Raw genomic sequence first — 128,827 nt, 5'->3', positions numbered from 1 at the left:
TGGGCAGGCTCCTGGTTCCTCCTCAAGGGGCATACATAACGATCTGATACATATCTCTGTCCACAAAAATAATCAGTAAACAATTTATAATAGGAATAGAAAAGAGTTTTATCTGAGCCAAACTGAGGGCTATAGCCCAGAAGACAGCCTCTCAGATAACTCTTGAGACCTGCTCTGGAGAAGCATGGTTTTCAGCACAGTTTTATGTCTTGTCAGAACAAAGAACATCAAACAAGTCAGGGATACATTCCTTCAAGGTTTCAAAAACAAAAACAAAAAAACCCCAAAAAACATCAGGACGTACACAGCAAGTAGTATGGCCTTCGCACCTGGGAAGGTATTCTCATCATCAAAGGAGTACCAGCATTGGCATCCCAGGAAGGGAGGCATTTAATCTTTATTTTTAACATGGACATTCTTTACTTCTGGTCAATGCACCCTTTTCTTTAATAATTAAAGCAGATGTACAGTATATGTTTGATAGGCCACAAACCGGCTATTCTAGTTAGCATAAAATTCAAGTTAACTCATGCATAAGCCAGAATGACTTCCCTTTACCTCAACATGTGAAAATTTCTTTTATCACCTCTGAGTTCTTCTAGAGGAACTAAGGTCCCCACCCAGGTGGAGGATGGTAACTTCAGGCTGAAAACAAGCATGTGGACTTCAGACTGGTTGGAACCAGACAGCTGATGATTGAGATTCCAGGAACACCACCCAGTTATGTCCCCACCAAACCATCAGAGGGAGGTCACACACCCTGCAGCTCTCTCCCCAACCCAATTTTGCCTATAAAAACTCTTCCCCAAAAACCATCAGGGAATTTGGGTCTTTTGAGGGTGAGCCGTTCATTCTCCTTTCTTGGCCCTGCAATAAACCTTTCTCCATTCCAAACTCCAACATTTCAGTTTGTTTGGCCTCACTGTGCATCTGGCACACGAACTTCAGTTGGACAACAGCCACTCTCCCCAAATCTCCAAGTGAACTGAAACCCAGAAGCTCTTCAAACCCCGTCCTTTTGGATTTTTATGTAGGCTTAAAAACACAGACATGACTGATTAAGTCGTTGGTCATTGGTGATTGGACTCAATCTCCAGTCCCTCTCCTCTCCCTGGACTGAAAGTTCCAACCCTCTAATCACGGTTGGTTTCTCTGGCAAACAGCCCCCAACCTTAGGTGCTTCCCAAAAGTCACCTCATTAACATAACAAAAGAACCCTTTTCACTCTCGGCACTGCGGAAGTTTCAAGGGTTTTAGGAGCTCAGTGCCAGAAATGGGGATGAAGACCAAACATATATTCTTATTATAAATCACAACATCACAGATAGCATCAAAGCAGCCATTAGGAGAAAAACCAAACTTTTGTTGGACTTCCTTACACTTATCTTTTGGTTTAGTACTGTTTTTGCCTTGATTTCCATATGGGAGTTGGGCACTATTTCCTTTTCTATTAATTGAGACTTGCAGCCTCTAAAACACAGAGCCCTAGGCAAAGAGTAAGACGCTAACAATTTGTTGGGGAGGTGCACATCAGGTCAGTGAAGGTGAGAACAAACAAACTAAGATAAAATGCTATGCAATACCTTGGGCTCTCACCCCTTACCCCATCCGGTGCCACTGCTTTGCAAGTTAAGATGCATATCAAAGGAATAATTTCAATAAGGCATATACATAGAAAAGCACTAAACTATGCGTCTTCACTATCTAGAGCCAGTATCCTCTTTTTCTCCACCCTGAATTCCCCTTGGGGTGCACTGTGGGGGTCAGGGGTGGGGGAAGACAGCTGCAGTGTTTGATGGCTTCAGAGCCAAAACATCCTTTCTTCACTGAAATGGCAGGTGACATTCTTTGTCCACACCCATACCCCACAAATCTATTGTCACCAGTCCTGCCTCTCCCACATTTCAAAGCTCACTGTCCAGTTGACATCTTCCTAGTTCCCTCACCAGAATCACTGGAATGCCCCCTAAAGACTCTGTCCCCTTCTCCCTTCTTCCTCCCACCTCAAACTATCTTTTGAAAAAACAGCTCCAATTGCATCACTCCTCTGATGAAGTGCCTTTAGTGACTCCCTGATGTCTAGAGCAGTGCTTCTCAAACCTGATCTCGTGTCAGATCACCTGGAGGGCTCAGTAAAACACAGATTGCTAGGACCCACCCCCAGAGTTTCTGACCCAGTAGATGTGAGGTTGTGCCCCCAAATCTTTATTCCTAACAAGGTCCCAGATGATGCTGATACTGCTGGTCTGGGAACCACATTTTGAGGACACTGACCTAGAAAATAAAGTTCAAACTCCACAGCATGGCCGTCAAGTATTTTTCATTCTACTTTGCTTACCTCATGTCCCTTCCTCCCCGCCAAGCCACTAATGGTCCACTCACACCAGACTACCAACTCTTCCAAACCACAGTCTATACTTTTATTCTTCTGGCCTTTGCTCTGCGCACAAGGGTGTGCTCTCACTCTCTCTTGCTCTCTCTCCCTCTCATGGCCTAGCACCTCATTCTCCTCTTACAAATCTCCTCTTCATCTCTCAAGTTCTTACTCAAATGCCACTTGTATAGAAACTTTCTTTCTAATTTGTCTCCAAATTATGAACCACTTTTTCTCTGGTTTCCTAATATATTACACATATCTCTATTAATGCAGATGTGATATCATAATCCACTTACCCATTTTGAGTATACCATCTACATCCTGCCAGGACCTTTCAAGATATAGCAAGTAAATGTGTATTCTTTCTTTTTGCTTTTCTTTCCCCTTACTAATACACTTACCCCAGAGAGAAGGGATCCATGTCTAAATCATCTTTATAATCTTAACACGATGCCAGGGCCTTCACTACATGTTGGCTGAATGACATTAAATAATGTCAGGCCGGAGGGACACCTGATTCTATCCCTGTCTTAGGGGGCATGCAAAGGATCCAGTGTATTTTTCTGAGGATGAGTGTGTAGGGAAAGTGGGGTGGGGTAGAAATGGGTTGCCCAGCAGAAATGGGAACTAATATTGATTTTTTAAAATAAAATATGCGAGGCACTCTACAGACATTATCTCATTTAAACCTCATGACAACATCATGAAGTAGTTACAGCTCTGCCCATCGTACAGATGCAGTTGACTGAGTCTACACAACTAATGAATTATAGAGTCCAGGATTTTGACCCCAGAATTTGTCTAACAGCAACATCTGTCCCAAAAAGGTGACATAATCGTAAAACAGCTATAAGCGATTTTCATAGAAAAGAAAGCGAGGGCTTCCCTGTTGGCGCTGTGGTTGAGAGTCCGCCTGCCGATGCAGGGGACACGGATTCGTGCCCCGGGCAGGGAAGATCCCACATGCCGCTTAGCGGCTGGGCCCGTGAGCCATGTCCGTTGCGCCTGCGCGTCCGGAGCCTGTGCTCCGCAACGGGGGAGGCCACAGCAGTGAGAGGCCTGCGTACCGGGGTGGGGGGGGGGGGGGGGCGGGGAAAGAAAAGAAAGCGAAAGAAGATCAAGGCACAGCCTGCTGGGTGGGGCAGGGCCCGACAGTGCGGGCAGATGAGCAGAGCTGAGGAGGGCTGCGCCTGCGCCCCCGCCGCTGCTGGTCTAAGCGTCCTGGGGTGCTGGGGCCCCCGACCCTTTGAAGAACTGACCTCCAAGTTGTACTTCCTCAGCCCAAAAAGACTGAAGGCCATGAGCTAGAGTTCCACCAGGAGCCAGGGATCCCGTCCTCTTCCTGGCGCTTTTCCTCAGGTTGGATAGTGAGGGGCTCCAGGGGGGCGGGGAGTAAGGGGAGATCCTGCTGTCCCACCAGGCGTCCTGCGCACGCGCGACGCTCTGCCTCGTAGTGGGCAAAGCGGTGCAGAGGCCTCGGTCCTTCTACACCTGTCTTGGGGTAGGTGCTCACCACCCTGGCTTGTCCTGGTAGAGGAGAGTTGTGCGTAGTCTCTTCCATAGCATTTTTGGTCTCTTTCCCCTCAAATTTTAAACTTTCCTTATAAGTTAGGGATATTAGTCATTTTTTGTGATGTATCCTATGAATATTTCCTCTCATTTTGTCATTTGTCTTTTGAGTTTGCTTATTGTGGCTTTTTTTTTTTTTTGCCAGGCAAACGTTTTTTATTTTTATATAGTAAAATTTACTCTTTCATTTTATTGCATCTGGACTTTTAGTCACATTTTAAAAGCTTTCCCCTACATCACATGTAGGTTATAGTCTCCCCATGCTTTTTTTTTTTATTCGTAATGCTTTATTTCTTACATTTAGATCTCTGATCCATTTGAAGTTTATTCCTTAATAAACTTCCTGTGTATGTTTCCTGTGTATTCCTGTGTATGTTTTGAGAAATGGATCTAATTTTATCTTTTTTTCTGAATGGGTATCCATATTTTTATCTCTGGTAATACTTAAATCCAAACAGCATTTATTAAAAAGATTATCACTGCCTCGGTAACTTGAGATACCACCTTTATTTATCATATACTAGAGTTTTAGGTGTAGTTTGGCTGTTCTGGAACTTCTGTTCCACTGACTGCTCCATTGACCTGTTTATTCATCTGTTTTAGAGCCGCTTTGTATATACGTTAAAGTCAGGACTAGTCCCCCTCCAGAGCTCTTCCATCTCAATGTTCTCCTCCATATTCTTGTGTACTTTTCTTTCCTTATGAACTTTAGGATAGGCTTCTGATTTATGACCAATGTCAAAAAAAAAGCTCGCTGGGATTTTTATTTGAATTGCATTAAACTTGTATATTAAGTTGCAGAGAGCTGACGTCTTGAGATGGTGTTGAGGTGTTCTCACCATTTCGTTTGTTCAGATCTACTTTTGTGTCTTTAAAGAGTGTTCATGCTTTTTTACATAGAAATTTCTTAAGTTTGTTTCTATATGTTTTATCTTTTTTCTTGCTGTTGTAAATGAGCTTTTCTCATTCACTATATCTTTTAACTAATTATTTAACTAATTGACTTTTCCTGTATTTCTAAAAATTAAGGTATAAGTTACATACAGCAGATTCATACTGTTTAGTATATAGTTCTGTGGCTCTTGAGAAGTGTATACAATTGTGTAACAACCACAAGATACAAACATATAAAAGAACTTCAACACTCCCCCAGATTCCCACCAGCCCCTTTGTAATCAACCTCTTCACTCCAGGTGAGCCCCTGGCAAACACTGATCAGATTTTGGTCCCTATAGTTTCAGAGTGTCATATAAGTAGAACCACAGTGATCAAATAAGGTTCATTCATGTTGTAGAATGTATCAGAACTTTGTTACTTTTTATTGCCAAATAATACTCTATTGTATGGATATACCACATTTTATTTACCCATTCATTTATGATGGACATTTGGATTGTTTAATTTTTTTAATTGTTGGGGTAGAGTTGTTTTACAATATCGTGTTAGTTTCTACTGTACAGTGGAGTTCCCTGTGCTATACAGCAGGTTCTCATTAGCTTTCTATTTTATACATATATGTATCTATTTTATACATATATACATATATATGTCAATCCCAATCTCCCAGTTCATCCCACCTCCCCTTTCCCCCCTTGGTGTCCATACGTTTGTTTGCTATGTCTGTGTCTCTATTTCTGCCTTGTAAACAGGTTCATCTGTACCATTTTTCTAGATTCCACATATACGAGTTAATATACAATATTTGTTTTTCTCTTTCTGACTTACTTCACTCTGTATGACACTCTCTAGGCCCATCCATGTCTCTACAAATGACCCAGTTTCGTTCCTTTTTATGTGGAGTAATATTCCATTGTATATATGTACCACATCTTTACCCATTCGTCTGTCAATGGGCATTTAGGTTGCTTCTATGACCTGGCTATTGTAAATAGTGCTGCAGTGAACACTGGGGTACGTGTGTCTTTTTGAATTATGGTTTTCTCTGGGTATATGCCCAGTAGTGGGATTGCTGGGTCATATGGTAATTCTATTTTTAGTTTTTTAAGGAACCTCCATACTGTTCTCCATAGTGGCTGTATCAATTTACATTCCCACCAACAGTGCAAGAGGTTTCCCTTTTCTCCACACCCTCTCCAGCATTTATTGTTTGTAGATTTTTTTGATGATGGCCATTCTCACCGGTGTGAGGTGATACCTCATTGTAGTTTTGATTTGCATTTCTCTAATAATTAGTGATGTTGAGCATCTTTTCATGTGCCTCTTGGCCATCTATATGTCTTCTTTGGAGAGATATCTATTTAGGTCTTCCACCCATTTTTTGATTGGGTTGTTTGTTTTTTTGATATTAAGCTGCATGAGCTATTCGTATATTTTGGAGATTATGGATTGTTTAATTTTTGACTGCTGTGAATAAAGCTTCTATGAATATTTGTTGTCTCAGTCAGCTTGGGCTGATATGACAAATACCATGGACTGAGTGGTTGAAAAAACAAACATTAATTTCTTACAGTTCTGGAGGCTGGAAATCTGAGGTCAGGATGCCAGCATGATTGGGTTCTTCTTGAGAGCCCTTTCCCTGATTTGTAGATGACCCTTCTTGCTATTTCCTCACATAGTGGAGAGAGAGAAAGAGAGAGACAGAGAGATCTGTTCTCTTCATCTTCACATAAGGGCACTAATCCCATCGGGGGCTCTATCCTCATTATGTCATCTAAACCTAATTACCTCCCATCTGACCCCAACTTCAAATACCATCACATTGAAGATTAGGGCTTTATGAATTTTGGAGGGACACAAAGATTTTGTCTATAGCATATGTGTACAAGCTTTTGTGTGGACATATGTTTCACTCTTGAATAGGTACCTACTTGGGAGTGAAATTTGTGGATCATGTAGTAAACGCTAACTTTCTGAGGGACTGCAAAACTGTTTTACTAAGTGGTTGTATCATTTAATATCTCATCAGCAACGTATGAGTGTTGCACTTTCTCCACATCCTAGATAACACTTATTATTGTCTGCCTTTTTTGATTTAGTTATCCTGGTAGGTGTGAAGTGGCATGGTGGGTTGTTTTTTTTAAATATATATCTCAATTAGAAACTTTTTTGGTTTTAAAATATAAGAAGATACAATGAAAATGTTTAAGATGAAATGAACTTATTTCCAACTGAGTTGGATTAGACTGTGACAGACCAGCCCTCATACCTAAAACAGCCAGAAAATTGAAACAAAATAGAGAAATCATCTATTTTCAGGCAGAGGAGAGCTGCTGAGTCAACGAGAGAGAACCGGAGGGGCTGAGACTCCAGAAAGGGAGAATCTTGGAGAGGGAGGGCTGACTTCTGCAGCCACTTCACCCAGGTGTTAGTTGCTGATTCTGGGCGTGGGCCCGAGGCTGATGATCCCAGGGCTCGCACCCAGGGAAGACCAGATCAGCAGAGCTGGGAGACAGATCAGCAGAGCTATGGCAGATTTGGGAGGTCCCTTCAAGAACATCTGGGGATGCACGAGTCTAGAGTTCTAAAAACAGAAGCAGAAAACTTCTGCAAGCAGAACAGAGCCTTCCAAAATCTTGTGAGACAAGGATTAGAATTCTGGACTCATCAGGGGGATTTCTGCCAAAAATCCTGAAGAGACAGGAGTAAAACTGAGGTAGACTGAGACTTACCAGGGCTGCAACTCAGCCTCAACTCAGAACAGGACATGACATTATTGGATTCAGGTGACCAGCCACTGATTAGAAAGAAAATGCTTCATAGAATTCACGTAATTTTTATTTTATGTGGAAAAATAAATGGGCAAGATCATCAAAGAGTATTCTAGGTTCAAAAGGAGTCATGAGAAGAATTTTTCCTAGCAGACATTAAAATCTTTTGTTTGTTTGTTTGTTTAAAAACAAGCTCTGGCCAGTTTTATTAAAGAAAAATTGTGCATGATTTATCTTTCACTAGTCTGTGCCGGCATGCTTTTAATAATATCAGAATCACCTGGATCAATGATAGCCATTGTGTATACTCTGTAGTATTTTCCACACACTCTGCCCAATTCAATATTATTACCACTGTAGTGATGAACACCAGTTTTGGCCAACATGGCATAATACTCTATTTCAGATTTCTTCAAGGCTGGGCAGTTGGCGAGGATGACCAGTTTCGCTTTGCCTCGTCTGATCATTTTCAAAGTCAGCTTGTACCCCAGCACATACTTTCCACTTTTCATAACGAGTTGGAGCCCAGAGTTGAGTGACTCCAGTGACTTTTTCTTCTTCTTTGCAGCCACCATCTCCCTGCCTTGGGTGCGGGACACCCCCAATCAAGAGCAGCCGCCAAGAAGGCCAGGGGTCGAGAAAGGCGACATTGAAATCTGTTCGTAACCAATTTGAGACCCTTGGTATATAAGAATATCAATAATGAGAATATTAAAAAGACCCACACCCTCCACCATACTCTCCAAAAAATTCCAGATGGATTGAAAGTTAAATGCTTAAAAATCAAAACAAATACACTCTCATGTATGTGAACAGACTAGCACTAGAGGAAATCACTTTTTGACTTTTGATGGAATAGAAATGAAAAAAGTTGGACAGGTTCATTACTTAGATAGTTTTAGCTTTGATAGAAAGTACATCAGTAAAGCTAAGATTTTAAAAATTCAGAAGAATGGAGAAATTGCACATAAACACAAAAGTCCAGTAACTGAAAAGTATAAAGAGCTCATATAAATGGGCAAAAATACCAACCGTCCCTTAAACAAATGATTAAAAGATAGTCCCACAAGAGAAACATGATTTTAAATCATGATTTTTAAAACATTCAGTCAACCTTGTTGGTAATACTTCACCTACTGGGAAGTTTCATTTTGTACCTAAAAATACAATTAGAAAAACTTTTGAAAAGTGATAAAACCCAAAGCCTGCAAATCTTGAGGAAAGTAGATATCATGCATTAATGATAGCAATGCAAATGGAGCCAGTCTTTCTGAAGGGCAAAATGGTACTTTATTGAAGGAATCATAAATATGCCTAACCCCCCACTAAGTAATAGAATTTATCCTGAGGAAATAATGTTTAATAAAAACCAAAAGTCTACATAAACAATGTTTATTTTATGATATTGAAACACTGAAAGAAAGCTAAGATCCTAACAACGCCAAAATATAGAAGCTAACTGTGATATATCAAAATGATATACTCTAGTGATATACTAAAAATATAAATATGATGCAGGAAATAGAAAACATTTGGTTAAATCACATTACATAAGAGGAAGAATACCAAATTGTGTATACACACCCATTATAATGGTAAAAGAGCAATGAATATGTAGAGGTAAAGGAGGCAAAAGGACAGATAGAGGGGATGTTTCTAGTCGAGTTAAGATCAACAGACTTGGAGTGAATTATTCTGTAAAGTTGCTAAAATTACATTTCAGAAGAATTTAATATTGCTCTAATGAGAGCAAGATTTTCTTTGCAGGACATTGAACTGGCTTATAGAAATACAGTTATTTGCTGCCTTCTTGATTGGATAGATGGAAAGATGGTGTTGTTTCCATTTGGTTATGTGAACTTTACTGCAGCTAAAGGTCATAGGTAAATGATGATCGAGTGGCTCACCCTAGTCCAGGGGAAGAGAAATAACTTTCCTTCTCCCCTTCTAAGTTCTTGGCTGAGACCCATGTAATAAAAGACAGATTAACAACAGACAGACAAACAGAAGTTTATTGCATGTATACCTCATGTATATGTGGGAGATACCCAGCGAGAATGAATAACTACCCGAGGTGGTTTAGAATCCAGACTTAAATACCATCTTAATAGGGAAAGAGGAGGGGGATGTAGATCTCTTAGGTGAGAGTAAATGAATTTTAGGAAAAATGAAGGGCCCTTAGAAGGATAGATGAATGGTATCATAGTTTGTGACAAAGTGTGTCTAGGTGAGGTGTTAACTTCCAGTACCCTCTCCTGCAAAAAGAGTTGATCACCCCTGGCTGATGAAACTTCTGGGGGATGTGGGGTTGGGTGTGGGTGGATTTATGACAACCAAGTTCCTTTTGGAGGATCTGTCTTTAGGCAGATAAGGGGAATCAGAGAAAGCCTCTCCCTGCATTCGCTGTTTTATATGTGCCTACAGCTCAAAATAATCAAGATACCAAAGCAGGATATTTTAGGGGTGGCACACCTTGAACTCCTACAGTCATATTTTGGGGTATGCTGCCCTTCTGCTGCCCTTTAGTTCAACCAAGACTGTTAGCAAAAAAGGAATGTTTCCTAGTAAATGAGCAGAAAGGAACTCTCAGGTCCTAGCCACATGCCACAAAGTAATCTGAGAAGTGGAATGGCAGTGGGTAGAATTTTGTCCCCAGAAGGTATGTTGAAGTCCTAACCCCAACCCCATAATTGTAACATTTGGAAACAGGGTCTTTGCAGAGGTAATCAAGCTGAAAGGAGCTCATACTGCATCAGGGTGAAGCCTAATCTGATGACCAGTGTCCTTACAAGAAGATGGGCGTTTGGACACAGGCAGTTGCCAGGAAGGCACTATGTGACAATGGAGCCAGAGAATGGAGTGGTGAGGCTGCCAGCCAGAGGATGCCAAGGACTGAGGGCAACCATGAGAAGCTAGGGGAGAGTCATGAAAAGCCTTCTTCCTCAGAGCCTGCAGTAGGAACCAACCCTGCTGACACCCTGATTTCAGACTTCTGGATCTAGAACTGTGAGAGAATAAATTTCTTTCCTTTTAAGCTACCCAGTTTGTGATACTTTGTTACAGCGGCCCTAGGAAATTAATACAGGGACTAAATGTCCAGTCTAGTAGAAATACTAATTAAAACAAAAAACTGACAGCAGCTTCCAAGGCAGTGGCAAAATCCGTGGTTCACTGTTTTTAGGAAAGCACCTTATGTGGAATCCCCATCACTGTCAGAGTCTAGGTCAGGGGTTGTGAAACTATGGTCTGCAGAACAAATCCACCCCACGGCTTGCAAGCCAAGAGTGGTTTTTACATTGTTAAATGGTTTCAGAAAAAAAAATCAAAAGAGGAATAATATTTCATGGCATGTGAAAATTAAATGAAATTCAAGTTTCTGTGTCCACAGTAGTTTCATTGAAACACAGCCATACTCCTTTGTTTACATACATTCTATGGCTGCATAAGATCAAAGATGAATTTAAAAATTAAAAATTAACTTGCTCAGGTGTTGAAAAGGGAAGAAATCTCCCCTCCACTTTCCATTTCAGCTTTAGAAAACTTGCAATTGTTAATGCTTTCTCTGTCCCTTTGAGATGTACATAAAACTTTTTGAAAGCTAAAAAAGCCTCTGGTCAGGTTTACAACCTAAGAGTGTTTTCTCAAAGATATGGGAACCATCTCTTTGAAATGCAGTCGTCAAGGAATGTGGAACTCCATCTCCCAATTTCCCTGGGAGGGTAGGAGCCGAACTTCACCAGCAACTGGCTCCAAGTTGTAACTACCTACTGGTCATAGAGATGTGAGAAGTTGTATTATTCTTTTGGATAAAGGCAATTAGCTAACACAGATGGACACCCCAATTACCAGGTGAATTTAGGATGAATTGTGTGTAACAAATGGTGTTGTCAAGGCCTCTCACTTGAGGACTAGTTATTTTTCTTGAGGCCACGCGTGTTAACGGGCTATATCTGCCTGGCTATATATAAAGGTGAGATTTCTGTCTGTCTTCTAACTTCCTTTAGTGGATTGCCTGTGATGAGTACCACAGTCTGGTTTAATACTTAATCAATAATAAGACTATTTTCTTTCTCTTCTACTTTGTGGAGAGGTCTTCTGGGTTGGCAGAAGATACGTTTTTTAATATTTCCCCAACGGTTGCTTTTGGTCCATGACAGAACTGTATAGTTGTAGCAGAGACCATATGGCCTGCAAAGCCTAAAATACTTACTATCTGGCTCTTAATAGAAAAAGGTTGTTGACCCCTGGTCTAATTGACCAGGTGTATGAGCAAGATGATGAAAAAGCTGAGTTATTTAGTATCATAAAGTGAGTGGAATTTTGGGTTTGTGTGGGTTCTAAAGAGGAGCGGTAGGGGCCTGGGAACATGGGGAAGGGGTGGAGGAGGAAGTGGAGCTTAGGGCAAGGGGTTGCAAACCCAGATGTCTAGAGGAGCTGGAGGTTACTGTAATGAATGAAGTGGGCCAAAGGAACTTTCAATGAACAGAAGCCAGGGATCCGACGATACTGGCTACACTTACTTGATTGCTGACTTGCAAGGAGGTAAACCGAACGTTGGTAACCTGTCCTGCCTTTTCCCGAGAGAAGCTGGAAATCTGAGGTTTAATGGAAACTCACACTGTTACAATGTTATCATCTAATTCAAATTTCGAAAGCAGGTCTCAGGGCAGGCTTCAGTTGGGTGGCTACCAACATTTAACTGCTGATCTAGAGAGTGGGAGAGGACCTCTCCATGTTAACACTGAGCGAGGAGATGGTTAGATAGGAAATGGCTGATGAATTCCTGGAAATATTTATGAGTGACGTTGACCTGGAAGTTGATTCCTGCACTAAGATGTAATTAGTCCAAACCTTCGGTGAATGTGCTAGTGATGATTTGGGGGAAAAAGAGGGGATGGTGTCTCTAGCACAGGAGCAGTGTGGAAACAGGAGCCAAGAAGCAGATTTCAATGTGGACTTTCTCTGGAAAATGTAGTCCCCTGGAAAGAGCTATACTGGAGAGGGACTGTCCCGCAGTGCAGTGGATGGGGACTTGAGATCTTTTATTTGGATACTAAGTGAAGAATAATTCAAAACAGGATCGAGAACTTGGGAACTTAGATTACCAGCACAAAATAAGCTCTAAATAAATGTTGGCTCTTGTCATTTTTCTTGTAAGTTTTCTGGAATGTACACAGAAACAGGATCACGTGGTCAGAATGCAACACCAGCTAAGAAAGAAACAAAGGAGGCTCAACTGTTTTCTGCTCAAAAGGAGAAGGTTTGGCATATGCGGTAGCTTTAAAACATGTCAGCAGGGCTTCCCTGGTGGCGCAGTGGTTGAGCGTCTGCCTGCCGATGCAGGGGACATGGGTTCTGTGCCCCGGTCCGGGAGGATCCCACATGCCGCAGAGCGGCTGGGCCTGTGGGCCATGGCCGCTGAGCCTGCGCGTCCGGAGCCTGTGCTCCGCAATGGGTGAGGCCAAAGTCAGCAAATTCTTATAAATACTCCTCCTGTGAGGAAGTGGAGTCTATTTCTCTCTCCTTGAATATGAGCTGGCCTTAGTGACTCACTTCTAATGAACAGAATGCTGAGAAGTGACACTGCATAACTTTTGAGGGCTAAGTCGTAAAAAGTGATACAGCATTGGTCTCTCTCTTTTCTCTTTCTCTTTCCCTCCCTGTCCCTCTCGACACGCCTTAGGAGTTGAGCTGCCGTGTTAGAAGTCCAGCTACCCTGAAGCTGCCATGCTGGACAGGCCACATGATGAACCCACATATTGATGGTGGTGCCAGAGGAGCCCCAGCTGCTCCAGCCCCCAGCTGTCTGAGTTGTCCTAGTCTTGGCACCAGACACGTGTGAGGCTAAAACAGCCTTTGAGACGACTCAAGCCTCACGCACAGATTGACCACAGGCACACGAGAGACCTTGTGGGAGATTGCCTATGTGAGCCCAGAATCTGGAGAGATAGTAGTAACAAGTGATTGTCATTGTTTTATATCACTATATTTGGGGGAGGGTTGTTAAACAGCAAAAGATAACTGGAATAATGTACTCAGCTCCTGCTGTGTGCCAAGAATTTTTAAAAGTTAGGTTCATTGCTAGATATAGAAAGAGAGTGATTTATACTGAAATTTCTTTACGTTCATGTCTTGATTTCACTGACAGATTACGGCAATTAGGGAAGAAGTTGATATGTAGGATAGATATTTTATTTCTTTTAATTCAGGCATAAGACTGGCCTATGGAAACAGAAAAAATTATCAAACCTCCTCCATAGAACAAAGACCTCTAGAATGTAAGGGTTGTAAGATATGCACCTTCTTGTATGTAGACTAACTCACAAGATTGTACTTTCAGACCGATGATAATATAACATCCAAATACCTTGAATTTGAGACTGCGAGGAGGAAGGACACTGCTGATTTCTTCAGAAGGTGCTCTGGTTGGGCTGGGAAAGACACATGGATTGAGCAGATGGCCCTTGTTCCCAGTTGCTGATCTGCCTTCATTCAATGGAATGAAAAGATGCTTTAAAATGTCCTACCCAATTACGTTATGGGCTGGCTTCTCCAGGGGTCAGCTGCTGACATGAAATGTAACATACAGGATGTTTACTAAGGAATGCCCTTGGGGTCAGCACCTGTAGAAGAGAGACAGAGAAAGCTGGATTGGGCAAAGAGGTCAAGCTGCAATGCGGGCCTGAAGACAGGCTCAGTTGACCCCAAGGGGTGCTTGAGCATTAAAATGGCCCATCAAGGCTTCCCTGGTGGCGCAGTGGTTGAGGGTCCTCCTGCCAATGCAGGGGACATGGGTTCGTGCCCCGGTGCGGGAAGATCCCACATGCCGCGGAGCGGCTGGGCCCGTGAGCCATGGCCTCTGAGCCTGCGCGTCTGGAGCCTGTGCTCCGCAGCGGGAGAGGCCACAGCAGTGAGAGGCCCGCGTACCGCAAAAAAAAAAAAAAAAAAAAAAAAAAAGGCCCATCAGAGTTGTCCCACGTTTGGCTGGGAAGGCTGGGTCTTTATATTCCCACTTGAATCAGTCATTGGATGGGGGCTGCCCCAGGAAGGGCATGACCCTGGGCAAGGTAGCTCTGCCGCTGCTGTAATCCCTAATGGGCCGAAAGCTGAAGGCTGTTGGCTGATAGCACTTCCTGCAGCTGAGTCAACAAGTCCCTCCTTAAAGTGGCCCCTGGGTGGTGCATCACTGTGACCACCTCAAAAGAGATTAAAACTGTGGCTGAGTATGGATCATCCATTCTGTTTCTGAGTGACTTTGGACTTCAAACCTCAGGGTTCCCACCAGAGCAATGAGTTTCAAGTGGAACTGACTGAGCTATAAGAGAGGAGACTCAAGAACATGACATAGTCTCCCTGGAGTTTGGGGAATGATTTTTATGAACCTCTGAATTATTCTGAAATTTCTGGCTATGTGGCCAAATTGTGGGCAAAGTTGTGTCAACTCAAGTCTGTGAATTGAATATTTTAGTTTCTGGCTGTGAACTGCATTTTTATGACTCTCTTTTTGGCTGAGTTTGGATTTGACCACTGCTCACTGGGCTTGAGGAAAATTTTTAAAGTAAAATTAGTAAAGACACAGGATTTAATAAAAACAGATTTGGATAGTGCATTGTTAAAAGTCACTTTTCCTGTACCTTATGGCTTATTTAGTTATAAAAAGCTTGTAATTCCAGGTGACCACATTATATTTCAAGTTACTGCTTTGAAGAATGTGGTTCAATCCAATTGGTTTGACAGGAACATGCTTGTGTAGAAAGAGTTCATTAACACAGTTATCCTTGCAAAGGCCCGCTTGTAAGGTTGATCCTGGCTGGCGTCTGATCTTTGATTTGGGGAGGGGTCTCCCAATTCCCTAACTGATAAAAAGAGTGGCTCACAGAGTGCCTGTCTGTACAAACAGCGGGATTTGTGCTGAATACCTGCTTTCCTTTAAGGAGTCGGGAATTTTGGTATGTGCCAGGTAGAGGCTGCCTGCATGATCAGTCCCAAATAAAAACCTTGGGCACTGAGTCTGTAATAGGCCCCCTAGTAGACATTTCACATGCGTGGTCACAGTTCAGTGCTTGAGGAATTCAGTGCGCCTTACGTGACCCCACTGGGAGAAGACCATCTCTCCTCCAGAGTCTCCTCATGCTCTGTTCCCCACGGCTAACTTTGCTTTGTATCCTTTCACTATAATGAATCCCAACTGTTGAGTGTTTCTGTACTCTGAATCTTTTGAGTCCTCCTAGAGAATTACTGAAGCCAAGGGGTCCCCATAGGGGCCCCCAACACAATGTCATTGTCGTACATGTAATTAAATCATATTTTTCTCTCTGATGGTCTACACCTGTAAATTGTAGTTCTCAATTACAAGTTGTCCTTAATGAAAGCCAGAAGTAGTCATATTTACTCATAAAGTTAAGTGAATGAAAACTTTGTGGTTTATATAGAAGACAAAGGATAGATTTTAAGGGCTAAAATCCACTATTAGCCATGTCCATAGAACTGATATGATCTGGGAGCAAGAGCTGGTAACCAAGATTTCCAATGCAGCATCTTCTTCTTTTCTTTCTTTCTCTTGGCCATGTCTTGCAGCTTGCGGGATCTTAATTCCCTGACCAGGGATCGAACATGGGCCCCTGCGGCAAAAGCGCCGACTCCCAACCACTGGACCACCAGGGGATTCCCTCCTCTGCATTTTCTAAGGAGCCCCAGAAGGAAGCCTTCACCTCATCACTCCTCATCACCCTCTCCCTACCTTCCCCCTCAAACAAAGGATGGGATGCCGCTCAAACAGTACTTAGTGGAAAAATTATAACATTATAACATTAATGCTTACAAAAAAAAGAGAAAGGTCCCAGGTCAATGGTACAAATTTCTATCTTAAGAAACTAGGAAAAGAAGAGCAAGTTAAACCCAAAACAAACCAAAGAAAGACAACAGTAGAGATAAAAGCAGAAAACAATGCAATCAAAAATAGAGAAAGAGTAGAGGAAAAAAACAGCATAATTGAAACACGCGAAGTCAGACAGTATATGATACTCTTTATATACTTATCTTTTTGTCTTATATGATACTGAAAACTTTTCCTGGCGAGTACTATTAAACTTATTTTTTAAAGTTGAGAAAACCAAGATTTATAGATTTTGATTAATTTGCTCAAGCTGGTAAAATCCAGAATAACTCTTGAACCCAAGTCTGTCTGACCCAGACCTTAACCATCATATTACCCTAACTCTTAATACCTTGAAGAGGATACAAGGGTGTCTCCTCTTGTATCCTCATTTCAGGAATGACTAGCGTTTCTCTCAGTTGCTCGAAACATCTGCTGCTGACAGGTCACAGCTTCATCCCTCACTGGAAGTTCATCTGAGCCTGCAGAGAACTGCCTCCCCCAAGACTGGCTGATGTTTTCAGCTGTAGGCAACTGAATATAAAACTAAAGGGGCTTCAACAACAAGGACGTTTACTGACTCAATAAGAAATCTGGAGGTAGGTGGTTTTAGAGCTGATTCTGTACCTCGATTATGCCCTCAAGGACCTGGGCTCTTTCTCTCTCTTCAATTTGCCATTCTCAGTGTTTCTGGCTGCAGTATCTCTCATCAGCATATCCCACCGGATAACGTCCCCAAAAAAGGAGGGAACAGAGATTTCTTGTTAAGTGTCTCTATATAAGGAATGGATGGCAGACTCCCTTTGTATCTCTTTGCCTAGAACTGGATCACAGGTCGTACCTAAACCAATTCCATGAGAAGGGAACTAAGAGTCAAGTGTGTGTCTGAAGGGGCGCTTCCTTTACTTCAGCACTTTGCTCCTAACAAGGAAGGAGAGACTGCCTTTGAGTAAGCGGCCAACCTACTCAAGATATCTGTAACACTTAGCAAGGACTAACCAAATTAAAGTGGTTTTAGTATAAGACAAAATGGACTTTAAGACAATGAGAATTAATAAAGGAGAAAGAACAGCACTCACTAATGACAAAAAGAAACAATTCACTTGGATGATATAAAAATCTTGAACCAAAACAGCCTTAAATTAAGCAAAAGCAGATAAGCAAAAAGTGGCAAAATTACAAGGGGAAATTAATAAATCACCCACCACATGAGAGACCCCATTTCCCTACACCCTCACTACCACAGCTTTGCTATTTGGGCCACATAAGTATGATATGGTTAACCTAGCCTGCGGGTAGAACTGGACTCAAATGTAGGAGATACAAATATTCTCTGCCGTGAGGAAACTGTTGATGGGAAAGATGAAGCAAAGGTAAGGCGAGTGAGAGATCCTGCTGTGAACTGTCAACAGCTGATATGACCCGCAGCTGGGGAGTGGGTTTATTACCCTGTAGAAGGGATCTGAGCAGAACATCACGGTGCAAGGGTATCGTAATGTAGAGCTCTATGGTAAGGTTGCCTGGGTTTGGATCCCAGCTTAACCTTTACCTAGTTGTGTGACATTGGGGCAAGATATTTAACCTTTTTTGTGCCTCAGTTTCCTCTTAGTAAAATGGAGGTACTATTAATTTTCTCATAAGTTTGTTGTATTAATTATTACACTTTAATATTTTAAACTACATTTGTCCTTGTTTTATGATTTTCATTACCCTTTTATTTCTTCCAGGGTAGAATTCTCAAAAGTAATGAACAGATTAATGAATGTCTTGGTGACTAATTGTCCATAGGAATGAAAGGAAGCAATCAGCTTTAAAGCCTATTTGACTAGCAGAATATTAGTATAACAATTGTACTAAGGTGTGTGTGGGAGGAGTTGGGAGGGGCGAGAGCATACCAACTGCTCTATGTGATAATACTACCTCTGATGTGAAAAGAGTAGTACGGTTTTGTGCTGGAGGTACAAGTCATACTGGCTCACCAGAACTGATTCTTCAATTTTCAAAAATTTTGTGAGCCATTTATTAAAAACCATTATTTAGAATTATATTGTATAAACTTATAATAAAATGGATTATATTTTTAAAAGATTCATCACTTTCTAATTATTTCACTACACTTTACTATTATCTGTACTCTTGAGTTATTTATGTCTACTGTATGGTAGAAGTATTATGCAATGGTATGCTACTGTTCATCTCTTCCCAACTCTGCATTCAGTGCCATCACACTGGGAGCTTAAAATCAGCCATGGTGAGAATATTTACACCATGGAATTGAAAAATACTACAAATCAGGGCTTAATTTATTGTTTTGTTGATTAAGACTTAAGAAAGTAATGGAGAATATGTTAATAAGGCAGACTAAATTTAAAAGTATGTCATGTCTGTAGCCATAACCTTGTAAAGGAATTATTCTTCTGGTAGTTGAAAACTATTATCCCATTCAGCAAAGGAGGAGCCCATGTCATTGACAAATAACAGAAATTCTGACACGTCTTCATTGTTTCATCTTCATCTCCCTTTTTAGTGTAGACAAAAGTATCGACCAATGACCAATGTTTATATCAGAACTACCCTTATTCATCAATTGTAACCATAGGTTGGCTACAAATATGAGAGTTGGGCAAACATCTTTGAAACATTCAGTGAGAATCAACTGACTATTTGAAATTTACGATAAAGAATATTATACATTTTATTATTATTTGTAAACTATGTGCTATACAACCTTTATGTCAGTAAAATTTATAATAACATACACATAAATGTAAACTTTTTTTTTTTCCAAAGAGCAAGTTGTTCAATATTTAACAGCACATCACTGGTGATCATGCATGATATGGTGTAGGAATAAAATATCGTATGCTTTTCTTTTTTAGTATGATCTAGGTTGTACTCTCTCTGATAGTTAATGCCTGTCTTGAGACACGTGCATGTCTGTCTGATTCAGTACCTACTGAATGGCCAAGAAGGATCTTTACTCTGCTTTACTCTTCCCATCACATGAACTTGGAAAGATCAAGTCGGCTCTGGACTGTTCTGCAGAAGTCTCCCTCCACTTCCCAGCCAACTATAGTATTAATGAACCTAAATGACCTTTTTTCACTTAGAAACACCCCTTATTTTTTAAAAAATAAATTCCGGGCTTCCCTGGTGGCGCAGTGGTTGAGAGTCCGCCTGCCGATGCAGGGGACACGGGTTCGTGCCCCGGTCTGGGAAGATCCCACATGCCGCGGAGCGGCTGGGCCCGTGAGCCATGGCCGCTGAGCCTGCGCGTCCGGAGCCTGTCCTCCGCAATGGGAGAGGCCACAACGGTGAGAGGCCCGCGTAACGCATAAAAAAAAAAAAAAAAAAAAAAAAAAAAAAAAAAAAAATAAATAAATTCATTTATTTATTTGTTTTTATTTTTGGCTCCGTTGGGTCTTCGTTGCTGTGCGCGGGCTTTCTCTAGTTGAGGCGAACGGGGCCTACTCTTCGTTGTGGTGTGCGGGCTTCTCACTGTCGTGGCTTCTCTTGTTGCACAGCATGGGCTTTAGGCACACGGGCTTCAGTAGTTGTGGCATGTGGGCTCAGTAGTTGTGGCTCACGGGCTTAGTTGCTCTGCAGCATGTGGGATCTTCCCGGGCCAGGGGTCAAACCCGTGTCCCCTGAGTTGGCAAGCGGATTCTTAACCACTACGCCACCAGGGAAGCCCCTAAATGATTCTTATTTGGGAAAATATACCATTAGGGATTACCATACTAGAGAGTGGGGGCATCAGAGACATTCCTTGTGGAAGAGTGAAGAAGATGAAACTCCTAAAAGGGATTGGAGCACAGGGAATAAGTTCACAAACTGGTGCGTGTCCATCAGGTGACTCCATCTGAGGACTGAACTTGGAGTGGTAACGGGCAGGGGAGCTTGCCTCACTTCTGAGGTCACATCCTGTTTTGGTGGACCAGGCCAGCAGTTGCAGGAGCAAAGTGAGGCAGGGAGTTCGGCATGAGGTGCTCACAACTCACTGATTCAGGACAGATGGGAAAGCCAACCCTTTCCCCAATATATACTTCAGCGGGAGAAATGGGGGGCCTGATGCTGGCTTGTGGAGAACTTGAAAGGAGTCTGATGCTAGGTTATAGAAGTTTGTAGAGAAGCTGAAAGGGGAAATTTAGATGAAGCAGAGAAAGGGAAGTTCAGCCCCAAAATGCGGATGTGGGTTGTTCTATTAAGATCAGCTGGGACTTTTTGGTGGAAAGAGAAACAGGGAACAGCCATGTAAACATGGCCGCCTCTCTGCTGGAATCTGCTCTCCCCCAGGCCCTGAGAGGATGCTTGCTTCCTTGGAAGGAAATGAGTTTCAGGAGGCAAACACCCTATGGAGACAGAGAATTGAGAGAGGATAAGCACACTGGAGGAGGGGGGAGGGTATGGGTTCAACAAACGAAAAGGGTCAAAACGACTGAGGAGACAAGACAAAGTACTTCAGGGGCTAATGATGGTTAACAATTTGCTCCTTCTAGAATTTTTTCTTTTTCCCTTGGCTTTCAAGACCTAACATCCTGATCCTCTGATAGATTCTTCCCAGTCAACCCAGGAATAATGAGCAGACCATGTGTGACAAAATACACTGTTAATAATTAAATAAATCCTTGAAAGCAATCCAGAAATGGCCTGCCACAACTTCTACTATAGTTTATTTCTGATTTTATTTTTTGTAAAATGATGGTGTGAGGAAAAAGATAAACTGTTTGCCCAGTTCTGGACTCCCACACTGGTTAAAGGAGAGTGCTGATTTTAGTTGTGGTTTGAAGGGAAAGGGTGACAATGCCCTGAAGAGAAACAGTCACCACTGTGGCTGAGAGCCCTGGCTGGCCGTTCTGTATCTTCCCCACTTCCCCCTGCAGGGGCCCAGGGTGGTTTGGACTGGATGATGAGCGCCACCTTCAGGAAGAAAGCTGCAGGTAGGAGAAAATAGCTGAATATTGTTTAGCATTATTATGCATCAGAAATTAAAGCCCTGTAACTTCTCTTTGGCCCATCTCTGGTTCTCTTCTTCCTGAAATTTTGTTTCATTGTGATTAAGAGACAATACATAAGGTCCAGCCCTGCAGGGAGAAGCACCTCTAATTCTGGCAGTGTCTAAGAGGCCTCATCACCTTCTTCACAGAGAAAACAGAATCTATCAGGAGAGAACTTACAGACCTTCCCATCGGCAGTCATTCAAAATCACCTACTTCTGTACTCCAGCTCTTCCTTCCTGGTGCAGTGGGAAAAGTGTCCCTTCCTTGGGCCAATGCCCCCAGGATCCCCTCCCACCTTCTCCCACAACCTGTGTCCTCAACCTTCCTTTTACTTTTCTAAAACTATTTAAACATTTATAAGCTTCTTCCAGCTTAAACATATTTTAAAAGCCAAAAAACAGAAATAACAACACCTCCCCGATCCTATAACCCCAGAAGCTGCTACCTAACTTCTTCCCTTTCACAGCCACACTTCTGGAAAGAGCTGACAGCGTTTGCTGCCGCCCTTCCCTTCCTTTCGGATCTCTGTACACCGCCCTCTACTCCCTCCTCACCAGAAGACAGCGCGTGCCAGGTCCTCTGAGTCCAAGAGACATTTCTCTCACCTGATGTATTGGTTGTATTTGAAAGATGATCCCTCCTTCTCACTTGAAACACTCCCTTACTATGGTCAAGGATACACACATTCCTAGCGTCTCTCCCACTTTAGTGCTCCCATCGGGTAGATGCCACTTCTATCTAGCCAGCTGCTCAGGCCATGCATGGATGACCATGGAATCACGCTTGAGTGTCTGCTCTCGCTTTCCACATCCTTCCGCAAGTCCAATATCAATTCGGAACCCCACCCCTTCTCTGTCCTCCTAGATCAGTACCCTGGTCTCAGTCACCCTCATCTCTCCCCTGCGACACTACAGTAGCCACTTGGCTGGCCTCCTGCCTCTATTCTGGCTACTGCCCAGCAGCTCAATGGATCCCAAACAAGTAAATCACACGGAACTCCCCTCTTCCCCACCCGCCAAGGTTATCTCCAGTCACCCTTGGCTTCAGGTTCCATGTTGCCTCCGCATAAACCCTCCCTGAGCTCCCACACCTGGGCTAGGAGCTCCTCCTAATTTGTTCCAGGAACACCTGCATATTCCTTCCAAAAGCACTTATTCCACTGTGTCCTAACTGCTCTGCATCCCCACGGCTTCATGAGCGCAGGGAGGGCACAGACGGTGTCTGTTTGTTGAATCCATTCAGCGTGCGTGGCACCTAGCCAATATTCCATAAAAACACGGCTGTGAATGTACTGTTTCCCCCATACCTCTAGACACAGAATATTAACAGGTCAGGAGGGAAGCAAGGTAAAATTCTGATAATTAGGTGACTGTCGAAAGAAGTCTGAAAATGGGCCCCAGACATTCTAAAGAATCAGAGTTTGTAAAATGGCGGCCTGCGGCAAAAATTAAGCTTTCTTCGTGTTTCCGCCAAGGTCTACTGACCAGAGCTGCTAGTTTCACCTGTGGCTTGGGTGAGTGGCAGACAGTGCCCTGAGCTTAGGGTCCCGCGTATACAGATGCAGGGAGGCCACAAAGGCGATACCACCTTCTGCCGTGGTCCAGAGATGAAAGTGAAGAATTGGGGAGGAGGCGTCGGGAGGACGGTGGTTTCTAGTCCCAACTTGGGGCAGCTGAGGAAGTTCCAAAGGCAGGAACTAAGGGTGGGAGGAGTGTTCTGGGAAACGAAAGCGAAAGAGGCTTAACCACCGGGATCTGGGGCGGCCTGCAGTCGGAGCCAGACCAGCGGAGGGGAGGATGGCTGCGCCCGGCCCCTTCCCGCTGCTGGTCGAAGGGTCCTGGGGTCCACATCCCCCGAAGAACTTGAGCACCAAGTTGCAGATGTACTTCCAGAGCCAGAAGAGATCAGGAGGCGGGGAGTGTGAGGTCCGCCAGGCGCCGGGGAGCCCGCCTCGTTTCCTTGTGCTCTTCTACCCCGACGACGGTGAGGGGGGCAAGGGGTGCGGGGGAGAGGGGACAGCGGGGGCTCTCCTTCCAGGGAAACCTGGGGCTGGGGCGCGCGGCGGGAGAATTCGTCCGGCTCGGCAGCAGGTGTAGGAAAGAGCGTGGGGCGCGCAGAATAGACAAGGCGCGTCGGGGGCGCTGCGTGCGCGGCGCTTCCAGGCGTTCCCGGAGCTGGCGGCAGACAGCCCAGGTGGTTTAAATAAACATTTAGCACCGTGTGACTGAAGGGAGCTGCCTGAGAGCTGGTGCACCCACCTCATTTTACGAGGCTACATCGTGTAGTGGCATCGTGTGTTAGGGGCAGAGTTGCAATGCCATTGTAATTTTTGTCTTCTTCCTATGAAAGCCGCAGTTCTGGAACTCCAGAGGTTTATGGGAACACAATTTGAAGGGAAGAGAAGGTTTCCAGGAAAGTCACATCTAAACTGACTCCTGAGGGTGAATTCAGTTCTTGATAGGCGAGATACTGGGGAGGGCTCTTCAGATGGGAGCTGGCTGCAGTGCTGGGGACGGGAGAGCAAAGGCGTCTCCAGGGAAGTGCTGGGCGCCCTTGGGCAGCTTTGGTTTGAGGAATGAGCCCTCTCCTTATCTCTGTGCACAAGCGAGGTCTGGAGACTGGCACTAAAAAGAACAGGTGGGATCTGGGAAATTTTATAAGATTACAAAGGAGGTGCTAGTATTTTTAAAAATCTTAGGCCTTCTTTTATTAAACTTCCTTTTTAAAAAGAAGTGGGGTGGAAATTAAGGCTAATAGAATATTGGGTTGAGATAAAAGAGGACCTTGCATGACACGCTAAGGAGTATGAACTTTCCCCCACAGGTAGGCAGGGGAGAGCCATGTCCAAATATACTTTTGGGAGATAAATTTGGTTGCAGATAAGCACGGTGATTTCTGTTGGGAGAGACCATGGACATCAGACCTTTGAAGAGTGTCATGCAATGTCCAAGTGAGGACCAGTGAGCCCTTGAACAAGGAAAGTCAGCATGGGGATGGAAGATGCATGTTTGCGTACCGTCTGGATTTGGTAACTGATTCTACAGGATGCTCCACTTGGGAGAGAGGGAGAGGGAGAGCCCCTGTGCTTTCTCTTATTTTTTAGATGGGGAAGGATGGAGGGAGCTAAGCAATGTGAGGAGTCACAGGGATTTCCGCATGGTGGAGATGCCCAGTGATTCTGGGATCACTTGGGAGAGGGGCAGAAGCACTGCCTAGAATCTCATTGCCTGCATGTAAATATAGAGGTTTATTGGAGGGGAAAGGCAGGTACTGTTGATCAGTGCACAGTATCTTCGTCGACGGTCTGCTGGAACCTCTCCAGTCAGTTTCAGGGTGGTCCTCAGGCTGGGAGCAGGGGTGGCATTCTGAGTTGATTGAGGGTTAGGAGTTTTGAACTTTGAGGGGGAAGTTCCCTCCCCATAGGCAATTGAGCAGCTGAGTTAACCTCTCCTCATGCTGTTGCTATTAGGGAAGCGGGAGGACAAGTACCCACCAGTTATCTGCTTGCTCGAGACACCTACCAGGTCTGCACTGGGAAGCACATGACCTGCTGTTCTCCCAGTGCACAGTTTTTTCCATCAGGATCTCAAAGGCAAGGATGTGGACAACCACTGACCCTGCCTTCCTGTTGGTGGATTTGGAGAAGCATTTGGGTCAGAGGAGAAGCAAGGAGGCTTACGAGGCCATCAGAGCAATTGGAATGCTCTAGGGCAGGGATGCAAAAAGGAAAGAATGAAACCCAGAGAAGAGAGGGGTGCACAGACCAGTGTGAAGGAAGCGAGGTGGGCAGGGGTCAGGAGACCTGCCTGGCTCAGAGCCCTTAGAACAATGTCAAAAAGTTTTCCAAGGGTTAATTCACCAAGCAATGCTCAAAAGGGCATTTGTGCAATGTAAGCCATTTCCCCGGGGCTTCACTTTTCCTCAAAGGATTTTACCATTTTGATTCCGATTATCAACATCACCATGGGCCTGGCCCTTAGGGACACTTCTTTCTTCTTTAAAATCCCATTATCCTCAAGAGTAGTCCTCACATTGCGGCAACAGACCCCCTGCATCCAAATCACAACAGGTTAAACAGGCACATTCCCAGCTCTGTCCTAGAGACTCAGGTACCCTGAGTGTGGGGTGGGTGGGAATCTGCATGTTTAACCGCACCCCAGGTGACACTGATTCGCTAAAGTCTGAGAACCCCTGTTGTTTGTTGATGACCCTGAATGAACAAAAAGGGAAATAATTGTAGAAAATACAAACCTCGTAAAAATACAAACAGCAAAAATATAATTGTGTGGTGATAACATCATTCTGTTCTAGTCCTCAAAGCAGAAGTGATTTCAGTCTCCCTGTGAGGTTTCTTCCTTCCCATCTCCCAGCCCGCTTCTTCCCTTCACCCACCTCTAGACTGCTCTAATGCCCTTCTTGCAGTAGTACCCACCCAGCCACACTCACAGCTTAGTGCAGCTCTTTGTATGGTCAAAGTTCTTAGGGGTGGAAAGTCCCTGTTCAGTTTTGGTTTCCTCCCAGAGGAATGGCTTTCTCAGAAGCAAGTGGTCAGGAGTTTGCTAACATCAAATTACCTACCCCAGCACTGTCCCTCGGGCAAAGGTCTTCTTCCACAGGAACACCCTCTGCCCTCCAGGGAAGGAAGTGGCGCAACAGGTGCAGGCCCATAGTGTAACACAACTTGATTCTTACCATTCACATAATAAGAATGAGCTCAAAAGCACTCCTCTGTAGAAATAAGTGGATAGCAAACAGAAACTACTTGGAAGCTGTGTACTTCTGTATAATTGGCTGAGTTTCCGAAAAGTCGAGTGTAAATTGCCTTGTCAGATTTTAAATCCTGGGCTTCCCTGGTGGCACAGTGGTTAAGAATCCGCCTGCCAATGCAGGGGACATGGGTTCAAGCCCTGGTCCGGGAAGATCCCACATGCCGCGGAGCAACTAAGCCCGTGCGCCACAACTATGGAGCCTGAGCTCTGGAGCCTACGATCCACAACTACTGAAGCCCGCGTGCCTAGAGCCCATGCTCCGCAACAAGAGAAGCCACCGCAATGAGAAACGTGCGCACCGCAACGAAGAGTAGCCCCCAATTGCTGCAACTAGAGAAAGCCCGCGGGCAGCAACGAAGACCCAACTCAGCCAAAAATAAAAAAAAAAAAAAAAAAAAAAAAAAATTTATATAAAAAAAGAGTTTAAATCCTGTTTCAGATGTGTACATTTATCATCTTTTCTGGTCATAATTTTGCTCCTGATTATTGTCAGCTTCTCCTTAAATTAAATATGGATGGTCTGAGATTGGGGCAGAAGAGAGCCTGTCCACATGGGTAAGGGTGTTTAGATGGCAGCATTTCAGCTCTTCTTCCTCCCAGATTCACTTTCTCCTTGTTGCGGATCACTTACTGTTACTGCTACCACTTGCTCTCCTAAAATAGTTGTGCCCGTACATATTACACACAATCTCAGAACAAGCTGGCACATTTAGATACCTGGACAGGACTCTACCAAAGTATAGGGAATAATGAAAGGAATGTAACACAGAGGTCCATGACTCTAGATAGCCTGGCTTATAAAACTTAGCCTGCTCTCTGGGCTCAGGGGTCCTATCCAGTCCTTAGTCCTCACTCCAGCTTAGGACAGCTTATCAGGAGTCCATGCAAAAACACCCACCCTGCTCACAAAGGATGAAATTAGAGTCTGGCATTCCTTCTCATATTGTTTTTGAGGGCTGTTTTTGAAATGGCATCCAATTTAGTCATTACCTCCCTCATCCTCTTCATGGATGGTTGAGGTGGGAAAGCTCTTTTTTTTTTTTTTTTTGCAGTACGCGGGCCTCTCACTGTTGTGGCCTCTCCCACTGTGGAGCACAGGCTCCGGACGCGCAGGCTCAGCCATGGCTCATGGGCCCAGTGGCTCCACAGCATGTGGGATCTTCCCGGACTGGGGCACGAACCCGTGTCCCCTGCATCAGCAGGTGGACTCCCAACCACTGAGGCCTCAAGTCCCTTTTGATGAAAGATTCTACCCGTATCTTCAGCCTCAGCAGGCAACCATATCAGAATACAACATAGTAGCCCAACATCCATAGCAGAGCCACACCTGTGAATGCAGGGCACTCTCCAGGATTCTCCTTCGCCCTGACCTCTTTGTACCGCCTGACTACGTTGGCCAGGCCTCCTCCTCTAAACTCACTCATTCCCTGTTCTCCACTGTCTCAGATACACCGATTTTCCTTTTCTCTCTCTGACTGCTCCTTCTTATAATTGTACAATACACCGATTTTCCTTTTCTCTCTCTGACTGCTCCCTCTTATAATTGTACAATAGTTTACAGTTACACAGCTCTTATGGGTGTCACAAAATTCATTCACAGACACTGCTTCAAGTATGGAAACTGAGATGCAAGAAGTTAAGATATTTTCTCAATGACACAGCTAGTTGGTGGCAGAGTTGGAATTTGAATCCAGGTCTTTGGACTCATGTCCACTGTTCATTTTTTTCTTCCACTACAGCCCAGCTGCCAAATGTGTTAATTTTTTTTTTTTTTTGGTAAGAATCTCTCCCATCTTATCATCACAGATTAAAGAATTGATTGAAATACCTTTTTAATGAGGCTCCTCGCTATTCTGCTTATGTTCACCTGAGTCACTTTCCTAAAACATGGCTTTCATAATGTCATGTCCTAGCATCCCTGGCTCACAGTGAGGGATGCTTTAATTATTTCCTTTCACTGTAGAATAAATAATGCTACCTTTCTGAGTGCCTACTGGGCATCACATACTGTCCTAAGTTCTTTATAATGTTTCTTGAATCTAATCCATGTAACACCCACACAAGACAGTCTTCATTAATTAATGGACAAGAAGACTGAGATTTTGTAAATAAGCCTTATTAAGGAACATGCTCAGGGTTAAAAAAGTAAGTTTAAAGATAGAATTCAAATCTGTGTCTGCTTGCTAAACTTCCCCCTTTTCACCACACATAGCCTCTCTTGAGGAACTGACCAAGCCGTTGATGATGAAGCCTACAGAAATCACAGAATAATTTTGTGTACAAAGATTGCTTTAACAGTTGCCTTTTTAAAAAAATTTCAGTTCGGCAGCAAGTTCTGGCGAGAGAGAACCACGAGTTAGTATGGCCCGGAAAAGGAACATTCAAGTTAACTGTCCAGTTGCCCAGAGCCACGGATGAAGTCCAGGAGGGGAAAATTCCAACAATGGTAAGTAAAGGGGTGATTACAAGGGAAGTAGGGTGTTCTCCCAAGGTGTGTAGGATGGGAACCACGATGAGGAAATACAGTGGAATGAGAAGTACAACTCAAACTGGGGTGAGGAAAGCAACTTACAGATGTGGAGGGAGTGAGAGTGGTGATAGGGTAGGTATGAAATAATGGAAGAAGAAGCACTTTTTGTTTGATTTTTGACGCTTTTGAAAATTCAAGATTGGGGGGTTACCATAATGGTGGTTTGAGATGTAAAATCTTGGGTCTGTTTGTCCCAGGTACTTGCTATATTTGTTTCATTTTCACATGGGTTAGAGGGACCAGCGATCTATACTGTAATGTACTAAGTATTTCCTCAAGTGTAAAGTGGGATAGTAATAGTACTGACCTCTTTGGATTATTGGGTTGTTGTGAGGATTAAATGAGACAGCCTTAGTAAAGCACATGGCCTAGTGCTTGTTAATAGTACACACTCAATATATGTTAAATGGGAAAAAGAACATGAGCTAAATTATTTCTCTGACTTAGATCTTACCTCAGACACTTGGTGCTCCTTTGGGGTTTCTTTTATTTGTGACTCATTTTTACAGGTGATTTGTGTGCTGTATATTAAACAGCATCACTGCCTGTGCTTTTAGTTATAATTTCTGTAGACCCTACATCTCCAGTCTGGTCCTAGGGACACTTTCTTAATGTAAAGAGATTATTAGTAATTTATTAATGCTACTTTATTGTTTGGGTTTCAGGAATCCAAGACCAAAGAACGTGTCAAAGAATCAGGTAACTTTTCATCCACCAGGCAGTTTTGCTTTCAATATTAAACACTATGTGTTGCGGAGGTCATCCTTCTCTTCTTGACTTCACAAGGCAGGGTTTGTTAGCTGAGAGATGCTTTGGGCTGCATCATCTCCATCCTCCTAGCCAGCTGTGCAAGGGTTGCCTCTTGAGCCCTAAGGGTTCAGGTCAGAAGGATGGGAACAGCTCTCTCTGTGGGGGCCTGGAGACACCTTGCAATTGATGGGAGGATAAAGAGGTACCCGGGAGGTGGATGAACTGACCTTCAGAGTCTACCTGTGCCCATCCAGCCATTGTGAAGCAAGGACATGATGTGACAGTGGGTGCTGTGTGTGGTTAAGTCAGTTAGTGTTGCTTTCTGAGCGCTGGGTGCAGGATGTGGGTATAGCTCTCCAGACCAGCGGCAGCTCTTCTCGTCCCATCTGCTGTAGGAAACAGCCAGCAACCTAGTAGCTATACAGTAGGACCTTGTTGTTTATCCATCCTATATATAATAGTTTGCATCTGCTAATCCCAAACTCCCAATCCTTCCTTCCCTTACCCCTCCTCCCCCTTGCCAACCACCAATCTGTTCTCTATGTCTGTGAGTCTGTTTCTGTTTTGTAGATATGTTCATTTGTGTCGTATTTTAGATTCCACATAGAAAGACAAATACCGTATGATATCACTTATACGTGGCCTCATTTCTTGCACCTCTGCACAAGTGCTCCTTAAGCTTCATTTGTCAAATTGCCACCATTTCCTAAATGGTTTTGGTGCAGTCTCAGCATTCTGCCTATACTTCTGTTGCTCACAATACATTCTACTCCACTTTTCTCTACCTAAATTCTAGGATAGTCTTCAAGATCTACTCAGGTTCTTCCTCTTCTCTGAAGCCATTCCAGCCCAGCCCAATTCCTTCAGCTCCCTGGATTGGATTCTTGGCTTGATTGTTGACACAATCAAGTTGACTTAATTTGGCAGTCAACCAAGCCACTCTTGTGATAAAGCTTCTAATAGTCATGGGGTTATAAACTATATTGGTGGAAAGGCTCTTTCCATTCACTTAAGTCCAATCATCTCATTTTATAATTAAGAGATGTGCCCAAGGTCACATGACTAAAGAGTGGCAGAGTCAAGGGTCAAACTCATATAGCTCACCCCGACTCCGGTAGTCATTCCGGTTTGTCATGCCTGTCTCACTGAATGCTAATTTATGTTGTTATCGAATCCTTAAGCTATTTTTTATTTGGCATGAGTGTGTGTTTGTGTGGTGTCACATCCAGCACATAACAGGAGTTTTTGTCAGGGTCATCTAACTGCTGTAACAAACAAGCCCCCCAAATCACAGTTCAGTGTAGTCGGCAGCTAGGGTGGTGGGGGGAGTCTAGACTGCTTCACACAATTATTCAGGAATCCAGGCTCCTTCCATCTTTTTGACACCGTTATCTGTGATATGTGGCCTCCAAGGTCACTGCAAGGGAGAAGGAGATTCACATAAAGGAGATTTGATTGGCCAGGTCTGGAAAATGGAATTCACCAGATCCACCCATATTCCATTAGCCACATGAACTCTACTGTAGGAACTCAACTGTAGGAAGTCTGGGAAATGTTGCCTAGGAAGAAAACAAAATGGATTTGGTGAGCACATAGCATTTTACTCTGCCATGATAAACATTTACAAATGTCAGTTCCATTTCTTATTTATTTATTTATTTATTTTTGTATACATCCATTAGAAAACTGGTAATTTCCTTTTCTAGCATTTTTTGTATGCACCCATCTCCACACAACCAGTGCCTTGAACATAAGGGTGCTAATTGAATAGTTGCTCACAGAATGTCTAAAGATCATAACATACTCATCATGCTTCATTGCACAATAATAGAGTGAGACTGACCTTCTGTATACAGTTAACCCTTGAACAACACGGGTTTGAACTGCGTGGCTCCACTTATACGTGGATTTTTTTCAATAAATATATTTGAAAAATTTCTGGAAATTTGAAAAAACAGATGAACTGCCTAGCGTAGAAATATTGAACAAATTAAGAAAACATTAGCTATGTCATGAATGCGTAAAATATATGTAGATGTACATATAACATACAAAATATGTGTTAATCGACTGTACTGTTCATGTTATCAGTAAGGCTTCCGGTCAACAGTGGGTTATTAGTAGTTAAGGTTTTGAGAAGTCAAAGTTACACGCAGTTACTTGGCCGTGCAGGGGGTTGATGCTCCTATTCCCCGTGTTGTTCAAGGGTCAACTGTATATGTAACTCACTTATGGCCAACGATGAAGCGGAACAAGCTGGCTTGGGTGGTTGCTATTCTGTAAGTTTGAGGTATACCCATAATTCTCTGGGCCATTTTATCTTCCATGTGCATTCCTTAGTCATTCACCGTAAGTATCCTTTTTCTCTCCAGTGATAGGAAATTATTGCTTTTCAGAGCATAATGTGTTAGGTGATGCCCAAATATGGGCATGGGATAGTCTTGCTTTTCTGCAGTGACCTAAGCAGTAATTCTCCAATTCAAACATTTATTGAGCCTCAACTATATACCATATGCCATCCATACAAAGATGAATAAATATGTCCCTTGCTTTGGAGTAGCTTGGTTCAATAACTGTAATTTGGTGCTGTGATAGAAATATATGTCAAGTGCTATGAAAAACAAGGCAGGTTCCTTAGAGAAACAAGGCAGAAAAGAGTGTAATAAAATTGAACATAATCATCATCATATTAATAGACAATTAAGTACTATTTTTTATTTTAATTATATTAAGCTAAAGTTCTCTAAGATCTGTTTTTTTTAAAAAAATACATTTTTTTATTTGGCTGCGTTGGGTCTTCACTCTAGTTGCGGCCCCTGCGGCATGTGGGATCTTATTTCCCTGCCCAGGGATCGAACCCATGTCCCCTGCATTGGAAGGGGGATTCTTAATCACTGGATCACCAGGGAAGTCCCCTAAGATATGTTTTATTTGAGTTAGCCAAGAGACCAGGAAGGGAACAGGGCAGTGTAATTAGCTTATGATAATTTACTTTGCTAAGAACATGGTAGATAAATATAACATCTTGTACCCTTTTTGTCTCCCTAAAATCAGATGCATCAGAAGAACTAGATGCAAATATCTCTCTCAATAGAAGATCAGAAAAAAAGGAAGACACCCCAGAAGAATGTGAAAATATTTCCTCTTTGGTTGCATTTGAAAATCTGAAGGCAAATGTGACTGATACGATGCTAATCTTCTTAGTGGAGAACATAAGTGGCCTGACCAATGATGACTTTAAAGTGGAATTAATACAAGATTTTAATGTTGCTGTAGTTACCTTTCAAAAATATACTGGTAAGATCAAAGGATGCTCCACTCGTCAGCCTACTTTGCACTACACTTTAGATTATGGAACGTTTCTGAAAGCTTCACTCTTTCTAATAGTAAGAGAGGACTCCAAGTTAATACAGATGCTTTCTTATTTTGAAAGAGAAGCAAATTCGTTCTGAAACCAAATTCTGATTTTTTTTTAATAAGTTTATTTATTTTATTTATTTATTTTTGGCTGCGTTGGGTCTTTGTTGCTGTGCGCAGGATTTCTCTAGCTGCGGCGAGCGGGGGCTACTCTTTGTTGCTGTGCATGGTCTTCTCATTGTGGTGGCTTCTCTTGTTGCAGAGCATGGGCTCTAGGCGCGCAGGCTTCAGTAGTTGTGGCACAGGGCTCGGTAGTTGTGGCTCGCAGGCTCTAGAGTGCAGGCTCAGTAGTTGTGGTGTACGGGCTTAGTTGCTCCGCCACATGTGGGATCTTCCCGGACCAGGGCTCAAACCCGTGTCCCCTGCATTGGCAGGCAGACTCTTAACCACTGCACCACCAGGGAAGTCCCTCTGATATGTTTAATAAATCAAACTTTATTGTATGAGTTTGTGTGTCTGTGAGAGAGAGAGACAGACAGACAGACAGAGAGACAGAAATAACACACCGAAACAGAAATCTAAAGTCAGGTTATTAAAGAGATTCCAAGCAAAGGACTCAATGTCTTCCCATGTGTTGTCTCACTGGGAGGAGTAAATATTGATCTGTGTTACTAAACTGGACTTATTGGAGAGTAATAATAACAGCAAATACTCATACAGTGTTACTATAAGTCAGGTACTATGCTAAGTTTGTTCCATGTATTAACTTATTTGTTCCTTTCAACAACCTTTTGAGATTATTATTATTCCTCATCTTACAGTTGAGGAGACAGAGACACAGACATGATAATCAGAGACAGAGATGCTAATAACTGGAAGAACTGGATTTGAACTGAAGCAGCCCACCTCTATAGAGCCTGTTCTCTTACCCCTTTACCATATATTTCCTTAGTGGGGTTGGCTAAAAAGTTCATTTGGGTTTTTTGTAACATTTTACAGAAATACTTTCATGGTTGTCACATATGCAGGGATGAGTAAGTGCATGTGACACAGAAAGTGAGTGCTCTTTAAGGTCTGTGTGAGGAGTCTGTGGACAGTTTCTGAGATTGGAAGAGCCATCTCTGGAAGTCAAGGAAATTTTCCAATTCCAAGCCCTCACTATTCCACGGCCATGGCAGTGGAATGGTTGATCTTAATCAACCAGCACAGGTCATGAAGTCAAAATTCTAGTTCCACCATTTAACTAATTATCTGAGGTTGACCACGTTACTACCCTCTGTGTGCTTTACTTTCCTCATGTATAAAATGGGGACAATAATACTTACCTAATACAGTTTCTGTGAGGATCAAATAAGATGGTGTTTGAAAAGCTCTTAACATAGTACCTGAGACATGATAAGGACTCAATAAAGGGAGCTATTATTAGTTCAAATTTATGATTATTTCTTATAAAGGTAAAACTAAGTTGACTTGCTTTTGTTCATTGATCAGAAATGTTGATACCGGCCTTCCCTGGTGGCGCAGTGGTTGAGAGTCTGCCTGCCGATGCAGGGGACGCAGGTTCGTGCCCCAGTCTGGGAGGATCCCACATGCTGTGGAGTGGCTGGGTCCGTGAGCCATGGCCACTAAGCCTGCATGTCCAGGGCCTGTGCTCCACAACGGGAGAGGCCACAGCAGTGAGAGGCCCACGTACCGCAAAAAAAAAAAAAAAAAAAAAAATGTTGATACCTACTATGTGCCAGGTACTTGTCTTGCTGTAGGTACATAGATGAATTTTTTGGTTCCTGCTCTTGAGGAACTTGTGTGGAGCAGGGAGGAAATCCATTCATAAGTGAACAATGAAGATGCAAGAGGAGAAGCTGCTTCCCTCAGCTGTGAACAGCAGGCTGTGGGGAATGGGAGGAAAGAGGACACAAGCATGGTGGCTTGGTTTTTCTTTGAAGTTTATACTCCAGCAGTACCAGGCTATCAGGTCTCAGATATGCTGTGTTGCTACGCACCCCTGCTGGCCCCTCTGCCTGAAATGTTTCCTCCCCTTAAATACCCGGTAAACTCTTCTTCATCCTTCAGAACTCAGATCAGTGACTACTTACTCTGGGAATCCTTGTCTGATTCCCAGTATTAATCTTCCCACCTCATTTGATCCCCAAATAGGCCATTTGTTTGCGTTCAAGACTTCCTCCCTCCTGGATCGTGAACTTTCAAGGAGCTGTTATATCCATCCCCTCTATCCCCGGATCCTAGCCCGGAGCCTGTTACATCATGGGCTCACCGTCAATATCTATTAATTTGAAAGAGATAATTGGGCTAAGTCTGGAAGGAGGAACAGGACCAGGGTAAAAAAATTGGAGACGGGCGCTGTAGACAGAGGAAATTGTATATACAAAGGCAAAAGAGAATGTAGTTTTCAAAATAATCACTGGGTTTTGTGGCAGTGTGGAAAATAAAATGAACGGTCGGTAATAACAAGAGGTGACATTTAGAAATTAGTTTGAAGTCAGATAGCCAAGGGCATTGTAAGCCTAGCCAAGGAGCTTGAACTCATGCCTGCAGGTAATGGGGAGCCGAGGAAGGAGTGAAATGAGATTCGTATTGTAGAGAGTGCATTCAGGTGGTGATGTCAAGGAGGGGTGGAAGGGGCTGTGACTAGAGGCAGGCACACGACTCAGTGTCAGCAGTCCAGGTAAGGCATTCCTATGTGCATTGCTGTTCAGAGGCTGGAAGCTTTAGGCATGTAGATTCTCATGTGGGAATTAAAATCTTGCATTTAAAAATTGAGTGCTTAGCCTCCCTCCTTTGTCTCAATTAATATTCAGTTTCTTCTATATAATATAAAGATACAGTCATAATTTTTGATTGATTGATTAATTGATTATGGTTTGTAGATGCCCTGAAGTTTGTTGATGAATGTGTCAAGCACCATTCAGTGAAAGACCTTCAGCTTTCTGCAAGACTTCTGGAAGTGACAAAAACAATCCGAGTTGAAAACCTGCCACCTGGTGCTGATGACCATGATTTGAAATGTTTATTTGAAAATCCTCGTAACGGAGGGGGAAGAGTGGCCAGCATTGAATGTTTTCCTGACGAGAGTTCAGCACTGATTGAATTTTTTGACAGAAAAGGTAATACCTATTAGCCTAATTTTGTAAACCTTACCTAGCATAATTAAAACCATTTTAATAGATCTTAACAGTTAACAGTTGAATTCTGATGTATTTTATTTTTATCTGTATATTTTTTTGTTTTTAAAATTTATTTATTCATTTATTTATTTTATTTTGGGCTGTGTCGGGTCTTAGTTGCGGCACACGGGACCTTTGTTGTGGTGCGCTGGCTCAGTAGTTGAGGCGTGCGGGCTTCTCTCTAGTTGTGGCGAGTGGGCTCCAGAGTGTGTGGGCTCTGTAGTTGGGGCACGTAGGCTCTCTAGTTGTGGCTCGTGTGCTCAGTAGTTGCAGCACGTGGGCTTAGTTGCCCTGTGGCATGTGGGATCTTAGTTCCCCGACTAGGGATCGAACCCATGTCCCCTGCACTGGAAGGCAGATTCTTAACCACTGGACCACCAGGGAAGTCCCTCCATATATATTTTTGGAAATCCAAGTAGCAGTCCCGTACGTCTGGTATATCATGCTAAGTGAATCCAGTGATTCAAAACTTTAGAGAAGTAATGTCAAGTTTTTGAAAGATATGAGGAGATTCTCTCATGGGTCTGTACTTATGACAGACTGAAAAATATATAATTCTTAGAGTCTTTGAGATACCGTATTTAAAGAGGTGATCTGTGTTTTAGCTATACATTTGGTAGAAATTCTCAAGTTAACTTCAACAAGATTAGGTAAAGAAATACTCAGAAACACACGGTTCCTATAAAGTATCTTCACTTCCCGCTTCACTTGTCAGTGTCATCATTCAGAAATTAATAGGGGTGGTTTCACATGATCAGTGGACGCCTGCTGGATTGTTCTTTGCAGTGACCCTGTGAAAACCTTGCTCAGCTGAACCTTAGGGAAATGTTTCTGAGGGATTCGTAGACATAGATTGCCAGTTCTCTGAGGCATGTGCAAGGTCAGCTTGGAGATTTCACTGATGTTCAGAGGTCAAGGCTGAGGAGTAGGAATTAGGGAGCCGGACTTCTTAGGGAAAGAAGGAATGTTGTGCTTGGGATCAACTGAGGGAGGATGAGATAGGATCATGTGGAATGCCACTCACTTAAAGTAAACTGTTTCATAGGGGTACTTGGAGGAACCTCCTTTCAGCTGTTATGAGTTGGGGAAATTGTGGTGAAGGTATGGTTTGGATTAAAATGGAATGAGAGACCTAGCGTTCCTTGGGCAGAGGGATGAAAGGTGAGCTTCTGTTGCATGTTCTTTAAATCTCTCTCAGGGAAATTTACCTTGGGCCCAGGGAGAGAGCTACATAGAACTGTTACTCTAGAAGTTAACCTCCCAGCTTATGATGGGAGTTGACAACTATGGGGCTTTCGATCATCTTGAGGGCATGGGGCAGTTGGGTGTGTCCTCAGAATGTCTATGTTACATGTGTATGAATAATAATAGGAGCTATTTTATTCAGGTTTATTTTATGCTAGAGCCACACTCGTAGGGCACTCTCAAAAGTTGCTCTTTGCCCTGACCTCTTTGCACCATCTGACTATGTTGACCACACCTTCTCCTCAAAACTCACTCACTCCCTGTTCTCTGTGTCTGAGATACACTGATTTTCCCTTTCTCTCTCTGGCTGTGTCTTCTTATGAATATGACTTACACTTGCACAGCTCTGCAGGGTGCTACCAAGTGCATTCTCAGACACTGCTTTATGGGCGTTGCTATTATTGTAATCCCTGTTTTACAAATGAAGAAACTGAGGCACAGGAAGGTCCAATAACTTGACCAAGGTTACACAGCTAGTAAGTGACAGAGCCAGGATTTGAACCTGGGTAGTCTGGCCCCATAATCTGTGCTCTTAACTTCTCCACTTTCCCCCAATCTCCTGTACATCTATAACATTAATTTTTCTTGTAGGATATTTCACCGCTTACAATGAGTTAATAATGAGGCAAACTGTAGATAAAGCTGAATTAAAAACAGAATTTATTTAGCAATATTGTACTTTATACAGATCATTTGAGAGGAATAAGTTAGGCAATTTACTCTGAAATTATTTTGTTCAACTTCACAGAATCCAATTCACAAAATCTTAAGGAAGGGAACTCTTATTGAATGCTTGTTGTACATGAGATCTTTTTTTAAAAAAATATTTTATTTATTTATTTATTTGGCTGTGCTGGGTCTTAGTTGCGTCATTCGGGATCTTGAGTAGCGGCATGCGAACTCTTAGTTGCGGCACGCATGTGGGATCTCGTTCCCTGACCAGGAAGCATTGGGAGTGCAGTGTCCTATCCACTAGACCACCAGGGGAGTCCCTACATGAGATCTTTTGCTGTGTTTTCTGCCATGGTATCTCATCACTGAATCCTCCTAAGAACCTGCACAGTTATATAGTTTTTTTTTTTTTTTTTTTTTTTAACAGAGGAGGAAAACAGGATGGAGAGCTTAAGCCACTTTAAGGTGATATCTGTGATGGTTCTTGGGTCAGACCTGAGTCCAAATGCCTGGCTTTGGTGCTTACGAGCTTTGTGATCTTGGGGGAAGTTACTTTAACCCACCAAAGCCTCTGTTTTCCATCTGTAATAGAGGGCTCACATTACTACTTACCTCAGAGGAATGTTGTGAGGATCAAATTAAATTGTACCTGCAGAGTGCTTGGCACATGGTGGTACTCAGAATCTGTTCCAGGCCATGGTGGGAAGTTGAAGCCATGAGTCTGGGCCTCTGAAGGCCACTTTTTTTTCATTAGGTCTGGCTCCAGGCCTAGGAGCCAATCGTGCACAAGGTGAAGTTATTTTTAACATCTTTTCACAAGATGCTGTTTTAATCCAAGTTGTTACTGGAGTTCATTCTAGTTCCCTTCCTGCTTAGACCCCTTGTAGCTGTCTAATAACTAACACAAAGTGAGGAGGGGTTTGGGGGAGAAGAGTACCCCTACACACACACAGGGACTGTCATAGTAAATGTGGCAGGAAGGGGATTAGAGCAGGGACAAGGGATGTACAGGACTTATTGAATCAGAGTCTCTGGGGCTGGGCTCTCTGATGACTGTGAGGATGCTCTTTGTTTGGAACCCTTGGAACAGGGGCAAGAGCATGGGCTTTGGGGTTAGAAAGACACTGGCTTGAACCTTAGCTCAGATCTTTACAGTCTGTGTGACCCTATTCGAGTTACCTAACATTTCCTAGCTTCAGTTTTATCAGTTGTAAAAAGGGATGATAATAATCGTGTCTCTACCTCAAAGGTTTGTTGTGAGCATTAAATATATGTAAACCACTTAGAATATTGTCTGACACGTAGTAAGCTATTATAATTATTATTATGCTCCTCCTCTCAGAAGTATTAACAGAATCTAAGTCATCTATGAAATCTAAAACTGTGCAACTGTACAAGAAGAAATAAATAACATGATTCTTAGATTAGCTTTGCTTTGAGCTGGTAAGTATTCTTCACACTGGAGCAAACATTATCCCCTTGCTGGTGACCAAACTCTTGTCTTTTGTTTGTTTGTTTGTTTTTTGCATTTCACCACTATTTTTTTATTTTTAATTTTATTTATTTATTTATTTTTAACATCTTTATTGGAGTATAATTGCTTTACAGTGGTGTGTTAGTTTCTGTTGTACAACAAAGTGAATCAGCCGCATACATACATATATCGCCATATCCCCTCCTTCTTGAACCTCCCTCACACACTCCCTATCCCACCCTTCTAGGTGGTCACAAAGCACCGAGCTGATCTCCCTGTGCTATGCGGCTGCTTCCCACTAGCTATCTATTATTACGTTTGGTAGTGTATATATGTCCATGCCACTCTCTCACTTTGTCACAGTTTACCCTTCCCCCTCCCCATATCCTCAAGTCCGTTCTCTAGTAGGTCTGTGTCTTTATTCTCGTCTTACCCCTAAGTTCTTCATGACATTTTTTTTTCTTAGATTCCATATATATGTGTTAGCATACGGTATTTGTCTTTCTCTTTCTGACTTACTTCATTCTGTATGACAGACTCTGGGTCCATCCACCTCACTACAAATAACTCAGTTTCATTTCTTTTTATGGCTGAGTAATATTCCATTGTATATATGTGCCACATCTTCTTTATCCATTCATCCAATGATGGACACTTAGGTTGCTTCCATCTCCTGGCTATTGTAAATAGAGCTGCAATGAACATTTTGGTACATGACTCTTTTTGAATCATGGTTTTCTCAGGGTATATGCCCAGTAGTGGGATTGCTGGGTCATATGGTAGTTCTATTTGTAGTTTCTTAAGGAACCTCCATATTGTTCTCCATAGTGGCTGTACCAATTCACATTCCCACCAGCAGTGCAAGAGTGTTCCCTTTTCTCCACACCCTCTCCAGCATTTACTGTTTCTAGATTTTTTGATGATGGCCATTCTGACTGGTGTGAGATGATATTTCATTGTAGTTTTAATTTGCATTTCTCTAATGATTAATGATGTTGAGCATTCTTTCATGCGTTTGTTGGCAATTTGTATATCTTCTTTGGAGAAATGTCTAAATAAATTTATTTATTTATTTATTTTTGGCTGCATCAGGTCTTTGTTGCTGCACATGGGCTTTCTCTAGTTGCAGCGAGCAGGGGCTACTCTTCGTTGCTGTGCGCAGTCTTCTCATTGCGGTGGCTTCTCTTGTCGTGGAGCGTGGGCTCTAGGCGCGTGGGCTTCAGTAGTTGTTGCACAAGGGATCAGTAGTTATGGCTCGCGGGCTCTAGAGCGCAGGCTCAGTAGTTGTAGCGCACAGGCTTAGTTGCTCTGCTGCCTGTGGGATCTTCCCGGACCAGGGCTCAAACCCGTGTCCCCTGCATTGGCAGGCGGATTCTCAACCACTGCGCCACCAGAGAAGTCCCTCTTCTGTCTTTCTTAACCTGGTGGTGATATATCAGTGTTATCAGAAAAACAGAAAAATAGAATTTATTTAACAGAATTTCAACATAGAGTGTTCTTGGCTGGAAAGTAATTATTCCATGAAATAAGGAATCCCTGTGCAGTGTTAATACATATCAGTTTATATTTGAGCACTCTGGGAGTAGTGCTGCTTTTTAATAGCATGTAACATCAAAGTTCTACAAACATTAGGATTTTTTTTTCTCTAGAATAGGAAAGCTTGTTTGCTTCTTTTTTCATCTGAAACATATTACACTAAGATTACTTAATTTCTTTCCTTTAAGTGTTAGACACCATCATGACCAAGAAACTTGACCTCAATAATATGCCGCTCTCTGTGTTCCCGTACTATACTTCTTTGGGCACAGCCCTGTATGGACAGGAGAAGCCTCTGATCAAGCTTCCAGCACCATTCAGAGAATCACTGGATCTTTCCTTATGGAAGTTCTTGCAGAAGAAGAATCACCTGATTGACAAGATAAATGATGAAATGAGACGTTGTCACTGTGAGCTAACATTGTGCCAGCTTGGCGGTGAAGTGATCATCAGACCTGCAGCTACCTTAGTCAGTCAAGGAAGACCAAGAATCAAGACCTGGCAAAAAGATGCTTCTACAGTATTCTCTGGTATCCGGTCTAAGTATACAGTGACCTCATTTAAAGTGGATTCAACAGTATGGGACATCATAAAAGACAATTTAGAAGATGATAGGATTTTGATTGAGTTTGATGCACTAACAGGGATTGCAACCTTAGTGGGGAAATCAGAGGATGTACAAAACATTGAGCCACAGATCAAGGACTTAATAGAAAGCACCATTCTAGAAATTAGAAGAGAAGAGCAAAGTCTGAAGCAAAAACTGGCCATTTCTCCAGGAAGGTATTCACTTCTGTTGCACAGCGGTGTACAGGAGTATCTCCACACGGAGTGCCCAGAGGTGGAGATTTTTTATGATGAAGCCTCTCAACACATGTACTTCAAAGGACTCCCTGCAGATGTGTATAAAGTAAAGTGTGAAATCCAGGAAAAGGTATACACCATGGCTCAGAGAAGCATTCAGGTTGCCCCAGAGGTTTTACAGTTTCTGCAACAGGTTGACTGTGCAGAATTCTCTAAGTCTCTCTTTATAGCACAGAACATTCTTGCAGTTTATGAGCTAGAGGGCACAACTGTTCTCTTAACTGGTGCTTTTTCTGAAGTCCTGTTAGAAGCTACAAAGCAAATGGTCAGTGCCTTACATTATAAGTGCATTGACATTGAAGACAGGGAAGTTCTTAACAGTAAGAAATGGAAATGGCTCATTTGCAATTTGCATAAGAAACACAATTCCTCCTCAAAGACTGTAATAATCCATGAGGTAACTTCAGAAACCACAGCCCAGGTCATCATCACAGGCTGTGTGAGAGAAGTAAATGAAATCTATGACTTGCTTTTTGACTTCCTGGAAAAACACACAAAAATAGAGAAATTGATTGAAGTAAAGCCTTCCTTAGTTATTGATTACTTAAGGGCAGAAAAGCTACTGTGGCAAAAGATAAAGAAGATGAATGTTCAGGTAACGTTTAATCCTGAGAACAAGCAAAAAGGCATTTTACTAACTGGCCCAAAGACCAAAGTCCTGGAGGGAATGAACATTGTCACGCAAGCCTGGGATTTGGTCTGCGTTAAAAGCTTCCATATTGATAAGCCAGGAGCCAGTCAGTTCTTCCAGGATAAAGCACGGTATTATAAAAGTGAGGTCAGAAGGTTATTTGGTTGTTTTATTGAACTACAGAAGGATGGTGGGCAGAGGTGCTTGTTTCAGACAGATTTAGCCCCTGGAGTCTCGCTGATGGTGCAGCAAGGAGACTTGACACAGTTCCCCGTCGAGGTGGTGGTGAATGCGGCCAATGAGGAACTCAAGCTCAAGGGGGGCTTGGCGGCTGCTCTTTTAAAAGCAGCTGGCCCTGAGCTCCAAGAAGACTGTGACCGGATAATGAAGACAAGAAAGAACAGGATCTTACCTGCCTTTGCCGTCATCTCGAAAGCAGGAAAGCTCCCGTACCACCATGTGATCCACGCAGTAGGACCCCAGTGGAAGAGTGATGATGCCCTGAAATGTGTGTGGCAGTTAAAGACTGCTGTAAAAGGAAGTCTCCATTTGGCTGTAAAACACAAGTACCGATCCATAGCCATCCCTGCTATTAGTTCCAGAGCCTTCGGCTTTCCCCTACCCCAGTGTGTGCAGACCATTATTTTGGCGATCAAGGAATGGTTCCAGTTTAACCAGGATGGATGCAGCTTGAAAGAGGTTTACCTTGTGGATATAGCTGAGAAGACTGTTGAGGCCTTTGCTGAAAGTGCAAAAATTATATTTAAAGACACCCTGCCTGATATGGCTTCCCTGCCCAGTTTACCAGCAGCAGTCCAGCCCAACTTGAGAAAAGATCATGGAAAAGGAGCAAGTCTGTTGTCCCCAGAAGGCCTGAGGATCCTGTTGGTGAAAGGAGATGTGCAGAGTGCTACAGTGAGTGCCCCTGTTTTCAGAACACCCACCAGCGTGCTGGGACTCCAGTTAGCCTGTTGCTAAAGGAAGATTAGGATCAAGGGGAGAATCCCATGCCCTCCATCCCTGCCTTGAAACAGGTTTCCTTAGAAAATTGGGCTACTTCACCAAGGCATTCACTAATTGAGATTGGCCAATTACCTGGGGGAGCTGATAGCACATTCCGATCACTGGTTTCCAGTAAGTGTGAAAATCCACAATAATACCTAACATTTACGAGGCTCTCTATACTTTTTCAGTGCTCTTACACCTGTCATATTTTGGCAAATCTAAGGTTAATTTCCTGTCACATTCACTGATAGCAGATACAGAAAAATTAGAGCATAACACGGGGACGGAAGACAGTAATCTTATCAGCGGAACTGAACCAGAGGGTTCTGAGTTTGAGGGACCATCAGCTCCCAACACCATTAAGAAAATGTAGGGAGGAAGGTAGAAAGTGACCTGGGGAAGGTCTGGGTATTATGTGGGGACAATTCTTACAGCTCTGCCAGGGGGTGACATGTTTTTTAAAAATACTTAGCATTTGAAGTATTTAAAAATACTTTAAAAAGGTACATAGCAACCTTTTCAACACAGGCTCTAACTAATCCAAACAGTCCTGGAAGCCCCCTGCTGTGCCAGGTGTTAACTCCCTGAGCTGGGCGAATGTGGGCAGTCCTGGGGCAGGGATGCTTAGGGAAGGCCATTTGCATATTTATTTGGAGAAAAGTCTATTCACATCCTTTGCTCACTTTTAAATTGAGTTACCTTTTTATTATTGAATTTTAAGAGTTCTTTATATATTCTGGATACAGGTCCTTTAACAGATATATGATTTGCAAATATTTTCTCCCATCCTGTGGGTCATCCTCCTGTTTTGTTCAAGTTGTTACTTGGTTTAAAATATTTTTCATTTGGTTTAAAATATGGAAAGAGATTGTAAAAAATTAGATCTCTACTTACAGTAAGCTTAAATCATAATTACAAGAATAATAGCTAACACTGACTATTTACTATGAGCCAGGCACTCTACTAAGTGCTTGACATGCATCTTCTCATTCAGTGCCATGAGGCAGATTCCAGGACTATTATTATTCTCATTTCACAGATGAAGGAATGAGACTTAGAGGGGTTAAATAATTTGCCCAAATCCCACATTTAACAACTGATGGAGCTAGGGTTGGAATGTGCATTGCTCTATTTCAAAATATTAAAAATAATTTTGTTTCTCATTGAAAAGAACAAGCAAATAAACAAAAATCTCTTTTGGTCAAGGGTCAGTAATTGGAGTGAGTTCCAATACTCATTCACCTTGAACTCTGAGTAGTAAGACATTCCTTCCGTGCTTTTCACTCCCATAGGTGTGTGCCCTCTGAAGCCAAGACCTGCTCTGCATTACTCCTCAGTGACCCACGTGGGGCAGCTTTGACAATCACTTGATCACAGTCCCTCTCCTGTCTTCTCTTGGTGTCTTAGTCAAGCCTGATTAATCTGCTCACATTAACTGTCCTGCTGAAAAAGCTCCCTTGGCTCTTCACTGCTGCTGGGAAGTCCAGTTGGCTTGGCACTCGAGGCCTTCTGTAGTCTGTGCTCAGAGTAACATTTCTAGCCTGGCTGGCACCATTTTGCTGCAGAAGCTCTCTATCAGGTCAAACTAATCTCCTTGCCGCTCACAACCTGCCATGCTTCTGTCCATGCTGTTGCCCCTCCCGAATGACTTCCCCATCTCTCTCTGCCTGCTGCAACTATTCCCACTTCTCAGACACCACATCGTTCATAGTGTCTTTACTAGCCTCTGAAGGCACTTCCTCTGGACTCCTTTGGTGATCCCATACCATTTATGTATTGCTCTTTGACAGCCCTCTTTTGTCCTAGAGTGTTATTTAAATAAGTATCTAATAACACTCTCTTTTGGGGTGGTATTTCAATCTCTGAAAACTTAATCATCTTAGTTGTCCCCCATTGTGCCAAGCCCGGGGGCTCAATCAGTAATCCTTGATGAATGCTTTTTCTTACAATTTGAAACAAATTGTTGGTTTTGTCTTTAAGACCGATGTGGTTGTCAACTCCATTTCGTCAGATCTTGAGCTCAATAGAGGGCCCCTTTCCAAGGCCCTCTTGGAAAAAGCGGGACAAAAGCTCCAGGAGGAGCTGAAGACAGCTGGACAAGGGGTGGCTGTTGAGGTTGGCACAGTTATCCAAACCAGTGGTTGCAATCTGCACTGCCACCATGTGCTTCACGTGGTGGCTCCGGACTGGACAAATGACAGCACATCTTCACGCAAGGTGGGACCTGGTTTTAAATTCTCCAGGAAATTAAGTAGCCCTTTGGACTCTCCTTTCAGTAGAATGTAGCTTGAACCCTGGCTGTGTCTTTTCTGTAATAACAGCACATTCTTATAGCCATTTCTTTCAGCTGTAGCTGACTTCTCCCAAGGACCAGTTAGTAATAGAAATTGATTACAGTTCTCAACCATTGCTGGGACTCGGGGAAGAATTATTGAAGATAGCACTCTTTAGTGAGGAAGGAAAAGTGAGGGCATGAAGAGTGGAAGAGACTGAAGGAACAGAACAGTAGCTGCTTTGCTTCTTTCCTTCATTGCTGAGTGAGTTTGAATCTTTTTGGAGGGTCTCACACATTCTTCTTTACTTTTCCTTGTTTACTCCTCTGTTTTCCTTTCGCCTTCTGACTGCCCTTAACCTGCCTTTTGTTGAAAGGAAAAAGGAGTAGAGAGAGATCACAGAGTTGCTAAATTCTTGTTCTTTTTGTTTGAACTCTGATTTCCAGGCCAAATGTATAAGAATGTGCTTTGTGCTTTTCAGATCATGGAAAACATAATCAGAGAATGTTTGGAAATCACTGAGAGTTTGTCCTTAAACTCAATTGCATTTCCAGCAATAGGAACAGGAAATCTGGGGTTTCCTAAAAACATTTTTGCTGAATTAATCACCTCAGAAGTGTTCAAATTCAGCAGCAGGAATCAACCCACAACTTTACAAGAGGTTTGCTTTCTGTTGCACCCAAGGGATCATGGAAATATTCAGGTACAGTCTTTCTCATTACTCGTTATTTTGGCAACTGAGCCCTAACATGTTCAAGTATCTTCTTGATCTGATAGGTTGTTTCTTTCATGTATTTTCATACAGGAAAGTAAAAGAGTAGTGTGGACTAGTTGCAGCATGGCAAATTTCAAGCACATTTTTTGGATATAGAAAAAAATTTGACTTCTTATTAAGAAAAATTTGAAACATATGCAAAAGTAAACCAAATAGTATAATGAAATCCCTTGTACCCATCGTTCAGCTTCATAGTTATCAGCCTATGCCCAGTATGTTTCATCTCTATCTCCATTTATTTCCCTTCCTCCCATACTGTTTTTGAAGCAGATCCCATATATACCTTTTACCCATAAACAATTCAGTATTTGTTTTAGACATTAGGATTCTTTTTCAAAAGTAATCTAAGTACAATACTATTTCACACCTAAAAGAAATTGGCAGTCATTCCTTTATTTCATTAATTATCACGTCAGTGTTCACTTTGCCAACTGTTTCATAAGTATTTTATTTTGTTTTTATAGCTTGTTGGTTTGAATCAGAATCCAAATAAGGCCCAAATATTGCAATGGAGTTGACATATCCCTTAAACCTCTTCTAATCTATAGAATTTCCTTCCATATGAACATAGAAATTTTAATACATAATATAAAAGCACAGTTGTGGTCCTACAAATAGGGGAATGTCAGAATAAGATACAACTGAAGGCTCAGCACATCCCCATAGGAGTAAGACAGTTGAGACCAGAAATACCAGAACCATCTTTGGTCACAGAGGGTCCATCAACCAGCTCACGTTTGCTGAACACCAGCTGTGAGTAAGCCTCTGGACTCAGCATTATGGGGGAACAAGAGGCATTTAATATGAGGCCATTATTCCTGCCCTGCAAGTCCTTAGAGTCCAGGAGAGTAGATGATATTAATTGTTTGAAAAGTTCCATGATAATGCAAGAATTAAACAGATTAAGGCTAGCAACCCAAGAGATGTCCATAGATCATTGGACTAACTGAATTTTTAGGTCATACTTAATTTTTTTTCTGGATCTAGACACTACCTTTAAATACTTTGGAAGCAAACAAATCTAAATTCTAATCAGACAGCTAAACCACCTGGGCAAAATATGTGGTCCATTTAGTTGGCCTGCATAACTACAGTCATTTCTAGTCAATAAATGCTTTGTGAACAACCTCCCTATGACTTGCATTGTACAAAGTGATGTGGATTACAGAATGGGTATGTTGCATGTACACTCCCTCCTATAAATCATAATTACTTTGGGAGCTAAGATTTATACACATAAAATGAACTAGAGACATGAAGTGCTGAGAGTTTTTGAATGAATGGCTGAGTTCATTGTAGGGAAGTGAGTCCTGTGACATGGATCTGAACCCTCGAATCTCACTCTTTCTGTGCATCGTCAGCCTTTGTTATCTTTCCTAAAGATTCAAATTCTGCAAGTGTTTTGTAAAGGGATTAGTCTATACAGACATCTTTATTGCCATTGGAAATAGTACTGATTCTCCATACACGGCTGTGACAATTTTTCTCTTAAGACTTTTAAAGACAGTTAAGATTTGGTCATATTTTCACAAAAATCAGCAAAACTTATTGAAATATTTATAGGTGGAGACTGTAACAGAGGTTGCACACAGCAGCCTATGGTCGGAACATAGCTTTTAGATGTGCTTTATTTGGGCTATTTTTAAAAAATTTGAATCAGTTGCTGGCATTTAAGAACCAAACTTGTCACATAAAACTCCAGATGTCCACTGGGACCTAAAAATTCAAAAGTTCTGGCACCTTGGACATGGATTTCTGCCTGAACAGTTCGCTGTGGCCAAATGGCAGCTCCTCTCTAGTTCTCCAGAGTCAAACCAGTCCAGCTTTACACCTGTCCACCTTTACACCTGTAGATCACGTGCCTGGTGCCTGGAGAACCCTGGCTCTGTAGTCTCTCCTGATACTTCTCCCATTATTGTATCAGCCTTTTAGCCAAGATGTTACTTGTTTTTTTTCCAACAAAATTTCCTGTTGCTTGTTTACAAGGAGGAAGAAAGTGATGATTTTGGGGTGTCACTAACCAGGCAAAGAAATGGAATTCCAGCCTCTTGCTCCAAAAACACTACTCCCCTAGCTGTTTCTCTCCTGGTACAAATAAGAAGTTAAAAACTGAAGTGTTTGGGTCCTTGTGATTGTCTTTCTCTTAACACTGTAGTTTTAACAACAACAAAGTATTTACTTTTACTGATTATGAAAGTAATACATGTTCATTGTAGAAACTTTAAACAATAAAAAATGCATAAATTTTTTTAGTTGTATTTCATCTTATCTTCTTTTATATATGTGGACTTTTAAACGTGGTATTATATAATGTAATTTAGTATCATTCTTTTTTCATTTAATAGTATGAAATAAGCATTTCCCTATTCCATTAACTATTCTTTGAAAACATAATTTTTAATGGCTGATAAATACTCCAACATATGGACATACTAAAATTTATTTAACCATTTCCCTGTTGGATTTTTAAACTGTTTAATTTTTTCTCAATTACAAATAGTATTGTAGTTATATTTTTGTTCACATCTTTGATAGTTTTCATAGTTTGTATTTACAGAAATAGAATTTATGAATTTTTCATAACATAAAAATCTATAATGAAAATAAATGATACTCTGAGAATTGTTCTCTCCTAAATATTTGTGCATGTAGGATCAGAAGGTCTGATGAATCAAATTCATTCATCTACAGAGAATTGTAATGATTAAAACTGTCTTTGTATTTCTAGGCATTCTCAGATGAATTTGCCAGAAGGGCTAATGGAAATTTCATCAGTGACAAAGTTCCCAAGGCTGAAGATACACAAGGTTCAATAAAGCTTTTTTTTTTTTTTTTTAACTTTATTTTATTTTATTTTATTTTTTATTTTTATTTTTTATTTTTTTAAACATCTTTATTGGGGTATAATTGCTTTACAATGGTGTGTTAGTTTCTGCCAATAAAGCTTTTAAATAGAGAAATTATTTTTAGTTGCTAAATAAGTATTCAGTGTTAAGTGAAAAATGGTAGGATAATTTTTATGAAAAAAACAATTTGTGATAAAGAAGATAATAAATTATACTCTATACACCTGAGCATGCAAGACACTGGCCATGTTTATGTGATCTGGGGTGAAAGAGTAGGCAGGCCAGATTATATAATCTGTACAATGGGTCTTTAAGTGGTGATGAGGCTACTATTTTCTAAGGATGATGTGATAAGTGTTTTCAGAAATAGACACATTTAAAGAGATGATACCAACCAAATGCTTCTCCTCTGTCAAAGTTACTTATATTTGAGTTTATCCTATTTGGAGTTTGCTGAAGCTTGTTAAATCTGAATATGTATGTCTTCAGATCTGGGGATTTTTCAGTCATCTCTTCAGATATGTTTTTCTGTACTGGTCTCTCTCGCTTCTCCTTCTGGTGCTCCAATAACATGAATGGTAAGCCTTCTGATAATGTCTCGGAGGGTCTGTTCTTTTTTTTCAGTCTTTTTTCTCTTTGTTCTTCAGATTGGATAATATTTATTAATCTACCTCCAATTTCTCTGTCTACTATACTATTGAGCTAATCCAGTGAATTTTTGATTTCAAATATTGTATTTTTAAGTTCTAAAATGTCCATTTGATTCTTATTTTATATTTCTCTGCAGAGACCCCTATTTTTCCATTCATTCCAAATCATTTCCATGCATTCAAGTGTGTTTACTTTGACCTCAGGGAGCGTAGTTATAGTAGATGCTTTGAAGTCTTTGTCTGATCATTCCAACATCTGAATCATCTTGGGATTAGCATCTATATTGAGTGTCTTTATCCTTGAGAATTGGTCACATTTTCCTGGTTCTTTGTATGACAAGCAATTTTGGATTATAGAATGGGCATTTTAAACATCGTGTTGTAAGACTTGGGTCCTGTTAAAATCCTCTGGAAAATGGTGCTTGTTTTGTTTGTTTGTTTGTTTGAGCAGGTAGCCAATCAGTTAATGTCATTCTACAAGTTCTGCCTCACTTTCTGTGTGGGCAGTGGTTCCAAGGTCAATTCCATTCTCAAGGCCTTTGCTGTGCAGCTTGGGTCTGCCCCACGTGCACAGCTCTGGGGTGAGCTCAGGGTTGACTCCAGTCATACACAGAACAGGGGGTCACCACTCCAGCGTTCCCCTTACATTCTCTGACTTGCAAAAGCCCATTTTCCAGGTCTTCTGGCCAGAAGCACAAGGTTCGCTCAGAGTTGAAGCTGCCTGTTCTGTTGCCTCATTATTCTGCGTGATCAGGGGTGCCCTTGGGCAAAGCAGAGGGGGTGAGGGTTGGGGGGAGGGGACCAAATAAACAAAAACACAGGGATTTCCCGTACACCACATATACACCTTTCAGACCACAAGGCCCTTTTTCCTGATTCTTCTGGACAGAAATACAGAATGTCTTTCAGAGTTTTAGCTCCCTGTGGTGCCACTGTGGAGTTCTGCAACCAGGGCACCTTGGTACAGGGCCTGGATTTAAAAAGGAAAAATATGGAAAATAATGAGGCTTCTCTGCCATACTCTTCAGCTCACAGGGACCCATATTCCCAGTCCTCTGGCCGCAAAGACAGAGATTCTCTGAGAGTTTTGCTGCCTGTTATTGTGTAGTTCTGTAACTAGGGCCATGCTTGGGTCAAAGCTGGGAGAGAAAAGAGGAAAAATTTCAAAACAAAACAAAATGGGAAGCAGCACAGGCTGCTCCTTCCTTTTTTTTTTTGTGGTACGCGGGCCTCTCACTGTTGTGGCCTCTTCCGTTGCGGAGCACAGGCTCGGGACGCGCAGGCTCAGCGGCCATGGCTCACGGGCGCAGCCACTCCCCGGCATGTGGGATCTTCCCAGACCGGGGCACGAACCCGTGTCCCCTGCATCGGCAGGCGGAGTCTCAACCACTACGCCACCAGGGAAGCCCTCCTTCAAGTTTTGACTCCTTTCCCCAGTCTGCCTGCTGTTGTGCATGTCTCAGTTCTCAGAGTGGCTTTTTGTATTTGTCCCATGTTTTTACTTGTAGTCAGTGGGAAAGAAAGGCTCAAGTGGGCTAATTCACCTCAGCCAGCAGCAGAAGGCCATGTTTGATATGTATTATATTTTATAATCCTTTTCCAGAAACAGACCATCAGGGGCTCAAGGCCAGGGCCAGGTTAAATGCCAGAGATCACAGAGAGAGAGAGACAGAGAGGGAGAGATGAGAGGGGCACAGGTGAGAACCATGAGACCTATGTCATTCTTGCTGTTGTCGACTTGTTACTGAGTCTATTTTTTTTTCTTGTCAGGTTTATATGGGACTATTTCTAACCCTGATTCAGGAGTGCATGAAATGAAGATTGGGCCCATCATTTTCCAGGTAGCCTCTGGAGATATCACCAAAGAAGAGGCAGATGTGATTGTAAATTCAACATCAAAGGCATTTAACCTCAAAGCAGGTACTTGACTTACGGAATTTTGACTAGTGTAATAGTCACAGTAGAGCCTGTGAAGGAGAGTTCCTATAGCCAGACTGGTTTCTACAACTTTGGCTTATTGCTATTAATTCATCATTTAAAAATTATTTTGACATTGTTTCTCATAATCGGGAACAGCTCTTTTATGAGTTTTTCTCCTTTGTTATCAGAAATACCCAAGTGATAGGGTTCCTTTGATGATGGGGAAAGCATTTAGATAATGAGGCACTCATTCTGATCCAGGTGTCCTGTAATTTTTTTAATTCATGTGTGTGAACATCTTGCTTTTCTCACACAGGGGTCTCCAAAGCAATTTTAGAACATGCCGGGAAAAGTGTGGAAATTGAATGTTCTCATCAAGGTAGGGCACAATGCTATCTTTTTGTTTCTAAGTTTTAAGCGAAGACTGAATATGGGAAGCTACGGAGGATGAGGAAAGTCCTGGGATTGGGGAGACAACATATTGATCTTAAAATCATACCTTTTACTAAAGAATTCCAGCTGTAGAGAATTAGAAGTGAAAAGTCATCTCCCAGTTAAAAAGAGAAGCGAGAAAGATTCATCAAAGGTAGTATTTCAGGAGTTTCTTATTCACATAAAATGCTTTATCTGCCAATTCAGACATTTTGTTTTTTAAACAATCAAAGAGTGGGTTCAAAGACTAAATCGACATTTCACCAAAGAAGACATGCAGATGGCCAAGAGGCACATGAAAAGATGCTCAACATCACTAATTATTAGAGAAATGCAAATCAAAGCTACAATGAGGTATCACCTCACACCGGTCAGAATGGCCATCATCCCCAAATCTACAAACAATAAATGCTGGAGAGGGTGTGGAGAAAAGGGAACCCTCTTGCACTGTTGGTGGGAATGTAAATTGACACAGCCACTATGGAGAACAGTATGGAGGTTCCTTAAAAAACTAAAAATAGAACTACATACGACCCAGCAATCCCACTACTGGGCATAGACCCTGAGGAAAATGTAATTAAAAAAGACACATGCACCCCAATGTTCATTGCAGCACTATTTACAATAGCCAGGTCATGGAAGCAACCTAAATGCCCATCGACAGACAAATGGATAAAGATGTGGCACATACATACAATGGAATATTACTCAGCCATAAAAAGAAATGTAGTTGAGTTATTTGTAGTGAGGTGGATGGACCTAGAGTCTGTCATACAGAGTGAAGTAAGTCAGAGAGAGAAAAACAAATACCATGTGCTAATGCATATATATGGAATCTAAAAAGAAAAAAAAAGGTACTGATGAACCGAGTGGCAGAGCAGGAATAAAGACGCAGACATAGAGAATGGACTTGAGGACACGGGGAGGGGGGAAGGGGAAGCTGGGACCAAGTGAGAGAGTGGCATGGACATATATACACTACCAAATGTAAAATAGATAGCTAGTGGGAAGCAGCAGCATAGCACAGGGAGATCAGCTCGGTACTTTGTGACCACCTAGAAGGATCGGATAGGGAGTGTGTGAGGGAGGTTCAAGAGGGAGGGGATATGGCGATATATGTATGTATGTGGCTGATTCACTTTGTTGTACAACAGAAACTAACACAGCATTGTGAAGCAATTATAGTCCAATAAAGATGTATTAAAAAGAGTGGGTTCAGCATCTAATTTTGCATCTTTTTGTCTTGTGTTTCCCAGCTCAAGGGGGCCACAGAGACTATATAATTACCAAAGGTGGATTATTGAAGTGCAAGAATATTATTCACGTCATTGGTGGAAATGATGTCAAGAGATCGGTTTCCTGTGTTTTGCAAGAGTGTGAAAAGCAGAATTACTCATCCGTTTGCCTCCCAGCCATCGGGACAGGTTTGTAGCCTCTGGCTGTCAAGGCTAAATCCCAAGGTGACCAGTTTCCCTTGGAATTGGTGCTGATGGCTAATGTACTTATTGCTGAGTCTACATCAGGGCAGCTTCCTCAAGCGAGGGCAGCCTCCGAGGGAAGGAGCAAAGTCTGTGGATAGTTTAAGTAAAAAAGAGAAAACTGAAGAAAACTGAAGAGAGTATTGGGATAGTAGACATTTGCTTTCTAATATGGAAGGGAAGGGAGAGGAAGGGAGGGGAAAGGAAAGAAAGTCCATCTCTCATTGCTTTCATCAGCTCCTTTCTCTTTTGCATCCTCTACACATCCCCCATTATTTAGTCTTTGACTTCCCCTCCATCCCCTCTCCATGGAAACATCAGTGCATGGACTTCCGCCTCCCCATGGCCGACTCTCAGACAGCATGGCTGTCCATCTTCTCTTACCTCCTTGACAGTGGGCTGGCCGTGGGGCATTGCGACCTCTCAGTTGCCAGAATCCAGTGGGTTCTAATGGGTCAGAAACTCTCCACCTTACTCCTTTCAGCTTGCCTCCCTCTTTGAAGTTTCTTATTTTCCTTAAACTACATAATGATTGTATGAGTCTTCATTTACAAGGATGGTGCTTTGGGCTTATCATTTGTAAGGTGATGCACTTTGAGCTCTTTCCCCAGCAATCTGAGTCATGTGCATTAATCAGGGATTCCTGCTTGGTCTCCTTTAAGAGAGCTGCTCAGGGCAGGCAAATACTCTCTGGCTTGAAGTGGAATGGAGCTGACTGGTCCCAGAAGGAGAAGGCTCAGCACTGGATTAATCATTCCACTGCTCAGGAATCTAAGTTTGAGTGTCTCACACTGGCATTCTAGGCCCTCCAAAAGTTTAGCCTTAATAAACCTAACCATCTTTGTCACTTTCTGGGCCTTCTTCTAATTCTCTTTCCCATACTTTGATTTCTCTTATTTTTCATTCCTCTTAATGTTCCCACATAGAATGTTATGTCTCCTTAGCTCTCTGTTTCTGAAAGTATAATTTATATTGCCTTTATGCTTTCATTCCCCTTGTAGTATCATTCAATCCTAGCAGATTAGCCAATGTATTATCTGTCTATCATCTATGTATCCTCTATCTATCTATCATCTATCATTTTCTATGGACACCCACTAATGATTCCCCAGTCTCTATCTCCATCTGCTTTTTCCTCTGAGCTCTTGTCTTGTGTTTCCATCTTAACTTTATTTGTGCCAAGAAAGCAGGCAGCCTAAGGGTGGCACAGACCTTCCCAAGGGAGTCCCTGGGTGGAGTCAAAGAAGAAATAAGGAAATGAGGCAGTTTTAATTTTGTATAATTATTTCTGGGTTACTGCAAACCTGTTGTTTTTTCCACTGACCTGGTTGCATTGCTGGTCTGCACAAATAAATCAAGGTTAGCAAATTCTCCTTCCTCATCTTCTTTACCTGTCTCTGTCACCACCTGAGCAGGCCCTTAGACTAACAGATGGGGAGCTTTCTCCCTTAGTGGTGATTATGAGTTGAATTGAGACTGTGATTGAGACAGTTGCTGGCAGTAAAGGAAGCCCTCTCACTGTTCCTCACAGGCTTGAGGGGAGAGAATGGGTGCTCACTGGTACCTGCAAGTACCTCAAGCTCAAAGCAAACTCCAAACTCCAGTTCATTGTCTTCTCCCCCACACCTGCCCTTCCTCTTATATCCCTGAGCATGTTAAAAACATCACTTTCTATCTAGAATCCTTGACTCTACCTTCTTCATCACTCCTATGTGCATTAGTTTATTAATTAGTTTGATTAAATATTTACTGAGTGTCTGCTATGTGCCGGGCACTGAGTTGAGGCAGCGGGGATAGAAAGATGACTAAGAAAAGGGGCACCTGGTGTCCACAAGGGGCACCTGGCCTTCTGTGAGACACAGGCATGTCAACAAACAACTGCAGTGCAACAGGGCTTATGAAATACACGTGAAGGTTGTGGGTGGCAAAAGACGGGGAACAAAGGGGCAAGTATAAAGCCAGTTGGCCACTTGGTCCTGCTGACTTTACTTTCTAAATATCTCCTCAATCCCTACAGCCAGCCCTTCATTCTGGCCTCGTCTCTTTGTTCAGCTCTTGTCTTTTGCCTAAACCTTTATTTAAATTCTCCTGTTTAGACCTGGCTCCCTGCTCCAGTGCCTCCTCCACCTACCCCCCTACCTCCCCCATTTATCTTTCTCAAAAACAAACCTGTTCCCCTGAACACGCCAGATTCAACATATCACACTTCTTACACAGTTCTGTCTGGTGTAGCCTTTCCCTCAGGTGTCCATACTTCACCTGTTGAACACCTGTTCATCCCCACATATCACATCCTCTGTGTCCCAAGTGCTTAGATGATTGAGAGTGAATGAATATATCTGAACATTCCCATTTAAATTCTTCCAGATAGCATGGAATAACTACGGCATTGCAATGGAGAATCTCCCTCTTTCCCTGATCATCTAATAAAAAAAAAAACCTGCACAAACCTTCTAGGTTAGTTTTATATGGGGATTGTCTACATTCCTACAGTTGTCTCCATAGCCAAGCCAAAGAGGTCTGCTCTCCTTTCTGCAGTAATAGCGGGCACTGTCAACAGGGACAACCCAAGTAGGCCCTTCGTCTATCACACCAAGTTGGCCAGAGGACTTTCACATTGCCCACTCCCCACCCTGCAGTGTGACAGCTGCTATTCATATGGAACTGCTTCCATGGCTTTTCGTGAGCCTTTTCAAGGAACTTTTCATGATCTTACCTAGCCAGTAGGCTTGAGAAACAAGATGTGGAGCATGCTTAAAATAGGAAAAGACCTTGCTCAGGTGGCAACCTTGAACCCTGCAGGTCAGCTAAAATCACAGTGACCGTGGGACGAAGAACTTTTGGAGGCTCATGGATAACTTGTATGCAAAGAATTATAGATTATAACAAATAGCTTATGGCTCTAGGTGTCTTACGAAATGAGCTCAGTTTAAATCAGGTCCCCAGAGACATCTGAGAGAATAAGGATATATACGTAATAGTCAAGAAATGACTGAACAAAAAATAATGCTGTTCTCTTTATTTTTTAAATTGATTAATTTATTTATAATTAGCTCTTATTTATTTACTTTTTGCCTGCGTTGGGTCGTCGTTGCCGTGTATGGGCTTTCTCTAGTTGCGGCAAGTGGGGGCTACTCTTTGTTGCAGTGCGTAGGCTTCTCATTGCGGTGGCTTCTCTTGTTACGGAGCACGGGCTCTAGGGCACGGGCTTCAGTAGTTGTGGCACGCGAGCTCTAGAGCACAGGCTCAGTAGTTGTGGCACATGGGCTTAGTTGCTTCACAGCATGTGGGATCTTCCTGGACCAGGGCTCGAACCTGTGGCGGATTCTTAACCAACTGTACCACCAGGGAAGACCTGTTCTCTTTAAAGAGCATGATATTTCAACATACATTAGCATCTTTTGCTTTTTGTGGATCTTTTTTTTTTTTTTTAACAAGGTGACTTTTATTTTTATTTATTTTATTTTATATTATTTGTGGTACACGGGCCTCTCACTGTTATGGCCTCTCCCGTTGCGGAGCACAGGCTCGGGACGCGCAGGCTCAGCGGCCATGGCTCCTGGGCCCAGCCGCTCCGCGGCATGTGGGATCTTCCCGGACCGAGGCACGAACCCGTGTCCCCTGCATCGGCAGGCGGACTCTCAACCACTGCGCCACCAGGGAAGCCCTTTTGTGGATCTTTTGAGGACACCAATGAGCCAAGAAAGGTTAACTGTGCTCTGTAACACAGAGGAACATAGTGAGCTGGGATCAGCTGAATAGAGCAAATAAGATATCAGACACCAAGTTATGTTTCTGGGCCCTTTGTTCATTGTTGGGCTGTTCCTGACATCCTGGAACAAAAACTCCCCGTTACATCTAGGACTTCAAGGGTGTCTGCTGATGCATTTTAGAAAAGTCCATGGTGATGAAAGAGTTGACGAGTGGGAATTTATTCTGAGAATCAGAATCCCTAATTTATTCCTCAGCCTTCTCCAGTTGGGTCTTCTTTTTCAAATCCAGTTGGATCTTTTTTTTTTCCCAATCATTTTTATTATTTGCCTTTCTAGGAAGTGCCAACCAAGACCCAGAGAAGGTTGCAGCAGCCATAATTGATGCCATTGAAGACTTTATTCAGAAAGGATTGGTCCAGTCTATGAAAAAAGTTAAAGTTGTTATCTTTCTGCCTCAAGTACTGGATGTGTTTCATGCCATCATGAAAAAAAGAGAAGGATCTCAGGCTTCTCCCCAGCAGTCTATGATGTCTAAAATGGCATGTGAGTTGTTCATTTATATGAAATACATGTTCCTAATATTGATGTCACATGAGAAATAGCTATTTTTTTTTCTGGTAGTTTATTAGCTTTTTTCCAGCTTTATGGAGATAAGAGTTGACATACATCACTGTATAAGTTTGAGGTATACAGCATAGTGGTTTGACTTACATATATTGTGAAACGAATACCACAGTAAGTTTAGTTAGCATCCATCATCTCACACAGATACAATAAAAAGAGAAAGTAAAAAAAGAAAAGAATTTTTTCCTTGTGACAAGAACTCTCTTAACAACTTTCATATCTATCATATAGTAGTGTTAACTACAGTCATTAAAGAAGGTTTCTGGACCCAGTTCCAATGTGTATGGAGGCTTCCCTGTGCCTACAACCAATTCTCAGATGCCAGCAGGGTGTCTGAGGATTCAACTCAATTCTGACATCATCTACCCAGAGATGGAATCAGATTCCACAGGTAAAGGGCTCAGTGCCACAAGACTGCCTTCCACTTCAGATACCAAGCACAAGCCAAATACTGTATATATGGGAAAAATATTTGGTCATTCTGACCAAATATATTTTTTCATATATATATATATATATATATATTTTTTTTTTTTTTTTTGCAGTATGCGGGCCTCTCACTGTTGTGGCCTCTCCCGTTGCAGAGCACAGGCTCCGGACACGCAGGCTTAGCGGCCATGCCTCACTGGTCCAGCCGCTCCGCGGCATGTGGGATCTTCCCAGACCGGGGCACAAACCCGTGTCCCCTGCATCGGCAGGCGGACTCTCAACCACTGCGCCACCAAGGAAGCCCTATTTTTTCTTATAAATCACAATATTACAGTCATCATTCTGTACATTACATCTCTAGTACTTATTTATCTTGTAATTGGAAGTTTGTATCTTTTGACCGCCTTTCTCCAATCTCCTCCCACCCTCACCCCGCTTTACTAGGAGTAATTTATGGTTACTCCTAGTAACCATAAATCTGATCTCTTTTTCTATGAGTTTTTTTTTTCAGATTCTGCATATCAGTGAGGTCATACAGTATTTGTCTTTCTCTGTCTGACTTGAAATAGCTAATCTTTAATGAAGTATCACAGAGATATTAAGAAAACAATCCCATTTATAATTGCATCAAAAAGAATAAAATACCCAGGAATAAATTTAACCAAGGAGGTGAAAGACCTGTATCATGAAAATATACAACATTGATGAAAGAAACTGAAGAAGATACAAATAAATGGAAAGATAGTTCATGCTCATGGATTGGAAGGATTAATATTGTTAAAATATCCGTACTACTTAAAGCAATCTACAGATTCAATGCTATCCCTATCAAAATTCCAGTGGCACTTCTTACTGAGGTAGAACAAACAGACTTGAAACCATAAAACTCCTACAAGAAAACATATGGGTAAGCTCCTCAACACTGGTCTTAGCAATGATTTTTTAGATTTGACACTAAAATTACAAAAGCAAAATGAATAAGTGGGACTACATCAAAATGAAAATCTTCTGCACAGCAAAGGAAATCATAAACAAAATGAAAAGAGAACCCACTGAATGGGAGAAAATATTTGCAAATCGTATATCTGATAAGGGGTTAAATCCAAAATATATAAAGAACTCATACAACAATAGAAAAAACCCCAAACAATTTGATTTTAAAATAGAGTATCTGAATAGACATTTTTCCAAAAAGATATACAACTGGCCAATAGGTACATGAAAAGGTGCTCAACATCATTAATCATCAGGGAAATGGAAATCAAAATCATAATGAGTGATCACCTCACATGATAGAACAGCTATTATCAAAAAGACAAGGGAGGGACTTCCCTGGTGGTACAGTGGTTAAGACTCCATGCTCCCAATGCAGGGGGCCCAGGTTCGATCCCTGGTCAGGGAACTAGATCCCACATGCATGCCACAGCTAAGAGCTCACATGCCACAACTAAGGAGCAGGTGAGCTGCAACTAAGGAACCCACCTGCTGCAACTAAGACCCAGTGCAACCAAATAAATAAATAAAATATTAAAAAAACCCACAACAACAAGGGACTTCCCTTGTGGTCCAGTGGTTAAGACTCCATGCTTCCCCTGCAGGGGGCATGGGTTTGATCCCTGGTCAGGGAACTAAAATCCCACATACCACATGTCACAGCCAAAAAAAAAAAAAAAAAAGTATTAAAGACTCAAATGTTAAGACCTGACCATAAAACTCCTAGAAGAAAACATAGGGGAAAATAAATGATTTAAAAAAAAAAAAGACAAGAAATAACAAGTGTTGGTGAGGATGTGGAGAAAAGGGAACCCTCATGCACTGTTGGTGGGAATGTAAATTGGTGCAGCTACTGTGGAAAACAGCATGGAGGTTCCTCAAAAGTCTAGAAATAGAACTACCATAGGATCCAGCAATTCCACTTCTGGGTATTTATCTGAAGGAAATGAAATCACTCTCTGGAATCCATGTTCACTGCAGCATTATTTTCAATAGCCACAACATGGAAACATTGAAAGATGAATTATAAAGAAGATGTGGTGTATATGGAATATTACTCAGGCATAAAAAAGAAGGAAATCCTGCTACATGCAACAACATGTGTGGACCTTGAGGGCATTATGCTCAATGAAATAAGACAGAGAAAGACAAATACTGTATGATAGCACTTATACAAAGGACAGATTGGTGATTGCCGGTGGGTGCAGGGGGTGTGGGAGTTGGGTGAAATGGGTGAAGTTGGTCAAAAGGGTAAAAGCATCCAGTTAAAAGATAAACAAGTCCTAGGATTGTAATGTACAGCATGGTGACAAAGAAAGAAAGAGAGAGAGGAAGAGAGGAAGGAGGGAGGGAGGGAAGAGGGAGGGAGGAAGGAGGAAGGAAAGAAAGAAAGAGCTAATCTTCCTTTCTTTTCTTTTTTAGCATTCTTGGGCTTCTCAAGTAAATCTCCCCCAAAACAGACTCCTTTGGTTTTAGAAAAGAAAACAGAATCAGCAATATTTCAGGTGTGTGGTGAAAATGTAAAAAGTGTAGAAAACGTCCTTTTCTGGATACAGGATCTCATTCAAAAGGAACAGTGTCCCTACACCAGTGAAGATGAATGTATCAAAAACTTTGATGTAAAGGAATACCGGGAATTGAATGAGCTTCAGAAGAAGTTAAATATTTCCATTTCTTTGGACCGTGAAAGACCTTTGATTGAGGTTTCTGGAATTACCAAAGATGTGATACAGGTTAGAAATGCAATTGAGGACATGATCAAGAGAGTTAGATTGTCCAAAGAACAGGAATCCCTGGCAGATCGTACCAGTGATTTTGTGGAATGGCAATATAAGGACGATAAAAATTTTCATAGTTTTGACAAAATTACCAATATGCAACTGGAGGATGCAAAGAAACAAAAGAGAAAGACAATTGATGTTAAAATTAATCATCAGAGCTACACAGTGGACTTGAAAACATACACTGCTACAGATGCAAACGGAAAGAGTTTACCTGTTCAGCGCCATACAAAATCTGAAGGTGAATCAAACTATCATGCTTGTTGTCCATTACTTTATGCCTGTGATGTGTGTTGTACATACATCAAAATGTTGTTCAAGTAGATAAAATCCAAGTACCCTTATGGAAGAAAATAGAAAATTTGGTCTCAGCTGAAGGAGCTTACACTTTGGCCACGAAAATACAGCACAGGGTGTACCGAACAGCTGATCATTATTATCTTAATGGTAACAATAGTCAAATGTTGCATTTGTTCTCATCTCTACAGTTTACCAGCTTCCCGGAGCCAGTTTTGTTGGGGAGGTAATGGCTGCTTCTGTCAGGAAAGGGAAAGCCATGGGCTGTAAAGAAGCCCAAGCCTTTCTAGAACAAAAGACTGAAGACAGCCTAGTCAGAGAGTGGGCACTCTGTGTCTGTGACTGATGACCCAGAATGGATGGGGAGCCTGAAGGATCTTCTCCCAGAAGTCACTAGCTCCTCTGCCCCGAGGATAAGATTCTTTGACACACACATCAGGAAGCAGTCTTCAAGATTCCTGAGAAGGGAATGCTTGTCTTGTGTAGTCAGCTATTCCTGCCTTTGAACCACATAAATCCCCCACTGAAAACTACTGAATTGGCTTTCAGTACATTGAGAGGTCAATGTGAACGAATTCCTCAGACTCTGAGCAACCCTGGGGAAATGACAAGTCAAATACAGTATTCTGTTTAGCAGACGGGGAGATAGAGCTGCCACCACAACCTGCCACGTAGCAAAACCTCCCACCCACCCAACTGTTAAGGATGCTGTGAAGAATAATGAAAGAATAGATGTGGAAGGCCTGGTGGTTGTGGTGAGTTCTGGCAAAAAGCCATGCATTTGTAAGCAAAACATTAATGACTATTGAAAACATTGTAGGGAAATCATTTATATTATATGTAAAATTATTAAATTATGACAGATTAGAGACTGAACAGAATATGCAGTTCTCAAATCTGAGCATGATCAGACTTGTTAAGATGCAGGTACCCAGGTTCCACCCTCAGAGATTTTGATTCGGTAGATCTGTGAGGTTTTTTTTTTTTTTTGCGGTACACGGGCCTCTCACTGCTGTGGCCTCCCCCTTTGCGGAGCACAGGCTCCGGATGCGCAGGCTCAGCGGCCATGGCGCACGCTCCGCGGCATGTAGGGATCTTCCTGGACCGGGGCACGAACCCGCGTCCCCTGCGTTGGCAGGCGGACTCTCAACCACTGCGCCACCAGGGAAGCCCTGTGAGTTTTTTTTTAAGCAAGTGTTATAGTTGGTTCTGAGGTGGGTTATCTGTGGTCCACATTTTGAAAACATTCTTCTAGAAAGATAAGGGGCTTCTTGAACACCTTGAATTAGGAGACTGTAAAACAAGACCACAAATGATACTCAGTTTTTCAAAGCATACCAGGAATGTGGACTATACGGATGAGCCTTTCTAGGTGCGAGGGAGTTTTCAAATGTCTGCTTTGCAGTTGAGATCCCCTTATACTGGAGTGATATGAAGCAGCAGAAAGTCTGTGTGGTTGAGCTACAGCCTGATAATTCAGAATACAAAACGGTGGCAAGCAAGTTTAATGAGACCTGTGCAGACTTCATCATAGAGAAGGTAAGCCTTCCGCTGACATGGAGTTTCTACACGGTGGAAATAGAGGTATCATCGTCCTGGATAAATACATTTTCATTCACTTCCTATCACATTTTTTTACCCAGAATTAGAATATATTATGGCAATTCGTTTTTAAATTCTAGATTCTACTCATGTCACTATGATTACTGAGACACTGAAATTCTTGTGTCAGTTATTACAATATCATATTAGATTGTAATATATTAGAATAATAAAGATATATGTCTACTTTGTGAAGCAAGCTAATAATAACTCCTAGATATGGCTCCAAAGTTGGAGTTGATAACTAGCAAAGCTGGAGTTGATAACTAGCGAATCAGATCAGTATAATAGCTCCACTATTCACAGATCAACAGTCCTTGCTTCCTTGATAATCCAGCGGTCCTTTCCCTGTTCATTTCCCTTATTTTGGCATCTTCTGCTTTTAAACATTAATTTAGAAAGTTTCCTTTTTGAAATTATTTTTCTCCCTTGAGTTCTAGGACAGTATTATTTTGATGCTTTCTTCTCCTTCTTTAACTAATGTTCCTTTCATTTTCACTGGCATCTGTTCTTCCTCTAAACCCCTAATCCTAGGTAACCCACAGGATTTACATTTTGGTATTCTGTCTCTGCAGTTCACCGGGGAACGTTTTTACTCTTCTTGGCTGCAGCTATTATTTCAGTGTTGATAGCTCTCAAATCAACATCACCGACCTGGATCTTTGACTCAAGCTCTAGAACTTGAGTTCCCAAGTGGCCTAAAAGTCTCCACTTAAATATCTGTCTGCTAAATCAATTTCCCTAAAATCTAACTCATCTCATCATTTCCCCTTCCTTCCTGCTTTCTGTCTTTGGTTCCGTCACTTTCTGAGTAAAGCTAGAGATCCTTGAGTACCTTCCCTTCATCTGTAATAACAAGTCTGCCAGTAAGGCCTGCATTGTCTTTCTTTGCAAATTTTCTCTTATTCCCTATTTGTACTGCCGCCACTCTGTTTATTCATGTAGTTAATAATACATATATTATTATTATTACATAATAATTCAAAAAAGATTTGAAGCGTACTACAAAGATATCTTCAGATAACATAAATATGGACAAAAAGAAAAGTAGGGCAGGGAAATTAAGATAATTACAGAGGTATTGTTAGTTCACAAAAATACATAACATGACGTCCTAGATAGTTACTAGAGAAGGCCCTCAAATTTGTCCTTGATCTTCCTAGTAGACAAAGTAAAGAAGTAAACACTCAGCTATAAGATTCATAATGTCCATAAATCAAAGAGCAAAGCATTTGATCAGGAGACTCAACAGTTTTTCACAATACTGAGACTGACTCCTGAAAGAGTTCTCCTGTGAATAAGTACTAGAGAATATCTTCAGAATCCTCCTCACAAATTCAGTATCAAATTTTATACCATTTGTTTTTAATCCCTCAATGTAGGAAGGAGAGGAATAGGTTAGAGAGATTGCTGAGTCACAGGTATGAAATGTGCAGTGTGGGTAATATAGTCAATAATTATATCATATCTTTGTATGGTGACTGATCATGGCTGGGCCTATCTTGGTGATCATTGAAATATATGGAAGTATTGAATCGCTATGCTGTGTAACAGGAACTAGCAGTGTTGTAGGTTATACTTCAAAAATAAACAAACTCATAGAAAAAGAGATCAGATTTGTGGTTACCAGAGACGGGGTATAGGGAGAGGGAACTGGATGAAAGGTAGGCAAAAGGTACAAACTTGCAGTTATAAGATAAATCAGTACTGGGGATGTAATGTACAACATGATAAATACAATCAACAGTGCTTTCATACACTATATTATGTGTAAAAGTTGTTGGGAGAGTGGATCCTGGGAGTTCTCATCACAAGGAAAAAATTTCTTTTCTTTAATTTTGTATCTATATGAGATGATGGATGTTCACTGGACTTACGATGATCTTTTCATGATATATGTAAGTCAAACCACTATGCTGTACATCTTAAACTTATACAGTGCTATATGAACGTAAACTATATCTTAATAAAACTGGAAGAATAAATAACCTTGCCAAGTAGATAGATCCCTGTATGTTGAGCAAAACAATTATATGTGGTACCAAGAAAATGTAATTCAAGTACGCAGCTCTTTCATGGTCTGGTTCTGAGACAATAAGTTTCATTAAAGATACCAATTACAGTCCTCTGGGAGTGGCTGACTGGCACACTGGGATGAGATGTCAAGTCCAAATTGAGCAGGACCACCCAGTTGACCAGAAATGTCTGCACTGGGCCCTGGAGTCTTACCATGTGTTGGCAGACCTTCACCAGAGAAATGACTTCACTACCCTTTTGTAGTGCAACCCTTTTTTCAAATAAAATCTTATGTGAAATCCCAGTCTATGACATCAGTAAAAGCAGAGCTAGGCTGTACTTAAGGCACCTCTGTGGAGGTGTCTAGTAGTGCAAAAGCGCTAACATGAAAAATGGGTGGTCTGTCATCCTTCATGACTGTCATGTCTTGTGACTAAGATTTTTTAACACCCATGAACTTCCACCTAGATTCAACAATTTTGTAACATTTGCTTTTTTTCCCCTCACTCTGTTTTTCCTGAAACAATTGAAAGTAAGTTGCAGATATCATGAACTCCTAAATATTATAGCAAATGTATCCTAAGAATAGAAACATTCTCTTAAATAACACAAATATCATTATCCTTTATAATAATATCCAATAGAAGGTCAATATTCAAATCACCCGTGGCTCAAAACAGCTTTCTTATAACTTCCTCCCAATCCCTGCCCCCAATCTGGACTCACACATTGCATTTTGTCATTGTGTCTCCTTTATCTCTTCTGATATAGAACAGTACTGCTGCATTTTTAAACATTGTATTTCATGATATTGAAATTTTAGAAGAGTTTAAGCTAGTTGTATTGTAGAATGTTCCACATTCTGGCTCTGTCTCACCTATATTTTTTAAGAATCCAAGCAGTTTTCTTACAGATTCTAGGTTTGTCTGATTGCCCATGGTGTCATTTAATTTATTCCTCTATCCGCTTTATTTATGGTAAGCTTGGAGTTAGGTTGAAAGGCTTGTGTAAATTCAGATGAATATTTTTTGCAAGAATATATTTTGTAGGTGAGGCATCAAAGAAGCTTTATTTATTTATTTACTTTTATTGAACTATTGTTGATTTACAATACTGTGTTAGTTTCTGGTATACAGCAAAGTGACTCAGATATGTGTGTGTTTGTGTATATAATTTTATATACATATTTACCCTTTCATCCCACTACTTTTCAGTCCTTCTTGTATTTCTGTGCCTCATCTGGGGTCATTTTCCTCTGGCTTTAGTATTTCTTCTAGTGCAGGTCTGGTAGTGATGAATTCTCTCAGTTTGTCTGAAAATTTATTTCACCCTCATTCTTTGAAGGATATTTTTGCTGGGTACAAAATTCTGATTGGTAGTCATTTTCTTTAAGCACTTTGAAGAAGTTACTCTGTTATCTTCTGACTTTGTTTCACTCTGCACTTCCCTTCTCTCCAGGAACTTGGCTCAAATCCTTGTTGCCTTCAAACAGACTTTTTTCCCACTAGCTCTTCTAGTAGTTGTTGGCAAGAAGTTTGGTCTGATACAAGTAGTCTATCATAGCCAGAAGCCTGCTGCTAAAGTAAGCCTACTAAGTGAAGCTTAGAATTTACCCTACTAGGAATACAGACTCAGATTACTGTGTTCAAAATTACTTGAAATAATTTTCTTTGTGTGGTTATTAAATTTTAAAAGGGTTTGTGCTCACTTCAGCATATATACTAAAAAAGGGTGAGAAACAAGAATAAAAGGACTAAGAAATTAAGAATGGTTTCAAAACTCGATGTGAATAAAATTTTAAGGCTTTTAAAAATGAGTAAAATAAATAAGATTTAAAGTAAATAGAAATAAAGTGGAAGTAGTCTGAAGATTAGAAACTCAGTTGTAGGTAAAAGGAAAAAGAAAATTTAAGATTATAAATTGGATCAACAAAATACATGATAATGCTGAGACTTGGAACTAGAGGGCAAACTGTATCTTTTTTTTAAATTAATTAATTTTATTTATTTTTGGCTGCACTGGGTCTTCGTTGCTGCACGTGGGCTTTCTCTAGTTGTGGCAAGCAGGGGCTACTCTTTGTTGCGGTGCATGGGCTTCTCATTGTGGTGGCTTCTCCTGTTGCGGAGCACGGGCTCTAGGTGCCTGGGCTTCAGTAGTTGTGGCACAAGGGCTTGGTAGTTGTGGCTCGTGGGCTCTAGAGCGCAGGCTCAGTAGTTGTGGTGCATGCGGCATGTGGGATCTTCCCTGACCAGGGCTCGAACCCACATCCCCTGAATTGGCAGGTGGATTCTTAACCACTGTGCCACCAGAGAAGCCTGCAAACTTAATTGTATTAAGTTGTATTAATCGTATCTTAATTAAAAACGGGAAACCCAAAACTGGAAAAAAAAAAAAAAAAGAAGAAGAAGAACCCAATAAAGGCAGGTAATAATAGTGTCAGACTTGAGAGTTCCCTGGACTGGAAGATTCTGACCACATGGAACCTTCACCTTGTGCCTGTCCATGAGGGTCCTTGCCTCCCTTACCCATCCTTCACTCTTTCCCAAGTCAACCTTATGAAACTGCCACCACCTGGTGATTAGGGGAGTGTAGAAACTGATCTGCAATCCAAGACCCAAGGAGTTTCCACCACAGCCCTGGAGGCCAAAGAGTATGGTCAGAGCATGGCCACTTTGGTCTATAACCAGATCCCCTCCCACCAGGATTCATGCCCCACTCTTCCAACTGGACCAGAGATTAATTTTCACTAATTAATTTCCTTCTTGCCTAGACACTAGTGCTTCTCCCAATGTTAGAATACTCTCTCACTGGAGGAGAGACAAAGTGACATAGTGAGGTAGATGGCAACAGGAGCAGTTAGGGGTTGAAGAGGCTTTGGTCAGCCAAGTTCAAATAATGAGGACTTAAGATCCTAAACATTGTCTGCTCTCATGTGGTACATAAAAGATGTTTAAAATTAAATTAACGTTCTTACCAAGGCCTGTTTCTGTGAAACTCTGGATCTAAAAAGACTTCTGAATGTAGAAATTTGCCATCTGGCATTGAATTTGCTGTTTATTGTAATTTGTATATACTTATGAGAAATAATGGTCGTGTTTCATCTGTTGTATCTTGCCAAGGGCTCTTGGCACTGACAGCAAATTTTTCCTTATTGATTTGCAGATTGAGAGGATCCAGAATCCAGAGCTCTGGAAACACTACCAGACAAAGAAAAACAACATGGACGCCAAAAATGGCCAGTTAATAAATGAGAAGCTGCTCTTCCATGGGACAGATGCCGACTCAGTGACACTTGTGAACGGAAAAGGCTTTAACCGCAGTTATGCTGGAAAGAATGGTAAGGACGCAAGTAATCTGGCTGCTTCAAATGAGGTGTCAGCCATGAGAACCCAAGCTGGCTGGGGACAGTATGGATGGTGTTGTGTTCTCTCATTGTTGGGGGCCATGTTACAGCCAAAGTTTTAGGTTAGACTCACTGTATTTCATCCCGAAGGGACTGACTGGCCCTCCAGGGTGGGGAAATGATTTTTAAGAATAAAAAACCAGGGACTTCCCTGGTGGCACAGTGGTTAAGAATCCGCCTGCCAATGCAGGGGACACGGGTTCGAGCCCTGGTCCAGGAAGATCCCACATGTCACAGAGCAATTAAGCCCGTGCGCCACAACTACTGAGCCTGCGCTCTAGAGCCCACGTGCCACAACTACTGAAGCCTGTGTGCCTAGAGCCCATGCTCCGCAACAAGAGAAGCCACTGCAATGAGAAGCCCGTGCACCACAACAAAGAGTAGCCACCGCTCGCCTCAACTAGAGAAAGCCTGCATGCAGCAACGAAGACCCAACATAACCAAAAAAAAAAAGAATAAAAAACACACAAAAAAATTTAAAAGAAGCTTTAGAGAGAACTGAACATTATTTTAACATTATTTGACATATTGGGTCAACATGTCAAATTATAGACTAAATTGAAATCCTTAAAGATGTTTTGTTTTTCTCTTCACAGCTACGGCATATGGAAAGGGAACCTATTTCGCTGTCAGTGCCCATTATTCTGCCAATGATACATACTCCAGACCGGACGCAAATGGGAAGAAGTGTATGTATTATGTGCGAGTACTCACTGGATCCTACACAGTTGGAAACAAGTCATTAATTGTGCCTCCTCTAAAGGACCCCCAAAATCCTACTGACTCATATGACACTGTCACAGATTGTGTGCAAAATCCAAATTTATTTGTGGTATTTTATGACTACCAGGCTTACCCAGAGTACCTCATTACTTTTAGACGTTAACATTTTGGTATCCTTTGCAGAAGATATTATTCATCTATACATAGCTAACTGTAAAGCAAGCTGTAGGTTTTTTTTCTCTTAACAGCTTTTTCTAAGATCAGAGGACCCTTGTCACTGAAATCAGACATTCTCCAGCCTCTTCAAACTGGAATGAACCTATCTTGAGAATTTAATTGGATAACTTAGAGTTACAACTGTGTGTCCTCAACCATGGATATCACATCTGTAGAGGTACAGGTGTTTATTTCCAGGAAGGAGGGTATAACATTAATCTTTTTTTTTTAATCGGGGTATAGTTGCTTTACAATGTTGTGTTCGTTTCTGCTGTACAACCAAGTGAATCAGCTATGTGTATACATATATCCCCTCCCTCTTGGATCCCCGCCCCCCCGCCATCCCCCGCATCTAGGTCACCACAGAGCACTGAGCTGAGCTCCCGGTGCTATACAGCAGGTACCCACTAGCCATCTATTTTACACTGGTAATGTATACATGTCAATCCCAATCTCCCAGTTCATCCCACCCCCACTTCCCCCTCCACGTCCACACGTCCGTTCTTTACGTCTTCATCTCTATTCCTGCCCTGAAAATAGGTTCATCTGTACCATTTTTCTAGATTCCACATATAAGAATAACATTAATCTTAAAGGCAGAGGACACAGTGATATAACTTCAGCTGCCACTGAGAGACAGCTGGTATCATGTCAGGACTCCATACTGCTGTGGGGAGCACAGTATTACTAAGTGGGTGGGGCTGCTGTCTTCCCTGGGTGCAGGGATGGTGTCTAATTTTCTGTATCCCTGGGCTGAGGTCTGTGCCTGATGTACAATAGATGCTGCATAAGTGTTTCATAAACCACTTAAGAATGAAGAAGCCCTGTCAGACTCCTAACCAAAGTGGGAACCATCTCTTCAACACCCTTGACTTATTGTCACTTTGCCTCAAATCGATGAGATTCCATGGCAGGGAGCTTTTTCACAAAGCAGCCTGTGGACATGTGGGGCAGCTCTGGTCAGGGCTCTGGGACTGCAGTGCGGCCACGTCCTGCGCAGTCTGGGGGGCTGTGGTCTAGCTTGGGGACGAGGTGAGCTGTACCCCATGGAGTTGTGCAGTGCAGCAGCCCTGTTTCCTTTGGTCCTTTCTAAAGTTGAACCCAAACCTGCCTTTTTATAACTTTTATTCATGGTCTTAGTTCTGCCCAGTGGAAAAAAGGGATAATGCCTGCTATATTTTCAGTATGAACCCCTTCTACTATGTTAAGATTAAATGAATCTAAGGGTATTAAACAGCACATTTTCCTTGGCAGCCTAGCTTTTGATGATTTTAAAGCCTTGTGCATAAATAAACCAAAGGAATTAAGCAGTCATATTACTAATTTGCTAACTCAGTAGCTATAGGATAGTAATGGAAAGTTTCTTTTTTAACTTCCTCAGGTAAATTTCAGACTCTAAAACTGTTTATTGAGTGCCTACATTAACCAGGTACTATAATAGGTGCTTTCACATAACACTGTTTATTTTTTTTTCCCCCCAAACACTCTTGTGAGGTAAGAACTATACCCCCATTTTAAAGCTGGGGAAACTGATGCTCAGAACACAAGAAGCTTCCTTGCCTTAAGTCACCTGGGTAACAGGCCTCAGAACCAGTAACTGAATCTGGGTCTCTGTGTCATCAAGCCCCTTGCTCTTCCCACTATAGAACATGGCTTCTAGGTTAATGTTACTGATTCAGGAATATCTCAGACAATCTGTGAATTATCCTCATATTTCCTTGGCCTTGTCCCTTCTGGCTTTGGTTTTCATTGTAGAGTCTCTTCATTTGAAGCTCTATAGGCCAAGAGGCCAGAGCTATGCCCATGGGGAGCCAGGACAGATGATGAACTTGGATGCTAGGGGTCACCAGGAGGATAAAGGCACCCTTTCTTGGCCCCAGGGAGCAATGCCTGCACTTCAAGAAAAGGAGGTTGAGGGGGCCATAGCTGCTACTTCATTAAACACAGACGTCTTGAAATTTTTCTTGCTGTTGCTGTTTTTTAAGTGGATTGGCAGAGACTTCTTATTGCTTAGGAGTAGCTTCCCAGCCACTGGCATCTGAACTTGGGCTTGACAATGAATGTAAGGAATAAAAAAGGAGAGACGTGCTCTCTAATTTGTTCTTGTTCTCCAGTGGTTTGGTTAACTTAGGCAAGGCTGAATATCAGGGCGTATTGCACCAAGTATGATGATTCACTCTGTAAATGTTATAGTTACCCTCAGTCTAAAGAAATATGTCATACCACACAGGGAACAGGGCCAGTATTTTATAATAACTATAAATGGAGTACAACCTTTACAAATTGTGAATCACTGTGTTGTACACATGCAACACATAATAGACATCAACTCTACTTCAATAAAAACTGTTTAAAATAAATATTTCCTCCTTTTTGAATAAAATGCTTGGAAAATGTTATTTGGTGGTTAAACATCTTTATCCTTTAGGGCAAATACAGGAGAGCTTGATGATAAACACAGGCCACTGCTGATAGAAGACCACAACGAAACGTGACAGCATTAAGGGATCCTCACAGTATCAATAGCATTCAGCTGAAAATTACAGGAAGGGCACAGTACAGCTTTAGTTCAGTAAATCTGAAGGGCGGATTGACCCCAAGAAGTAGCCCCTGCTAAAACACACCCACTTTGAGCCCGTGTTAGGTCTTGGTGGTCTACTCCAGGGCCAGAGATTCTTAAACTTCTTTGCTATTTGAAGCACTTCAGGTGCTTGCTGAGACTGCAAAATCTGGCCCATCCCAAAGGAGGCAAATTCCATAGCTCTAGAGTGGTACCCAGATCTGCATCTTCAGCAAGCCCCTCAAACGATTCTGATATCCCTGATACCCAGAGCTGCTTAGGACTTTCATGGGCCCCAGGCAATTTTGCCTTTGTAGGCCCCTTACTCCATGAAAAGTGTTAAACATGATACTTCGCTACTGCATTGGTATAAACACGAAGGTAATCGAAACTAGATTATATTCTTTTTTTTTATTTTTAAAGAAACTAAAACATTTCTGTAGACCCTAAAAGCTCAGGGGCCCTAGCTACTTTGCCTTCCGGATAGATCACCCTGCTTATACGTGGATACTGTAACTTTAGGTGTAACACTTCAATCCCTCTAACCCCTGGAGGGTCAAAGTATTAATATTTAATAATTGAGTTCACTCATTCGGGCAGGCTCTTCTGAGAAATGCAGGATGAAATGGGACCCTACTTGGTGGCTGACCATCTCTCCCTTTGACTGTCTTTTCTCCTTCCCACACTCCCCAGTTGCAGATAGCCAGGATCTCTTGCCGTGTCATAATCTCTATCTCTACAAAATTAGGAAATTATCTCCCAACACCCATTTACATTTCGAATGCATTCATATCAATGTCTTAACTCTCCACCCAGGTCTCTGCATGCCAGAAACTATTACCTCTAACTGAAATCAATACTTTGCCCTCAGAACAGCTTTCAAACCTTTCTGACCCTAACATACACTAAGAAATACATTTTATATCAGGCCCAGTACACATACAGATATAACTGAAAAGATTTATGAAGTATATTTACTCTGAAAACAATTTTTCCTGGACAGTTTCACAAAATAATACTTATATTTACTATTGAATTAACTGAAATTACATATCCTGCTCCATTTAAAAAAAATGCTGGTCTCACCCACTAAATTGATTTTATGACTTGTTAATGGGTCACAATCTACAACTTGAAAAACACTGGTCCAAGTAGAAGCAAATATAATAAAATATCTGGGAGGGAGCGGGGCAGGGAATTCTGTGTGAAGGAGGGTATGGGGGAGCTCTCAGTGAGGGCAGGTGTAAAAAAAAATATATAGCTGAAGACAAATGTCTATTTCTGCGATAGGGATATACCTACTACAGGTAACAGACATCTCACCTTTAGCCACAACATCCTCTGCCCCAGTGCTTCTGAAGGAGTATCGGCCAACAAGGTCTCCTTTTTAAAAAATCCACTCAAATATTTAAGCAGCACCTACCATGTGCTGGGCACTGATCAAGACTCTGCAAATATACAATCATCAAAACAAAGTCCAAACCTTCATGCAGTGACATTCTCGTTGGGGGAGATAGTAATCAAATAAATAGGCAAATATATAGTAGTCAGATGGTGGTAAGTGCTACAGAAGGGTCTTTTTTCAGACCCTTCTTTTCCTGGGCATGTTCATCTCCCTTCCTCCTTTCTCCCAGAAAGTACGTACTCTCTTGGGATTTACTGATACCATCAGTTTGACCTGAGAAGGATGGGGCCAGTAGTCAATTCTCCTTAAAAGGTGACTTTGTGTATCTTTTCTGTTTTGAATGGTTACTGAGTTCAATATGTTTTTATAATTTTTAAATTCTTACTTAGACGGTAATGATAATAATTACCCCACATATTGCAAATGTAATGAGAGTGGGATCAAGTTCACTAAGCCAAGCTTTTAGTTAGTTTCAGGAGTCCTTTGGTCCTTTTTATTCCAGGGCTAGTGTTCCTAGATGTCCCAGTTCCTTACACAAGGAGGCCTCTTATTGGGCCCCCACCTACTTTTCTCCTGATTGGTATTCTGCTCTGGATTACAGGGGTTAACCAGTGAGAATTCTACAGATTTGAGAAATGTGATCACTTCAGATCAAGGCTAGACTCCAACCTGCATTTGAATTAAGAGATCAAGAACTTAAAACAATCATAAATCTTCCCACACCATCTTATGACAAAGAATCCATGATAGCTACTGAAATTAACCACCGCACCCCTACCTCCCAAAAAGCTAGAATTCACCCAATGGATGCATTAGATCAGGAGTTAGCACACTTTTAAAATATTTTCAGCTTTTCGAGCCATACTGCCTCTGTCACCACTCAGCTCTGCCACCGTAACCCTAAAGCCACCACAGACAATATGTAAATGAATGGCATGGCTGTGTTCCAATACAACCTTATTTACAAAAACAAGCAGCAGGTCACCCCTGCTGATGGAGAGACTATTTCTTGGTGAGAACACTAGGGGCTTACATTTGAGATAGGCTGATGAGATAGGAAAGGAAAGGCAAAGGCACTGAAGAAAGAGGCCTACCAATAACAAAGAGCCAGGTTGTCCAAAGAGCAATGTGTATGCAAGAAGGTGGCAAGAGACTAAAATGTTAATTAGGTGAGAACAGGACATTTATAAGCATATGCAAATTGCCCTTTTGCCATTTCATCTTTTATTTTAAAACTATATTATTTAAAAAATATTCTTAAAGTATTACTGAAAAAGTTATTTTCTATTAGAGTCGCAAACTTCTTCCTTGAATCAAAAGTTGTGCCACTATCCTGGTTACCTGTGGATTCACCAAGCAATCCAGCAAGTCATCTGTAGAAATGAATGATTGGGAAGGGGCCACAGTACTATTTGAAGCAATTTGTTCCACAACTGCATTCTCACTTTCACTCATCATCTGTTGTCTCTTGGTATAATGCAATTTTCCAAAGCGTTTTCCATTTTTGCCAACAAAGTCTTCACCATCACTTTCAAACATGCCTCCTCTTTCTGAGGGTGGTTCTTGGGAACCTGGTATCACAGGAACCAGATCAGGACCAAAGGGACTTGCTGCCTCCTGTTTTACTGTTCTCAAGGTTAAGTTGTGGCTACTAGTTTGTTCTACCTCCATGTGGCTGTGCACATTTAATTCTTCCTTTATCACGTACTCTCCGTCTGTGCTCGGCGCTTGGGTTTCTACTACCTTAGATGTTCCATAATGATCAAAAAAAGCAGAAACGGCTCCATTTAAGTAGCGACAATTGACTTCATGGGATGTTTCCTCAACCTAAGGAAAAAGAAAAACTCTTTAAAATGGTTATAGGCACTTACATAAATCGGAAAACAAATGTTCCAGCCGGGATTGGTTTATCACAGGATACTAACTGCCATGATGAAAACCAGAAGGGACCTACCTCAGTTGGGTTTAACCAAGCTCTCGTATCATGTGGATTCTCTGCAGTTTTCAGGGCACACACAAGCATGCGGGTGATTGCCTCTTCTACCCGGGCTTGGTGGTCCTCTTCCTAAATCAAGGTTAAAAAAAGACACATTTCTTCATTTGTCTCTGTGTCTCATTGCTTAAAACAGAGTAGAGTCTCTTAATTGTGTGTTCCGTTCTCTCATTAACGTAAGATTTGTTACTGAAGGAATATGTTGTTGGCAGACCACAATTTTTATGTATTCACTCCCCTCTGCCACCTAGAAGAGTTTCAGAATATTTCACCAACCAAATTTAAGTGTGTATCCTGTCTATAAGACATAGACCTTAAGTATGAACCACCTTGTGTTTTTCCCAATATTTTCCATTCTCTGACATGCTTAAAGTTAAAAAAAAAAAGAGTATTACAGACAAAGGAATACTCCCTGTAGAGCAGTGGTCCCCAACCTTTTTGGCACAAGGACCGGTTTCACGGAAGACAGTTTTTCCACGGGATGTGGGGGGTGGATTGGTTCAGGCAGTAACATGAGCAATGGTTTAGGCGGTAATGCGAGCGATGGGGATCAATGGGGAGCAGCAGATGAAGTTTTGCTCGCTTGCCCGCTGCTCACCTTCTGCTGTGCGGCCTGGTTACTAATAGGCCGTGGACCAGTATCGGTCCGCGGCCCGGGGGTTGGGGACCCCTGCTATAGAGGATCATTTTGATAAGCTAATTTCTTGAGGAACGGGAAATAATTATAATAAACATTCTTGGCCACAATAATGAGATGACTAAATATCTAAATAGGTCTTTTAAAAGAGACAATAAGTATAAACTATGGTATTAATGATAAATTACATTATATATATATGTGTATATATATGTAAAATTTTTGGGCTTCCCTGGCGGCGCAGTGGTTGAGCGTCTGCCTGCTGATGCAGGGGACACGGGTTCGTGCCCCGGTCCAGGAGGATCCCACATGCTGCAGAGCGGCTGGGCCCGTGAGCCATGGATGCTGAGCCTGCGCATCCAGAGCCTGTGCTCTGCAATGGGAGAGGCCACAACAGTGAGAGGCCCGCGTACTGCAAAAAAAAAAAAAAAAAAAATTTTCTTTTTTTGGCAATCTTTTTTTTTTTTTTTGGTCACGCTGTGTGGCTTGTGGGATATTAGTTCCCCAACCAGGGATTGAACCCAGGCCCTCGGCAATGAAAGCAAAGAGTCCTAACCACTGGACTGCCAGGGAATTCCTAGTGATAAATTACATTAAAATCAATAGTTTCGTTCATCAAAAGATACCATAAAGAAAAGACAAGCCAGATGTCTGTAACATATATAAGTGATAGGAGATGAATATGCAGAATATATAAAGAATCTGCACACATCAATAAGACAAATGACCTAATTTTTTTTAAATGGGCAAAAGACATGAAGACAAACATGTCAAAAAAAGAACAATTATAAGGTTAAAAACACAAGAAAATAGGCTTAGCTTCATTCATAATCAGGGAAATGCAAATCAAGAAACCCATGAAACTGGCAAAAGAGGGTCTGATAATTCCAAATGGTGGAGAAATGTGCTTGACAGAAATCTTGTTGATGGTGGAAAAACATGTAGGCATTATTTTATAAACTTGAGTACTGTGTACCCTATAGACCAGCAACTCCACTCCTAGATATATACATATATACATATTCTCTAGAGAAACTCTTGCACATGTGTACAAGAATATTCTATTTATAAAAGCAAAAGAAATTGGAAACAACCCAATTATCCATCAACAGAAAAATGAATCAAATTGTAGTACATTAACACAAGAGGATATTATATCATGGTGAAAATGAATGACCAGCTACGTGTGACAACACAGATGAATCTTAGAAACATAATATTAAATTAATAAAACAAAGGCAAATCCCCAGGATGAGATACCACTTCCCACTAGGAAGGCTATAATAAGCCAGATAATGACAAGTGTTGGCGAGGATATGAAGAAATCAGAATCTTCACAAATTGCTGGTGGGAATGTAAACAGTACAGCTGCTTTGAAAAACAGCCTGGCAATTCCCCAAAGGTTAAATGTAGAGTTACCAGATGGTTAATTTTATAAGTCAGCTTGGCTAGGCTATGGTGACCAACTGTCTAGTCAAACACTAGTCTAGATGTCGCCGTGAAGGTGTTCCGTAGATGCAATTAACATTTATAATCAGCTGACTTTAGGTAAAAGAAGATTATCCTCAATAACGTGGGTGGACCTCATCCAATCAGTTGAAGGCCACAGGAGTAAAATTTAAGGTTTTCTGGAGAAGAGATTCTGCCTCAAGATTGCAACAGAAATCCTGAGTGAGTTTCCAGCCTGCCAGCCTGTTCTACAGATTTTGGACTCCAGACAGCAACTTTAACTCTTGTCTGAATTCCCAGCCTGCTGGCCTGCCTTGGCTGATGTACCATATGACCCAGCAACTCCACTCCTAGGTACATACCAAGAGAAATGAAAGCATACATCCACACAAAAACTTGTACACGAATATTAACAGTAGCATTATTCATAATAACCCAAAGTAGACACAACCCAAACGTCCATCACTTGATTAGTGGATAAACAAAATGTGGTATATCTGTACAATAAAAAAATTTTTAGCCATAAAAAAAAGGAATGAAGTACTGATACATGCTACTACATGGATGGTTCTTGAAAACATTATGCTGAATGAAAGATGCCAGCCATAAAAAGTGTCCCCTTCAAATAGTTAAAACAGAAAAAAAAAATTCTGTATAGTTTTAGAAGTAATGGGTATGGTTACAAGCAGGCAGGTGACAGCTCCACGATGGAATGAGCTATCTTGGGAGGCAAAGCATCTGTAAGGCTATTGTAGATGTGACTTTGGCACTGGGAGTGGAAGTGAACTCCATGCATGCTACCTTGATATTTGCTCTGATTCCAATACAGCGTGCTGCAAGCAGAATTTCTTTCTTTTTTTTCATGTATAGTATTTTTAAAGGTTTATTTTATACAGCAGTTTCTTATTAGTTATCTATCTGAAACATATTAGTGTATATATGTCAATCCCAATCTCCCAATTCATCCCCCCACTCCCCACCCGCCTGCTTTCCCCCCTTGGTGTCCATACGTTTGTTCTCTATATCTGTGTCTCTATTTCTGTCTTGCAGACTGGTTCATCTGTACCATGTTTCTAGATTTCACATATATGCATTAATATACAATATTTGTTTTTCTCTTTCTGACTTACTTCACTCTGTATGACAGTCTCTAGGTCCATCCACGTCTCTACAAGTGACCCAATTTCATTCCGTTTTATGGCTGCCTAATATTCTATTGTATATATGTACCACATCTTCTTTATCCATTTGTCAGTTGATGGGCATTTAGGTTGCTTCCATGATCTAGCTATTGTAAATAGTGCTGCAATGAACATTGGGGTGCATATGTCTTTTTGAATTATGTTTTTCTCTGGGTATATGCCCTGTAGTGGGATTGCTGGGTCATATGGTAGTTCTATTTTTAGTTTTTTAAGGAACCTCCATACTGTTCTCCATAGTGGCTGTATCAATTTACATTCCCACCAACAGTGTAAGAGGGTTCCCTTTTCTCCACACCCTCTCCAGCATTTGTTTGTAGATTTTCTGATGATGCCCATTCTAACCGGTGTGAGGTGATACCTCATTGTGGTTTTGATTTGCATTTCTCTAATAATTAGTGATGTTGAGCAGCTTTTCATATGCCTCTTGGCCATCTGTACGTCTTCTTTGGAGAAAAGTCTATTTAGGTCTTCTGCCCATTTTTTGATTGGGTTGTTTGTTTATTTACCATTGAGCTGCATGAGCTGTTATATATTTTGAAGATTAATCCTTTGTTGATTCGTTTGCAAATATTTTCTCCCATTCTAAGGGTTGTCTTTTTGTATTGTTTATAGTTTCCTTTGCTGTGCAAAGCTTTTACGTTTCATTAGTTCCCATTTGTTTATTTTTATTTTTATTTCCATTACTCTAGGAGGTGGGTCAAAAAAGATCTTGCTGTGATTTATGTCAAAGAGTGTTCTGCCTATGTTCTCCTCTAAGAGTTTTAAAGTATCTGGTCTTAAATTGGGTCTTTAATCCATTTGGAGTTTATTTCTGTGCATGGTGTTAGTATTCTAATTTCATTCTTTTACATGTAGCTATCCAGTTTTCCCAGCACTACTTATTGAAGAGACTGTCTTTTCTCCATTGTATATCCTTGCCTCCTTTCTCATAGATTAGTTGACCATAGATAAGTGGGTTTATCTCTGGGCTTTCTATCCTGTTCCATTGATCTATATTTCTGTTTTTGTGCCAGTACCATATTTTCTTGATTACTGTAGCTTTGTAGTATAGTCTGAAGTCAGGGAGTCTGATTCCTCCAGCTCCGTATCTTTCCCTCAAGACTGCTTTGGCTATTTGGGGTCTTTTGTGTCTCCATACAAATTTTTTTTTTCTTTTTTTTTTTGCGGTACGCGGGCCTCTCACCCTTGTGGCCTCTCCCATTGCGGAGCACAGGCTCCGGACGTGCAGTCTCAGCGGCCATGGCGCACAGGCCCAGCCACTCCGCGGCATGTGGTATCTTCCCGGACTGGGGCACGAACTCGTGTCCCCTGCATCGGCAGGCGGACTCTCAACCACTGCGCCACCAGGGAAGCCCTCCATACAAATTTTAAGATTTGTTGTTCTAGTTCTGTAAAAAATGCCATTGGTAATTTGATAGGGATTGCATTGAATCTGTAGATTGCTTTGTGTAGTATAGTCATTTTCACAATATTGATTCTTCCAGTCCAAGAACATGGTGTATCTCTTCATCTGTTTGTGTCATCTTTGATTTCTTTCATCAGTGTCTACAGTTTTCTGAGTACAGGTCTTTTACCTCCTTAGGTAGGTTTATCCCTAGGTATTTTATTCTTTTTGTTGCAATGGTGAATGGGATTGTTTCATTAATTTCTCTTTCTGATCTTTCATTGTTAGTGTATAGGAATGCAAGCGATTTCTGTGCATTAATTTTGTATCCTGCAACTTTACCAAATTCATTCATCAGCTCTAGTAGTTTTCTGGTGGCATCTTTAGGATTCTCTATGTATAGTATCATGTCATCAGCTTGACTTCTTCTTTTCCAATTTGTATTCCTTTTATTTCTTTTTCTTCTCTGATTGCCGTGGCTAGGACTTCCAAAACTATGTTGAATAACAGTGGTGAGAGTGGACATCCTTGTCTTGTTCCTGATCTTAGAGGAAATGCTTTCAGTTTTTCACCATTGAGAATGATATTTGCTGTGGGTTTGTCGTATATGGCCTTTATTATGTTGAGGTAGGTTCCCTCTGTGCCCACTTTCTGGAGAGTTTTTATCATAAATGGGTGTTGCATTTTGTCAAAAGCTTTTTCTGCATCTGTTGAGATGATCATACGGTTTTTATTCTTCAATCTGTTAATATGGTGTATCACATTGATTGATTTGTGTATATTGAAGAATCCTTGCATCCCTGGGATAAATCCCACTTGATCATGGTGTATGATCCTTTTAATGTGTTGTTGGATTCTGTTTGCTAGTACTTTTTTTTTGCGGTATGTGGGCCTCTCACTGTTGTGGCCTCTCCCGTTGTGGAGCACAGGCTCCAGACACGCAGGCTCAGGGGCCATGGCTCACGGGCCTAGCCGCTCTGCGGCATGTGGGATCTTCCCGGACCGGGGCACGAACCCATGTCCCCTTCATCGGCAGGCCGACTCTCAACCACTGCGCCACTAGGGAAGCCCTGTAATTTTCTTTTTTTGTAGTATCTTTGTCTGGTTTTGGTATCGGGGTGATTGTGGCCTCATAGAATGAGTTTGGGAGAGTTCCTTCCTCTGCAATTTTTTGCAAGAGTTTGAGAAGGATGGGTGTTAGCTTTTCTCTAAATGTTTGATAGAATTCACCTGTGAAGCCATCTGGTCCTGGACTTTTGTTTGTTGGAAGATTTTCAATCACAGTTGCAATTTCATTATTTGTGATTGGTCTGTTCATAGTTTCTACTTCTTCCTGGTTCACTCTTGGAAGGTTACACCTTTCTACGAATTTGTCCATTTCTTCCAGGTTGTCCATATTATTGGCATAGAGTTGCTTGTAGTAGTCTCTTAGGATGCTTTGTATTTCTGTGGTGTCCGTTGTAACTTCCCCTTTTTCATTCCTAATTTTACTTTATTTTTTATTTATTTTTTTAAAAAATCATTTATTTATTTATGGCTGCATTGGGTCTTCGTTGCTGTGCGCGGGCTTTGTCTAGTTGCAGTGAGCGGGGGGCTACTCTTCGTTGCGCACGCAGGCTTCTCATTGTGGTGGCTTCTCTTGTGGAGCACAGGCTCTAGGCACGTGAGCTTCAGTCCTTGTGGCTCGTGGGCTCTAGAGTGCAGGCTCAGGAGTCGTGGCGCACGGGCTTAGTTGCTCCGCGGTATGTGGGATCTTCCCGGACCAGGGCTTGAACCCATGTCTCCTGCATTGGCAGGCGGATTCTTAACCACTGCGCCACCAGGGAAGCCCCTAATTTTATTGATTTGAGTCCTCTCCTTCTTTTTCTTGATGAGTCTGGCTAAAGGTTTGTCAATTTTGTTTTTCTTCTCAAAGTACCAGCTTTTAGTTTTATTGATCTTTGCTATTGTTTTCTTTGTTTCTATTTCATTTATTTCTGCTCTGATCTTTACGATTTCTTCCCTTGTACTAACTTTGGGTTTTGTTTGTAGTTCTTTCTCTAGTTCTTTAAGGTGTAAGGTTAGATTGTTTATTTGAGATTTTTCTTGCTTCTTGAGGTAGGATTGTATTGCTATAAACTTCCCTCTTAGAACTGCTTTTGCTGCATCCCATATGTTTTGGACTGTCATGTTTTCATTGTCATTTGTCTCTAGGTATTTTCTGATTTCTTCAGTGATCTCTTGGTTATTTACTAATGTATTGTTTAGCCTCCACGTGTTTGTGTTTTTTACGTTTTCCCCGTAATTTATTTCTAATCTCATAGCGCTGTGATCAGAAAAGATGCTTGATATGATTTCAATTTTCTTAAATTTACTGAGGCTTGATTTGTGACCCAAGATGTGATCTATCTTGGAGAATGTTCCGTGTGCACTTGAGAAGAAAGTGTAATCTGCTGTTTTCGGATGGAATGTCCTATAGATATCAATTAAATCTATCTGGTCTATTGTGTCATTTAAAGCTTTTGTTTCCTTATTAATTTTCTGACTGGATGATCTGTCCATTGGTGTAAGTGAGGTGTTAAAGTCCTCCACTATTATTGTGTTACTGTCGATTTCCTCTTTTATAGCTGTTAGCATTTGCCCTATGTATTGAGGTGCTCCTACGTTGGGTGCATATATAATTGTTATGTCTTCTTCTTGGATTGACCCCTTGATCATTATGGAGTGTCCTTCCTTGTCTCTTGTAACATTCTTTATTTTAAAGTCTATTTTATCTGATATGCATATTGCTACTCAAGCTTTGTTTTGATTTCCATTCGAATGGAATATCTTTTTCCATCCCCTCACTTTCAGTCTGTATGTGTCCCTAGATCTGAAGTGGGTCTCTTGTAGACAGCATATACACAGGTTTTGCTTTTGTATCCATTCAGCCAGCCTGTGTCTTTTGGTTGGAGCATTTAATCCATTCACGTTTAAGGTAGTTATCAATATGTATGTTCCTATTACCATTTTCTTGTTTTGGGTTTGTTTTTACAGGTTCTTTTCTTCTCTTGTGTTTCCCACTTAGAAAAGTTCCTTTAGCATTTGTTTTGCTTTCTCCGAGGATCTCTGAATGAGATCCTTGCTGGGTAGAATAATCTACAATATGGTTGTAGCTTCTTTCCTTTCATCACTTTAAATATATTGTGCCACTCCCTTCTGGCTTGTAAAGTTTCTGCTGAGAAATCAGCTGTTAACCTTATGGGAGTTCCCTTGTATGTTATTTGTCAATTTTCCCTTGCTGCTTTCAGTAATTTTTCTTTGTCTTTAATTTTTGCCAATTTGATTAGTATGTGTTTCTCCTTTGGTTTATCCTGCCTGGGACTCTCTGCACTTCCTGGATTTGGGTGGCTATTTCCTTTCCCATGTTAGGGAAGTTTTTGACTATAATCTCTTCAAATATTTTCTCAGGTCCTTTCTTTCTCTCTTCGCCTTCTGGGACCCCTATAATGTGAATGTTGTTGCATTAAATGTTGTCCCAGAGGTCTCTTAGGCTGTCTTCATTTCTTTTCATTCTTTTTTCTTTATTCTGTTCCCCGCTGTGAATTCCACCATTCTGTCTTCCAGGTCACTTATCCGTTCTTCTGCCTCAGCTATTCTGCTATTGATTCCTTCTAGTGTATTTTTCATTTCAGTTATTGTATTGTTCATCTCTGTTTGTTTGTTCTTTAATTCTTCTAGGTCTTTGTTAAACATTTCTTGCATTGTCTCAATCTTTGCCTCCATTCTTTTTCTAAGGTGCTGGATCATCTTCACTATCATTATTCTGAATTCTTTTTCTGGAAGGTTGCCTATCTCCACTTCACTTAGTTGTTTTTCTGGGGTTTTATCTTGTTCCTTCATCTGGTACATAGCCCTCTGCCTTTTCATTTTGTCTTTCTGTGAATGTGGTTTTCATTCCACAGGCTGCAGGATTGTAGCTCTTCTTGCTTCTCTATATATGTGTTTAATTTTAATTTTGATTCAGTTTCCTGTGGATAATTTTAATTAACACTTGAAGATGAGTTGAGGTATAGCAAATTAAGCCATTCACTTTGATGTTTGGATTTCATGGTTTCCAATCCCTGGAGTGCCTTCAGAGTTGGAGAAGCTGGCCTGCAGTGGCTCTCCTTCTGCACTGCACCTAGTATTTTTTATTTAATATGTATAAGACCATGCAGTAAAGAATAGTATGTTGACTACCCTTAGAGACAAAGAAATCTTATCTTAAAAAAAATGTAAACATTAATAACATATTTCAGATAATGGGCACAAAAATGATTCAACTGAGATGTCCACCTCTGGCTGTGATAGAGTAACAGTAACTTAACTACTTTCCTACGATAAACAACTGGAAAACTAGACAAATACATATTAGTAAAGGATTTCAGACATTGGACTACAGGCAACATAAAAATGTGATCTCTGAGAAAAAGAAAATAAATGACTTAAGTACTATAATTGACCAACTTCTTTTCAGAGGGACATTCTGAACACTGGAGCGGAAAGGGGGATACCAAGCAAGGCAATCAGTTAAGCAGCATTTCTAACTGTAAGTCCATTGATCTCCCATTATACTTCTCACCCAAGGGTTATGACTCTTCTAAGCCACACAATAGAGCTTCCTGTTACAATATTCCGTATGCTCCCCCTGTGCCAAAGCCCTTCCCATTATCTAAGGACATGAAGTCTGAGTGAGGGGAGGGTGCAGCAGCCAAAGAGAGGAGAAAGATGCAATCAAGGTTTTGGGTACAGGAGAGGAGAGGTGCATTCTAGGCCTCAGGTTAACGAGGGCACAGGTGCAGTCAAAGCCTCTGGTTAAAGCATACAAAGATGCAATGACACCTCAGGTGGAAGAGACAGACTTGAGCCATAAGAGTAGCCATTCTAATTGTCAAGTAGAGCAGGCAACCAGGATTAAGCATAGCATATGGGAGGGGAAAAGCCTTTGGGAGAAATAAAATGATAACACCTAGCACTGAAAGACTGCTCTGAGAAAATGTGTAAGTCAGGACTGAGAATTCTGCAGTTATTAATGAGGACACTGAACCAAGAAGCAAGTATTTCCAGCCCAGATGGTGGGGGATGGGACTGGCAACGTGGGACACACGTGGCAGATCCAGCCAGGCCCAACACGATTCTCCTAACAACACCGGTCAAGGGAGAAGACCTGGCACATCAACATCAGGGCCCATTTTGTGCCCTTAAAAGAAAGAGAATGGTGTGTCACAAAAATCCTATTTCCAACCTCACTATTCATCAACAGCACAGAATACATAAATTATGGAACAGGAAAACAAAGTAACACTGGAGTGTTGGTGAAAATTAATCACCAAGTTCTATAGACAGACACTGTATATCTTAAAAGCAGGGAGACTACATTTATTAGAAAAAAAAATACCAGCTCAATCCATGAGTTTATACTGACAGTGACAGGATCAATGGATTCCACATAATGCCACCAGTGTCTGGGGACAAACAGAACCTGAAAACCAAACAAAAAATGGTTAGCACAAGAACAGAACATTTTATTTTCATGTCAGAATCAGATCTTAAATGAAGCTGCTAAGGAAAAAAAACAAACTCAAATGAATTTATACTAAGATTGTAATAGGAAAGGGAAACAAGAAAAAAAACCCCACAATCCTTTTATTCCTTTTCTTAAATTAACAAGTTGCATGTTCTACAAAGGATATTACTAGCTTCTCCAGTCTCTACTCTCCTTTATCCTGGACCTTCTCTGTCTGCATCCAAATCTTAGTAAAGGATTCTGAGATTGCAACTTTTCCTCCTTTCCATCACATAATAGTTGTATGAGTTCTGAAAAAGGGCAGAGGTAAACACATAGGACATAGTTTCAGCCTTCTCACAGTCTAAAATCTAGCCAATGAAAAAATAATATATAGAAAAGTGGTAAATCACTTTTTACCACTTATATAATTTATAAATTATGTAAGTGGAAAATCAGAGGAGTGGACACTGGTGCTAGAGACCTTCAGAGGTGGGAGAAGCAGGCATGCTTCTAGGGAGGTTAGGGGCAACCTGGATGGAGAAAGTGTGATTTGAACTAGGACTAAGAGAGAATGAGGACATGCCAGGATGGAGAAGTGGGCAAGGGAGGTGGGACTGTCGAGGGACAGCAAGTAGGCCAGTCTTACTACTGCAGAAGGAGTAAAGGGGAATAAAGTGGGGGATCAGGTTAGGGCCAGTGGAGGGCCCTGAGTTCAGAATAAAGAATCTGGGTTTTATCCTGTAGGCATTTTGAGTTGCTGAGAAGTTCTGAGTAGGGGGATGGTTAAAACAGTGACATTGTGGGAGAGTCTGGGAAGGACAGGAGATTCTTGCAATGGTCCAATTATTAAATTAAATGTTAAGATTTAAATAGGAAGATATAGCAAACAAAAGCAATGGGCAGAATCAAGAAGGACTGCATTTATCCAGAGTCATTACAAGAGTCTGTGGAAGGCTGAGTACAGCAAACGGAGATGATCTGAAGCTTCTGGGCTTCGGATTTAGGAAAATGGTGGCACTTGCTATGGACAAGGTGGAGATGGGAAGAGACCTCCTTTTAAGAGAACTAAAGTGAAGTGAAATGGACTAAAAACGTCCACTTCAGCCACTGGATTTAGTCATTAGGAGGTCATTAATGTCCTATCATAGAGTATACTTTCAAGTAAAGTGGTAAGAGAGAGAGCCAGTTTATGGTGGATTCAGGAAACAGCATGATGTAAGGAAAACTGATACAATAGACAGAAATACTCATTCAAATTTGGCTATTAAAATAGAAGAAAAAAAGAATTAGCAGCCACTTCACACCCACTAGAATGGCTATAGTTGTAGTAATATAACAATAATAAAGGAAAATAACAAGTGTTGGTGAGGATGTGAAGATAGAACCCTCAGAGATTGCTGGTGGGAATGTAAAATGGTGCAGCTGCTGTGGAAAACAGTTTGACAATTCCCCCAAAAGTTAAAAAACACAGAGTTATCATATGACTCAGCAATTCCACCCTTACGTATATACCCAAGAGAACTGAAAATATATGCTCATACAAAAACTTGTACTCAAATGTTTATAGCAGCATTATTCATAATAACCAAAAGATGGAAACAACCCAAATATCTATCAGCTGTTTAATGGATAAATAAAATGTATATCCACATAATGGAATATATTCAGCCATAAAAAAGAATGAAGTGCTGATAACGTTCTACAGCCTGGATGAACCTTGAGGATAATTATGCGACGTGAAAAAAGCCGGACACGGAAGTCCACAGACTGCACAACTGCACTTATGTGAAATGCCCAGAATAGGTAACTCTATACAGAAAGAAAACAGAGAAGTGGTTGTCACTCCGCCTGCCGATGCAGGAGACACAGGTTCGTGCCCCGGTTCTGGAGGATTCCACATGCCGCGGAGCGGCTGGGCCCGTGAGCCATGGCTGCTGAGCCTGCGCGTCCGGAGCTTGTGCTCCGCAACGGGAGAGGCCACAACGGTGAGAGGCCTGCGTACCGCAAAAAAAAAAAAAAAGAGAAAGACTAAGAAAACCTTGCAAATGTTACTAAAATATCAGACAGCAAATGCCAGTGTTGTAAAGGTGATATTCCCCACTGGGTAGCAGCACTAAGTACTAAACCTTTGGAAATGTTTCAGAGACAGTCAGTTACAAAAGTAACATCCATTCTTGCTTAAAAGCAAATCATTCTCAACAAATATTATATGGTATCACTTATATGTGGAATCTAAAAAATGATACAAATGAATCTACATACAGAACAGAAACAGACTCACAGATATAGAAAACAAACTTACAATTATCATGTTTGGTTATGTGGAAAGGGGTAACTTAGGAGTGGGGGATTAACAGACACAGAGTACTATACATAAAATAGATAAGCAACAAGGATTTACGATATAGCACAGGGAACTATATTCAATATCTTGCAATAAATTATAATGGAAAATAATCTGAAAAAATATATATAATTGAATCACTTTGCTGTACACCAAAAACTAACACAATATTGTAAATCAACTATACTTCAATTAAAACAAACAAACAAAAAACCCTAAATCATTCTTAGTTCATTCTGCCTTTGTTGGCCCACTAACTGGGTGCATTCGAACCTGTGTTTGTGTGTCTGGATTTTATCGTGGTTGAACAGATATTAATTGTGAATAAATGTTCCAGAAATGTTCAAGTACTCATGCCTTGACACCTTCTCTTAACCTGAATAAAAATAACTGAGTTTTTGGATCTTCCTCCACAGGCCATTCTCCTCTTCACCAGCGGGAGGAGCTGTGTTCCCTCCTCCCATCTCCCTCCCATGACCTGTGAAGCAGGGATTGTGCGTGAAGCCTATAGCTGGGGAAGCTACGTTCCAATAGCAGAGCAGCAGGGAAGGAACCATTGTCATTTGTATTGATAGGGAGGCACGTGGCATAGACTTGAAAGAAGTTATAGCTGGGGTGTCCACTGACAGGTCACCAATGTTTTAAAGCTCCCATTACCTGTCCAGGGCTCAGGGTAACCATATGTCTTCGAGCCTTCCAAAATTGAGGAAAACGTTTTAAATCAGGATTGACAACATTGATTTTACTGAACACGCTAGATTCTTCATAGGGAATTCTAGTTGGATAAAGGAAAGGAGTATCTTCAGGAGGAAAGAGATGCCATCTTTTCCTAGTTAAAAAAATAAGATACAAGTTAGTACTCTAAACTTGAGACAAAACATGTAAGAAGGCAGCAGCTAAGTGCTCATTTTCACTCATTTTCATTCAATCCATAAAGGAATACAGGAACCGCAGGGGTCACCTGGCCCATCTCTCACTCAGGGCTGGAATCTCCTCTGCAGACACCTGGTAAAGAAGGGCAGCAACTAGTGGGTATCTCATGATGCCCTGAGCAGCCTCTTTGCAGGGACAGGAGCTCCTTTGTAAGATCATTCTTTCTTATCTCAAATCAAAGTCAGCCTCCTCATAAACTGTTTCCATCCCTGAGTCTAGAGCTCCCCAGAATAATCTCTACCCTTTGAAATCTCTGGATTCCTCTCTTATGCAGAGCAACCATTCATCCAGAGTAACTACCCACCAAATCGTTTCCAGACTTCTCCCTATTGGGGTTGTAAATTCCTTAACCTAAACATTTGTTAAGTTGACCCATTAAGGAAGAGAAATGCACGAATGATGCCACACAACTAAAAAGTAGTATAATATAGGAATTTTCAAAAAGAAAACTGTAAAATGTTTCAGTCACTTTAAAATTTTTTGAAAACTGGAAGTGATAAACCTTAACTCACAAAACACTAGACACACCAATACTTTGAGCCAACAGAGGGAGGACATCTGAAGCAAAGGAGGGAGAAGTGTGAAAAAGGAAGAGACACAGACAGACAGAAATACACAGATGGGGAAGCAAAGAGAGAGGGAAAAGAACCTAGTTCTGAGACAAGCCCTAAAGCCCTCTAGTGACCCCTGACAGTTACAGAGGGGCTATCATGTCTTTTCAAAACATGTCCTTTCAAAAGAGCTAACTGCTCTTCTCAAACTAGGAAATATAAAGTCTTATTTTGCCTTAGAGATGATAAAGCTGCTCCCTCCCACTGGACCTATGACTGGTTTGGGAGAATTTTTGGCATTTAGGATGTTTAGAACGTTAGAGCTGGAAGGACCCTTAAGAGATCATCAGTCTAATCTTACATTCAAAGAAGTGCAAGAGGGAGTCAGGGTTTGCTCAGTGTCATTCACTGGGCTTGTGTTAGTGGTGGACCCAGTACTAGGTCACAGATCTCCAGACCCCTGCACTATAGCTGTGTTTCCCAAAGGAACAGCCATGATGATAACCATCCCATACAATTTGCTTTGCTAAGTTTAAAATGTAATATATTTGCATCCTTGTGTTCTTAATCATAGTCAATCATCATGTCATCCCTGGCTCAAAAACCTCTCGGTTCTGATGCGGAAAGAACAGAGAATAAGCAGTATTTGCCTGGGCATTAAGATCCTCAGGCCCCACCCTGCCTCTCCTACTGATCCTCTGTCTCTAACACACAACTTACACGGACAACGCACTGGGCCCTCTATATACCCTACGCCTTCCTGGGGCTCTGCTCATGACGGTCCCTTTGCTCCTCCCACCTGTGTCTTTTGAACATTCACCCACCCTTTGAAACCCATCCCAGATGGCAACTCCCCTCTGAAATCTTCCCTAATCTTTCCAACAGGAACATTTTCTCTTCTCCTTTTCAGTTGCATGGCTCTACGAACCCTTCCTCAAGGGCATGTTCATTCTGCCTAGATATATCACAGCAGTCCGCGGGCTTCCCTGCACTCTAACTGTACATACACTCTCTTAGGGCAGAGAGGTGTCTTACTTGTTCACCTCTGTTCCTACTGTAACACATGGTATCTGCACGGCAGGATACTCAGTAAATATTTCCTGAATAGTTAGTTATTTTATTACTCCAGAGCTATATGAGGCCAGAAAATATGGTCTATGACAAAGTTAAAGTAAAGCTATATTAATTTTATATCACAGAAAGAACCCAGGTATTTTTTGGTAATGTTTTCCCAACTGAATTTCTTTGGCTTATTTCTCCACTCAGAACACACGGAAAGCAGCTACTTAAAATGATGCCCGCTCTAACGAAGTTTAAGGTTCAGACTATTAACTCCATAAGGGCAGGGACCAGGCACACTTGATTCACTGCTGTAACCACAGTGCATTAATAATGTACCCAGACGTTCTAGGCTGCTTAATAAAGACCTGAGGAATCCAGGAGGAACTATCTCATACAGTTTTATAGTTTTCAAAGTACTTCACACGTGGGGGGAGCAGTTCAAAGATGGTAGCAGAGGAAGACCCTGAACTTACCTCCTCCCACAGACACAAAAAATACACATGTACCTATAGACCAGTTCCCTCTGAAAAGAACCTGAGAACTAGCTGAACACGTGCTCCACAATAAAGAATAAAAAGGACTAACTACATCGAGATGAGCAGGAGAGGCAGAGAGACGCTCCCGCCAAAGCCCTCAGCCCCCACGTGGTGGAACACAACAGGAAGGGACCTCACCAGACAAGGCTTCTCCCGGGAAGTTAGGGGCTGGCACCCCACATCAGGAGCCCCGGCCCCTGGGATCTAAACCACAGAGATGAGCCCCCGTAACAGCTGGCTTAGGAAACCAACAGGACAGGTGTCCAAGTGTCCCCAAGTGCTACATGAAACTGAGACTCCCCTCGTAAAGGGTTCACATATATCTCACTTGCCCCAAACCCTAGCAAAATAACAGCAGTTTGAAAAGTGTTGAGACTACACGTGAAGGAAAGTCATTTAGAACCTGACAGTATCCACCGAAGGGGTGGGAAATGATGGAAATGCTCCCCCGGGATGGAAGCACTGGCAGACGCCATTGTTGTGCTCCTCACCTAACCTGCGGGCACAGGTGGGCAAGCTCGAATGCAGGGGCGGGCAACCGTGGCTCTACCCTGCCACAATGCTGAAGCCAGAGAGCTCCAGTGACCAGAGCACTTTCCCAGCCCTGGCGCAGGCAGGTGGGCACAAACGGTCCCGGCATTCTCCTGCTCCCGGGCTAAAGTCTGTGAGTGTGGGAGGCTGCAACACGGCCCTGCCCCCTGGCTGGGGCTGATGCGCATGAGCAGTCACGGCGTTCTCCCGCTCCTGAAAAGCCAGCACGCGTGCGCGGACAAGGCAATCTCATGCCGCACTGCTGAAGCCTGCGGGCTCGAGCGGTCATCGTTTTCCCACTGCTCTCCTAAAACAAGAGAGCGAGTCCCACCCCCTACACTCTACAGCTACTAATGCAGACTCTTACATTACAGAGCTAAGCAGACAACTGTCTAGCTGAACTGGGAGTGTATTCCTAGAGTTCTGGGATCAGCTTTCTGACAGTAATCCTGACCATGGCTGAGAGACACAACACACAGACACCACCATCTATACGGTTCCCCTTATTTCACAAAGGAGGAGACTGAACCAGAGGCTAAGAGATCTGCCCTGGTCATGAGGCAGGCTGATAGGATGGAGCAGGGAGTCCTGCCCCCTACCGGACACTCATTCCTCCTCCTGGGCAACACACAAAGACACACACATACACACACACACACTCTCTCTCTCTCTCTCTCTCTCTCCCCCTCATGCATGTGCATGCACATGTGCATTACCTTCCTTGTACCTGGAATACTAGGTTGCAACCATAGGTGTCCAGATGACAGGGTGTATGGGCCCCCATGGAGCCGATCCACAATGTACTTTCCTGTCCATTTCTTCCAGGAAACCCAAAGTCAGACCACATCACATCCTGTTTTGAAAATAAAGTCACAGTCCATCAAGAACCAACCAACTCTGTTGTATAGGAGTGTTACACATTTTCACTTACACATCTGGTTTTGGGCACTTGGAACACTCTCTTACAGAAATCGCTATAGATGGAAGAGGTTAGGTTTCCAGAGCAATTCAAGAAGTCTTTTTAACCAATAACATATCTGAATAACCCCACTAATAGTAGTTATTCAACAAATATTTACTGTCTGTTTATAACATGCCTGACACTCTTCTAGAGCATGTGATGAATCACACAAAATAGACAAAAAGGCCCACCCAAATGAAGCTTACATTTCAGAGGTTGGAGACTGACAATAAACACTAGACACAGTTATGCAGATATATGGGGGAAGTGGCTCAGGCAGCAGGAACAGTGACTGCAATGGAAATAGAAGTATTTTTTTAAATCTCTGAAGCTTAACTCAGGAATCCAAAAAGGCACATTCCCTCTAAGCAGTGCAGATATCTTGAGGCATAAGTAATGTACTAACTTTTTGCACTTTCAAAGACCACATGAAAGAAGCCTTCTCCTAGGTTAGTGGAGTTATTTAAAATTATAGATGCTGGAGCATCTATAGTAGTTCATACCTACTAAACTGGAGTCTCCAGGTGGGGGAGACACAGCATATCTTTTGAAATACTTTTGCTGTGCTCCTCAAGGTCATTAACTCTTTAAGTGTAAAGAACTTGAAAAAGAGACGGCACAGTGCTTTCAACTTGGCACTCCTTATGTCTAGTTCTGTGGACAGATCCTGCCCAAGTCAACTACTGATCCATAAATACCATTTGGTCCAGTAGTTCTCAAACCAGGCTCCCTGGCATCCCCTTAGGGCACTGGGGATAGCAGCAAAGGCTCTTTCTTTCAGCAAACTGCTCTGCTTGATTTTATTTAGGTTTGAAGAAAGGGTGTTCCTGCTTTTAAATAAAAGTTAGAAAACTACGAACGTAGTTTGACATAAACTCAAATCCATGGAATTTAAGATATGTATAAGCTGAAAAAGAAAAAGAACACACTAGTGAACCAGGCAGGAAAGTTTTGCTTTATTTTTTATTTTATGTTTTTTGAATCATGAATTTTTCCTTTTGAATTTTAAAAAACAAAACAAAAAACACCTCTATGTGCAGAACATGGTCCTAAATGCTGACACTACTCAGTACCTTCAAACTTTTCTCTTTTTGGAGGCAAAGCATTAACACTACTCAAAGAGAAAGAGGATTTTGGAAAGACATTTTCAATGGATGGTTTTAAGGAAGACTAGAAAAAGCTTTTTCATTTTTGTTTTGAGTGGTAAAAATAGAATATGTGCATATAACTAATATCTGTTATAAAAAGGGGAGTTTTTGCAAGGTCAGCACTATTGTAAATGCATATGGCTCAAATGCAGCAGCTCCAGGGCGTGGCAAAAATCATGTCCCCTCTGGATATAGCCCATATGCTCCATGAAGGGAGCTTACCTCTGTTTTCCCAGTGCCTAATATAATACCTGGCTCAGGTTAAGTGCTTAAAACCTTGGCTGCTTGGGAGGGAAAGAAGAATCTGTTGGCTTATTATGGGTAAGTGGTTCAGGTCAAGAGCATTTTGAGCATCTATTACATACCTATGAAAATTAATACAACACAGGCCCTCCCTTCAAGTCTCATAATGGAAGATAGTCCCATAAATGGACCCTTCCGATATAACGCAGAAAGTGCTCTCACAGCAGTGAGCAGAGAGTGCTCTATGATCACAGAAGAAGGGCTCCCAGTCCAAGCAGGGAGCTTAGGAGGCTTCCAATGAACCTGGTCCTTGTTGAACAATCCACCACACCTCAGTTTGGAATTTAACTAAAGGTAGATGAAAGACACGCAATATAAAAACAAAAAAGGGGGATCTGTCTTACCTAAGAAGAGGCTGGTTTAAGTGACTCTTAATCTTCTTACAGGTACACCCCTTTGGGAGTCTAACGAATGCCTATATCCCTCTCCTCAGAGAAATGAACGCACACGCACACGTGAGCACGCGCGCGCACACACACACACACACACACACACACTTTCACATACACTTTGAGGGAGTCGGTGGACCAACCCCAGGTGAGAAACTGTTCTAGAGCACTACTTCAGAAAGAATCACAGAAGGAAAGTTTTTCTACTAGGTCAGGGGGTGACTATATGAAAAACTGACGTGAGGCTTCCCTGACCTCTTATCTAACATTATCTAACACAATAATGACTAAAAAAGGAAAAATTATTTTGGAATGATTAGATCAGGGTGACCTAAACTTCAGCTGCAAACTGGCTGAGAAAACCAGAGGGTGAAGGGTTTGGGGGCAAGTGGCAGAGAGAAAGTCAAAGTAAATTTGTCAGAAAATAGATAGCATTGAGTGTTACCTATTTTGGCTTTCTTTCCCCACAGGCTCTTGAGAGTTGGGATTTCTTGCCAATTGAGTTCAGCTATTTACAGGTAGTCAAATCTCTGAAATGAGTGCAGGCCCAGGAGGAATCTGCATTGGGTCTTGCTAGAAACAAGTGACCCTGTTAGGCAGCCACATCGGTGAAACTAACACAGGTGACTGGCGGGGTGATCCATCCTGGAGTCTATTCCCACATCCACTTCAAAAGTTGAAAAAGTCTTTAGAAATCATCTCTATCCATGAAATTCTATTCTACATCATCCCTGAAAAGAGCAAGCGTCTGGTTGATTGCTTACTACAAAATCAATATTTGCTTTCTTGTAACTTCCAGAAGAAGGTCCTAGATTTGTTTTCCACAAACAACAGGTTTATGTTCTCTTCTGCCAAAAACTATTGTCTTTAAATTATCTGAAAAATGGTCATGTCTTCTCCTTTATCATTTTTCTCAAATATCTAGACTCAGTAGCATTAAATTCTCCTTCCAGTTTCCCTCCTCTTGACTACCTTTGTCAACAGCCCTCTTAAAGCCTGGCTCTCAGAATGAACCCCAGACACAGCCTATGTAGTTCCTTGCATATGGGTCTCAACATTCCATGATCTGGACATTACACTATTAATACACTGTCAGACAGTGCTTTTTTTTTTTTTTTTTTTTTAAAGCAGCTGAGTTATACCATGGCTAATCTAGGCTTGACTGTCTTTTTCTTATGAACGGTTGCCTAGCCATATCTCTTCATCCTTGACGTTACAGAGTTTAGGAGAAGGCCATGGGACCCTACTTTTATCCCTCTTAAATTGAATGTTAAGTTTCTGCCTGGTGCTTTGCAATGTTTAAATGAACCTACATACATGACTCCTAAACCTTCATCTCCAGTCCTAACTTCTCTTCTATTTACGACTAAATCTATATTTTCAACTGCTAAACCTATATTTTCAGCTGCTAACTATCAGGTTATGGAATCCATATGGTGGGACAGGCCCTGATACTAACATTTTCTTTGTATCATCTCATTTAATCCTTATGAGATTGAAGGTAGTTATAGCTACTGTACAGATGTGGAAACTGAGGGACAGTTCTGTCCTTTTGTTAAAAAACATGGAGACATTTTTGGTTGTCATAATATATAGGAGGGGGGTGCCTTGGTATTCAGTGGATGGGGGTCAGGGATCCAGCTCAATAAAACAACAGAAGTTTTGTATCTTGCACAATTTTCATAACACTGAAAAATCTGATCTTAGTTACCTGAGATTAGAGCTCTGACTCTTTTATTTATTTTTTTTTTTGCGGTATGCGGGCCTCTCCCATTGCGGAGCACAGGCTCCAGATGCGCAGGCTCAGCGGCCATGGGATCTTCCCGGACTGGGGCATGAACCCGTGTCCCCTGCATCGGCAGGAGGACTCTCAACTACTGCACCACCAGGCAAGCCCCAGAGCTCTAACTCTTAATTTCATATATCCTCAAAGGACTTTTGCACGGTTTTAACACATACTGAATTTTCTAGAAACACAATTACTAAGTAAGTCGAGGGAGGACTGTACTTTGTGTTCCTGCAGCTTCATCAAGAGTTGTTCACCGTTTTGAAAAATTAAGTCACCAGCAGCATTGAAACTCATATGATATTTGATTTAGCAATGTATACACCAATATCAGTCTGTGCTCGTACTGTCTCATCAGGGTGACTCTATGTGTATAGATACAAACATACTCATTTAGCCTCATTTCAAAATGTTAAATATAAAATATTGGAAATATTCTGTGGAATTTTATCTTAACTCTTCAAAACTGAACCTTTTCCTTGTAGGTAGGTACAAGCTCCTGATTAATTCATTATGTCTTCTAGTATAGAGACGCTTGAATAGTTACACATCAAATCACACACTTCTGCTTAAGTTCTCCTGTATTTTATAGCTGGGGTAGTTTAATCGTTTTTAAAAATTATTTGTGGAAGTAATTATATCACCTGCAAACTGCATTTCAGAACAGTAAAGGGGATGCAGGTTCTGGTATGAGACTATTGCTACACTACCTCTCTACTGCTCTCCCAGCATGGGCTACACACCTCCCTGCCTTTGCTTCTGCTGTTCCTTCTGCCTGGCTGGTCTCCTCGCTGCCCTTCCCACACCCCAATTCACATTTCTCTTTCAAGACCCAATGTAAGTTTCATGTCCTTGAACCCTTCCACACTCCCCACCGCAACCCCTTCCTCCTCTGCCGCATGCAACCTGGTCATTCTCTCTTTTGGTCTCTCTCTCTCCCAAAGAACTTTGATTCTTTGCCTGTCTGACCCATTCTCCTCAAAGCAGCAAAGAGTGATCTTAAAATATTAAGTCCTGTCCCCGCTTTGCTCTGCACTTAGAATTAGATCCAAATGCCCCCTATCATGGGCCTGCATGACCAGGCCCCTCTCACCTCTCTGACACCTCTAACCCTCTCAGTCTCGCTGGCCAGGCTTCAATCACAATGGCTTTCTTTCTTTTTTTCCAAAAAGGCAAAGTCTTCTCACATTCAAGGGCTTTGAACTCTGCTTAGAAAGCTCTTGACCCTCCATTCACTTGGCTAGCTTCTCATTTTTTAGGAATCAGCTTAAATATTACCTCCTCAGAGAAGGCTTCCCAACTTACCCTTTTAGAAGTCCCTCTGCTGTACTGATTTTGGCCCATTTTTGTTTACTTCATAACAGTTAGGACAATCGGTTAGACTCACTTGTCTGATTTCACTATAGAATATGAGCTCCCTGAGGAGAGGAGACCAAGGCTGTCTGTGACTCTCCAGCCCTAGCACAGTAGTTGAAAAACAGGTGTTTGTAGAGTGAATATACAATCATGCACATTTTACAGTTATTTTCTGTCTTTTGAACACATATTCACCTCACAGACCCCAGCAACTGGCAGAGTCCACAGCACACAACAGAGCTTGAATCTAGTTTCTGCATTCATCTACTCTCAGCTTTGGCTTCATGTTTTTTAATCGGCTGGAAGACTTATTACTCTGCTTTGACTCTGGAATTTTTTTCTTGGGAAAATACAGGTCTGGTGGGTATGGTCCTGGAGCTCCTTGGTCATCCCAGGCCAGTGCCCAAGTCTAAACAATTCTCCCAACACACAGTGGCTGTCAACAGCCATCTGCGAGAATGTCACAGAGAACTCAGCGAGCTCCCCCAGGGTCTGCAACATCAGAGGAGGCGCATCCCAGACCACAGCGTGCATCAAGGTTGGGCCTGGTTTCTGGAATAAATGGACTATCCATTCAAAATCGTTACATGTTGGCTTTGGAGGTCCACTTCATCACACACCTGGCCTTGACTATGCTGTTATGTCTTCTAGCGTAGTTATTGAGCATTAACACATCAAAATACATGTTGTTTATTATAAATTACTTCCTCGAAAATTCTCCTTTATATTATGGGTAAGGTATTTTAACAATTTAAAAGAATTACATGTGTAGGTAATCGTATTATCTACAAACTGTTTAAAGGGAGTGCAAGATCTGGGAGAGTTGAGAATCACTGCTATAGCACAACGAATAGAATCAAAAACTACTGACTGATAATATATGTGATATGCTAATAGGGGATGGAACCTCAAAAAGTGTAAGGCATAAACATCTCTATTATCAAGAACTCTAAGATCTAGTTGAAGACACCAACTTGAAATAACAACATAAACAAATCAATTACCCCCTCCCCAATATGCCAGAAGGCAATTCTATCATGATCACACAACCGGACAATAAATTAAGAGGTCAAGAATGCTTGATATTTGCTTTTGTCTTTCTCTGTCTTGATCCCTCAATAAGTACTAATGCATTAGTACTTAATTGAGAGATATGAACTTTGTGCTTTTCCCTTCCTCTCTTCAGTGAGACGTATAGCAGATTGCTAACCTATCAACTTAACCACTAAATAAAATGACCATCAATCATCCTGCCCCAGGGATCTGGCCACAGGGGCCCCCCCTTGAAACTGCCAGCCCTATGGCTGCCTAAGAAATCCCTCTGGCTTCAAAATCCTCTCTCCCCAGCTGACAAGGGCATTCTTGGCTATGCACTAAGGATGGCTGTACAGACTCATTCTGGGAACCCTCCCTTTAATGCTGCAATTCTCTCTGGTCCCTATACTTGCTGCCTGCAGAGGCCCTGGAATAACTGTACTTTTTGTAGAAATTGTAAATCTTGCTTCAATTTTTCATGTCCTTCCATGAACAGAGTGTGCCATAAACTGCCTACTTTTCTTAATATCTCATTCCCAACTTTATTCAGACAGATAATGTGCCCAGCTAAGAGACATCCGTTTTCCAGCCTGCCTTGCGGTTCAGCGGGGCCATGAAACTAAATTCTAACCATTAAGCAAAAGTTGTTGGATGGGACTTCTGGGACAGTTCCTTAAAAGAGAGGCAGAGGGCTTCCCTGGTGGCGCAGTGGTTGAGAGTCCGCCTGCCGATGCAGGGGACACGGGTTCGTGCCCCGGTCTGGGAAGATCCCACATGCCGCGGAGCGGCTGGGCCCGTGAGCCATGGCCGCTGAGCCTGCGCGTCCGGAGCCTGTCCTCCGCAACGGGAGAGGCCACAACAGTGAGAGGCCCGCGTAACGCATAAAAAAAAAAAAAAAAAAAAAAAAAAAAAAGAGAGGCAGAGAGCTGGGAGTACACGTTTGTCCTTCCTTCCTCCTTTCTGAAATACAGTGTGATGGCTCTCTTGGAACACAAGATGGCTTTGAGGATGAAAGCCACATGCTAAAGACAGAGTAGAAAGACAGGAAGAACCTGGGTTCTCTGGGATGACAAAGCCTCCATTCCAGCCCCGGCCAGTGTACCTCCAAACTTCCCTTAGGTGAGGAAAGAATTCACCATATGTGTTTAGTTAGGCAACTTCCATTCTGGGATTTCTGTCACAAGCAACTAAGCCTAACCCAAACTGATTCAGGACGTTAACCCATGGAACCTTGTCTTTCCCCAATAATCTCATTCTGTCAGAGCCTTTATCTTGGGTTTGCAGTTATGCCAGTCCTAAACCCTATATCAGAGAAACATATCCTCGAAGAAATACGTCTGTAGACACTTCGGGGTGGAAGTAGGGAGAGTTTCATGGTACTATTCTTTGAGCATATTATAAATACAGTAGGCTTCCCCAGGCTAGCCTGGAGAACTAACCGCCAAGATCTGCATTGTTCCTCCAGGAAAAAAAAAAAAAAGTTCTGAGTCCAAACAATTGATATACAAATAAAATGTGTAGAACACAAGCAATGAAAATTACAAAAGACAGCAAAAGAGTAAAAAGAACCAAAACGTCTTGAAAATCAACTCTTTAATTAAAAAATAAGACCACAGTTATTATGGAAGTGCTAATGTAAGGCTGCAGTACTATAATTTAGTAGTCCATTAGATACTCTAGTGGTTAGGGGTAATTCTAGAAGACAATATCACATGTTACCCCAGTACTTAAAGGAATTAACCAGGAATTCAGTCCTGCTTTTTCATCCTCCCCCACAGCCAACCACAATGGTTTCCTATCAGCCCCAATTCCTGGCCTCTTCCCAGACATATTCTGGGAAATTTATCTGCAGTTTAAAGACACCTAAGAGAGGGACTTCCTTAGTGGCACAGTGATTAAGACTCCACGCTCTCAACGCAGGGGGCCCGGGTTCAATCCCTGGTCAGGGAACTAGATCCCACATGCATGCCACAACTAAGAGTTTGCATGCTACAACTAAGAGCCAGCGAGCCACAACTAAGGAGCTCTCAAGCTGCAACTAAGGAGACAGCCTGCCACAACTAAGGAGCTCGCCTGCTGCAACTAAGACCCAGCTCAACCAAATTAATTTTTTAAAAACTATTAAAAAAAAAGAGAGACACCTAAGAGGGATGGAAATAACACACTACAGTGTTTCAAGACCAAATATGGCACAGCTTCTGTACAGAATGAGAGTTATAAGCAAAATTCATCATTTACTCATAGTTGAAAACTGGCTGGCCAAAGAAAATGAACTTGGTTTATAACACAAAAGTAGTACAGATACTTTATTCTAGTCTTTCCTCTGGATGGTTCTGCCTTGTCATGATGTCCTCAACATAATATGTAATTTATAAATAATAATGGTTTTATTTCTTGTGTACATAGAGTGATCATATTTCCCAATAAAAAAACCAGGACATAAAGGATGACAACGCACTTTTGTGGTACCTGTGAAGATAAGAGTTAGTTGGGGAGAAACTGCTTAAATACCAACATAAGGAAATATTTAGAAACAGTGTATTTTCCACTGCCTAGTTTTCTTTTTAAATTAATTTCACTGAGGTAAAATTTATATACAATAAAACATACCCATTTTAGACTACAGTTCAGCAAGTTCTGACAAATGTATATACTGGAATAATCACCACCATGATCAAAATATAGAATACTTCTACTACCCCAAAAAGTTCCCTCTTACTCCTGTGCTTTCAATCTGCCTGCCTCTACTCTCAGCCCCAAGCAACCACCGATCTACTTTCTGTTATTCCAATATTTTGAAACTGGATTCCTTTAAGTACACATAACAGCAATGAGGATGAGTTTTAAAAATTGCTTAATAAAATTGTCTCCAACATTTTAAATAAGAGAATCTAAAAATCTGGTTGTAATTTTAAAAGTTCAAGAAAATGTATATGCTTCAATCTTCTTGATTATATATAATATTCTAAAACGATTACAATCATTTAAATGATAAAATAGTGTCAGAAAAAGTACTAAAGTCTAATAGCACATTTTACACTTTTCTGTCTTAAGGCTTGGCCCCACATTCAACTTTAAACTCCCACGGAAGCCAAGTCTTTTATTCAAGTTGGCATCCCTGGTACCTAACACAGCACAACGAATGTTCAAAAATTGCTGAGTTACTGATCTAGGTGACTAGATCTAATTTTATGCTGAAACTAAGTCGCTCCTAAACCTGTTCCAATTAACAAGTTAAATAATTGTTGCAGACTCAAACACCATTTAAAAAATGCTGTACAAGCAACCAAATCTTCCATAATTTTACAGGTTTTTAAAAAAAAATTTTTTTTGGCTGCATTGGATCTTCGTTGCTATACGCAGGCTTTCTCTAGTTGCGGCGAGTGGGGGTGCTCTGCCTTTAGGTGCACGGGCTTCTCATTGCAGAGGCTTCTCTTGTTTCAGAGCATGGGTTCTAGGGACGTGGGTTTCAGTAGTTGTGGCACGTGGGCTCAGTAGTTGTGGCTCACGGACTCTAAAGCACAGGCTCAGCAGGTGTGGCGCACGGGCTTAGTTGCTCCGTGGCATGTGGGATCTTCCCAGATCAGGGCTCAAACCCATGTCCCCTGCATTGGCAGGTGGATTCTTAACCACTGAGCCACCAGGGAAGCCCAATTTTACTGTTTTAACCAAAGAACTTAAGAAAAACTGGTAAGATACTGATAATACAGAATAGTGGCTTTTTTTTAAAGCCTACCATTACCAGAAAATAATTCATTCTTAACTGTTTACCACTAAAAAATGGTATATTTTGAGTTGGAGTGTTCTCAGAGCCTAGATTTGGTGTGAGCTAGTATAAGCTCTAGGCTCTGAGAATACCCCAATTCAAAACTATTTGTTCTTTTACCGGACTGTTTGGGTGACTTGTGGTCATGGTTAATTGGAGTCTATCTATCACGTTAAAGGTTGTCTCATTCTGTTTATTCTCCATGCCTAGATCACACACATAGGAAAACTGAATATACATAATACTATAATGAACTTACATCTGAATAAAAAAAGAGAAAAAACCCCAACAAAAATGGAACTTTAAAACAGTATAATTAACTATAATTACAATGTAAAACTTATAAAGGATAAATACTTCAAACAGCCCCTTAAATGAACATTATAAATGAGCAAATACTTAAGGCCCTTTTCTCCTTGAAAAAATTACCTCAGGTAACAAACGGAAAAGAGGTAGTTAACTCTACCCACAGATAGGCTTGGATAAATACCCAAATTCTTACATTCCAATTTGCCTCATCAGAAAGCATCATGGGCCATCAAACCCCTTTAAACATCACTAAGCCACCTGGCTCAATTTCAACATACTCTCATAACTATGTTATAAAGCCCAGGACAGGCTAGAACTAATCTTCCATGTGCTGCATTTTGAGATTCTGTGTCCTGGTGACTTAACAAGGCTCCTGACTCTCAGCAGTCAATCTGAATCACAACACAAAATGGAATCTACCTGGGAAATGTTCTTGGGGCAAATCCCTTTTGCTATATGTTGGTTCTTAATAGCTTCAATTACGATGATACTTATAGATGATTATAAAATGTAACACCTGTCATTCTTACCTAATGAGTCAGAGATAAAGAAATTTTATGGTACTGTCACAAATTCCCTACCTTCCTCACGAAGTAGAGAATAAAATGTTCCAAATAGATGCTTTACTTAGATCAGTCAATGATATGATGTATAGCTAAACGAGGCCAATTTCATTTGTCATATATGAAAGTCAGTTAAATGTCAAAATCATAATTTTTGGCCAACTTTAAGGCTACAGGATATTTTCCAATAATACCACTATATTTACCAGTGTATTTATCAGTATATATAAATATTACATATTTATCACTGAATGAATTTAAGTAGAAGCTGTAAGTAAAAACTTACAAAACTCATCAAAAGGCTGAAGAGAGCCAAGAATTTCTTGTCAAGATTGAAAAATGCTACAATTGATTAACTAGAAGCCACAGAAAACTGGACAAGGGTGAAGGTGGGGTTTAAGTTAAAACACCCTCTGAAGGGCCCCTAAAGACCAAATAGCAAAACAAGAAATGGTAAGACTAGGGGAAAAAAAATACACTTATGTAATCATTCAAATACCCATTATGGATTCAGCACTATGTTAGCAGTTTGCGGGAATAAAAAATTATACAACATAGTCCCTGTTCCCAAAGAGCTTACAATGCTGTTAGAGAAACAAGTCATAGGCATTCTATGTCATGCGCCATTTAAATAACAATCCAAATAAAACATACAGGAATTAAGGCAAGGAAGGGATGGATGTAAGTACGAGTGGTTGAGAAGGCTTCATAGCCATGGATGAATCTGAGCCGGGTCCTAAGAAGCTGGATTTTAATAGGCAGAAATTGAGAAGAGCATGAGCAAAGGCCAGAAGACGAGAGAACATGGTGGTCCAGCACTCTGCAAGGAGACTACTCAGGGACACATGCAGAGGAGACAGGTCACGTCAGTCATACTGGGGAGAGTCTTAAATGCTATTATCCTTACACAATTTAAAGGCATGAAATGTCTGTGAATATAATTAACATATTTACATAAGAAACTGTTTTGGAAATAATTAGAAGAGGACTCAGAACTAGAGGAGAGTAATTTCACAAAGGATGATGTAGACCAGAGGTTCTCGAAGTGGTCTACAGACCTCCTGGGGAGGTCTCTGAGACCCTTTCAGAGGATCTGTGAGGCTGAAACTATTTTCATAATACTACTAAGATGTTATTTTCCTATTTCACTGTGTTGACATTTGCACTGATGGCACAAAAACAATGGTGAATAAAACTGCTGTTGTCAAGCTGTGGAACCAAAGTGTACTAATAGCATTGCATTCTTTTTTTTTTTTAAACAGCCTTATGAGGCATAACTGATGTACAATAAACAGTGTATATTTAAAGTGTACAAGTTGATGAATTTTTTACATACATGTACACCTGAGAAACCATCACTACAATCAAGATGACATTTTGATCATGTCCAAAAGTCTTCCCATAACCTTTTGTAACCTCTCTCTACCCCCTCATTCTTACATAACCACTGATCTATTTTCTGTCACTATACATTTGTTTGCAAGTTCTACAATTTTATATAAATGGAAGCATATAGCAAGTACTCCTTCATGCTAACACTAACCAAAGGCAAACTAAACAAAGCAGACTTTGGACAAAGTAGACATCAGAACAAGGAAGAACTCAGGAAAGAGAGGATCATCACATCTTGATAAAATAGCAATCCATTAAGAGGACATAATAATCCTAAATGTGTATGACCCAAAACTGTTACCAGCTGCAAAACAAAAACTGACCAACCTAAACTGAAAAAGAAATAAATATGCAATTATAGTTGAGAAATTTTAATACCTGTCTCTATATAATGGGTAAAACAAGTGTACGTAAAATCAGTAGGGATATAGGGGACATGAACAATCAACTTAATTGACATTTATAAAAGACAAAAACAGCAGAATACACATTATTTTCAAGTGCACAAGCTATCAAGATTGACTATATTCTGGGCTATAAAACAATAAATTTAAAAGGACTGAAATCATACAAAGTATGTTCTCTGAACACAACAGAATTAGAAATTAGTAACAGAAAGACAGCTCGAAAATCCCCAAATATATGCAAACTAAACATTATACTTCTAAGTAAACCATAAGTCAATGAAAAAATCGCAAGGGAAATCACAAGAAAATATTTTGAATAGAATAAAAATTATCTTGGAAACTTGTATCTTGAAACTCATCAGCTAGAAAGCTTCCTAAAACTTAAAAGACTTTTCTGATGAGAATGGTGATACTATTAACTAATGTTACTTTTTTTATAATAAAGTATACAAAGATGCATCAACATTTCGAAGATCTATATAGCTTAGTAAACCAATATTTTCCAAATGGCCAACGAAAAGTATTACAAAAGATCCATTCCATGCAAGATAGACCAATGGATTTTACTGAAAGACTAGGAAGGGTTCATTGATCATGGGTTCAGATTCTTTTTGTTTTTTCTTTTTTTTGGGGGGGGTACGCGGGTCTCTCACTGTTGTGGCCTCTCCCGTTGTGGAGCACAGGCTCCAGACGCGCAAGCTCAGTGGCCATGGCTCACAGGCCCAGCCACTCCATGGCGTGTGGGATCTTCCCGGACCAGGGCACGAACCCGTGTCCCCTGCATCGGCAGGCGGACTCTCAACCACTGCACCACCAGGGAAGCCCATGGGTTCCGATTCTTGACTGCAACAAACGAACTTTTAAGAGACTACTCATTAGTGGTAGAAACAACCCAAATTTGGTGGAGTATCAAAAAAATCCACACTTATCTAAAAAGGTTGCCAAAATGCTCCCCTCTTTTTCAGCTGCATATGTGTGTAAAGCAAGATATTCTTCATATACTTAAAACAAACCAAAAATCGCAAGACTGAATGAAGCGGACAGAAGAAACCAGCTGTCTTCTATTAAGCCAGACACTAAAGAGACAACAATGTAAAACAATGCCACTACTCTCATAACATTAAAAAGAAATTTGGAATATAATTACTTTCATAAAAATGTCACTTAAATTCACATACAATGAGTTTATTCCAAATAAACATTAAAAAAATTACCAGTTTTAATGTTTAACTACCCACCGTTTTATGACAGACGGAAGAAGGCTTGAAACAATAAGTAGTAAGATTTAGTGACTGAATGAATTATAGTGGTAAAAGTAAAACAACTTAGGTACCTTTGATGTAAGATCACTTCATGCTCAGAAAACCCTGAGATAAAAAAATGATATAATCTTAATGGACTTGGTTGTTCATAGCAGATTTGCGTGTTCTAATCTAGAGAATTAATCACCGTAATGTGAGCTGAAGAAAACTCATTAACTAAAAATATCAGATTTTATAAGGGCTCAATTAGAATTCCAGCACATTACCAAAAGGCTGCCTTTTATACCCACACTTAATAAATAGGACACGTTTCTGCAGTGCTACCGTGCCTGGGCTGAAACAGAACAACTGATGGGGTCAGATTAGAGATTCACCCAAGGCAGAGTGAGCCTAGATCCAGCACAGACAGAAGTCCTTCATCCCAGCTGGGTAGTCCTCACAGGACTGAACGTATCCAGACCCCCTGCAGGCAGATAGTGCAGTAGTTAAAGCTTGTGGAGGCAGACTGCTTAGTTTATTCTTTTCTTAGTTGTATAATTTCAGAAAAGGTTTAACTTAATCTCTTGGTGCCTCACTTTTCGTTTTTTTAATAAATTTATTTATTTGTTTGTCTGTTTATTTATGGCTGCGTTGGGTCTTCTTGCTGCCCGCAGGCTTTCTCTAGTTGCTGCGAGCGGGTGTTACTCTTCGTTGCAGTGCACGGGCTTCTCATTGCGGTGGCTTCGCTTGTTGCGGAGCACGGGCTCTAGGCACATGGTCTTCAGTAGTTGTGGCTCGTTGTGGCTCGAGGGCTCTAGAGCACAGGCTCAGTAGTTGTGGCGCACGGGCTTAGTTGCTCCGTGGCATGTGGGATCTTCCCAGACCAGGGCTCAAACCCGCATCCCATGCATTCGCAGGCGGATTCTTAACCACTGTGCCACCAGGGAAGCCCTCATTTTTCTTAAAATAGGGATAATTATTAAATCATAGGGTTACTGTGGGGATTATAAAGGTAAAGCACTTAGAAAAGCACCAAGTATGAGTACTTGATAAATATTACTATTACAGTGTTTTACCTGAAATATGGAGTAATAAAGTACTAGTCTAATATACAGGGTTGGTTAGGGTATGAGAAATATTAATAAGATACTCTAAAAGTTAACTATGATATCTAAAAGGTCGAGGATTAAAGATCCATAGAGTAATCACAATTAAGGTTATTAAAAAAATTACCTCAAAGTTATCATTTAAAAATGAGTAAATAATAGATTTGGTATAGACTTTGGATTCAGAAAACATCTACTGAATGTTTTCAAAACCAGTGCATTTCTTTTACTGTTGTGAGAAAAAAAAAGTATCCTCAACTAACAATTATGGGGCAAGTGATGTGTTTTTCCTTTTTTTTTTTTTTACAAAAACCAAAATTTAAGTAAAACATTAAAAAATTTAATAAAGGAAAGATACAAAGTATTGATAGCTGTATGATAATATTATAACTATGAAAGCACCAGCATCCAAACCTTCACTCAAAGTGAAAGAGAAAAAATATAAGCTGAATGGAAAATGACTCAAGAGTCCAAGGACAATCAGCCTGTATGAGAGGGAAGTCCAGAGGGAGAGTGGTGGTGACCGGCAGAAGAGCAGGTGGGTGAACAGCCTCCTGTGATGGCAAAATATATCCTGTAGGGGCAGGATGAAGGACTGTAGAACCTCGACCTGACGCTGGGCAAGGCAGAGTCATTCAAACAGCTTTCTGGGACTACTCCTGTTGCTGGCCGATGCTTAAGACACACAGAAACCAGAGCAGGGAGTTTGCAAAATCACCCCACAAACTGAACTGGCAGTTTGAGGTAGAAAACACTTTGAAGAGAGGATATGGTAGTCTGCAAACTGCCGTCAGTTACGTCAACGCGTGGCAAAGAACTTCCACGTTCTTACTTCTGCAAGCACCCCCATCCTTCTGCAGGACTTCTACAGTCAAACACTGGGAGCCCAGCACTCTCTGCTTCAGGCCACAAACCTGTACTAAACACCCCAGAGCAGAGAGAGACGGCAGCAGCAGCCCGGAAGGCTTCTAGGATTCTAGGAATGCTTCTTCATGTCATCAGCTTTGTACCTCCATCTGCCTCACTGACAGAACAAGGACTTAGATGTAGGTCAGGAGGAAAGGAAGTTGTACACACAGTCTATGTTTCTGATATACTCCAAATCAGCTCAGGTGCTGTTTAAAGGCAAAGGAGAGAGTGTGCAGGAAGTCTGGTGACTAGGAAAATAAGAAGAAGGCTGCTCATCTTTGTAGGCCAAACATTATACTTCCTTTGAGCAAATCTCTGGGCTTGAGTAAATAGGACAGTCAAGACTCACGGTGACTACTTTTCAGAGAAAAAGACAGTGAGGAAAAAAGTACCAAGGAGATTCTAATTTGTGATCTTTTCTCAAGAACAAGTTATACTATGATTAAAAGAAATGTACTGACTTACCTGGAAAATATCTGTCTTGTTTTCAAATAAACTGACAAAATATTTATAGTCAGCATAAGCCCAGAATTTGGAATGATCATAGTCTCTAAATGGTCCAGAAATACTAGATCGGTCACAGTTCCAGGTCAGAAAATCTTCAAGTGTAGCTTCTACGTAACTACATGTGGTTTCAAACTGAGGAGCTGCAATGTAAGAGAACCCAACTTTAAATGTACATTGAACACAGTTTCCAAATATAGTTGTTTTCTTAAATGAGATAATTTCAACCAGGAAGTATTAACTATTATTTAACATTAATTAGAAATTAATTATGCACTTGCTAAATAATTAGAACCATTTACAACACTTAACAATACTCTTGATTAAATTTAAAAGTAAAAAACACAATTTTAACCTTAAGATTAAAGACAACCCTTTCCATAGCCTGATGCAGTAATCCAGTGCAATACTTTAGTTTATCACTTCTCCAAGACCTTTTCAGGGGTCTGTGAGGTCTAAACTATTTTCATAATAATACTACGACAGTATCTGCCCTTTTCACACTTATTCTCTCACAAAAGTACGGTGCTTTCCAGGGGCTACACAAATTGTGTTGACGTCACTGCTCCGACAGCTAGTGGACTGTGTGCTTATGTTCTTATAGTTTTAAATGTCTGTAAACAAAGAAGAACAAAGGGCGTTGCTCACCAAACAGTTCTACAAGGATTAAGTCATACCCCACTGCAGTCACTGACCAACCAGTGCACTCTCAGAGGAAATTAAGACCATAACAGCGTGCTCTGTGCTTTGGACAAGCAAGCCTCTTAGTGAGATGTATATCTCGGGAAGAACTTCAATGACCCCAGATTCTTGCATCTTCCTAAAGAAAAGCACTACAATCATTAACTGTAGATATTTGTTATTTGTGACTAGCAGTAATCTTCTACCAAGATGTCTGCTTGACCGCACACGTTCCCTAGCCAAAAATCATACGTATACAGGCTTCTTCCCTACCCTTCGGAGAAGTTTTCTCAGAGCTCCTGAGAGGCTATCTCCTGTGCTACAGTCCTTTAAGACCCTGAATAAAACTTAAACTCACAGCTCTTACATTGAGCATTTTTCTTTAAGTAGACATGTCTTGGTTTTAATTTCTAATAATGCTAAGTATCACTAGATATAACCCACATTGACAAAAAAGCTCACTCACTGGGGTACTCAACCGTTTTTAAGTCTAAAGGAATCCTGAGACCAAAATGTTTGAGAACTACTTCTTCAAATAAAAAAAAGGCAACAACAAAAAACTGTCTTTTGAAATTTTTCAACTTTATACTGCACATTTATCATACAGAGCTCCTCAATCATTAAGTAGACAACAGCTATTTAAAGTCTGTTCAATTATTCATTAACCCATTTATTTCAGAATCATTTATTAAGTACCTAATTTGTAACTAGCATTGTGCTCAGGCTTGCAGGAACATAAAAGAAATAGATAATACTCTTGAGTTTAGACTATATTTAGATAAAAAGAAAACTTCAACCAGAATAATAGGGAATTTGAGGCATCATATAACTAGATGCCAAATTTTGTGCCATAGACACCTAGGAAAAGGCAAAGACCACCGGAGATGAGGGCTGATCAGGAAAGCTTGAAGAAAAGTCTACTGTCTGTCCATAGTGGTTTGTTATTATGGGTAGAACTCATTTATACAAGAATTATTCTCCTAAATAGTGATGAAATGAGATTTTTTTTTGCAATTAGCTGAATACTTTAAACGTACATTGGGATGTTAATATTCAAGAAACTTGATTATGATCTATTTTGGAAAACATGAAAGAAATCCTTTCGAGAGGAGATGTAGATCTAACACATGTAAATCAGTCAGCACAATGCTAGACACATAGCAGATGCTCAGGAAAAGTTAGACACTATTATTAGTACTTTTTATTATTCATTCATATATTTACTTGGGGCACTTTAAAAGTTAGCTGAATTGGTAGTAGGAAGAAAAGGATATTCAAACATCTTTTATCTTTTCCATCCATTTCTGCTCAAACTGTTTAGGATTATTCCAATCACGTTTCTCCCTCCTCTCTTTATCCTAAAACCTTATAATGGCAGAGAAATAATGGAGGGGAGGGTGTGTGTCACCCTTATTTCATTTACTTCATCAACTTGTCACCTGACTTTAAGAAGCAGGAAAACTTTACTAGGCTACATTTATCTAAAAGATAAAACCCTGCAGATTTAAGAACTATTTAAACTTGATAATTTTTGAGAAGCATTTAGAATAGTGGCTGGCACACACTGACCCATCAATATATAAAAGCTCTTAATATTATCAACATCAAGAATTTACCATAACAGCATTGGAATACATGGTTTTTTAACAAACAAAAACCCATGTAGCAAGAAAGCTGCTTGGTGATGGAATCATTTCTAAGTCATTTCAGTAAGCTCCAATGTGAGCCTGAACACATTCTACTATCCTGTAAGTTTTCACTTCACAGAATTCAATCCAACTGATCCAACGGAATACTAAAGCCGTTGCTTGAGCCACCTGCCCCTAGGGTAGACTGAGGACTTTTCGGTTATGACCAGTTTTCACAGGCACATCCGTACTGCACCCTCATCGGAAGACTTCATTTTCTATCACAGCAAGTTCTGTACTTAAAAGAATGAAAATCTAAAAATGCAAAAAACTACACGTGAGAACTGTTACTGTCAGGGGAAAATTACAATGAATGGAATGAATGAAAATGACAGACTTCTTCATTTACATAGTGATTTCAAAATAGAATCTTTTCACCCGTTCCTGGTAATAATGGCACCAAAGGCACTGTTTTCATTCTGTTATCATGACAATTTCTTTCTGTGTAGTACAGTTGTTTTTTCTTAGTTTATTCTATGCAATGGAATTATTCCTTTCTAACTTATTATCGTTCTTTCGTTTAACGTTAAAGTAGCCTAGGCAGCTGCGACTTTCATCCTACTTACTGTCAAAATGTTAGGCAAGAGGAAGCTCAACTGAGTTTAGGATTTGGAAATAGTGTATAAATTGAGTTTGCTTTTGACTCTCATAAAAGGGAGTCCTAAAATATTTTTTTGCACAGCAGTGAAACAAACATTTCTCCATTTTGTTAGACTTCATCACTTCACAATCAAGAAACACTTGGAATGTGGGTACCGACTAGGACTTTTGCTTGTTACTCCACTCCCTATCAACAAATGTTTAGGATTATTTCTACATCTGCTTGCCAAAGCACTGCCAGCTGAGGTACAGTGTTGTCACTGAGAATATATGTTGGCAAATGAACCTGATCCAAAATGTTTCAAAGAGCTACTGCTTCCTAAAATAAACTAAGACACACATTACAGTCAAATGTGCTAGTTATTAATACTATTATTTCAAGCATTCTAGAAAAATTCTAACCACGACCTAAAACAGAAATAAACATGCTCAATAGAAAGGAAACAAAGTTATCATTGCTTGTAAGATCACATGCCTGTCTTACTAATAAGCCCACAAGAATAAACTAAAAAACTAGGTACACTATAAACTGGCTGGATAAAAAATAAACATGCAAAAAATAAATGGCTTTTATTTGTATATCAATCACAGTTTGAAAAACAAAGGAGCAAAAATATTTCCTAACAGCTACAAAAATTTTATAATATTTAAAGAAATTTGTAGACTTACATGAAAATTCCAAATCTTTTTTTCCCCCCAAATCTTTTTACTGAGGTAAAACAAACTAGGTAAGTGAAGATTACACATTCTTGTGTAGTAAGATACAGTATTGTCACAAGGCAGATTCTTTTCAAGTTACATAATTTATAGCACTTCATGAATTTTCATTTAAAATCCTGTTGACTGAAAGAAAAAAAGAAAAACACATGACCTAAAAGTTGCAGGTTATGTTTTATTCGGGTATCTTACTGAGGACTATAATCTGGGAGATGGCCTCTCAGATGCTCTGAGGAACTGTTCTAAAGAGGTAAGGGAGGGCTTCCCTGGTGGCGCAGTGGTTGAGATGCGGCGGGGACACGGGTTCGTGCTCTGGTCCGGGAAGATTCCCACATGCCGCAGAGCGGCTGGGCCCGTGAGCCATGGCCGCGAGCCTGCGCTCCACAGCGGGAGAGGCCACAACAATGAGAGGCCCGCGTACCGCAAAAACAAAACAAAAAAAACTGTCTCTGGTTTCAGTATGAAGAATGGCTGAGGCGGGAGGGCAGGGAGTGCACAGGGACCAGGGACGAGGCTACTCCAACCACGGAGGTGAGAGAGCAGGGTAACCCCAACTGGAGGATGGCCTCGTACAGAGAAGTAGGTGGATGCTGGATACTTCAGGTGTAAGTCACCAAGTCACCAGACACCACTTAGAGAGGCCATCTGAATGACTCAGAGCTTTCTGGCATAAGAAGCTTCTTTGATAGTACTGTTCCTGGTGATAATGTTCACACCCTTTGACCCAGTCATTCTCCTAGGAATCTATCCTAGGGAAACAATCAGAAACTTGCACAACATTTATTTTCAAACATGTTCAGTACGGTCTTATTTATAAATTTGAAACTGCTACGCAATCTAAGCAAAATAGGAGAATTTTAAAAATAAATTATGGTACTACCATACAATGGAATATTAGGTAGCCATTTAAAAGTCATATTTAATGTCAAGAGAAGCTGCTCAGAATATGTTAAGTAAAAGAAAGAGAAAACGCAGGCTGTTCAAATTAACACAATTTTATTTTTAAAATACAGAAAGGCCTGCATGGACATATATCAAAATGTAATTAGTGATTGCCTCTTGGTAACAGGACTAAGTGTTTTTAAATTTCTTTGGGTCTTCCCATTTTTCCAGTGTTCTCTAAAATGAGAAGGTATATTTTAATTTTTGAAATTATTTCTATTTTTAAATAATATTTTTTGAGCATTTACTATGTGCTAGGCACTGTTCTAAATGTTTAATGAATATGAACCCATTTAATCTTGAAAACATTTCTAAGATACAGAAAAGTTAAGTGACTTGCTCAAAGTCACAGAGTAAGCCAAACTTTGAACCCACGCAAGCTGACTTGAGTCAGCTCTCTTACATCACTACCCTACACTGCTTGTGGAAGTACTGTATTTATACTCAAAGAAATAACTTTAAAAAGAACAAATTATTAAGGCAACCCACATAATGGGAGAAAATATTTGCACATCATGTATCTGATAAGAGTTAGTATACAGAATATATGAAGACCTCTTTTACCACTCAACAACAAAAAGGCAAAAAAACCCCACAAAAAAACACACATAAAAACAAAAAAAAATCTCAATTAGAAAACAAGCAAAGGATTTGAATAGACATTTCTCCAAATTAGATATACAAATGGTCAATAAGCCCATAAAAAGATGCTTGACAACATTAGTCATTCGGGAAATGCATCAAAACTATAATGAGATAATAGTTCACACCCACTAGGATGGCTAGAATAAAAAATGGAATAAGTATCGGCAAAGATGTAGAGAAACTGGATCCCTCACACGTTGGGGTGGGAATGTGAAATGGTTCAGCTGTTTTGGGCAACAGTTTGGCAGTTCCTCAAAAGGTTAAACATAGTTGCTGCATGACTCGGCAATTACACTTCTAGGTTTAACCCAAGAGAAGTGAAAACATATGTCCACACAAAAACGTGTACCTAAAATGTTCACAGTAGCATTATTCATAATAGCCAAAATGTGGAAATAACCCAAACGTCCATCAACTGATGAATGGATAAACATTTTGTTTATCCATATGATGGAATATTATTCAGCAATAAAAAGAAAATACAGATACATGCTAAAACATGGGTAAATCTTGAAAACATGATACGTGACAAAAGCTAGACACAAAAGGCCACAACTGTATGATTCCATTTATATATATCCAGAATAGGCAATCTATAAAAACTGAAAGTAGATTAGTGATTGCCAGGGGCTGGAGAAGGGGGTGAGTAGGGAGTGATTGCTCATGGAAACCAGATTTTTCAGTGTGACGGAAATGTTCTGGAATTAGACAGTGGTTGTGGTTGCACAACATTGTGAAGATGCTAAAACCACTGAATTGTATACTTTCAAATGGTGAATTTTATGTGAATTTCGTCTGAATTTTAAAAAAGAACAAATTATCTTTAGTAAAAACTCAGAGCAGTTTCTTTTTTTTTTTTTCAGAGCAGTTTCTCTCAATTGCAGAGATTTTCTACTTCCCTTTTTCTTCTATGCTGCAGTACTAACTTTAAAATGTCAAATTACTGTATCTCCGCTATAAAACAGGATAATAATAGTACCACTCCAAGTGGGTTTGAAGAAGATTAAGAGAGTTAATATGTATAAAGCCCTCAGAACAGTGCCTGACAGAATAGTTCTCAATAGCTCTTAGTAATAGTATTGTATTTGGAGTCTAACCAGGAGGTGAAAAAAATTACAATTTCTATTTTTCTTCAAATTACTGTTTAACAGACACTTCAATGAGTGGAAAATTTACCTGACTAAAATCAAGAAGAAAAGAGCACAAGCTGATTTTTACATAGCTGCTGCTGGTCTAGCATTTAATTTAAAAATACAATAAACATTTTGGTCTGTGACTAGAATGAGATGCCAAAGAGTTTCGGGTCTATTAATCCTGCTCCACCTGTCACTGGAGTACAAAGGGGTTCCAGACACCAAAAACCCAATAATTATATGAGATATACTAGAAGATCAACATGAGAAAACAAAGCCTGGAGAAGCTGGAAGAGAAACTGGGTAATTTTCTAGTTCCTTCTGAGTTATTAATAGATATTCTTAGAGCCACTTCACAGCAATGCTTAAGACACTATGAATTTCTAGACTATCAAATTTACCCATATTTAAATAGAAGTTAAACACATATTCTGAAGCCAGACAGTGGTCATGGACTTCTTTAGATTAGAAACAGTTTCTAATGTAAATTGTTTCTTTCCTATAAACTGTAACTGTCTTTAGATTAACAGTAATTGCTTTATCTGGCTTAAGGCAAAAAAATCAAACTGTTACAAGTCTTCAGGGAAGAAGAGGGAGCTGGCAAAATCAAACTGCTTAAGAGGATGAAAAAAACAGCTTCACATATGTTTCACATTTATGTAATGCAATAGAGGTCAGGCAGCTGATAAAGCAGAGAGATAAAATTACACCCAGACTGAGCACTATAAATAGTGAGTGAGGCAACAAATAAAAGGAAACATTGTACATGAGTCAAAAGTAGAAGGGATTGTTAGATTAGTATTGGTCTCTTTCAATCACATAAATAATAGCACATTAACAAATATTTATTAAGTGTCTACTATGATCAATGAACCATGATACATGAACAAATACATTTTATGTGGGGTTATAAATTATAGGTTGTTTAGTCTAAAAAAATTATCTTAAACTGTCCTTTTAAATTTTCTAATGAAGTTTTCCTATCTGAAAATGGTCCAAAAGAGGATTCAAATAAAGGATTCTCTAGAGATAAAGAAACCACTGTTGAGAATGTGGGAATGCTACTGAAGAGACATTATGATGATGATTCCTTGTAGTCCTACCTGTATCTGTGCGTTTCGTTCCCATCCTGAATCGTATCTGCTTGCCCTGAAGGACCTCAGAAAGATGTTTTGCAGTCCAGTGTTGGGCTGGCCAATCAAAAACCATGTTACAGAAGATTGCAGGTTGTTGTAAAGACATTATAATTTCTTTCGCTTTCTCTGGTGTAAAAGGTTTGACATGTTTACCTAGGGAGAGGAATAAATAACTAAAAAGTTATTTCATATAATATGAAGAATAAATAGCTAATATCATTTCTATTATGGCAAATCTTTCTGTGTAATTGCACTTCATTTACTCATTTATTACTGTTTACATAAATATTTGGCCTCAAAGAGCCATAATTCTTCAACGATTTTTCTCAAATATTAAATTGTAAATGTTGGAAAATATTTACAATCTTCAATGTCAAAAATGTTTTTTTAAAAAGGCTTTCCAAGTATTTATGTACATTTAAAAGATGCAATTTTTTGACAATATTATTTCCTAAATAGAGAATTATGTAAGAAATGCTGATGGAACCTACTCTTGAACAACTAGTGTTGCTGGACTCAGCAACAATTCTACTTGATATAGCACATGTTCATGCCAAAAAGACTACCGCATTCACACAGCAGTGGATGGGGAGCGGGAGTGGGGATTATTTTATTGCAAGATTTAAAAAGATAAAATATGTGCTAGGGTGGATATCAGTGTTAATCCTTGATTCTGACTGCATCAATAAACTGTACAAGGGAATATGCACAAACTAACACTGTGACTTACTGAGGACTTCAATAAATTTCAATCATAGAATGTTAATCCGGGATAGGAGGGTAAAGATTAATATTTGTTAAATAAAAGAACAAGTGGGGACTTCCCTGGTGGCGCAGTGGTTAAGAATCCGCCTGCCAATGCAGAGGGTACAGGTTCGGGCCCTGGCCTGGGAAGATCCCACATGCCACGGAGCAACTAAGCCCACAGCAGTGCGCCACAACTACTGAACCTGCGCGCCTAGAGCCCGAGCTCTGAGACAAGAGAAGCCACCGTGGTGAGAAGCCCGTGCACCAGAACGATGAGTAACCCCCTCTAGCTGCAACTAGAGAGAGCCTGTGCGCAGCAACGAAGACCCAACGCAGCCAAAAATAAATAAATAAATTTATAAAAATATACATTAAAAAAAAATTAAAGAACAAGTAAGTTTCTCTTTAAAGACATCTCAAGATGAAAGTCTGGGGGCAAAGTTGAAAAATGCTTCATACTCTGATCCCCAAAACATGAATTTATGATTCTCTAGTACAATCAACTAAACCCTCTATTTCAGTTACCTAATCTGTAATTACACTTACTCAAAAAATTATGAAAAGCTCATGAATAATCCAAATTCCCCCTTCAACCAACCTTCTTCTAAACTTTCTGACAAAAGGAGGAGGGATGGAGAAGGACTCATCGAGGAACCTGAGTAATTTGTAGTTGTCTGAATGTGAGGCTTGTTCTTAAAGAAAATGAAAATTTAGGTCAGTTTGGCCGTCCTTTCTCAGACAAGGAAAAAACCCAGAAACCTCTCCTAAACCAGTGGTGAAAGCGAGCAGGCTCTAAGCCCTCAGGAGCTGACATCTAAGAACACTGTGGCCCCTTCTGGGTAGTCAGGGCTCTCATGTGAGGACATCAGTGTGGGTGCTTCAGGGGATGGGCAGGTGCCAGAGGTGGGGCTACGTGGAGTAGGGAAGACAGAAGGCACTCTTAGGTCTCTATGTAAAAGAAGGCCCAAGTTTATCTTTAAGTGACCTTTACCTACTGAAGAGCCCTGTTAAGGAAAACAGGCTGTAACCAGGAATTGTTTAAAAAAGGTCTTAACCCATGCCAGCCTATAAATGTAAGCACAGGGTTACCTAGATTGCAATGTACCAAGTCTTCCTGGACTTGGAGTGCCTGGATTCCCTGTGTATGAAAATGGACAAGCCACATTTTTTATTTTATATTTTTAAAGTTTCGCTAGACCATGAAAAGCTACAATTCATTCATGATAATACCTGTTGCTTGTGACATATAAATTAGTACTACCCTTTGGGAAACAACTGGGAAAATGAAGCAAAAGTCTCAAAGAACCACCCATTAACCTAATAACTCATGTTAGAGGAATTTGCTTTTAACAAAATAATCATAAGCCACATACATATTCATTTATACTATATATATGTACAGACACATGCATAAAATATCTATTACTATAATTAAAAAACCTGAAAATACAAACAACCAAATGTCTCAAAAGTAGAAAAATAATTTACTAAATATTTCTCCCATAGTACAGTCCCCTGGTACATTCAATTCATTAACAATAAAAATGAGGGCTCTGTAGCAACGTGTGGAGCTGTAGGGACTGGAACTGACTCAGAGAGTTACTGCAACAGCTAAGTGAGAGGAGTGGTAATAAGGCCCTGAACAACAAAGGGTGGCAGTGAGGAAGGCAGAGATGGTAGAGATGGAGAAATACTAGGAGAACAACGTCAAAGACTATTACGACTGAAGAGCTGTGGGGTAGGAGGCAGATGCAGCTGTAAGGAAGACTGAGGTTTCCAGACTTTGTGACTTGCCATGAGAGAAAGGTTAGGAGTGACATCTCCTTCTGTTAGGAAGATGAGAGTTTGGTTTTGATCATCATCAAAACAGTACCATATATTTACTTGTATAAGGCTCTACTCTTTGCCACACACTTTTATATACATTAAAATAAAAGTGCTCATTGGATCCTCTAAGAAGCCTGTAAAACACAGGTACAAAAGGTATTTTATTTCCATTATCCAAATGAAGAAATGGAAGTTCAGATGTCAAAGGTCAAAACACCAGTGATGATAGGACTATAGGTCAGGTTCCCTGAGTCCAAGTCCAATGCTCTTCCTACTGCATAATCCTGCTTCCAGAGAATTAAAACTGTAGGACTTACACTAGCACTAAAAACAGAGAGACAGTATAACCCGAAAAGATAAGCTGGTGCAGGGAAGCTTTAGATGGATCCATAGATAATAAATCCACATGTGCTGTTGGGGAGAGAGGAATGTTCTGGTTTGTGCACATGTTTGTATGTGTGGTGGGGGGGAGTAGTTAATACCTATAGTAGAGATTGCTAGTTGCCTACCTTACCCACTACTGCTTCCTTCTTCCTCACTAACAGAACTTTGGGCAATGGGAGTGGCTGAAAAATTACATTTCCCAGATTCCTTTGCAGATAGGAGTGGCCAGATATATATATCTGGAAGTTGCTGAGTCAGCCTTTCCCCCTTATCCTCCTCTCCTATATCCTGCCTGGAAAACAGACATCATGTTTAACCATCTCAACAGATAAAAGAAAGGTCCAGGAAATTGCAAACACTGGCTGAAAGAATGCAAAGATGTCCATCTTTGTGCCCCGGAACCAAAGCCAGCAAAATTGTATCCCCTGAACCCTTTCATATAAACACATTAACTCATAGTCAGGACTCTGTTATTAGTTCATAACTGGTATAGCACCTTGCCTTCTGAGGCTATGGTTTTCAAGGACAACCATATTCTCCCTAGAGAGTGCTCTGTGGCTTAGGCTGGATGAATCATGGCTGGTGTGACTCACTGGAACATTCTTTCAGTTCTACGTTTGTAAAATGTTCAAGCTTTGAACATTTTGCTTCTAGAACTTTAAAGGGCAGAGAAAAACAGAAGCACCAGTCCTTTGGGGGTGACGATTTATTTATGCTGCTTATCTTAAATCAGAGCCAATAGATCACATGGCTTTGAATGTTTTCAAAACAGTTCTCATATTTGTACACCTAAGTACGCGGGCATTAGTAACACGAGTAGTGTTTTGACAGAGGAGCTTCAAAGAAGTAAATAAATATTTTTTCCTCTAACATAACATTAAATTTTCTAAAAAAGTATTTAATGATCTGATCAAAATATGCCAAACATCCCAAAGGTTATTTAATAGGAGACCCTAAAAACTAAAGTTTGCTGAGAAAGTACCAGGCCCAGTGATTGGAATATATTAAATGCTCAAACATTTGCTAAATGAATGAAAAGTGCTATAAAGCGTATGCAGAGTAGATCAGTACGATGCTCACCATAACAGGAAATTAGCATATTTGAAGAATTTCAGGTCTATCAGTGAAATAAAACAATCAGCTGGTTGTGAGATAAAAGTAATCTGGGTTCTGATCGTTTAATCAACAATGAACTGGGCTATTAACAAATTTAAGTGTTACAATTTTCTTTAAAGAAGAATACACTCTACATTGTATTAATTAAATAGCCTAAGGATGCACCCAGTCATTCCATGCCAGGGATATTTGCAAAGAGCTATAAACATTCTGAAGCAACCTCAAAAGCCTTTAAAGAATAAATGTATTTAGGTCTAAACTTGCAGCAAGTAGCAATTTCTAACAGAAACTGCTGGAAAAAATGATTAGTGATCTAGGTGTCGCACAATAGTCTCTTCTCCCTCTAAATGTAGCATGTTATTCAGATGATTGATTACAGCTTTGGTAACAATTCTTTGGAGATGGTGAAACACCATCAAAAAGCAATTTACTTTTTTCTCAGTTAATTTTTTCTTTAATTAGTGCAAAGGACAAGATAATTTGAAACCTAATTTCTCTGAATTTGCTACCAATCTGGCTTCAGTCAATTAACATCTGGCTTGGATTTGTATCTGAGATTTAGAATTTAAGACAAGAAATACCAAGTTTCCAGAATACGCTCCTAATATTGATAGAATACAACAAAGACAAAGATCCTGAAATTGAAATTAACTTGCTTCTCATGTCAGGTATAATTTTAATAACTATTAAATTTAATAGTTTTATATTTTATTAAAAAATTTTCAGAAGGTGACATCAGAGTAAGCCTCAAGTTACAATGCAGAGACTCACCACAGTGATACAGTATGAACAAAAAATTGGGTCCTAGCATTGGGAGCTAATTTATTTCTAAATATATACAGGTAAGCCTATGATGGCCTTCATCAATCTGATGACTACTGTATATACACACAAGGGTCATCTACCATCTAGAATGGTAGATATCAGCGTAAAAAATAATGAACATTTAGACCAGGTCAGAAAAACGCTGATGGAATTATGCAAGTACTACTTAACAAAATGACTGTGTTCAGACTGAAGACCACATGGTAAAACTTACACCAAAGATGATTTTAATTTTATAGTCACTATTTTAAAATGTCAATACGAACTAAGAAAATTCTGCTGCTGATGAACTGTCATAAACCCTTTGAATTTCAAGACCTAGAAGGTGGTGCTGATGAAGAAACCACAAAGTGTTGAGGCTGTGTTGACATGGACCTTGCCAATACCAATGCTCGGTGTGGTAGTGAACACCCAACCAGGTTCAGGCTGGGGACCAGAGACAGTTACATTCTGGACATTTACCATCCTCTTCTTCCCATCTTCTTACACTTGTAACTCTTGCCCAGTTAACCCAGAAAATTGTCTTCTCCTCCTCACTTTAATCCATTTATGAACCAGAAAATGACTCACAGCACTTGTAAGTTCCTAAACCTAAAGCAAGAAAAGTAAATCTATATTTTAAGTGAAGTTAATACTCGAAAGATTGGTGCCTCAAAGACTGGAGCTCTTTAAAATGCTTTGAAGTACCTTCAAAATTTCTACCAAAATGTTTCCATTTCTTCAGCCTCCACTAAGTAAATTTTCCGTAATTCAGAATAAGCTGGTTATTTCATCTCTTTTCATCAAAAATATTCAACAGAAGAGTCTTGAAGAGGTATGTGGACGCTGACATTCATAGTAGCACTATTCATTATAGCTAAAAGGTGGAAGCAACCCAAACATCCACTGACAGATGAAGGGATAAACACAATGTTTATACAGGCAGTGGAATATTATTCAGCCTTTAAATGGATGGAAATACTGTCACATGCTACAACATGGATGAAACTTGAGAACATTTTGCTACGTGTAAAAAGCCAGCTGCAGAAAGACAAATATGGTATTATTCTACTTACATGAGATACTAAAATAGTCAAATTCAAACAGAAAGTAGAATGGCAATTACCTTGAGCTGAGGAGAGAGAGAAAAGGGGAGTTATTTCCTAGGTACAGAGTTTCAGATGTGCAAGACAAAAAGGATCTGGAGATCTGTTTCACATTAATATGAATACACTTACTACTGAACAGTACTCTTAAAAATGGTTAGATGATAAATTTTATGGCTTTTTTTGGTCACAATTTAAAAAATACTGAACAGTTCTGTTCAGTAATTACTGAAAAATTTTCAAAAATTATTTATTAAAAAATTTATTTTATTTTTGACTTAAAAATTTATTTATTTTAAAAAATTTTATTTATTTTATTTACTTTTTGGCTGCATTGTGTCTTCATTGCTGCGTGCAGGCTTTCTCTAATTGTAGTGACTGGGAACTACTCTTCGTTGGGGTGCACGGGCTTCTCACTGCGGTGGCTTCTCTTGTTGCGGAGCACGGCTCTAGGGGTGTGGGCTTCAGTAGTTGTGGCACGTGGGCTCAGTAGTTCTGGCTTGCGGGCTCTAGAATGCAAGCTCGGTAGTTGCGGCACACGGGCTTAGTTGCTCCGCAGAATGTGGGATCTTCCTGGACCAGGGCTCGAACCCCTATCCTCTGCATTGGCAGGTGGATTCTTAACCACTGTGCCACCAGGGAACCTCTATCTTGTAATAACTTTTAATGGAGTACAATCTGTTAAAATGCTGAATCATGTTGTACACCTGAAACTAATATAATATTATATATCAACTATACTTCAATTTAAAAAATTAATCAGAAAAAAATTTTAAACTATCAGAGCCCAATGGAAACAAATACAGTCTCAGTCTGAAAGACAGATTCAAAGTATTGATTTTTAATTTCACTGAAACGCTTCAACCGATGTATGATCCTAGAAGTAACATCTCACATTCAGAATTCGAGTTGATTCTTAACAGTAAGTAGTTTCATGTTTGTTTAAGTCCATTTTTTTAAGAGTAGTTTTGGGTTTAAAACAAAATTAGGGGGAAGTACAGAAAGTTCCCATATACCCACTCCCCTCATACATACATGGCCTCCACATTAACAACATTACTCACCAGAATGGTACATTTTTCACCAAAGATGAACCTAAACTGGCACATCATAATCACCCAATGTCCACAGTGTATCTTAGGGTTTACTGTTGGTGTTGTGCAGTCTATGGATTTGAAAAGTACAATGACATATATCCACCACTACAATATGCTACGAAGTATTTTCACTGTCCCCCAAATCCTCTGTGCTCTGCTTACTCATGTTTGTTTTTAATAATTTCCAAGCTGTTACTTCAGACAAAAAAAATAACACATCCTTGTGGTACATACACATACAATGGAATTTTATTCAGCCATTAAAAAAAAAGAGAAATTTTGCTATTTGCAACAGCATGGATGGACCTATTGGGTACTATGCCAAGTCAGACAGAGAAAGATAAATATCATATGATTTTACTTAATGTAGAATCAAAACAAACAAACAAGCAGACAAAACAAAAACAGACTCATAGACACAGCACAAACAGGTGGTTTTGCCAGAGGGGAGGAAGATGTGAGTGGGGGGAAAAAGGTGAAGGAGAGATTAAGAGGTACAAACCTCCAGTTATGAAATAAATAAGCCATGACAACGATATAATATACAGCATAAGGAACATGGTCAATAATATTGCAATAACTTTGTATGGGGCAGATGGTTACTAGTCTTATTGTGGTGATCATTTCATAATGCACGCAAATGTCAAATCACTATGTAATATACGTGAAAATAATATATTGTATGTCAACGATACTTCAGTTAAAAAAAAAAATCACATCCTTGGAAGCAAACCCGTTATTTTGATATCCATAGAGCTTAGCATAGGGCTTGGCATAAACTAACACCAAATAAATGTTTTCTGAATTCACAGCTCAGTTTTAACAACGCATAAAACTTTACTAAGATTAACCATTTGTTTTCTCCACCTTTGTAAAATGAACTATTGAGCACGCTCACAGCAGTCTCAAAACAAAGGCATCAGTTCCACGATTTCATGCTCACCTCCACTGGTTCCCTCTCCAGCTCCCGATCACACTATTCGCCACTAATTGACTCCTAATCACCCCTGTCCCAACAGCAACTTGACAAAGCTTCTTCACTCTCAAATCCCCAATACCTCTCTCCACTCCCTCACTCAGGGTGGTGCCTTACCCTGCTCTTCTGAGAAAAGTGAAACCCACGACTTCCTTCTTCACTTCAACGTTCTGGTTCACCCTGCTCCTCTCTGGTCTCCAAGGACATAATCTTCCTCCTTTCAGCTGGGTACCCTGCACATTCCACTCCAGTAGCACCAGTCTGTCTCCTCGCTTTTTTCCCCACCCTCTGCCCTCTATGTACCTTGGGCTTTTCTCCACTCACTTCCACTCCTGGCCTCTCCTTGCCAGAAACAACTTCTTCCATTCATTTCCATATTCAAACTACAGTTGTCCCTCAGCATCCGAGGGGGACCAGTTCCAAGACCCCTGAGAATACCAGAACTCTTGAGCGCTCAAGTCCTTTAGAGTGGGCCTGTGGGACCTGAGGCTGCATGCAGAGTGAGGACTGTACACCAAACCTTCAAATTACTCGCAGAAGCACAGACCAATACAATTTGTATTTGTTCTTTCTCCTCTCACACCCAAATCATGTAATGTGTGTAATATTTACAACCCATCTAACTGCCTCCTGCCGTGCGAATATGTATTATACTACAAGTCTTTTAATTTGTGTTCTTTTCCCCCAAAGTATATTTATAGGATATTTTAGAGCAAGAACTGTCTTTAACCTCACTGTACAAAAGAGTCTCCTGTTCATAGTGTACATTCAAATATTTTTTGATAATGGAGTGGTAATAAGTTTGCTCAAAAATTAACTTTTCTATGACCCCCACAATATTCGTTACTATACTAAACATAGTGAAACTTCCACATGCATTTATTTGATGTATGTATTTTTCTTACCCTTTATTCACATAAGCCTTATCTAATTTAAAGCAAAGTCTTCTCTTCCAGTAGGATTTTGCCCATTTAACTTACTTTGTAATGGTAATAAGCAGTCACCCCAAAGTGGTTTTTCTGGGGAGGATGACAGTTTAAAATAGGGTTGAAAGTTCCACAGATAGGATTTGGAGAATCCTTTAATACAAAAATTTGAAGTCACCTGCAAAAATGTGTACACATGCTATATTGTTCAGGGGAGCAAATCCATACTTTCATCAGTTCTCCTTAGGACTTCAAGATTAAGGATCAACAGTTTCCTCAAAAAGTTACATATGGAATTACCACATAGCCCAACAATTCCACTCTTAGATATATGCCCAAGAGAAGCTGAATACATATGTTCCTACAGAAACTTGTAAACAAATGTCCATAGCAGCATTCTTCATAGCAGCCCCAAAGTGGAAACCCAATGCCCACTGATGAATGGATACACAAAATATGGCATATCCATACTACAGAATATTATTCAGCCACAGAAAGTAGTGAAGTACTGGTACATGTTACAATATAGATGAACCTTGAAAACATTATGCTGTGTGAAAGAAGCCAGACACAAAAAGCCACATATTGTATGATTCCATTCACATGAAATGCCCAGAACAGGCAAATTCATAGAGACAGAGTAGATTAGTGATTGCCAGCGGACGGAGAGAGGATGAATGGGGAGTGACTGCTAATAGGAACCAGGTTTCTTTTTAGTGTGATGAAAACGTTCTGGAATTATAGTAGTGATGGCTGCACAACTTTGTGAACATACTAAAAAACATTTTACGAGGGTGAATTTATGGTATTTGAATAAAGAATAAAAACCTCCTCTTCCCCGGCTACATGCTTAACATCTTCTTTTGCATCATCCTCCCAAACCTAAACGTTATGCATTCACATTAAAACTCAACAGTGCTCCCAACCACCTCCTTCTTCTTCAGGTTCCTAATTTACATGTAGTTTTCTCAGGCTGAAAAATTTCAGAGATATTTCCAATTTCTTTTTGCTCAGTTTCAACATCAGTCAGTCACCAATGCCAGCACTTTTTATTAACAATAAAGATAGTTACCATTACTGAATATGTAATTCCTGCCAGACATTTATGCTAGATGATCTACAAGTATCTTTAATTTTCACAATAGTTATGCACTTTAGAGAGGAGGATGCTGTGGCTAAGGGGGTTTAAGTACCTTGTCCTTCAGTCTTTCTCCCTCGAAGCTATCCTCCACCCTTCAGCCGCAGTGATCTTCCTAAAACCAAATCTTATTGTGTTACTCCCCCATTACTCCCCCACCTAAAGCTCCTCAAAGGCTTCACACTGTCAGACTCCTTAACTTGGTATAAGGTGCCCTTCAGGATCCCTGTCTCTTACATTCCTTACACCAACTTCTTTCAGTTCCTGGACTATGCCATGCTCTTTCTCCTCCTGCCTCTGGACTTGGCACGGGGTTCTCTTATTCATTCACTCAACGAATATGTATTAAGTGCCCCCTAGGAGCCTGACATTGTACTTGCTGCTTGGGCAAATGCTGTGAATAACACAGATATATGTTCTGCCCTCAAGGTACTTAAGGTCTAAGGGAAGAAACGATAATAAACAAGTAATTACAGATTGTGATAAGTGAAATGAAGGAAGCAGGATGCCATATTATAAAACATCTAGGGTAAGGGTCAGGGGAAAACTATGATGACTGTTTTAGATAGGTTAATCTGGTAAGGTCTCAGGTGGTGACATACCTTAAAATCTGAAGACTAAGAAGTCAGTTATATGAAAAGCAGGTAAGAGCAGAGGAGGTGATGAGTGACAAGAGATGCTCCTGGAGACATCAGCAGAACCCAGACCAAGGATTTTTGTAGGCCGTGGTTAGGAGTTTGGATTTTAACCTAAGTTCTTGGTGCAATGGATTTCACTGAAGAATTCTGAGTAAGGGAGTGTCACTTTTTGCCACTGAATGGAGAAGGGATTGGAGGGGCACAAGAAAGGAAACGGGGACACATGGCCCGAAGATACAGTAGTGGTTTAGGTGAGAAATGTGGATGATGTGGACAAAGGTGTGATAGAGAAGGAGGAAAAAAGTAGACAGATTAGATGCAGAGTTGACCTGACGTGCAAAGTCATCAGCTGGAAGTGAGGAAGAGATGAAGAGAGGATATAAAGAGTTTGGGGAATTGTCATTGGGGAAAGAAAGTAAGGTTACTATAGAAACAGAGGATCAGAAGGATCTCAGACCCATACTGAGTGAATACTCAAGAGGTTGACCATTTTCATTTTATAATGTCATCAATTTGCCCAGGACTCTTTCAGTGTGCACTAATAGTAAATTCGCGTTACCAGGCATTAGTCATTCTTTTTCCTTTCCAGGCCCCTCTACTCAACCGGGAAAAGGCATTGTTAGTCTCTGGATCCCATGGCAGTACCCACAACAGTGCCAGGCATGGAGCAATCATTCAATAAATGCTAACAGGGATCTCAGGCTCACCGGCCTTCAAACTTCATCCGTTCTCTAAAGCAGGATTCCACTGAAATCATACTCCTGTTCACAAAAGTCCCAGATAGCTCCACTTATCTCAAGGGTGGTTCAATCTACTGTAACAGTCACAACACCCTCATGTGTGAAACAGCACTGGCAGGATGGGGGGATACTGGACCTATACGATGATCAAAAATCTGGGCGCTACAATTTGAAAACAGCCACGTTCAGTAGAAAGCAAATAGTTTTCCTCATAGCTTACTGCAGGGCCGAAGGGACAAACGGCCACATGAGAGGTGCCAAGAGTCAGCTGGCATAGCGTTGTACCCACGGTCTGAGCTCTGCCTAGCACCTACCTTCTTCCTCTCCAGATTCAGAGTCCTCATTAGTGAACGCCCCGGAGTCTGCTGCCATGGAGATCGCTACACGGGCTCCACCCAAACCCAAAAGTGAAGTGGAGCGGGAGCCGGGTCAGAGAGAGGCCAAAACCCGGGGTCTGAAGCCGCAGCAGAGGAAAGAGTCGCAGCGGCTGCTACCGGGCTCTTCCGGAAGCGGCACGCGCGTGAAAGTCATGTGACGGGCACTGGGCGGGGCCACGCGGTTTATTTTGATTCTTGAGTGGTGGAAATGTAAGCACGTGGTAGCGGTTGTGGTGCTTTTTACTTTCTCCAGACCGTAATCGTCTTCCGGTGTGGACGTTTCTTGGCTTCTTTTCTGGTTTTCCTCAAGTCCTTCCTTTTCGCCTTGGAGCTTTCTTCCTCCCAACAATATTGGAGTTTTAGGGAATGGTTTGCTTTTTGTGGGGCTCGGAGCAGTGGAAAGTGGCTCTGCGTTTGCTTACTCTGCAGTCGCTCTTAGCCTTGGATATCAGGAGAGCTCACG

The 128,827-nt window shown here is 40.9% G+C and overlaps 2 protein-coding genes and 1 pseudogene across 2 annotated transcripts; 1 reads left to right on the top strand and 2 right to left on the bottom strand.

Annotated features, from left to right (window-relative positions):
- Nucleotides 1-7,844: 7,844 nt before the first annotated feature.
- Nucleotides 7,845-8,189, bottom strand: LOC136122808 (large ribosomal subunit protein eL30 pseudogene; annotated as a pseudogene).
- A 15,069-nt stretch (nt 8,190-23,258) lies between these two features.
- Nucleotides 23,259-69,807, top strand: PARP14 (poly(ADP-ribose) polymerase family member 14). The gene is made up of 17 exons (XM_065875993.1): nt 23,259-23,472; nt 28,580-28,704; nt 29,454-29,487; nt 32,593-32,835; nt 35,781-36,017; nt 41,193-43,414; nt 45,485-45,721; nt 46,259-46,480; nt 49,281-49,359; nt 51,819-51,968; nt 52,285-52,347; nt 53,657-53,824; nt 57,928-58,134; nt 61,060-61,659; nt 63,121-63,254; nt 68,496-68,670; nt 69,333-69,807. Exons 1-17 carry the CDS (start codon nt 23,286-23,288, stop codon nt 69,620-69,622), a joined length of 5,373 nt encoding a protein of 1,790 aa, XP_065732065.1. The 5' UTR covers nt 23,259-23,285; the 3' UTR covers nt 69,623-69,807.
- Nucleotides 69,808-74,581: 4,774 nt separating this feature from the next.
- On the bottom strand, nt 74,582-128,448 carry HSPBAP1 (HSPB1 associated protein 1). The gene is made up of 8 exons (XM_065876654.1): nt 128,302-128,448; nt 116,456-116,641; nt 108,908-109,089; nt 92,488-92,624; nt 88,816-88,987; nt 85,704-85,787; nt 75,595-75,705; nt 74,582-75,467 (listed from the first exon to the last, which is right to left on the bottom strand). Exons 1-8 carry the CDS (start codon nt 128,357-128,359, stop codon nt 74,928-74,930), a joined length of 1,470 nt encoding a protein of 489 aa, XP_065732726.1. The 5' UTR covers nt 128,360-128,448; the 3' UTR covers nt 74,582-74,927.
- Between the last annotated feature and the right edge of the window lie 379 nt (nt 128,449-128,827).

The sequence above is a fragment of the Phocoena phocoena genome, chromosome 4 (assembly GCF_963924675.1).
Source record: "Phocoena phocoena chromosome 4, mPhoPho1.1, whole genome shotgun sequence".
Classification (NCBI taxonomy): domain Eukaryota; kingdom Metazoa; phylum Chordata; class Mammalia; order Artiodactyla; family Phocoenidae; genus Phocoena; species Phocoena phocoena.
This window is presented reverse-complemented; position numbering and strand designations above follow the sequence as displayed.

Coding starts and splice junctions, on each gene's coding strand:
- PARP14 (XM_065875993.1), top strand. CDS start 23,286: ATGGCTGCGCCCGGCCCCTTCCCGCTGCTGGTCGAAGGGTCCTGGGGT. Junction 53,825..57,927: donor CCTCCCAGCCATCGGGACAG/GTTTGTAGCCTC, acceptor TTGCCTTTCTAG/GAAGTGCCAACCAAGACCCA. Junction 63,255..68,495: donor CAGACTTCATCATAGAGAAG/GTAAGCCTTCCG, acceptor ATTGATTTGCAG/ATTGAGAGGATCCAGAATCC.
- HSPBAP1 (XM_065876654.1), bottom strand. CDS start 128,359: ATGGCAGCAGACTCCGGGGCGTTCACTAATGAGGACTCTGAATCTGGA. Junction 92,625..108,907: donor ACAAGACAGATATTTTCCAG/GTAAGTCAGTAC, acceptor TTTTCAAAACAG/GATGTGATGTGGTCTGACTT. Junction 85,788..88,815: donor TTACCCTGAGCCCTGGACAG/GTAATGGGAGCT, acceptor TTTGGTTTTCAG/GTTCTGTTTGTCCCCAGACA.